Raw genomic sequence first — 113,594 nt, 5'->3', positions numbered from 1 at the left:
AGCAGCACCTGGGATGGTGGTGCCCCTATGCCACCCTCTTCCCCGCACCCCTGCTGCACCTGTGCCCTCTTCCCTTTCCCCATACCTTTTAACTTCACCAGTGTGAGCAGCATGCCCATGTCAGTGTTGGCTTGCCCTTTGACATCACTTCCTAGGCGTGGGTCCCAAAAATGATGTCAGCTGATGCAGGCAGCAACCTCATGCTGGCGAAGTAACAAAGGTACGGGGGAAGGCAAGGAGAGGATCAGGAGGCAGAGAGGAGGAGGGGTGCCTTGCTCTTAGGAAGACTGCAACCGGGGCGGCCCCCCCCCCCCTTACTACATCACTGGTGCTTATAGAATTGTGGCCAGTGGCACCTAGTGCTGCTGAAATCTGCTGCTGTCCCTAAACATGCCCACTTCCATGCTTTAGTGTCACTAAGCACTGCTAGGCACTATGGATACAGGTGCTGGTCCAGAGGGCATCTCATTTTTAAAATTGGTTTCTAATGGTGTGACCAATTAAAACACTTAAGTTAGGCGATAGTAGGAGTGATATTTCAGCGACTTTTGTGAGAGATTTGAATACAATGGAATCATAGTTATCTCAAGTGTAGTCATTATGCATATCCTGAAAACTCACCTCTTTAGCAGGTACCAAAGGATAGGGTTGAAAAACTAGTGCAAATGGATGTATATCATCATCCTGCTTTTTGGCATCCCCTGTTATCATTGAAACCACCTGCAGTGATAAATATTTTTCCATGTGTTTATTACTATGATGAACTCCAAAACTTTATGACAATAGATTGTCTAGGCGAGTAATACATTTTCATCTGTTTTTGTTAATTGAGTTTCTGTTATTAACACTTCAACAAATCTCCATCCATCATCAATCTCATTTGTCAGTAGCTGATAGCCACCTCTGCTTCTATAATTATTTATATTCTGGATAAATTTTGTACAGGCTATTGCGTGCAAGAAATTTGTTCTTTTTCGCAGCAGCTCAGTATGTGAAAGCTTTGAGAAAGTTTGTATAATTGATCCTATTGACTTCATCAGAAGACAGGTTGATCAGCTGAAAAAGAAACAATGAAATAAGCATGTGAGAACTGGCAATGTATATTAATCCATACACAGACATTATTTATCTACAATGAATCTTCATTTGCTGGGTCTTCAATGCATATACTGTAGATTAATGTCATGCTTACACCTCCCCTTTTATCAAGTCGCTTTAGGGTTTTTATTGCTGGCTGCTAGGGTGAAAGCTCCGACGCTCATAAAATTCCTATGAGTGTTGGAGCTTTTACTGCAACAGCAGGCGATAAAAAAAACTAACACGACGATAAAAGTGTGTGTATGGGGGGGGGGGGTTAAGTATTATTACAATGGGGCCCTTTTACTAATCATTTGGATGGAAACTTCTCTTACACAGTTCTGCCCCAAACTGTTCAATATTTTACTCTGCATACCACTACTACTACTATTTCTGACCTTTGTAACAATGTATTGGCTGGTAGGTAAGTTATAATGATCGCAGATAGCAAGAAAATCGTCTTTATTCAGGTACCCTGTGGCACCCTTGTCACGGTGCAGAAATGCTTCTCGCAAGCATAAGTTGTTCACATAATGGTGCTTTTTCAGATGTTCTCGAAGCAATGTTATTAATGTCTGCACATCATTTGACTCTACTAGCTCCTTTGCTTTTTCTGCACTTGGCTCTCTACGACAGAGGAAGGAAATTACTTATTAGAAAACTTGCTCTTTATGGACTGTATCTAATTATTTTTGTTCTAGAAAAAATAAGATAAAATAATGTTATTTTTCTTTTTTTGAGTTTTAATGAACATATACAGCAATATTATCTCAATTATGATGGTACCCATAAGACTATCTTTAAACTATAAATCTGATTTAAGGGAAAAGGATTCAAACTGTATAAGATATGATTATACAGGGGAAAAATTACCCCGAGGTGATAATTTACAGAAAACACAGTGCAGATAAATTATGGACATTTATTTTCTTTTAAGTATAAAATTATTAAATAAAATAGGGAAATTTATTATACAGAGAGGCTCAAAAAATGTATACACACTTCAATCCCTGTGGACACTAGTCAATATTGCTCATGCAATAGTTCACCAAAATCAGAAGCATTTGAATGCTAATGGTGACCATTTTGAGCACCTAATATGATGTCTATATAACTCTTAGTAATAAAGCTTTTATGCAGATATTTTTCATGTTGTTGTGTGTATACATTTTTGGGCCCCTCTGTACATATATTGCTCCAACAAAATACTTTGGGAAGGCAATAAAAATTATGTACTGTAAAATAACTGTTCATAAAATATATATGGCCATATTCTAAAGATAAATAAAACTGATAAGACCAGTGCTACAAAGCCAGGTTTTGGCAAACTATCTTCAACAGGGGTCAATAATAATAATAATAACAATTTATATACCGCAGTACCGTGAAGTTCTATGCGATTTACAATGATTAGAAATGTTACAGATAGAATGGAATAAACAAAGTACAGACTTAGTGATTGATAGTTCTAGAGATCATTTGTTGAGGACTAAGATTGTATAGGTTCGTTTCCTAAGTATTTCAGGAACAGATGTGTTTTTAGGCGTTTCCTGAATTCCCCAAAGGTAGTAGGCACAAGCAATTGTTCAAGGTCTTTACCCCATAGTGCTGCTTGATGTGCAAAAAGATGTTGGTGATGACTTTTAAATTTACAACCTCTAACCGGTGGAGAAAAAAGTTTGGGTGTAAGCTCCGCTTGTGTCTGTTGGTTGTGAAAGAGAAAAGGTCTGTTATATATTTAGGGGCTAAGCCATAGAGTACCTTGAAGCAAAAACAACCAAACTTGAATTTCACACGTGCCTCCATTGGCAGCCAGTGTAGAAGTCGATAGGAAGGTGTTACGTGATCAAACTTCTTCAGTCCACAAAGTAGTCTAACCGCTGCATTTTGAACTAGTTGCAATCGCCACATATTCTTCTGGGGGAGTGCCAAGTAGGTGATGTTACAATAGTCGAGTTGACTCAGTATAAGGGATTGTACCAGAATTCGAAATGATGAGACATCGAAGTAAGCTCTAATGGACCGGAGCTTCCAGAGGGTGAGAAATATTTTTCTGATCAAGGAGTCTACCTGGTCTTTCATGGTCAGGTTCTGGTCCAGTGTTACTCCCAATATCTTCATAATGGGTTGAATGGGATAACTAAGGTTATTGATGCACATTGGTACTTTAGTGTCAAGTGGGTATGGCGATGCTATGAAAAATTTTGTTTTCTCTGAGTTTAATTTTAGTCTGAATTCAGTCATCCATTGCTCCATCCGATTTAGTACTTCTATTGCTTTGGGGGTGGCTTCTGAGACAGAGTTGGTGAATGGGATAATTATCGTGAAATCATCAGCGTAGCTAAATAGTTTTATCCCCAGCTGGGATAGTTGTGCACCCAATGAGGACATTGAAGAGCAAAGGGGATAGTGGTGATCCTTGTGGCACGCCAGACGGATTGCTCCATGTGTCAGAGAGATCGTGATTAAAACGGACTTGGTAGGTGCGTGATATAAGGAAACTTCAAAACCAGTTCAGTATCTCTTCTCTGATTCCAATTGCTTCTAGGTATTGTAAAAGTTTTCCATGGTCCACCAAGTCAAAGGCAGAACTCATGTCAAATTGCATGATTAGGGCGTTGAGGCCCTTACTGAATAGGCAATGCAAATAGTCCAGAATGGCCACAATTACTGTCTCAGTGCTAAACAGAGGCCTAAAACCAGATTGAGTTTCGTGTAGAAGAGAGAATTGGTTGAGATAATCCATTAGTTGGGTGTGTACCAATTCTTCCATGATTTTTACCATAAATGGAATAGATGCTACTGGTCTATAGTTGGTTATTGATGTTGCTGATTCTTTACAATTTTTTGGGATTGGGGTTATTATAATATGACCATTACTGGTGAGGAATTTTCCATTGTTTAAGTTATTGGTTAGATAATTCAATAGAGATAATTTAAAGTATAGTGGAGCTGCTTTCATAATCTCTGGGGGACTTGAGTCTAGGACACAGTATGATTTAGACTAGTATTTGTTATATAATTTGATGTAGTTATTCCAATCTAAATTGTGGAAGGAACTCCAGATCATGTCCGCTGGTATTTCATTTCTTGGTATATCAATTGATTGATGTTCGTATGCAACAATTTCTTAGGTTTTTGATTTTTGAGTCAAAATGTTGTGCTAGATCATTTGCTGAGGGTAGTTTGGTATTGTGCATGGGTTGAGTGTGGTGTGTGGTGTCGAATAAATTTGTAACTATGTTGAACAGTTCTTTTGTATTGGCTCCTTTTGAACTAGCATTAGATGAGTTAATTTTGAATGAGTAAAAAGTTTTACGTTTTTCTTTTATCTGTTGTTTGTAGAGTTTTATGTTGGATCTCCAGATGTGGTCTGAAGTGACCCCAAAAAAGAATAGCAAGGAAGTCTTGCCATAAGTGAGTAATGAGTCTAGGTCTAAAATGGATGTTGCCAAAGCACTTAAAGAATATATGAAAAGGCCTACCAAAGGCTAACTAAAGTGTGTTCATCCTCAATATTAGCTGTTCCCATGTAGAACAAAATAAACTACTATCTTTTTCTATACAGTAGATTTACTTGCAGTAAGAGACATGCATATCATAATCGTGGGTGATCAGATCAAAGGACCTCTTATAATTTCCATATTATTTCAGGTCCACATCCTGACTCCAAATTTTAATCACCTATGCCAGTCCCATCCTACCTGCCTCACCTATTTTGTGTAAAAAAAAAACCTACATAACTGCATCTGCAGGTGTGTGCTTCATGAGCTATATCGTTGAAATATATTGTATAGTAATTAAAAAATTAAAAAAACACTTATCACAAAAGTAGTGAGCAAATCATATGTGAAGAAGAACCCATGACCCCCCAGTTGTGGTGGGCACTCTTGTAATGAGATTTTCTTTCATCAGCAGTTCTTCAAAGCAACTACATTGCGTAGCTGCACTTGCCTTTAGACCACAATGGTAATGTTTTGAAATAAGAATTTTATGAGGGGCAACACTGGTTATTATCCCCTGAGGAAGATCTGCTTTGGACAGATTGAAATGTCTGCTTCTCCTGTCAGAAGGGCATTGGGAGTTGCACATTCTCTTTTTTTTTTATTAAACTTTATTGATTTTACAAATATGAACAGTGCAAATAATCAATTGAACATCTAATAAAACAATAAAAGCACATTCATCTTTCAAACATCTATAAGCAAGCATTAACCCACCCACCCATCTAATCAATAACACAAATACATATAATACACTAACATAAATGCCTGTCAGAAAGGCATTGGGAGTTGCACATTCTCTCTTTTTTTTTTTTAAATTAAACTTTATTGATTTTACAAATATGAACAATGCAAATAATCAATTGAACATCTAATCTATAATAATAAAACCCTAAGCACACATGTGCACTCCCACTTGCGTGTTCCGTGATCAGTAGGTCTCTGGCAGGTAGAAGTGCACATACGCGCCTAGGGTTCTGTTTTCCTCTAAGCCAGTTCGTCGTCATCGCCCTGCCACACCCGAATCTCCGTTGACCCTCCCACCGTGAGATGACCACAAACCTCCTGCCTCCAGCAGCATCTGCAGCACTCCAAACACGCTGGATCGTGGCTGCATCGCTGCCTTCCAGACTTTGTTCCACCCCCATCCTCTGAAGTCAGGAAGCCTGCCTGCCTGCCTCCCTCCCATCCCCATTTGCAGTATAATCCTTGAGAAGCATGTTTCCATTCCCCTCCGCCACTACCACCGCCATGCAGCCGACCCCACTGACCCTCCCATTGCGAGTCGACTGACGGGCCTCCTGGCTCCGGCAGCGTCCGCAGCGCTCTGGGCATGCTGCTTAATGGTCTTCTGCTGCCGATTTCCTCTGCCGCGTCTCTGATGATATCTTCAGGGATGCGGCTAAGGAAATCGGGGCGATGGAGGGCCACAATGCAGCGTGTTTGGAGTGCTGTGGATGCTGCTGGAGGCGGGAGGTTTGTGGTCATCTCGCGGTGAGAGGGTCGGGTGGGAGGGTCAACGGAGGTTAGGGTGCAGCGGGGGGGGGGGGGGGGCGATGACAACAAACTGGTTTAGAGGAAAACAGAAACCTAGGCACGCATGTGCACTCCTACCTGCCAGGGACCTACTGATCAAGGAACACGCAAGTGGGAGTGTGCATGCGCGCTTAGGGTTTTATTATTATAGATAGGGATGTGAGGCAGGCAGGCAGGCTTCGGAGGGTGGGGGTGGGACAAAGTCTGGCAGGTAGTGAGGGGGACATAGGAAGGAGGCACTCGGGGGCACTAAAGACATAGGAAGGAGGCACTGAGGGCACTAAGGACATAGGAGGCACTGAGGACATTAAGAATGCAGGACAGAGGCACTGGGGGCACTAAGGGCACGGGAAGGAGCCACTGGGGGCACTAAGGACATGGGAAGGAGGCACTGGGGCCAATAAGGACACAGGACGGAGACAATGGGGCACTAAGGACACAGGAGGAGGCACTGGGGACAATAAGAACATGGGAAGGAGGCACTGGGGCCATTAAGGACATAGGAAGGGGTACTAAGGACATGGGAGGAGGCACTAAGGACATAGGAAGGGGCACTAAGGACATAGGAAAGGGCACTGAGGGCACTAAGGACATAGGAAGGGGCACTAAGGACATAGGAGGCACTGAGGGTACTAAGGATGGGGCACTAAGGACATAGGAAGGAGGCACTGAGGGCACTAAGGACATAGGATGGGACACTAAGGACATAGGAAGGCAGAACTTGGGGTACTAAGGACATAAGAAGGAGGCACTGAGGGCACTAAGGACATAGGATGGGGGACATAGGATGGGACACTATGGACATAGGAAGGGGGCCATGGAGAGACAGGCAGGCATGGCGCAACAAAGAAATACATGCAGGCAGGGGGCCAGGGAGACAGAGACAGAAAGAAAGACAGACAGACAGGGGGCCAGAGAGAGACACAGACAGAAAGAATGACAGACAGACAGCGTCCAAGAAGAGAGAGAGACAAAGAAAAAAACCCCAGACAGACAGACATCTACTCTAGCACCCATTAATGTAACGGGTTTAAACACTAGTAAAACAATAAAAGCACATTCATCTTTCAAACATCTATAAGCAAGCATTAACCCACTCACCCTAATCAATAAAACAAATACATATAATACACTAACATAAATGCCTGTTAGAAGGGCATTGGGAGTTGCACATTCTCAACCAGCGCTGATTCATGGGTTATACCGTTTTGAGATAAGTGTTGCTTTCTCTTTTCACACATGATTTGAGGGTTTATACTCACTACATTAGTGGTTTTTTAATTTTTTCATTACTATACAATATATTTCAGTGATATAGCTCATGAAGCATATACCTGCAGATGTAGTTCTGTAGTTTATTTTTTACCAAAAATAGGTGAGGCAGGTAGGATGGGATGGCGTAGGTGATTAAAATTTGGAGTCAGGATATGGACCTGAAATAATATGGAAATTATAAGAGGTCCTATGATCTGATCACCCACGATTATGATACGCCTGTCTCTTACTGCAAGTAAATCTACTGTTTAGAAAAAGATAGTAGTGGTAGGTCTTTTCATATATTCTTTAAGTTCTTTGGAAATATCCATTTTAGACCCAATTTGCTCTACGCCACATGTCATTCTGGGTAGGATGATTATACAATAAGGAAGTCCTCTTCTTCTTGGTTTATAAGTGAGTAATGAGTCTGGCCAGAAAACTGAGGGGTTCCCATGCAACTGCAGCCGTGCAGGAAGTCCTATGCAAGATAAGTAAAGTCTTATAGATTTTTCGTCTACCTTTTTGAATGATATCACCCACTTTGTGGATAATTCATCCTGCTTGTTGACAAAGCAAAGAACTTTTCTTGAGGGCAATTTTCAACATTTAATCATGTTAATTGGCCTGTCTGAAGATTGCCCTCTTTTATTCTAATATTTATGGTGTTACTATAAAAGCATCATAGATAACTATACGTACACCATATTAGGGCTAAGTAAAATGGAAGATGTGGCAACCATTTAATGAATTTAGAGAGCAATTTACTGAAAAAAGCTCAGGAGTCTTGACTACAAACAGGTAACTAATTCAAAATGTGTGTGAACAGGTAATCCCCTCAAAAGAATAAGACAAGATTGCAATAAATAGTTCCTTCAGATCTACTACTATGAACTGATGCTATGGCAGACTCTGCTAATGTCAGAGCAGAGACTACCGCCACCATTAGATTTCCCCTTGCAAGAAAGTCTCTCAAGTTTGGGTGTGGTTCAAACTGGCCATATGAGTCATGTATACTTGGAACATCTGCATGTGTGTGGTAAGACTTACTGTTTACCTTTCTACTTTTGGTTTGGAATGTAGCTGGAAGTAATACAGTGAAGATGTTTTGTGATGATCTTACTGTCTGTAAGTGCCAGTAAGAATTTGCAATCCCTTCACAACATAACAATCTGGCTGAAAATATGTGTAAGCTTCCATAGCAAGCATACTTTTAGTAAGATTAAAAAGAGGTGTCCTTCTGAGTATGACAAAGTGCACACAGTACATCTGCACTTCAAATGTCCACAGTCCTAGTCAGCAGTTTAAGTTAAGCACCGACACTTAACTTAATCCACATATTCAGCATGACTATCTGTAGTGGAATAGCATATAGTATGGGGCTCATAAGCGAAAGAGAAAAACGTCCAAAAACCAGCCTAAGTCGGCACTTGGACGAACATTTCTCAAAAACGTCCAAGTGCCGAGAATAAAACCGGGTTTTGGATGTATTTAAAAACGACCTAGGCCTTCATAGTGCCGCTCAACATCCAAAGCTAAACGGGGTGTTTGGGGAGGCATGTTGAGGGCGAGAGTTGGGCGGGCCGTGGGCCGGCTTAGACTTAGTCGTACAGCATGTATAACCGAAAGTTTAACAACAGAGCCTAGATGGAACTTGGACGTTGTGACTTAGACCATGTAAAACATGGTCTAAGTCACAAAAACCCACCTAAACTCACCAGATAAGCACTGAAAACACTTAACACAGACCCCCTACACACTACCCCAGTGATCGCCAATCCCCCCATAAAAATTTTATTCACAACTTTAAATTTCAGCCTCCAGACCATCATCACCTGGCTGCCTGGCAAAGGAAAGCCTAGTCGTCCAGCCCAGAGGTAGCTGAAGTCATCTTGAGGGTGGGTTAGGGACCCATAGAGAGGAGAACCCATGTCCATAAGCCCCTGTAATCACTGCATTGATACTGACACATGTGCACTGCCCTATACACCCCCACAACCCTTTTTTACTGGCATATAAGTGGCTCCTGCAGCCATACGGGCTATTGGGATGGTAGATAAGTGGGTCTAGGGGATTCTGGAGGTGGTTTGGGGGGCTCACCGTCACCTATAAGGGAGCTCTAGTGAGGAGAAGCCATGGCACCCTTTTTGTGAAGTTCACAGCAGTGCCCTGTAAGGTACCCCACTATTTAGGTGGCATGTCTGGGTGTGCAGTCCATCACTTTGCAGACCCCTCCCACATCCAACAGGGCTTGTTCTAGGCGTTTTGGACTTGGACGGAAGGTTGGACGGAAATGTGGTATAAAGATAGACGATTTAGTGGCTTGGACGATCAGATCGCAGGACGTATAATTAGACGATTTTCGAAAGTAAAAAAAGTTGGACGTATCTTTCGAAAATGTGTCTTAGGCTCTTTTTAACTTTGGATGAGTTGCGAGATGGACGTAGATGGACTTAGACGTCCCTTTCGATTATGCCCCTCCACATGTACTGCATTGACCCTGCTAACCTGAATATCACCAATAAGATCATTTCAGGGTCATCTTTTCTGTGCCTTTAATCCATTCTACAATTATATAGATAGTATCTAACATTTTGGGCCCCTTTTATAAAGCTGTGGTAGCGATTCTCCCACAGCAAATGCACCGAAGCCCGTTCAATTCTTATGGGCTTGGGTGCATTTACTGCAGGAGAATCACTACTGTGGATTTGTAAAAGGGGTCCTTTGTGACTTAACAGCCTGATGTTTATCTGTATATTTGCTGGCCAACAAATTTTTCCAAAAGTTTTGCTTCCTTAAAACAAACTGGTGATTATGATAGACTCCTTCAAAATAAGCACAAATATAATTTCCCACTGACCTAAGGCCTGATTGGCTTAGATGCCTAAGGTCCCCCACTAAGGCCAATCAGAGTCTTCATCCATGCCATTCCATCCCAAGGAAGGGGAAGGCCTAACATTCTGAAGAGGCGGGTCTGCCGGCCAGAGAGAGTCACGTAGAAAGTTTGAGAAACACAATGGTATCTTTAATTGACTATAACATGCTTTAACACACAAAGTTTCTGATATGCTGCGATAGTTTGCCATGGTTAAAAGCGTTTTCCTGCTGATTTTCATTTGTACTCAGTGTCCAGTGCATCTTGTTGCAGTGTCCAACAACAGTCAGCTAAGCATTGATGGATTCCAATTACCATGATATTTTTTTCCATGGTGGCAATGTCCTAGTGAAACCTTTCACCATGTTCGTTGCTGACTGTACCAAAATTTCCAGGGAAGAAGTCTAAGTGTGAATCAGTGTTCCTGCTAAGCTGCGCTGGGGTGCGCTGGCGCACAAAATATTACCTCGCAGCGCACAAGTTTCTCGTCACAGCGCACACAGTGTAGAGCACAGTTCTTCAACCGCCGGTCCGCAAACAAAATCTTGCCGGTCCACGAAGGATTCGGTCCCCGCCGCAACGAAAGGCCGGCGTCAGCTGACTTGCAACTTCCTGTTGCAGTCGCTGTGCCGGGACTCCTGCCTTCCACCGCGTTTGCCTCCTGCCTTGTCTCCGCACCTCCAGACCAGCAGCGGCAGCTGTGTATGCTTTTAACTTCGGCACAGAGCTGCCCCTAATCAATAGTTTAGCGCGGTTTCATAAGGCAGCCTCGGGGCCTTTGCTAGGCCGGCCCACATCGCATCATCGAAGCGGGCCGGCTATCAAAGGCCCCGAGGCTGCCTCATGAAACCGCGCTAAACTATTGATTAGGGGCAGCTCTGTGCCGAAGTTAAAAGCATACAGAGCTGCCGCTGCTGGTCTGAACTCTTGGGCCGCTGAAGGAGGGCAAAAAGCAGCTGTCCTGGAGGTTTCCCTTCCTCTCGCCTTTACAGGTTCCTTTTTTCCACCTTTTTTTTTTTCCTTCAAACGGCAACGGGCCCCAGCATCGACATCAATCAAGTAAGTTCCACTGTCAATCAAGCGGTTCTGCTCGGCCAAAGCTTCCCCTGTGACATGAGCCACCCTCAGGGGAAAGAAAGTGACCCACAAAGGTGAGGGGAAGGGGGGCAGATGATGGAAGTTGGGGGGGGGGGAGAGAGAGAGAGAGAGAGAAGGGGCAGATGATGGAATGGAGGAGATGAGAGAGAGAGAGAAGGGGACAGATGATGGAAGTGAGAAGAAGGGAGAGAGAGCAGAAGGCAGATGGATGTCAGTTGAGAAGGGAGAGCAGATGCTGAATGGAAGTGGGGAAAGAACACATACTGGATGGAAGGAGGAGATAAATAAAGGGGGAAGAAAATAGTAAGATAATGGAGGGGTGAGGGAAAGGCGTGACAAGCTGTGTGTAGACACAGTGAAAAGAGGGAAACGGGACTAAATAGTAAGAAAGAATTTAATTTAGATGGAGGCAGAAAATAGAGAAGGAAGACCAGAGAAGAAAAGGGAAGAGAGAGCAGAGAATGATCAGATCTGAGTGGAGGAAATGAGAAGAGAGATATGCTAAAAACCACAGGGGGGAGGGAAGGATAGAGATGCCAGACCATGAGGGGAACAGAAGGAAGATGATGGATGCTAGACCAAATTGGGGGGTGGGGGGGGGGGGCAGGAGGGGAGATGGCAGGGAAAGACAGACAGTGAATGGAAGGGGCAGATGCTGGACTGAAGAGACAGAGAAGGTTATCATGCTGCTGTACCGGGCCATGGTACGCCCTCACCTGGAGTACTGCGTCCAGCACTGGTACTTTAAGAAGGACACGGTACTACTCGAAAGGATCCAGAGAAGAGCAACTAAAATGGTTAAGGGGCTGGAGGAGTTGCCGTACAGCGAAAGATTAGAGAAACTGGGCCTCTTCTCCCTTGAGCAGAGGAGATTGAGAGGGGACATGATAGAAACATTCAAGGTACTGAAGGGAATAGACTTAGTAGCTAAGGCAGGGAGAACGAGAGGGCACTCTCTAAAGTTGAAAGGGGATAGATTCCATACAAACGTAAGGAAGTTCTGTGGTAGAAAGCAACATATTTATTTGGCTCATAACTTGCTGGCGCCCGATATTTTTAGCTCACAGTGAAAAAAGTTTGCTCACAACACCCGCCCGCTTAGAGGGAACACTGGTGTGAATGTAGAAAGTGCATCTTAAGTGACATGTGGCACTTCATGGTTTTGAATGCCCTAAGAAGTTTGTCAACCAGTTGAATATAGTTTGGTGCTCTGTAACTGCCAAGAAAATTCCCAATGACATCCTTGAATGCTTTCCAGGCGATTTTCTCTGGCCCAACTAACAGATCTTCAAATCTCTCATCATTGATGACGTGTCTGATCTGTGGACCGACAAGAATGCCTTCCTTAATCTTGATGTCAGTTATTCTTGGAAACATCTGTATTAAAGAAAACCTTTGCCTTCCTTGTTCATCACTTTTTTCAAAATTTTTCATCAGTACAAGTTTTATGTGAAGAGGAGGCAAAAATACCTTTGTTGGATCAACAAGTGGTTCATGTACCACATTTTTCTGTCCTGGAACCAAATTCTTATGGAGTGGCCAATTCTTTTGAATGTAATGCAACTCCTTAGCACAGCTGTCCCATTTACAAATAAAACAACAGTACTTCGTATATTCAAGCTGCATTCCAAATAGCAGAGCTACTACTTTAAGATCACTGCAGATGATCCAGTTGTACTTTGTGCACTGGATATGCTTTAACAGCACTTACATGTTTTCATATGTTTCTTTCATGTGTGCAGCATAGCCAATAGGTATTGATGGGTAGACAAGCCATTATGTAAAACAGCCTTGAGGCTTAACAATGACAAATCAATAAAAAATATGCCACTCATGTGGCTTATGCATACAGCCCAAAGCTGTGAACAACCCTTCAATGTCAGTGCAGATACAGAGGTTTTCAACCTGTACTAAGAAATTTGTTAAATCTCTTGGCGGCTTCTAGCGATTTTTACTATTTGTAGAGACTTTCGGCGTGACACATCATCTGTTTGGTTTTATATTATCTTTTTCAATATTTGTTGTGACATATGTTTTTTCCTTTATCTACCATGGACCCCTGATGAAGGTTGTCCGAAACACGGACCGTGTTGGGTCCCCCGTTTGGTAAAAAGGTTTTAATATATAGTTTGCTTGTCACAATAAAATTTGCCTACATCGTTGTACATATCTGCAGTTTTGGTTTGTTTGTTCCTGGCTTCAAAAGACAGAAATTTTCGTACCTGGCGAGAGCAAACACCATCTCTGCAGTCGTGACGTGAACCCAATAATTCTGCTTTTGCTTTTGACAAACGTAAGTCCTTGATCAGGTCGTTTAATTCTGACTGTGTTATAAGATGAGGCTCACCCGACATACATGGTTCAAAATCAAGATCACTGTCACTGTCAGTGTTTGGCTGGTTCATTGCTGATTCTTCAATGGTTTTGTTTAAGCTCCATTTCTCTGGTGGCTTCAGTACTGGAAGACTGTCATCATGAGGCACTGGTCTCATGGCTGATGGAAGATTGGGGTACTTAACTTATTTCTTATTTTTATCAGAAAAACCAGATACATTTGTCAGACAGAAGTAACAATCTGTCAAGTGATCCTTCTGTTCTCGCCATGTCATTGGGATAGCAAATGGAATTCATTTCAAAGTACCTCGGAGCCAAGCTCTAAGATCGATGGCACATCTTGCACAACAAATGTGAGGAGCCCATGATTTGTCTAGATCACCAATCTTGCAACCGAAGTACAGCGCATATGATTTCTTAACAAGTCGAGCCATGGTTCGTCTTTGAGGTTTAAGCGTGTATTTGCCACAAATGTAGCAGAATGTATCACAGCTGTTGCAACAATGGCGAGACATTTCTGCTGTCCTAAATCATCCTATAGCAATTAATAATTAACTGGCTTACTAATTCTTACATAGACAATACTATGCCTTGAAGCATCAAAATACACTTGGACTGACAGACACGTAATGAAGATTGTCCTTGTATGCGAACTGCTTTTATATAGCCTTTTCAGGCAGCATCCATTAAGTCCATGTACAAACATACCCAGACTGCATCATTTCCATGGACATTATGCAACCTGCCCTGAATGTATGGCTGAACATGCCCACACTATATCCAGCAAGGTATAACGTGAGCAATAGGCCTATATTAAGAATTAATTACATTAGCTTGAAAGTATAACCAAAAAAATTGCAAAAATGTACTTTGTTGTTAAAACTGTAAATCATACCTAATTTTAAACATTATTTTCATGATCAGCAGCCATAAATCTGTAAGATACACCTGAAAGTGTTGAAGAAGCAAAAACTTTGTTGTCCAGTGAAATCTACAGATAAGTTATGTTTGCTTACTCTTTGGCTCTATGTAGACCAAGTCAGTTACTGGTATGACTAGCCAGCTGTCTCAGGCCCCAGTGCTCAAAAGCTTTCCGTGGCAGTAAGAGTCATTAAAGCTGTCCTGCTGATGCACAAAAGGGTTCTCCATGGTTGCTACCGATTGTCATAGCAGCCACCAAGAATCCTAAACTAATGCATTACAAAGAGCTCATTACTTTTCTAATGAGTACCCCATGTAATGCACAGCAGGGAAAGCAGTTGTTTCCTTTGCAGACTTTATTGGCAGGGTCTGAGCTGTCATAGACTTACTTTCCTGTCAGGGCTTGAGAACTGATTGGCTAAGGCACTGACAGGAAAGTAAGGCTATATAATAGTTCAGACCTGGCTGCAGGCTTAGCTGAATTGGGGTTTGTCCTGCTGGCTCCTGCTTTGGAGCAGACAAGAGAATCCCTGAGCAGCTGGGGTTTTTTTTGGTTTTTTTTTAAATGGCCACAGCTATTGTGCATGCACAACACACACACAAGAACTACGCTTATATAAAAAAAAGACCCCCCCCATTCCTAGGGCTACCAGATTTTACTATTGTAAAATTTGGACCCATGGCCCCGCCCCCAAGCCTGCCCAGTTCTACCCAGCCTTGCACTGTTCCACTCAAGTCATGCCCCGTTCTGCCCCAACCTCGTCCCCAGCCCCACCCCTCAACCTCTTCTCATGCTCAGAGCTGCATCGAGAGGGCATCTGTGCATGCGCAGATGTGACACAATGACATCACATGCATGCACACATTCACGTGATTTCACCGCGTTGCAACCATGCACACGCAGATGCCCTCCTGATGCAGTCCCGATCTGGAAGCTTTTCAAAACCCAGACAAAGTGCTGGGTTTTTAGAAGACATGTCTGGATGCCCGGACATGTCTTCTAAAAAGAGGACATGGCTGGACAAATCTGGACATTTGGTAACCCTACCCATTCCTCCCGCTGAGCCCCTCAACACTCCCCATACCTTCATTACAAGACCAGAAGAAGCGAAGCCCACTTCCTCCTGCCACCATCACTAACACCCCCCCATACCGGAACCACCCCACCCAGCACTTCCTGCCTCTTCAAAATGGTGGGCCTTTTCCGTTCCTGGTGCATCCTGGGATGCATGGGAGGGACCTAAGGCCCTGATTGGCTCAGGATCATTGGGTCCTCCCTCATTATATTTCCTTTCACATTCATACGAATTAGCAAGGGGAGGAGTGCACATTTTCTCTTCCCCTCCCTAGGCAGCATCCTCCCTTTTTCTCCTCTAAATCCCAGCTCTTTCTCCCTCCCCATGCCACATGGATAGAAAAAAATATGCCCACTCACCACCCCAAAACAGGCAGCACTTTTTTCCTGGACCATCCACAGGCAGCATCCATTTTTTCCTTTCATCCTCTCCAGAGGCAACACTTAACCCTCATGCACTACTTTTTTTCTTCTGACCTCCTCCATTGACAGTACTTACCCCAAGAGGCAGCTCACAGCAATCTGATGCCAGGGATGAGGTGGCACCCCCTCAAACACCCTGAAAACTCTGATCAGTGAAGGAGGGTGAGGAGATCCCCCTCATTCTAAACACTAGTTAGTCAGTTGCTCAAAGAAAAGAAGAATGCAATTTATATTCCCGAGCTGTATAAACAAAAACTGCCAACACTGGTTATACTCACCAAAAAATTATTTGAGTTAAATTATGTTACCTGGAATGCTAATATTAAAAAAATGCTGACCCCTGACTCTGCATTATCAGTGTTAAATGCAAGCATATAGTATTCTGTGTCAAAAGGAGCCTTCCTCATGCAAGAATGGGTGAAGAGCTGAACTAGAATATTTCCCCATAGAATTCACCTACAAAAAAAAATCTGATTCTGGTTTCATCTCAGTATCAGCATCAGGGAAGTGACTTAATCTTCCCTTGCCCCAGATAAAACAAGTACCTGTATATAATATGTAAATCACACTGATAGTAACCACAGAAAGGTAATGCATCAAATCCAATCCCCTTTCTTATTCTAGCCAGTTAAGTGTTTTATCTTTTTTATAAAAATATTCAAATTGTGATCATCATCTAAGCAACAGCATATGTTCCTTCCACTGCCAGACACTTATTTAAAGCATTTGGGTTTTAGATTGTATCATGACTCTACTTACAAAATATGAAGATCACTGGTGTTGAGCATCATTATTCAGGATGACAACTAGGATCACCTTTGGTGATACTTGCCCCAAAGCCTGCTTTCAAATAGGGCCAGACACTTTATGAAATAATACAGAACCATGCAAGAAGATACTCAAAACCTATACAGAAAACTTAACCCACCATAATAGTCATAAAACCTATGAAAAATAGTGCTATAAATATTACATTGGACCATAGAACACCAATATAGCTGTTACTGGGAAACTGGAACAAACTGGACTGTTACTCATTCCTACAACAGCACTACCAGGCTAATTCTATATAGGACGCCGATCTCAACCGCCGCCTCTGTCTTTACAAGAAGATGCCTTACCCCCCCGATTCTGTAACCGGCACCCATGCCATAGGTGCCGGTTACAGAATTGCACTGGCCTGATTGATGGATCCCTTGCCATCAGCTAATTGTGGCAAGGAAATCCCTGATCAGCTGAGCCAGCAGGCCTCCCCAAAGCTGCGGCTTCAGGGAGTCCAGCTGGCTCAGCTGATCGGGGGTAAAATACCCCTGATGTGATCAACTGAGTGGCTGTGTCAGGGGATCCCCCAACAACAGCAGGAAGAAAGCTCACTCCCTCCTGCTAGAACCCACAACCCCCCTCCCCCCGTGAAGTAGGCCAGCAGGAGGGAACCCCCAACCCCCCCAAATGGTGACACCCCCAAACATTCAGTCCCCCCAACACTTTCTCAAACCTTTGGCCCCCAAACACCCCTTAACCTCTACACCCTGATAATGAAGGAAAGGCTGGATGGAGGGATGCTTACTCTCTCTGGCCGGCAGACCCGCCTCTTCAGAATGTTAGGCCTTCCCCTTCCTTGAGATGGAATGGCATGGATGAAGACTCTGATTGGCCTTAGTGGGGGGGGACCTTAGGCATCTAAGCCAATCAGGCCTTAGGTCCCTCCCTGGTGCATCCCATGATGCACCTGAAGGGGATGGCCCGTTATTTTGAAGAGGCGAGCCTGCCAGCCAGAGGGAGTAAGCATCCCTCCAGATGGTTTTTCCTTCATTAAAGGTACAGGGGGTGGGGGTTTTCGGGATTGTCATAGGGGTGCAGGGTGGGGGTGTAGAGGATTAAGGGGTGCTGGGCGGGGCCAAAAGTTTGAGGGAGTGTCAGGGGGGTCTGAAGGTTTGGGGTGTTGCTGTTTGGGGGGCTTGGGGGGGTCTGCCAAGAGGGAATGGGCATCACTCTTGCCAGCCTACTTCGCAGGGGGGTCGGAGGTTCTGGCAGAAGGGAGTGGGCATCCCTCCTGCTGGCCTACTTCATGGAGGTGGGGGGGTTGGGGGTTCTTGCAGGAAGGAATGGGCACCCTTCCTGCCAGCATACTTCACAGGGGGGGGGAAGAGGAGCTCGGGGGTTCTTGCAAGAGGGAGTGGATATCCTTCCTGGTGGCCTACATCATGGGGGGAGGGGTGTCAGGGGTTCCGACAGGAAGGAATGGGCATCTCTGCTGCCAATGTCTGGAGGTCCTCTTCAGCTGGCAGTAAAGGAGGTGGCTAATTTGGCGAGGGGTTGGGCTAGGCCCAGAACTCAATTTGGCTATAAAACCAATTATATTCAGTATACAAAGAAGTACACTTCTGGTTTTATTTCTCCAGTATTGCAGGACTTGCTGAGTTTAATTTCTTGGACTTACCAGTTCAATTTTGGTCTTCATATTTCTATTTCTATTTGCAGTCCCTTGTTCTGTATTTGGATACGATCTATCTGTGTTTTGTGTGTGAAGACGTCATCTCATTTAAAGTTGTTTTATGTGTGGCAATAATGGCAGTTGGGAAAATTGAGGTAGGAGGCAGGGAGTAGAGAAATTGGAGGCCCCCTCCTTAATTTTTGCCCTGGGCCCCAACATGTCTAAAACTAGCCCTGCTTACAGCACTAATGTAGGCAGTCTGGAAATTCTGTTGTACTTACTAAGTATTACAGATTTTGTTACTGTGGGAAACTTACCTGACCAGTTCCTGTAAGTATGATGGAGAAGACTTAAAATGATTCTGGAATGAACTCAGTACTTCTGGTGGATACTCGTCTTCATGTTGTTTGAGATGGTTAAAAACATACTCGTCAGCATCTGTGAGGATAAACCTGTTTCCAAAGACTGGGGAATAGATCAAAATTAGCGATTTTATGTCATTCTCAAGTCCACAAAAAAGAGGCAAAAGACAAAATATAAACAGGGCAAGGGCTCACAGATCACAGTCTATCACAGTGGTCTTCATTACAAGGCCTATGAGCCAATGGCAGCCCTCCGAGACCTCTGGGGCAGCCCACAGAGCCTTTACAGAATATCATTCCCCCCCCCCCCCTTTCACCATCGGGATCTGGAACTTTTTTACTCTTTTATTTCCAACGCTTCATTCTTTGGGCTATGGACAATGTGAGTGAAGTAAATATGGTGCCTTTAGCGGCCCCAGAAGCTTCTCCTTTGCTACCACTTCCTGTTCCCACTCACGTTGCCCAAAGAGTACACTGCTGGAAACAAAAGGGGTAAAAAAGCACTGGATTCCAACAGAGGGGGGTCAGGAAGGAGAAGGTAGTACAGAGATGCTGAACTGTGGAGATGGGGAGGAAAGCGTAATAAGATGCCAGACCTCTGTGGGAAGAAAGAAACGGAGGGAAAGGGAAGGGGAGGGGAGTACAGTGATGCCAGATCACAGGAGGGGGAAGGGAAGGAGAGAGAGATGCAGAGCAGGGATGGAAGGGAAGGAGGGGATAGAGATAGCACACCATGGGAAGGGGGTGAAGGAGAAGGAGAGAGATGACAGGGGAAGGGAGAGAGGGAAGGGTAGGGGAAAGAAGAGATGCCAGACCACAGTAGGGGAGGAGGGAAGGAGGGAAGGGAAAGAGGAGAGAGATAACAGACCATGGGAAAATGGGATGGGAAGGGTAAGGGAAGGGGGAGGGAGGAGATGGGCAGAGAGAGGGAGGGGATGGTGCACATGGATGGAGAGGAGGGGAAGACATAGAAAGGTATACAGATTGAGGAGGAAGCAGAAAAATGGAAGAAAGCTGAATGTTAAGTTAGTGCCAAAAAATGGATGTAGCCCTTAACTCTGGTCAATGATCACTTCAACTAGTCCAATAGCATATATTAATCATAATTAATTGATTCTGTTTAGAATACAGTGCATGAGAAATTAATAAGAGGATGACCAATAGAGTTCTAATGGGATCTAGCAGTCATTGTGAACAATACTTTGAAATTTTCTGCTCAGTACCTCCCTTTTACTAAACCATGATAGTGGTTATGAGTGCAGGGAGCCGTGCTGAATGCTCCGCTTGTAGGAACTCTATGAGCGCTGGAAGCTGCGTGAAGCATTCAGTGTGGCTCCCTGCGCTAATAACCGCTAGTGTGGTTTAGTAAAAGGGTGTGTGTTCAGCAGAGACCAAAAAAGCTAATAAAATGTTAGGAATTATTAGGAAAGGAATACAGAATTTTTTAAAAAAAATCATAATGCCTCTGTATCATTCCATGGTGCAAACCTTGGTGCAACACCTTTGAGTATTATCTGTAATTCTGGTCACCACATCTCAATAAATTAGAAAATAGTGAAATTAGAAAAGATACAGAGAAGTATGACCAAATGATAAAATCTTGAGTGGAGTGAAACAGGTAAACATGAATCAACAGTATACTTTTTCAAAAAGTACGTACTAAGACTAGGAGACGTGCCATGAAGTTACTAAGGAGCACATTTAAAACAAATTGGAATAAATATTTGTTCACTCAATACATAGTTTAGGTCTGGAACTCATTGTCAGAAAATGTGGCAAAAGTAGTTAGTGTAGCTGGGTTTCTAAAAGGTTTGGACAAATTCCTGGGAAAAAAGTCCATAAAATGCTAAGGTACATCTGAGGAAAGTTATTTCTTATGCCTGGAGGCAGGTAGCATGGAATCTTGCTACATTTTGGGATCCTGCCAGGTATTTGCGACCTGGATTGACCATTGCTGGAAACAGGAAGCTGGCCTAGATTGATCTTTAGTAAGGAAATTCTAACATTATTATGTTGCTTATACAGGTAGATCTCTTAAATATTAGAATTAAATTCCCTTTAGTCCTTGAAGCTGATTTGGTTTCGGTCCTGTGTCGAGCACAGTGATCTTTATCAGCAGTAAGTTTTAAATTAGCCTTGTCTACTGCAGTTTGGGGCTCATAATTGAAAGAGAAAAACGTCCAAAAACCGGCCTAAGTCGGCACTTGGACCAACATTTCTCAAAAACGTCCAAGCGCCGATAATAAAACCGGATTTTGGACGTATTTATAAACGACCTAGGCCTCCATAGTGCCGCTCAACGTTCAAAGCTAAACAGGGCGTTTCGGGAGGCGTTCAAGGGCGGGACGTGGGCCGGCTTAGATTTAGTCATACAGCATGTATAACCGAAAGTTTAACAACAGAGCCTAGACGGAACTTGGACGTTGTGACTTAGACCATGTAAAACATGGTCTAAGTCACAAAAACCCACCTAAACTCACCAGATAAGCACTGAAAACACTTAACACATACCCCTACACACTACTCCAGTGATCGCCAATCCCCCCATAAAAATTTTATTCACAACTTTAAATTTCAGCCTCCAGACCATCATCACCTGGCTGCCTGGCAAAGGAAAGCCTAGTCGTCCAGCCCAGAGGTAGCTTAAGTCATCTTGGGGGTGGGTTAGGGACCCATAGAAAGGAGAACCCATGCCCATAAGCCCCTGTAATCACTGCATTGATACTGACACATGTGCACTGCCCTATACACCCCCACAACCCTTTTTTTACTGGCATATAAGTGGCTCCTGCAGCCATACGGGCTATTGGGATGGTAGATAAGTGGGTCTAGGGGATTCTGGAGGTGGTTTGGGGGGCTCACCGACACCTATAAGGGAGCTGTAGTGAGGAGAAGCCATGGCACCCTTTTTGTGAAGTTCACAGCAGTGCCCTGTAAGGTACTCCACTATTTAGGTGGCATGTCTAGGTGTGCAGTCCATCACTTTGCAGACCCCTCCCACATCCAACAGGGCTTGTTCTAGGCGTTTTGGACTTGGACGGAAGGTTGGACGGAAATGTGGTACAAAGATAGACGATTTAGTGGCTTGGACGATCAGATCGGCAGGACGTATAATTAGACGATTTTCGAAAGTAAAAAAAAGTTGGACATATCTTTCGAAAATGTGTCTTAGGCTCTTTTTAACTTTGGACAAGTTGCGAGATGGACGTAGACGGACTTAGATGTCCCTTTCGATTATGCCCCTCTTTATGTTTAATATTTAATGATATATATATTTTTAATGCAATATGATTGGCAACTGTCTAATGTGCTTATGTATCCCTCCTCTCCTTTAATGGTAATTGTTTCATTTTTCAGTTGGTGGATCTAGAGTTTCTTTTTCTTGCACTGATCGATTTAGTACTTGGCTATATTCTTCTCTTCCCCTTTTTTGGGGGAGATTAGTCACTTTCATGCCTTTATTCTGGATTCACTACATGTTTATATTTTTACCTTGTGCGATGATTAATATATTTATAGGCTACACTTTCACCTTACCTTTGTATAATTAATGTACTATATTTACAAGCAATCTCTCTGGCTTCTATTCTATGGCTATACTTTCACCTTACATTTGTATCTTTAACATACAACTTCTATGGCTTTTCTTCTAAAGGTTACTTTTAATTTTCTGCATACCTTTTAATGTTTTTTTATTCCAATTCTTTTATTGTTTTTTTTAGATTCTTTACTTCAAATATATTTATTTATATGTATACTTATAGCTATATATTGTGGGTTTATATATTTTTAGAATGTTTGTTATTTACAATGCTACTGATTTAAGTTGATTTAAATGTAAATTTATTTATTTATTTAAGACACTTGTAGCCCATATATCAACCATCTATGTGGATAACAATACATACATAATTAAAACAAAATATTGTATACATAATCAAACAAAACATAGCAGATTATTAAAATAACAGCATACAATAAACTTAAAATAAAAACCCAAGCAATTACAAGATTACAAAGTAACCAAATTTGAAAAGACAAGTCGAAAAAAATGGACTTTCAAACTTTTCTGAAATGCCAAAAAATCAAAGGGCAGATGGATAGAATCTGGACCCAAGTTCCATAGTAAAGGTCTGGCTACTTGGAACACAAATGATCGATATGCAACTTTGGAGACAGAACAAAGAGTGGGAACAGCCACAAAAGCTCTGTCTTATGATATAAGTATTTTATTGTATTAATTTAGTATTTTTGTCTCCTGATGAAGACAATATTAATGAAAATTGGATCCTTGTTGGGACTCATTTCATAAAGACATTTTTGAGCTGATTTGGCATCCCACCTGCCTTTTTTTGTATGTATATCAAGTGCAGGTAGAACATGTCTACCTGATTGGACAATTTTGTTGGCTATAAATTCTCTGCACTTATTCAGAGTATTTAATAACTGCCCAAAGTTCTAAAAAAATTATGTAGCAGAATCTTTCTCAAATTGATCAGTGGCTTCAAGTTTGAATTAGTTGCATGTGAGTTTCCCCACACCACAGGAAATGCATTTCACATCAAAACAATTTGGTGTGAAGAAATTGAAAATGGGCATGGGTGGTGCACCATACAGGGAGTTTCTGAGCTGACCTATGGAACAGATATGCTTTTTGATTTTTTTGAGATTTTGGCTCATCTCATATGATGATGTGCCAAGAGCAGGACATGAATTGTTGAGCCATTATGACTAGGGATTCTATTCTTTGGTATTTATAAATTTTAAATTTAGGTGTTTATTTTTCAAATAATTAAGGGTTCTTTGAGGGCACAACAAAATATGAAGACCCAATTGTGGAGGGAGGGGTAAATTTTTCCCAATTTTTATAGGTATCATCAATCCTATATTATGCGCCAAGGTATGTATTGGGTCCTCCCAGAGCCCATTGAAAATATTCCAGATTGGATATGGTTGGAATGGCGACTCATGTTTCCTCTGCAACTAAACCATGTTCTTAGTATCAAAATGCCTAGGATATATAAAGAAAACAGAATATTAGTAGATACATGGAAAACCTTAAGATATGTGAATAACCTAACACCTATTCCAATACATAAATCAACAAATCAAACTATATGGCTTAACTCCAAGAATCAAATTGGTGGATATCTGTTACATAGAGCATTTTGAACCCCTGTTCGTTTACAAAAATTAGATCGCTCTAAGTCTAATAGATGACAATGCCAACATCTATTAGACTTAGAGCGATCTAATTTTTGTAAACGAACAGGGGTCCAAAATGCTTTATGAGTAGTATAATGGGTACAACCTCATGTCAAAATGATTGATAGCTGTCAGAGATAAGGATCGACCAATCAGCGTTCACTTCTGGGTTAAGCCCTGCCCACTCTCTGCCCACACCCCGCCCAGTCTCCGCCCAAACCCTGCCCACACTTTGCCCACTTTTACCCAAACCCCGCCTATGCCCCTCCCACTCCACACCCACATTTCCCTTAGCCCCCCCAGGCCCTGCCTACACCACACCCCTCCCACATAGGCCCCCGCACACTCTCCACCCATGCCCCACCCCCTCCCATAGGAGATACTTGTGATTATGGTTGGTGGACTAGCATATGACTTTCCAAAACACCACCAAACCTTAAATCAGTTATAAGGTAGCTGTATACTGCATTCTCTACATATTCACCATCTCTTATGAAATTGACCAATCTATTGAGTAGTCATGGCCCATTTATAGAGGTCTTAATATCTCTGATTAAATCAATGATTATATTAATGCTTTCATTACAAAGCATCAGTATTTTCATTTTATAACATAGTAACATAGTAGATGATGGCAGATAAAGACCCGAATGGTCCATCCAGTCTGCCAAACCTGATTCAATTTAAATTTTTAAATTTTTTCTTCTTAGCTATTTCTGGGCAAGAATCCAAAGCTTTACTCTGTACCCTGTACCCATGGTCTCCTTTCTTTATAGCCTACAAAAGTGACTACATTTACCACACGTTCCAGGCACAGCATGTCACAAGTTTTTCTGAGTTCCTTTTGCCCCCATATCAAGCAATCGTGGTGTTTTTGCCCCCCAGCTTATATTAAGCAGGCTCCACAATCTTCTTCCTTCATGCCTTGCAGACATTTATTTATAATGCAGTATACAGCTACCTTTATAAATGATTTAAGTTCTGGTGGTGTTTTGGAAAGTTGTATGCTAGTCCACCAACCATAATCACAAGTATCTTCAGGTCTTAATTTTAGTTTACGTTCAATCACCGCTGGTTCTCTTTGAAACGAGCAGAATAAACACAAACAGGATAGATTTATCAATGGCATGTACACCTTGTCCGCAGGTTTTTGTGATCGCGAAGAGCCGCCACTTCCCTACAAAAAGAAAACCCCAGAAAAAGCACAGTTACTTACCGTAACAGGTGTTATCCAGGGACAGCAGGCAGATATTCTTGACTGATGGGTGACGGCACCGACAGAGCCCCGGTACGGACAATTTTAGAGTGATTGCACTCTAAGAACTTGGAAAGTTCTAGTAGGCCGCACCGCGCACGCGCGAGTGCCTTCCCGCCCGACAGAGGCGCGCGGTCCCCAGTTAGGATAAGCCAGCTAAGAAGCCAACCCGGGGAGGTGGGTGGGACGCAAGAATATCTGCCTGCTGTCCCTGGATAACACCTGTTACGGTAAGTAACTGTGCTTTATCCCAGGACAAGCAGGCAGCATATTCTTGACTGATGGGTGACCTCCAAGCTAACAAAAAGAGGGATGGAGGGAAGGTTGGCCATTAGGAAAACAAATTTTGCAAAACAGATTGGCCGAAGTGTCCATCCCGTCTGGAGAATGCATCCAGACAATAATGAGATGTAAAAGTATGAACTGAGGACCAAGTAGAAGCCTTGCAGATTTCCTCAATAGGAGTGGAACGGAGGAAAGCTACAGATGCTGCCATCGCTCGGACTCTATGGGCAGTGACAGAACCTTCCAGTGTCAGTCCGGTCTGAGCATAACAGAATGAAATGCACGCTGCCAGCCAATTAGACAACGTACGTTTAGAAACAGGACGTCCCAATTTATTCGGATCAAAGGACAGAAAGAGTTGGGGAACTGATCTGTGGGGTTTCGTACGCTCTAGATAGTAAGCTAGAGCCCTCTTACAATCCAAAGTATGCAGAGCCTGTTCCCCAGAATGAGAGTGAGGTTTCGGAAAGAAGACAGGCAGAACAATGGATTGGTTGAGATGGAATTCAGAGACAACCTTAGGGAGAAACTTTGGATGTGTACGAAGAACCACCTTGTCATGATGAAAGACCGTAAAAGGTGGATCTGCAACTAGTGCATGTAGCTCACTGACCCTCCTGGCAGAGGTAAGAGCAATAAGGAAAAGTACTTTCCAAGTGAGAAACTTGAAAGGAGTGGTAGCCAAAGGTTCAAATGGAGGCTTCATTAAGGCGGAAAGAACCACATTGAGATCCCAGATAACAGGAGGGGCTTTAAGAGGTGGTTTCACATTGAAAAGACCCCGCATGAACTTGGACACCAGGGGATGAGCTGAGAGAAGTTTTCCATGAACCGGCTCATGAAAAGCAGCAATGGCACTGAGGTGGACTCTGATGGAAGTAGACTTAAGGCCAGAGTCAGACAAAGAAAGCAGATAATCCAACAATGTCTCCACTGCCAGGGAAGTGGGATCAAGATGATGAAGAAGACACCAGGAAGAAAATCGTGACCACTTCTGATGGTAACATTGCAGAGTGGCTGGTTTCCTGGAGGCATCTAGAATGGAACGAACGGGCTGAGACAAAAGAGTATCATGAGAAGTCAGCCCGAGAGATACCAAGCTGAGACTGGAGGTTGGGATGTAGAAGGGTCTCCTGATGCTGTGTAAGCAGAGAAGGAAACAGTGGAAGAAGAAAAGGTTCCCTGGAACTGAGTTGAAGTAGAAGGGAGAACCAATGTTGCCTGGGCCACCTCGGAGCAATCAGAATCATGGTGGCTCGTTCCCTCTTGAGCTTGAACAAGGTTCTCAACATGAGAGGCAGAGGAGGGAAAGCGTACAGGAACAGATTGGACTAGTCGAGGAGAAATGCATCCGCTGACAGACGGTGAGGAGAGTAAAGTCTGGAGCAAAAAAGGGGCAGCTGGTGATTGTGAGGAGCTGCAAAAAGGTCTATCTGAGGAGTGCCCCATTGAGCGAAGAAGGACTGTAGAGTGAAAGGATCGAGTGCCCACTCGTGAGGCTGGAGAATTCTGCTGAGCTTGTCCGCTAAGGAATTCTTTTCTCCCTGAATGTAGATAGCTTTCAGGAATAGATGGTGATTTATGGCCCAAGTCCAGATCTTCTGGGCTTCCTGGCACAAGAGGCGAGAGCCTGTCCCACCCTGTTTGTTGATGTAGTACATCGCAACTTGATTGTCTGTGCACAGCAGGAGGACTTGAGGAAAGAGAAGATGTTGGAAGGCCTTGAGGGCATAAAACATCGCTCTGAGTTCCAGGAAATTGATGTGATGCTTCATTTCCTGAGCTGTCCAAAGTCCTTGAGTTTGGAACTCGTTCAAATGAGCTCCCCAGGCGTAAGGGGAGGCATCGGTGGTGATGATAAGTTGATGAGGAGGTAGATGGAAGAGAAGACCTCTGGAGAGATTTGAGGATATCAACCACCATTGTAGAGACTGACAAAGAGATGATGTCACAGATATGTGACGTGAGCAAGGATCCATCGCTTGGGACCACTGGGTAGCTAGGGTCCATTGAGGAGTGCGCAGGTGAAGACGTGCGAAGGGTGTGACATGATCTGTGGAGGCCATGTGACCCAAGAGTATCATCATTTGCTTGGCAGAGATGGAATGTTGTGGAAGCACCTACTGACATAGAGATTGAAGCGTTTGAAGACGGTTGGATGGTAGGAACGCTCTCATGAGGACTGTGTCCAAGACAGCTCTGATGAATTGAAGTCTCTGAGTGGGGATGAGATGAGATTTGGGTAGATTGATCTCGAACCCCAGAAGTTGAAGAAACAGGATGGTTTGGTTGGTGGCCAGGAGAGCAGTCTGAGATGAATTGGCCTTGATTAACCAGTCGTCCAGGTAAGGAAAGACCTGAACGTGGTGAGAGCGTAGAAAGGCAGCCACCACAATCAGACATTTGGTGAACACTCTTGGAGAGAAGGCAAGACCGAAGGGCAGCACCTTGTATTGGTAATGACAACGATTGATCATGAAGCGTAGGTACTGTCTGGAGGCCAGATTGACCGGTATATGAGTGTATGCTTCTTTGAGATCGAGGGAACATAGCCAGTCGCCTTGATTGAGAAGAGGGTAAAGAGTGGCCAGAGAAAGCATTCTGAATTTCGCTTTGACCAAGCATTTGTTTAGATCGCGAAGATCTAGGATGGGTCTGAGATCTCCTGTCTTTTTGGGAACTAGAAAATAACGGGAGTAGAATCCTTGCCCCTTTTGATCTAGAGGAACTTCCTCTATGGCGTTCAGAAGGAGGAGGGATTGAACCTCTTGAAGAAGGAGGGAAGACTGAGGAGTGTTCAAAGCAGACTCTTTTGGTAGACCTTGGGTAGGAAGAGTCTGAAAGTTGAGAGAGTAGCCGTGGTGGATGATGTTGAGGACCCACTGGTCCGAGGTGATGGTTTCCCAACAGCTTATGAAATGAGTAAGGCGTCCTCCTATAGGCAGCGGAAGATGGGCAGATGGAGGGATACTGGCTATGTCCTGGAGAACCAAGTCAAAAGGGTTGTGAAGGTTTTTGTGGAGGAGGAGGCTTCACCTGTTGTTGCTGCTGTGCAGGTCTAGTGTTTTGCCTTTGTTGTTGCCTCTGACGCCTGGGTTGTTGAGCTGCCGGTGGCAAAGGACGAGCCACAAATCGACGCTGGTACGCCGATTGCTGACGAAAAGGCCTGGTAGGTGGGGTCTTCTTTTTTGTTTTGAGGAGAGTATCCCACCTAGTTTCATGAGCCGAAAGCTTTTGAGTAGTGGAGTCCATGGATTCTCCAAACAGCTCATCCCCCAGGCAAGGTGCATTAGCCAGTCGATCCTGATGATTGACATCAAGTTCTGACACTCTGAGCCATGCCAGTCGGCGCATGGCCACCGACATAGCTGTGGCCCGAGAGGTCAGCTCAAAGGTGTCATAGATCGACCTGACCATGAACTTTCGAAGTTGTAAGAGCGATGAAGGCAGATTTTTTACGGTCAGGGAGGTACTTCTCAAAAGCAGTCAGATTTTGTATGAGATGCTTGAGATAGAATGAGAAGTGGAAAGCGTAATTCCATGACCTGTTGGCTAACATCGCATTCTGGTACAACCTCTTGCCAAATTTGTCCATGGCTTTACCTTCTCTGCCAGGAGGGACTGAGGCGTATACACTAGCTCCCGTGGATTTCTTTAGAGTGAATTCCACTAATAGAGACTCATGTGGGAGCTGTGGTTTGTCAAACCCAGGAATCGGGATGACTTTATATAAGAAGTCTAACTTGCGGGGGGCTCCAGGTATGGTCAAAGGTGTCTCTAAATTCTTGTAAAACGTCTCTCTCAAGATGTCATGGAGAGGTAATTTGAGATATTCCCTTGGAGGTTGGTCAAAATCCAGTGCATCAAGAAAAGCTTTGGATTTCTTTGACTCAGCCTCCAAGGGAATAGAGAGAGAGTCACACATCTCTTTTAAAAAAGATGAGAAAGAGGTTACATCTGGTCTAGAGGATGGGTCTAAAGCAGAAGGATCCTCATCACCAGATGAACATTCCCCTTCAGAGAGAAGAGGGTCCTCTGAGTCACCCCACAGATCAGGATCCCGAACCTGAAAACTGCGGTCTCGAGATTCCGGTGTGGAGGGTTCCAGGTGTCGGGATTTGCGTGCCAACTTACCTGACCTCATAGACACGGTACCGGGAGACATTAAGGGCTGCATTGGTGCCGAAGTCTGAACAGCCTGGTGTTGAGCTCTCGGTTCCGGTGCGAGGACTGGCATGGAGACCGAGGAAGCAGAATGTAGCGGTACCGACAAAGTGGATGCCGAAAGAAGGGGCTGCTCCACTGTCGGTACCGGTGGCTCAGACCGGACCGGGACCGGAAGGCTCGGTGCCAAAAGTGCAGGAAGGAGTTGTTGCAACTGTTCCTTAAGCTGCACCTTCAGGACAGCGGCGATCCGCTCGTCCAGCGAAGGCACCGGTACTGCCTTTTTCTTCTGCGGTACCTGTGGTGCCGCTCTACGCCCCGAGGATGAGGAACCCGAGGTCGAGGGGCTCACCTCTATTGGGGCAGAGCGCTTCCGTCGACGCCTCGAGGTCGGCAGGACTGGGCTCGCTGCTACTGAAACCGGAGGACGCTCCAACGGGGAAGGCTTCTTAGCCGGCTTACCTGAGGGATGCGACGCCGACGCGGTATCGCGCGGTGTCGACGAGGTGGGTGCCGACTGAGATGGGGCCGATGTCGGTGCCGGTGCCGCAGAGTCAGACATCTCGGCACCAAACAATAATTGCTGCTGGATCTGCCGATTTTTCAGAGTTCTCTTTTTTAAAGTCGCACAGCGGGTGCAGGTAGACGCTCGATGGTCAGGACCAAGACACTGTAGACACCAGTTGTGTGGGTCAGTGAGTGAAATTGGTCGTGCACACCGCTGGCACTTCTTAAACCCGGGTTGAGGGGGCATGAAGGTAAAAACGGCTTCTGCCAAATCGAAGGCCGAGGCCTCGATGGTGGTAACAGGCCCCGCCGGGGCGAAATTGAAAGAAGTGAAAAAAAAAACCAAAGTTTTTTTTTTTTAAAGAAAGAAAATAAAAGAAAATGAAGGAAACAATATTTCCTTAAGGGTTTACGCGAGCGGGAAGGCGATATGAAAAAAGTCTTCAACAGCCGTTGAAGAAAACACGTCTTCTTAGCTCCGCGGAAACTAAGAAACTGGGGACCGCATGCCTCTGTCGGGCAGGAAGGCACGTGCGCGGTGCGGCCTACTAGAACTTTCCAAATTCTTAGAGTGCAATCACTCTAAAATTGTCCGTACCGGGGCTCCGTCGGTGCCGTCACCCATCAGTCAAGAATATGCTGCCTGCTTGTCCTGGGATAACACCTGTTACGGTAAGTTTTTTGTGATCGCGAAGAGCCGCCACTTCCCTACAAAAAGAAAATCCCAGAAAATAAAATTTTCCTTTTTAAAACACACACACACATTCAGCTTCATAAACCCCTCAACACCGACCCCTGTCAATGAAAAGTGTGTGTGTCTCTCTCTCTTACCATGGAAGATCCAGGATTTTCCAACATGTCTGTCGCTTCGGCGTCTGCTGCGGCTTCATAAAACTTTTTATCCGAAATATTATCCTCTGGTAGTTCATAACCTGCATCTTCATTTTCTGTGTCCGAATCATATAGCTTTTGGGCATCTGGAAACTCTTGTATTTCAGAACCTGTTAATTTGTGTGTATGCTCCCCGGTATCTGCCGTCGCGTCAATCGGTTTTTCAGCTGGTGGGTAACCCTCTTTCTCTGCATTACAGTCTTTAAGAAAGTTACGAGACCTCTTGGTAGGCCTTTTTTCAGTTACCTGTGTGTTAAAGGGGTCCATGTTTTCTTTGTCTGATTTGTACAGTTTTTCTGTCATCGGGTAACCCTCTTTTTCTATATCACGATCTTTAAGAAAGTAACTCAATCTACGTGCCTTCATGGCAGTCATTTTGTTTGACGGTTTGAGAACTTTTATTTCTGATGTTTATAGCTGTTTGTTAGAGCTAAGGCATACGTCACTATGACAACACCAGGGGGCCGGGACGTGTTCAGACAGTTTTTTTTCCATGTTTAAACATCCCTGGCTTTATCAGGCCACCCCTTCCATTTCACGAGACAAATTTTGTTCTTACCCCCCTCCTTTTACCTTTAGAACCTTTTCAATACAGTATATTCTGTCCTGTAGCAGCTTGACTTTTAGTAATTCTTCAGGATAAAAGAACCTTGTATAGCTTCGCTATCGTAATCCTGTATCTTGTATGTTGTTTTCTGACCCCTGTTTAAAACATCTTTTATTATAAATATCTCATCCGTCCATGTTTGCTCGTAACCGTTCTCAAATTTTCCTTTAACTTTTGACAGCCTCACATGGTCTCCTTTCTTTAAGAGATCCTTGATGTTACTGCCGTAGACTGTTTTCCAAATCTGCAAAGAGTTTGAGGGTGTCACATCTACAGGCCTCGCCTGTATCGTTCTGTGAAAACTATAATTATAGCTGTGCATAGCCTGCAGCATGTCTTGATAAGTAAAGGGGATTGTGAGATGTCAAAATAGTGCCATATTTTGGATTTTAAAGTCCTGTTAAATCTTTCCACTACAGCTGCTTTAATATCATTATGGGTCACAATATGGCAAACACCTTTTTGTTTTAATAAAATCTTCAGAGACTTGTTTAAAATTTCTTTACCCTTGTCTGTTTTGAAGTTTTGCAGGTGTACGCCCTAAATTAAATATTGTTTCAAAGGTTATGGTAACTTCATGACAGTTTTTGTTGTTTTGTTTTTTTAAACTCACGGCTCCCTGCATATTTTGACAGGATATCTATTACCGTTAAGATGTATTTGACTAAGTCACTTTTGCCACTGGCTGTCAACTTCTGACACCATTGTTTTATTTCTTTTAAAATGGATTCTAGCAGGTCTATGTAAAATTGAATGTGTTTTGACTTCGGACTGTAATATCGCTCTTTTTAGCCTCTTAAAGTAGAGGGTTAATGCCTCCATAGCTGTACCCTGTTCCATTCAGCTCTGTTATGGGGTAAAGATCTAGAACAACTGCTCTCGCCCACCACTTACGAGGTATTCAGGAAGCGCCTCAAAACTCACCTGTTCCTGAAGTATCTAATTATAAAAGAATTGGTATTGTAAATGATGTTCTCTCCGTAGATGTCCCTGGGGGTGATACCAAAGGTAAGAAGAAAAAATATATTTACCCTAATAAAAAATAAAAAATAATGAAAAATACGATCAACAAAATAGATCAAAAGAAACAGTCAGTACGGGCCCTGTACCCTCGTTTCAACCAATGGCCCCGGGCAGTGTTTATGCAGTGACAAACACTTAGAACTGAATCTAAATAAACCCTGCCCCGTACATCATATTTGTTCTTTTGAAATATATAAAACGTGTAAATAAATAGAAAATAATTATTTGAATAGAAACACTGTCATCCCCAGGTGTAGACATCAGAAGAGAAAATCATTTCAAAGAATGTCTCCCTGAAACCTTACTTGCAAAAACACAAAATGTGAAAAAATATGAAATAATCACAATATAAAAAGTGACTCAAGATCGTCAAAACATCAAAAAACAAGTATGTGAAGCTAAGAAATGTCCTCAGTCTGTATACCGAAAATCCAATGTGCCTGTCAATGAAAAAACTAAAAAATGTGATACAAAGTAGAAACCAGTGAAAAGCAGTAAAAAGTACTTAGCTCGGCAAGTTCAAGACGGGATGAAGTTCAAAGTTCGAGGTTCAAAGTTCAAAATTCGCCAATAATGGCTCTGTAATGCCTCTACTTAATCAGTCCCGCTCACATGAAAAGTGCTCGTTGAAAGGTGAAATTATCAGTGCATTTGCCGTAGTACTTAAGTCTAAATCAAAAGAGCTGTTCAAAAGGACAGAGGACATTAATACGGATGGACTTGCACAGCATGTCCTTAATTGAATACATCAAGAAATTAATGATCCCTAGAGGGTTAAGAATCCAAAAACCACCTGGAATATTCCAAGAAAATACCATCTTTCTAGAAAAATGGGCAGCTATTCTAAATAAGTGCTCTCTTGACCTGATGGTACTTATGGTTGACACCATTAATGAATCCACCATAGAAGTCACCAGAGAATCGGATGACAAATTCCAACAGTTAACCACAGGTCCAGATTCTAAACAATTTCAGGACCAATTAGGAGAGCTTCAACATATTTTAGAAAATTTTCGAAAAAAACATAAACAGGATAAGTTAAAAAAACTCCATAGGGACACTCAGGATTACACCCAAGGGTCCATTTATCCTTGGTTGGGGAAGTCGCAGGATCCACAAGATCCACAAGGGGGACCCCGTACGGATACGAATACTCAAGTGAATTATCAGGGATTTTCGGACGATAATAACAGTTCGACTAGTGGGGAGGACACCAGAAATCAGCCTGGCAACAAGAATTTTTTAGGCCGCACTCGGCAGGGCCAAGGTCAGTGGAATCGACGCAGAAGAGGTCGAGGCAGAACCCAATACAATCAAGGGTCCCGACCTCAAACTCGATCACACAGTCCCCAAGCTTATTAGTTACCAATATTTCCGGGACCAGTTTAACTTCTGACCAAATTCAGGTCCTGAACAAGGGCCTGTCCTTTGTTCCTACCGTCAAACATGACCCATTCAAAAGCCGGTGTGACTTGGCCAGGATTATACGTAATCTTCAGGTCAAACTTTATTTTTCTTCTGAGTCCCCCCACCAAGATAATTCCATTTTACGCCCTAAATCCACGTGGGTGCCCCCAGGTCCCATCGATCCTATTATTGCAACCTTTAGAGATCTTGTTTTAAGGGACCTGCGTAAATTGGATTCTTCCCCTTCCAAAAAATATTATACCAACATGACACCTGTGGAAACTCAGGCTCTTAATACACTCAAGCAGAATCCCCAGCTCATTTTTAAACCTGCCGATAAGGGGGGTTCAATAGTAGTCCAAAATAGGGACCAATATTCAAAGGAGGTTCAAAGGCAGTTAGGGGATACTGTTAATTATAGTCGTCTTTCTGGTGATCCCACCAAGGTACTACAAGAAGCTATTACTCAGTTAGTTAACACCGCATGGACACAGGGTATAATTACAAAGGCAGAAAAACGTTTTTTATTACCTACCAGTCCTAGAATCCCTGTTTTCTATACTGTCCCCAAGATTCATAAATCCCTCACGTCTCCTCCAGGCAGACCTATTGTCTCCCTGAGGAACACTGTACTAGAACCCTTGTCCCAATTTCTTGACCATTTTTTGCAACCCTTTGTGTGTCAGGCTAAATCTTACATTAAAGATACTTCGGACTTTCTCCGTAGTATTGAGGGGATTGGCCCTCTTTCTCCTGATAGCATCCTGGTAACTTTGGATGTTGTGTCCCTCTACACAAGTATACCTCAGAATGAGGCTCTTCAAGTCGTTGAGTCCACTTTAAATCTACGGGACACTTCAGACAGAGTTTCCACCAAGTTTCTGTTGGATTTAGCTACTCTTGTTCTTACTAGGAACTATTTCAAGTTCGATCAAGATTTTTTTCAACAAAATAGAGGGGTGGCCATGGGTACCACGGCCGCCCCTAGTATAGCTAATCTATTCATGACCAACTTTGAGGAGCAATATCTATATGTCCATCCTTATTTCATAGATGATATTTTTTTCATCTGGACATCATCCAGGGAGTCCCTTCAGCTTTTTATTTCCTGGATCAATTCTCTTTCAACCAACCTCAAATTTACTCACACCTGTCATGCTCATAGTATCTCGTTTTTAGACACAGAAGTTATTTGCGAAGAGGGCAGTCTCCACACCAAGATGCATCACAAACATACTGAAAAAAATAATCTTTTATCTTATACTAGTTGCCATCCCAGACGCCTTAAAGCGGCGATCCCGATAGGTCAATACTTACGGGCAAGAAGGATTTGTACCAATCTCCATGATTTTCAAATTGAAGCTAGGATTCTAAGAGATAAATTCCTAAGTAGAGGTTATCCTGAGTCTGTCATCCGGAAAGCTTATTTGCGAGCTCGTTACGCTAACAGAGATTTACTTCTCGTGCAAAAAAACAAAGAAATATCCACTAATCAAATTTGTGTCATCTTCCACTCAACTCAATCCGCTCTGGTAGCCCAGAGCCTCCATGAACATTGGCATGTGTTACAGTTACATCCGGCTTTCAAAGATCACCCTTGTATTGCTTTTACCAGAGGTAGAAACTTATCTGAACATCTTGTTTCTTCAGATTTTACTACCCATCAATTTCCTTCGATAACGGAAGGTGGGCATGGTCCGTGTGGCCATTGCTCGGTATGTATTACTTCGTATCAAGGAAATTCTTGGATACATCCTAAAACTCTGCGGAGGTATCAGTTGAGAGCTGTGACAATGTGTGCTTCATCTTATGTTGTGTATGTCATTTCGTGTCCGTGCGGATTAATTTATGTAGGTTGTACTAGCCGGGCTATCAGAGTGAGACTAATTGAACACCGTAGTTGCCTTAAGACTGAAAAACTAACGGCTCCTACGGTGGCCCACAGTTTGAAACACCACCATACTTTTGCTCAACTCAGGTGGTGTGTGTTGGAACAAATCCCCATCACCTATAAGGGAGACAGACAAAATCATTTATTACTGAGAGAAAATTTCTGGATTTTCACCTTACAAGCATTCTCTCCTTATGGCCTGAATGAAAACGTTGATAAATGTTTTACATAAAAGTTGTTTTCTTTTTCTGTTCCTTTTTTTTATTTTATTTTGTTGACATCTTTTTTACGTCATCACGTATGCGTTGGTCCAGGTGGGGCTCTTTAAATTGTAATATAAGAACTCCTTGTTTCAGGCATTCATTTGTCAGAGCAGCTTGATTGTGCCGCTGCAGAGGATCACTCCGTCCTTCACATTCGAGGACGTGGCGTTCTTGATAAAATCTTCAGTCATTCTCCTAACTTTTTTGCTCCCTCCTGATGAGGAAATTGAAACAGGGCCTGTCGAGTGAGCAGAATGAATGAGACAAACGAGTGAGATACACGAGTGAGCGGAATGTGTGAGCAAAACAGAGCGAAAAGCTGAATGGACACTTTTGAACAGCTCTTTTGATTTAGACTTAAGTACTACGGCAAATGCACTGATAATTTCACCTTTCAACGAGCACTTTTCATGTGAGCGGGACTGATTAAGTAGAGGCATTACAGAGCCATTATTGGCGAATTTTGAACTTTGAACCTCGAACTTTGAACTTCATCCCGTCTTGAACTTGCCGAGCTAAGTACTTTTTACTGCTTTTCACTGGTTTCTACTTTGTATCACATTTTTTAGTTTTTTCATTGACAGGCACATTGGATTTTCGGTATACAGACTGAGGACATTTCTTAGCTTCACATACTTGTTTTTTGATGTTTTGACGATCTTGAGTCACTTTTTATATTGTGATTATTTCATATTTTTTCACATTTTGTGTTTTTGCAAGTAAGGTTTCAGGGAGACATTCTTTGAAATGATTTTCTCTTCTGATGTCTACACCTGGGGATGACAGTGTTTCTATTCAAATAATTATTTTCTATTTATTTACACGTTTTATATATTTCAAAAGAACAAATATGATGTACGGGGCAGGGTTTATTTAGATTCAGTTCTAAGTGTTTGTCACTGCATAAACACTGCCCGGGGCCATTGGTTGAAACGAGGGTACAGGGCCCGTACTGACTGTTTCTTTTGATCTATTTTGTTGATCGTATTTTTCATTATTTGTTATTTTTTATTTTTTATTAGGGTAAATATATTTTTTCTTCTTACCTTTGGTATCACCCCCAGGGACATCTACGGAGAGAACATCATTTACAATACCAATTCTTTTATAATTTGTATTTCTACCGACATTGGTATTTATTTATATTTTGGTATAGTTTTTGAGGCCATTCCTGAAGTATCTAGACAGCTGACTCGTTCCTCTCTTTCCCCTCTATAACGGTTCTCTTGCCCTATCCCCCTCTTGTTTTCCCATCCCTTAAGTTCTCTCAACTTGTACTTCATTAATCTTTTGTAAACCGCATAGAACTTAACGGTAATGCGGTATATAAACTGTTGTTGTTATTATTATTATTATTATTATTTAACATAGTTCTAAATAATAAAAAAAAGTCTTAAAACTCTGCCTTTTTAACAGAGGACAATAGGAACAGGTGTTTTTTTTCCAGATTGTTAAAGACAACACCAAGGGGCCAGGACATGTTCAGACATGTTTAAACACACCTCCTCCCTCTCCCCCTTGGCTTTAACAGGGGGGTTGCAAGGGGCTTATCAGCTGTCACCATGACAACCGGGGAGTTGCCCATCCCCACAACCATTAACTAAAGTTTCGTACTGTCTGTTAAAAAAAACAGGACAGAAAAATAAATGGAGCCTTTTCTAAGCTCTCTGCACTGCTCTTATTTTTTTTTTCAAATTCTTTATTCATTTTTCCATCTTTCATCAAGAACACAATATTATATCATTTAAACCTTGTAAACATCACTTGTTTCTTCTAACATCATCTTAAGAACATAAATTTATACCCTCCCTACCCACCCTTCCCAGAAATATTTAAATCAAAAATATCATACAAATATTTTTCCTATTAATCAAACCTTACTATAACTTTATACCCTCCCCCTCTCCCCAATATGAGAGTACTTTCAGTAGATAAATGGTGTCTAATCATTACAATAATTTATTAATGGCCCCCAAATCTTTTTAAACTTATTATAATTGCCTTTTTGTATAGCAATAGTTCTTTCCATTTTATAAATGTGGCACAACGAATTCCACCAGAAGGTATAATTAAGTCTACTGTAATTTTTCCAATTATTGGTAAATTGTTGTATGGCGATTCCTGTCATGATCAATAAAAGTTTATTATTGTTTGATGAAATTTGACTTTTTGTTCTCATTGACTCCCAAACATTATTGTATCATATGGGACCAAATTGACCCTACACGCTGTATCCCAGACTTTTTTGTAAGATTCTATATGCTTTTGTAAGTGTCTGTATACTGTGACAAATCTAGCGCTATCCCTAGCTTTGACACAGTGGTGAAGAAGGTAGGTAGTCCCCGACGCAGGAGAGCTGGTCAGGTTGGCCCTGCAGAATATGAAAAGCTGACTTCACTTGGACTATCCCAGGAGCTAAGAAACTACAGCTCCCAGAAGGCCAGTCTCAGAACAGAAAGCTGTGACTGAGACAGGCACAGCTGCAGAGAGTTTTCTCTCCCTTCTCACTCTACAGCAGGGAGGGGCGAATTAGAGGGGGTTAAAAGAGAGCAGCTGAGAGAGAGTCAGGGGGAGGAGGCTTCCGGGGGGGGGGGGGGGGGGAAGCAGCCTGGAGGCAAAGGGGAGAGATTCATCCACAGCACGAGGAGGCTGGAGACTGGCAAATGGTGGACACAGAAGAGCTTACTGCTGACCCAGGGAGTGAGGAAGGAACTCCAGGGGAACCCATGGAAATCCAGGAAAGTCTGGTAGGACCGGAGGAGGTGTCCAGGGACATTGATAAGCAGTATGGGGATGTGTATTGCCTGTGTCCACAGTAGTGAAGCTACCAGTTATGCCAGTGATAGTTTAAAGGGGAGTTGTAGTTCTCTCCCTGCTGATAATGAACTGTTAATTGCTGCTTGAAAGCTTTAGATACAAAGCTAGCAAATGTTGTGGCATTTTTTTTGTTCTCTCTGCTAGCAGCCAAGCTGAGCAGAGAGGTTCTTCCTCACAGCTGTGCATAATTAATTACTTGCAAGTCACAGCAGGGAGCTGTGCTGAGAGCCTGCACGGACCTTGTGAATTCTGTGCTAAAGAAGAGAATACGGTTTACAGAGCTACAGTATGTGATAAGCCACATTAGGCTGTGAAAACCAGGTGACATGCTGGCCAGGTTTCTTGTTGCCCAGTTGTGGTTTAAAGTGTGTTTCTGTTCTGAATTTTTTCATGCCTGTGAAATGACCCAGCTGCTGGAGCTGAAGCAGCTTAGTGAAAGTTACTAAATCCAAACTACTCTGGTGAACAGGACTGTTTATAGATGTGCTAACAAAGTCCAGAGGCTGTGGAACGATAGGTTAAGATGAGACACACCCAAAAACCTGGACACTGGATTTCTTTGAAAGTTTTGCTCTGTTTGAACAGCTTGTGTTTTGCCTCATAGTTTTGAGTGCTTGTTTTGAGGTCTGCTAAGCTGAAGCATTTTTCCTTTTGTTCAATGCAACCAGTGAACATAATAAAACCTTTGTTTGATTATTCTACTATACTGGATTTTGAGGTGTGTGAGTTTCTTTTCCCTTGCCTGTTTTTCTTTTGGTAATGTCAGGGAATCTGATATTATACCTTAGGCAGACGTCTAAGAAGGCCTGAAGGGTACCCTGGTTAAAGGGTACACGTATGGACAGGATCAGTCACAGTGTTCCAGCTCGCTGCCGTGAATAGGAGCTGGGCAGGTGTGACAATACCTTATCCCGGATCTCAACACATTGTAACTTCGCTGATTGTCCAGCTCTCTTCGGTGTGAACCGCCTAGAAGTCTCACGACTATGGCGGTATAGAAGAATAAAGTTATTATTATTAATAGAATATTAAATGATCTAAAGTCCCTGCTTCCAGATTATGCCAGCATCTATTAGACTTAGAGCTATCTAACTTTTGTAATCTAACCGGGGTCCAAAAAGCTCTATATAAAAGAAAAAAACAAGTTTGTCTCAAAGATGCGGACACCGTAGATCTCATCCTCCAAGACCAAATTCGTGGCCATTGAGACGCAGTAATTTGATGCTTTATCTCAATGCTCCAAATGTCCGTAAGACCATTTTTTGGTTTTTTATTTATGAATCCATTTATCAATTTATACCACTGTGCGGCCTGGTGACCCAAGAAGTCCACCTGAAAGCATAAGAACTCCAGACTATACTGATTGTTGAGATTTTTCCATTCAGGGAACCCCTCCTGAATAGCCTGCTTCAGTTGCAACCATCTAAAGCTTTGTGATTTATTAAGACCATATTTATGTTGCAACTGTGAAAAGTCAAGCATCTTACCATTTGAAATAACATCGCCGAAAATTCGTATACCTGCAATCATCCAATGCTTCCAGATGACCTTAAAACCGCCAATTTGAATCTTGGAGTTTAACCATATAGTTTGATTTGTAGATTTATTGATTGGAATAGGCGTTAAACTACTAACATATCTGAGAGTTTTCCAAGTATCCATAAATATTCTGTTTTCTTTATATAATCTAGGCATTTTAATACTAAGGACATGACATAATCTTAAAGGGAACATGAGTCACCACTCCAACCATAACCAATCTGGGGTATTATCAATGAGCTCTGGGAGGACCCAATACATACCCTGTCGCAAAATATAGGCTTGATGATACCTATAGAAATTGGGAAAATTTACTCCACCCTCCGCAATTGATTTTTGTAAAGATACTAAAGCAATTCTAGGAGTTTTGCCCAACCAAACAAATTTTATGAGAATACTATTTAACTTTTTGTAAAAGGACCCCTTAAAAAAAACTGGTAATATTCCCAACTGATAACAAAGTACAGGCAATATCATCATTTTAATAGTTTGAATTCTCCCCCACCAAGACAGATGTAATGGATTCCATTGCTCGCACATTTCTGATACCTTCTGCAATAAAGATTTTTCATTCTCTTTCATTGTGTCTTCCAGCGTATTTTTAATCCAAATTCCCAAATATTTTAATCCATCTTCCTTCCATACAAAAGAAAATTAATCAAATAATCATTTTGTGCAATACACATTTAGCGGAAGAACTTCAGATTTACTCGAATTTATCTTATACCCTGAATATTTTCCAAATTTTTCAATCAATTCTAGTAAGCATGGAATGGTTGATTCTGGATTTCTCAAATGAAGCAAAATATCATCTGCATATTGTCACAAACCCGATACTGAAGTCAGGTTTGTGCCTGTGAGAATACAAAAACCCCTAATCTTTAAAAGGGCTGATCAATGTGGCAGCAGTTCTAACAGTAGAGAACAGGATTCTAGCCCTGATGAGAGTGCCAAAGAGCAGGAGCCCTGGGGGGAGGGGAAGCAGGATGAGTTTGATAACTTCCCTGAACCTAAAACAGTCCCTGGTAAAAAGCACTCTGGTAGGCAGTCTCTTAATCAATCTAGCACTCAGCTGCTGAGACTAATTGAGCAACACCAGAAGGCTCAGCAAAAGCCAACCCATTCCCCTTTCAGGATAGGGCGTGGCTTTCTCAGGTCTGGTCATAACCAGCAGTCCAAGCTGGGAAGATTCAGTCTGGATCCAACCTTGGAAGGAGACTTATGGCCAGGTGCTGCTCCCGTGGCTCAGCAAGGGAATGAGATTGAAATGAAGGACCTGAGTGATTTTCCTCTGACAAACCTGCCTGAGGAAGCAATGGATTTTACCTGTGAGCCTGGAGAAGACTGCATGGAAGAAAGTTAAGTTGTTTTTCTTTTGTGTTTGTTTTTCCCTGACAAAACTGATTGGTGTTTTGAGGCACCTGGAACTTGTGCTGGCTGGGACTGTGTGTGTGTGAGCATTTTTGTGTAGACTCACCCTAAAGAAATTCTTCCATTCCTGGAAGGACTGTGAACTCTGTTTTGTGTTTTTGTTTTTCCTTTTTTCGTTGGTGATAAGGACAAGTTAGCTATTGATTGTTTTCCAGTGGGAGTTGTGGGGTCTGAATCCACAAAGATCCTAGGTTGGGATAGAGGGGCCATTTTCTGGCAAGTTAATTAAGTGGATTCAACAACTCCCCACCCCTGCCAGCTTGTCTGGTTTACAAGGGGGAGAAGCCTGTAGTAAACTCAGGCTAACACAGTGTGATGACTGCAATAGACTGACTTTAAGTTTCAATAACAAGGACTACCGTATTTTCACGCAAATAACACGCACCCGTATAAAACGCGCACACGTGTATAGCGCGCAGAAATCACGATGATAAGCACAAAAACTTTGGTATAACGCGCTCACGATTATACCGCGCATGCTGCCCGACTCTCCGTTCACCCCCCTGACTTCCGTGCACTGCCCCGCCTCTCCGTGCGCTGTCCCGACTCTCCGTTCACCCCCCCTGACTTCCGTGCACTGCCCCGCCTCTCCGTGCGCTGTCCCGACTCTCCGTTCACCCCCCCCCTGACTTCCGTGCACTGCCCCGCCTCTCCGTGCGCTGTCCCGACTCTCCGTTCACCCCCCCTGACTTCCATGCACTGCCCTGACTTTCCGTGCGCTGTCCCGACTCTCCATTCACCCCCCTGACTTCCGTGCACTGCCCCGCCTCTCCGTGCGCTGTCCCGACTCTCCGTTCACCCCCCCCTGACTTCCGTGCACTGCCCCGCCTCTCCGTGCGCTGTCCCGACTCTCCGTTCACCCCCCCTGACTTCCGTGCACTGCCCCGCCTCTCCGTGCGCTGTCCCGACTCTCCGTTCACCCCCCCTGCCTTCCGTGCACTGCCCCGCCTCTCCGTGCGCTGTCCCGACTCTCCGTTCACCCCCCCTGACTTCCGTGCACTGCCCCGCCTCTCCGTGCGCTGTCCCGACTCTCCGTTCACCCCCCCCTGACTTCCGTGCACTGCCCTGACTTTCCGTGCGCTGTCCCGACTCTCCGTTCACCCCCCCTGACTTCCGTGCACTGCCCCGCCTCTCCGTGCGCTGTCCCGACTCTCCGTTCACCCCCCCCCCTGACTTCCGTGCACTGCCCCGCCTCTCCGTGCGCTGTCCCGACTCTCCGTTCACCCCCCCTGACTTCCATGCACTGCCCTGACTTTCCGTGCGCTGTCCCGACTCTCCGTTCACCCCCCTGACTTCCGTGCACTGCCCTGACTTTCCGTGCGCTGTCCCGACTCTCCGTTCACCCCCCTGACTTCCGTGCACTGCCCCGCCTCTCCGTGCGCTGTCCCGACTCTCCGTTCACCCCCCCCCCACGTCCGATTCATCCCCCCCCCGGCAGGACCATTCGCACCCCCACCCCGAAGGACCGCCGACTCCCCGACAATATCGGGCCAGGAGGGAGCCCTAACCCTCCTGGCCACGGCGACCCCCTACCCCCACCCCGCACTACATTACGGGCAGGAGGGATCCCAGGCCCTCCTGCCCTCGACGCAAACCCCCCTCCCCCCCAACGACCGCCCCCCCCAAGAACCTCCGACCGCCCCCCCAGCCGACCCGCGACCCCCCTGGCGACCCCCACGACGCCCCCACCCCCCTACCTTTGGTAGTTGGGCCAGAAGGGAGCCCAAACCCTCCTGGCCACGGCGACCCCCTAACCCCACCCCGCACTACATTACGGGCAGGAGGGATCCCAGGCCCTCCTGCCCTCGACGCAAACCCCCCTCCCCCCCAACGACTGCCCCCCCCCAGAACCTCCGACCGCCCCCCCAGCCGACCCGCGACCCCCCTGGCGACCCCCACGACCCCCCACCCCCCTTCCCCGTACCTTTGGAAGTTGGCCGGACAGACGGGAGCCAAACCCGCCTGTCCGGCAGGCAGCCAACGAAGGAATGAGGCCGGATTGGCCCATCCGTCCTAAAGCTCCGCCTACTGGTGGGGCCTAAGGCGCGTGGGCCAATCAGAATAGGCCCTGGAGCCTTAGGTCCCACCTGGGGGCGCGGCCTGAGGCACATGGGCCCAACCCGACCATGTGCCTCAGGCCGCGCCCCCAGGTGGGACCTAAGGCTCCAGGGCCTATTCTGATTGGCCCACGCGCCTTAGGCCCCACCAGTAGGCGGAGCTTTAGGACGGATGGGCCAATCCGGCCTCATTCCTTCGTTGGCTGCCTGCCGGACAGGCGGGTTTGGCTCCCGTCTGTCCGGCCAACTTCCAAAGGTACGGGGAAGGGGGGTGGGGGGGTCGTGGGGGTCGGCCAGGGGGGTCGCGGGTCGGCTGGGGGGGCGGTCGGAGGTTCTTGGGGGGGGGACGGTCGTTGGGGGGGAGGGGGGTTTGCGTCGAGGGCAGGAGGGCCTGGGATCCCTCCTGCCCGTAATGTAGTGCGGGGTGGGGTTAGGGGGTCGCCGTGGCCAGGAGGGTTTGGGCTCCCTTCTGGCCCGATATTGTCGGGAAGTCGGCGGTCCTTCGGGGTGGGGGTGCGAGTGGTCCTGCCGGGGGGGGGGGGATGTATCGGACGTCGGGGAGTCGGCCGGGCAAGAGGGCTTGGGCTCCCTCTTGCTCCGATCGTGGATGCGGGTGCGGGTGGGAGCGCGTGCGAGTGGTCGTTCGGGGTGGGGGTGCGAGTGGTCCTGCTGGGGGGGTGAATCGGGCGTCGGGCGGGGTGGGACCTATGTTTTAAAACTTTCGTATACCGCGCTCACGCATATAACGCGCGAGGGGTATGCGCGGTAGGTAAAAACGCGTATAACGCGCGCGTTATATGCGTGAAAATACGGTACTTACCCTGAGGAAAGGGCTGCTCATGTTTGGCTATTGTACCAGCTGGACTTCTGAGCTTCCCTTTTGTTTTTTTTTTTACTTTTTGTTTGGACATTAACACAGTGACTGTATTACCACGTTGTGGTTGAATAAAGTATTGCTATCTTTAAAAGCTCAGGTATCCTGATCATTTTTGTGTTTCCTGACATTATCACCACCAGCAGGGCCTTTCAATTCGCGAAGGCACGTCCAGGACTATGTTTGTGCGCAGCACCCAGAAGCAATTCTGACTAGCCAGTACCGGGTGTGCGACAAGATGCAGAGACTTTGTATTCCCGATCTGAATACAGAATACGCTGTATCTCCTTTACTTGCTGAATAGTTAATACCAAAGGTTCCAAAACAATATCAAAAAGCAAAGGAGATAGGGGATAACCTTGTCTAACCCCCCTTCGCAAATTAAAGCGTTCTGAAAAATTATTATTAATATATAATTTTGCAACAGGGGAGCTATACAATGTTTGAATCATTTGTATAAATCCTGAACTATTCCAAACCATTCCATAGCTTGATACATGAAGGTCCATTCCACCCGATCAAAGGCCTTTTCTGCATCCAAGGACACAGAAAAAGCCGGATCTTTCATGGCTTTTGTTAGATTTAACATATGAAAAGCCAATCTTGTGTTATTGGAAGAATGTCTCCTAGCAACGAATCCAGTTTGGTGCATATCAATAATAAAAGGGAGAGCCTTGGCTAAACGTATAGCCAATGTCTTAGCCAAAAATTTTCCATCTACATTGATTAATGATATAGGTCTGTAATTTGAAAACAAAATGGGATCTTTGTTTGGCTTTGGCAAAACTATAGTCAATGATTCTGCCATAGTACCTGTAATGCAACCTTTATTTAGTTGAGACTGATATAATTTTAATAAATGAGGTAATAGGGTAATTTGAAATGACTTATAAAATTCTACCGTGAAACCATCACCACCTGGAACGGATCCAACTCTAAGAGATTTCAACGCTGTTTCTAATTCTTATAATGATTTAGGCTCTTCTAAACTTCTTTTTATATGCTCAGGAACTTTCGGGCCCTCAATTAAATTCAAAAAGTCTAAACCATCTTTTTCTTTATTTTCATAAGGCTCAGAAGAATATAGGTCTTTATAAAAATTTAAGAATTGACTTAAAATGTTTTCAATTTTAGTATGTGTCTCTCCTTTCTCATCCTTTATTACAATAATTTTTGTTCTTTTCTTTGCTTTAAGATAATTTGCCAATAATCTTCCCGCCTTATTTGAACTTCCATAATACAAAGTTTGTTGGGAAAACAAATCATTCCTTACAAATTTTGATGATAGCTCATTATATTTACCCTTTGCTTTTAATAAAGCTTGCAAGGTATTTTGCTCCCATTTATCCACTAATTTAGCTTCCAAATGTTTAATTTCTTTTTCCAAATCAGAAAATTGTTTTTTAAGTTGTTTTCTAATATATGCCGAATATGATATAATATTACCTCTCATGGTTGCCTTAAATGCATCTATTTCTTAAATATTTCTATGGTAATTTCTTCTGAAGTATTAAGATGAAAAAATTCAATCATTTTTAATTTAAATTCTTCAAGAAAATTTGAATTCGCAATCAATGTATTATCGAACCTCCACACAGACCTGCTATTCTCTTGTTCCTCAATCTTAAATTCAATTCAAACACCCCTATGATCTGACAATATGATAGGATTTATGGAGGCTTTATTCACTTGTTGTATCATTTGGTTTGAGACAAAAATTTAATCAATTCTTGAAAAGGATTTATGTACTTGTGAACAAAAGGAAAATTCCCGGTCATCAAAATGAAGTATTCGCCATATATCGTTCAAATTACAAGATTGTATCAAATTATCTAATCCTAATGATTTCATGATTTTACTAGGTTTTTTATCCAATAATGGATCCAATACAGCATTAAAATCTCCAGCCACTATTAAATTAGAAGCAGCCAGTGGGAGTATCAATTGTTGTAACTTCTTTTTTTTTTGGATTTATAATTTTTATTCATTTTCAAATTTTTCATAAAGTGTACAAAATATTGAAATACAATTAATGAATACACAATATCACTTTTATATCTAATACATATTATTCTAAATATATTTTTATCCCTTCTCCCTCCCCCCACCCTTCTAGTATTTTCCTATCATATATTACATATTGTAAATCATATTATATCATATTGTGTAAAAGTTGTTTTCATTACCCTCCCCTTCATGTGTGTCACAAAGAAGATATTGAAAAGAAGAAAAGAAGAAGAGAAATCCTACTAATTATTCATTACAATATTTTGTCAATGGCCCCCATATTTTTATAAATTTAGTATATGTCCCTCTTTGTATTGCTATTGCTCTTTCCATTTTGAATATATGACATATTGTATTCCACCAAAATGTATAATTTAGGTTACTATAATTCTTCCAATTGTTGGTTATATGCTGAATGGCAACCCCTGTCATGACTAATAAAAGCTTGTTATTTTCTGGTGAAATTTGACTTTTTTTTCTCATCATCATTCCAAATAACACTGTATCATATGATATTGCTATATGATTTTCCATCAATTTATTAATTTGTGGCCAAATTGCATTCCAAAAACTTTTAATATAGGGACAATGATATAATAAATGATCCAACGTCCCAGGTTCCAGATTACAGTGCCAGCATCTATTAGACCTGGAACTATCTAATTTTTGCAAACGTGTAGGGGTCCAAAAAGCTCTATGTAATAAAAAGAACCAAGTTTGTCTCATAGATGCTGACACTGTACATCTCATTCTCCAAGACCAAATTAGTGGCCATTGAGATGCAGTAATTTGATGCTTAATCTCAATGCTCCAAATGTCTCTTAGACCATTTTTTGGTTTTTTATTCAAATATCCAGATATTAATTTATACCACAATGCGGCTTGATGCCCTAGGAAGTCTGCTTGAAAACATAAGAACTTTAAACTATATTGATTATTCAATGTTTTCCATTCAGGGAACCCAACCTGAATGGCCTGCTTCAATTGCAACCATTTAAAACTTTGTGTTTTACTAAGACCAAATCTATGTTGCAATTGTGAAAATTCCAGCAGTTTACCTTCTGAAATAACATCATCTAAAGATCTAATGCCTGCAATAATCCAGTTCTTCCAAAGGATTTGAGCTCCGCCAATTTTGATCTTGGAGTTTATCCATAAAGATTGATTAGTTGATTTGTTTATTGGGATGGGTGTTAATTTACTTATAAACCTCAACGTTTTCCAAGTATCCATTAATATTTTATTTTCTCTGTATCTTCTAGGTATATTAATACTTGGAAGATGAACTAAATTTAGGGGAAACATAAGGCGCCATTCCAAATACAACCAATCTGGTGCATTATCTATAAGTTCTGGGAGGATCCAATACATACCCTGACGTAGAATATAGGCTTGATGGTACCTATAGAAATTTGGAAAATTTACCCCTCCCTCCTTAATTGATTTTTTCAAAGTTACTAAAGCTATTCTAGGTGTTTTACCAAGCCAAAGAAATTTTGTTAAAATGCTATTAAGCTTTTTATAAAAGGACCCCTGAAAATAAATAGGTATCATACTCATTTGGTAACAAACTACAGGCAACATCATCATTTTAATAGTTTGAACTCTCCCCCACCAAGAAATATGTAAAGGGTTCCATTGCTCACACAATTCCGTAACTTTTTTTAATACAAATTTTTCATTCTCTTTTACGGTATCTTCAATTGTATTTTTAACTTGAATGCCAAGATATTTAAATCCTTCTTCTTTCCATATAAACGGAAAAGCGTCAATTAATCCTTTTACACAATGAACATTTAAAGGTATAATTTCAGATTTATTCCAATTAATTTTATAACCTGAAAATTTGCCAAACATATCAATTAATTCCAATAGACAAGATAAGGTAGACTCTGGATTTCTCAAATAAAGTAAAATATCATCCGCATAAGCCGAAATTTTATATTCCATATCAGAATATGGAATACCCTGTATCCCCCTTGCTTGCTGTATTGCTAACAATAAGGGTTCTAATGCAACATCAAATAACAAAGGAGATAAAGGACAACCTTGTCTAACTCCCCTCTGCAATTGAAAACCATCAGATATCATATTATTAATATTTAATCTTGCAATCGGGAAGCTATACAAAGTTTTTACCATTTGTATAAATCCAGAACCTATACCAAACCATTCTAAAGCCTGATACATAAAATTCCATTCTACCCTATCAAACGCTTTTTCTGCATCCAATGAAACTGTAAAAGCCGGTTCATCCATTTTTTTTGATAAATTTAACATATGAAACAATAATCTAGAGTTATTAGAGGAATGTCTTTTAGCAACGAAACCCATCTGATGCGTGTCTATAATATGTGGGAGAGCTTTGGCTAATCTCAAAGCCAAAATTTTCACCAAAAGTTTATTATCCACATTTATTAAAGATATAGGCCTGTAGTTTGAAACCAAAGTAGGATCTTTATTTGGCTTAGGCAAAACAATTACTATTGATTCAGCCATAGTACCTTTAATATCACCTTTTATAAGTTGTGTCTGATATAAATTTAGTAAATATGGGGAAAGGACATTTTGAAATGTTTTATAAAATTCTACTGTATAACCATCACCACCTGGAGCGGATCCAACTCTAAGAGATCTCAACGCTGTTTCTAATTCTTTTAATGATATAGGTTCATCTAAACTCCGTTTTATATGATCAGGAATCTTAGGTCCATTAATAGAATCTAAAAAATTTTTACCATCTTTTTGTCTCTCCAAATAAGGCTCGGAAGAATACAGGTCCTTATAAAATTTTAGAAATTGTTTTAAAATTATATTTGTTTGATTTGTTATTATACCATTATCATCTTTTATCCCATTTATATTAGTTTTTCTTTTTTTTGCTTTAAGATAATTTGCCAATAATCTTCCCGCCTTATTAGAATTTCCATAATACATTGCCTGCTTGGAAAACAAATCTCTTCTTATCATTTTTGAAGTTAATTCATTATATTTACCTTTTGCTTTCAAAAGAGCTTGCAAAACCTCATGTTCCCATTTACTTACCAATTTAGCTTCTAATGTTTTAATTTCTTTTTCTAGTTCTATATATTGTATTTTAATCTGTTTCCTAACAAAAGCTGAATATGATATAATATTACCCCTCATAGTTGCTTTAAATGCATCCCATACATTCTCAATAGATGTATCTTCCACTAAATTTATTTGAAAGAAATCATTAATTTGTTTTTAAAAATTTTCCAAAAATCTGTCATCTACAAGCAATGCATTATCAAATCTCCAAAGAGGTCTACTATTCTCCAATTGATCCAATTGTAATTCTATCCATACTCCCGCATGATCCGAAATAATAATAGGATCTATGGAAGCTTTAATAACCTGTTGCACCTTATTTGTTGAAACAAAAATATAATCTATTCTTGAAAATGATTTATGAACTTGTGAACAAAATGAAAATTCCTGATCATTAAAATGAAGAATACGCCATATATCCTTCAAATCACAAGATTGAGCCAAATTATCTAAACCTAAAGATTTTATGCTTTTACCTGGTTTTTTATCCAATAATGGATCCATTACAGCATTAAAATCTCCAGCCACCACTAAATTAGAAGCAGCCAGTGGTAACAACATACTCTGTAACTTTTTTAAAAATTCTGATTGATTCGAATTAGGGGCATATATATTGAACAACGTCAGGGCATTATTTCCCATACTTATATCAATATGTATCCATCTTCCATGTGGATCTGAATTTATTACCTTAAAATTGGCCATACATTTTTTATTTATAAGAATTGCTACCCCTGCTTTTTTACCTGCTGCTGGAGCAAAAAAACATTCCTTTACCCACCCATCCTTTAGTTTTTTTGATTCCTTTATATTCAGATGAGTCTCCTTCAAACAGTAAACATCCGCGTTTTGCTTTTTTAAAAATGCTAATACCTTTTTCCTTTTGATTACATGATTCAGGCCATTGACATTAATAGAATATATCTTAAAAGACATTATATATTTTAAAACTTATCATCATAATCTTTTTCCTTTCTTCCTTCATATTTAAAATCCAAAAAATTTTCTCTATGACACACATTTTTCCCCCTGGAGTATCCAATCCCTTATTAATCTTTTCCTTAATCATTCTAGTAAAACCCATCTTTTTCCCACCCTTTCCCCCCCAATATAATGACTGCTTAAGGACACACATTGGAACAGCAACCCGAACATTCCCCTCCCCTCTAGGCAACATATTTAATTAATATCCCCTTTATCATTTCTTAAAATAAATTCATTAAACTTTCACATTGTATCTTAGTATATCTCCTTCTAAACATAAAATCTTTTTTCCCCCCCCTTTTTTTTTTTTTTTTTACCATTTTACCATTTTCGAAATAATTATATTTTCTATCTGTTATATTAACCTTTGATAACTTTAACCATATTTTACTCCTAACATTCCATTAATGTATCTTTATCCACTCATCAATCTTTAATTTATATTTCTCCAATATTTTAGTTTATATCACAAAATTCTATCATAAACATATATTTAATATAGTAATGTTATTTTTCTATATCTCATATATTCTATTCCAGCAATTCATATCCTCCTTTTAATATATAAAAATAAATATCCATATCTTAATATACTTCTTTAAAAATTGATTATAAATTTTGAATTATTATCATTTATTTATATTTCAACAATTTTTTTTTTTTTTTTTTTTTCCCTTTCATTCTAAAAAATGAAATTTTTAATTTATATACAGTGGTGCCTTGCATAACGAACGCCTCGCACAATGAATGCTGCACACAACGAACTTCATGTCTTGATTCACACAACGAACTTCGTTTCACACAACGAACTTCGTTTCACACAACGAAGTCGCCCGAGCTGCCGATGTATTGCATCCTTCCGCGCAGGCACTGCAGGCAGTCGTTAGTCACTGCGCTTAACTGCCCTCTCTCACTGTATACAGTCGTCCTTTTAAGATAAACTCAATATTTTTTATATATCATGGCTTCTAAAAAAAGCAGGAAGGTGATTTCTGTTGAAATGAAACGGGAAATAATTAGAAGGAGTGAATGTGGGGTAAAACAGTGTGACCTCGTCAAAGAGTTTGGCCTCAGCAAGACCACCATTTTCACCATTTTGACAAATTTATCTTTTTTTATGTCATCTTAGCATATTTTATGCTGCAGAACGAATTATTTTTTTTAACATGTATTGTTATGGGAAAACGCGTTTCACATAACGAACTTTTCGCATAACAAACTTGCTCCTGGAACGAATTAAGTTCGTTGTGTGAGGCACCACTGTATTTTTTTTATTTTTTTTTATTTTTCCTCTTTTCAAATTAATATCAAATCCTTTTGAAACTATAATATTACAAAATCAAAATTTATAATTAATATTTAGTATATTTTTTTATTTATTTTACATTTTCATTTCCTTTCTTTTATTTGCATCTAAATGTCATAGATCATGTTTTCTTATTTATATTCTTCTTCTCTTTAGACTCTTGAGTGTCATTAGTCATTTTTTTTAATATCCTTTTTTCCATTCTGCTTTCTTCTTTTACCAAATTGTATCATTATCTGGTGTATTCTTCTTTTTTTTCTCCTTTTGTTATTTATTCAAGTTTTTTATTACTTTATGATCACTCTTTACTCCAGCCATCCAACTTTTACTTTTCTAAAGTTTAGACTCTTGAGTTTCCAGTCCATCTTTCTTGTCTATTTCTTCTTTATATTTTTTTTTTGTTGTCTTTTTCTTTAGTTTGTTTTATTTCCTGTTCTTTATTTCATATTCTTCTTTCTTCAGTATTCCAAAGTCTCACAGTTTTATATTAAAACCAGTCTTAAAATCTTCTGTTCATTTCAACATCCATTATGTTAGAATGACATAGGTTCTGATTTTGAAAGGAAGGTCTTTAGTTTTTCCGGATCTTCAAAATACAAGGATTTATCTCCAGAAGATACCCTCATTTTTGCTGGGTAATACAAACCATATTTATATCCCTTTTCCTTTAATTGAGATCTCAAGTCTAGGAATCTCTTTCTTTTATTTGCTGTGTTTTTAGCAAAATCAGGCAAAAACCATATTTTGGATCCTTTGTAATTTAAATTTTTGTCTTTCTTGGCAGCATTTAAAATTTCTATTGCTTGCTGGTATCTTAGCATTTTAAATATTAATGGTCTTGGTCTGCCTTGATTTTCCATATTTTTTACTGGGATCCTGTGCGCCCTTTCTATTTCTAATGGTTGTTTAAAATCTAATTGCAGTATTTTGGGAATTAGATTTTCTAAAAATTGTATGGCATTTTTCCCTTCCAAATTTTCCTGCATTCCAAAAAGTTTTATATTCTTTCTTCTTCCTCGGTTTTCATAATCTTCCAGCTGATTTTTCAATTGAATCAGTTCCAAACTGTCATTTTTACATCTGTTTCCTTCACATTCTAAAACCTCCATTTTAGTTTCTAAGTCAGTTGTTCTTTTATTATTTATTTCCATCTGTCTGTGGATATTTAGTATTTCTTCCTTCATTTCAGTCATATTACTCACAGTCTCTTTAAGCATTTGTTTAATTTGTCTCAGTTCCTCCATAACTTCTGCTTTGCTCAGCACATCTGACTCTTCAGCAGGAAGCGGGACCTTACTTGGTGTAATTTGATCCTGCTTCTGCCTTTTTGCCGACTGACCAGTTTCATTTTTATTTTGTCGGGTGCTTGCCATGCTCCTGCACTTCTTTTTATATTTTCGCCGATTTTATTTTTTCCACAGTCGTTAGGACCACGAAGACTTCTGTCAGCTTCGATGTTGTGCTGCACCAGCACAGAGAAAAGCCGGTGAGGAAATAACAGATCTTTTTTTCTCCCTTCCCTCAGGGCTTTATTTTAGTTTCGGCGGAGGAGGGTAATATTAAGCTACCACAGTTTTAGCATCGACAGGCACAATTGTATCGCCACAGTGATCTTTAAGATCTTTATCTTTTGTCAGCCTCACTGTCAGTAACTGCCTTCGATGCCGCGATGCTCCAGCACATAGAAAAAACCGGCGAAGGAGAAACAGATCTTTTTTGGCTCCTTTCCCTCAGGGCTTTGTTTCAGTTTCGTCGGAGGAGTTTCAATATCGACTGCATTAGCTTTTCGCCGAAATCGGCATGAAGGGGATAACTTTTTTTTAATATCCGTTGCTTAGTTGAAGAGGAGCGCCGCGATCACACGTCCATATTGTGTGCGCGCTAAGCCACGCCCTCCAATTGTTGTAACTTCTTAAAAAATTCAGGTTGAGGAGGCCACCACCATTCATTCCTATGGGAGTGGGTGGGGCATGGGTGGAAAAGGGTGGGGCATGGGCGGGGCATGGGTATGGCTATGGGAAAAGTGGGTGTAGCATAGGCAGGGCCTGGGCAGAGCTAAAAGTGGGTGTGGAATGTGAGGGGCATGGGTGGGGCTTGAGTAAAAGTAGGTGGAGAGTGGGCGGGGTTTGGGCAGAGAGTGGGTGGGGCTTAACAAGGAAGTGAACGCTGATTGGTTGATCCTTATCTCTGACAGCTGTCAATCATTTTGACATGAGGTGCACCCATTATACTACTTCTATGTAATAGAAAAAAACAAGTTTGTCTCATAGATGCAGACACTGTACATCTCATCCTCCAAGACCAAATTTGATGCAGTAATTTGATGCTTAATCTCAATAGTCCAAATGTCACGAAGACCAGTTTTGGGTTTTTATTCATAAATCCAGATATCAGTTTATACCACTGTGCGGCCTGCTGTCCCAAGAAGTCCACCTGAAAGCATAAGAACTCCAAGCTATATTGCTTATTAAAATTTTTCTTGAAACTGGGACTTTAGATCATCAATTATTCTATTGTCCATTTATTTTGGCTTTTTGGAAATCAATATGGGGCCAAATAAATAGGTTATTAGAAAATCCGGTGGCTTTAACATATGATACTATTTTATTTGGCATGTCAATGAGAGTCAGATTTCTTCAAAAAACAATAAGCTTTTACTTATTATGACAGGAGTTGCCATTCAACAGATTACATTTAATTGAAAAAATTGGAGCAGATTAAATTACAGTTTTTGGTGGAATTCTTTATGTCATCTATATAAAATGGAAAGAACATTAGCCACACAGAAAGGATATTTTAGTAAATTTCGAGATGTTTGGGGACCATTAACAGATTATTGTAATTAGTTAACATTTTCCCTTAATAATACAATTGAAATGATGGGATAGGGATGGGGGAGTTTCTGATTCTTTATTAAATGTTTGGATTAATAGGAAAGATTATATTGTATAATATATGTGAATGCATATGATATGGGAGGGATAGGAGGGAGGGGATTATAATTTCATTAATTTAAGTTGATTGTAGTAGAATATCAAGTGATGTTTTTAAGTTCAAATGTTATTTCTTGATACACTTGTTGTAAGATGAAAAAATGAATAAAGATTTAAAAAAAAATAAAAAAAAGACCCAAATTTCCACAGGAGAAAAAGGACAAACCAAATAAACAAGACTGTGGAAGTCTAATGCTTTTATTCATTAAATCCTTTTAAAATACAAAATCCACATTTGTCATAGAAGGTCCCTCTATGACAAATGTGGATATTGTATTTTAAAAAGTCTTTGAGGGCACAAAAATAAATGTTAATCAGTGGTTTGTTTGTTTTTGTCAGGGGTAATTTTGCTGGGTATTTTTTCCAGCAGAATCAAATACATACATTTATGTCACTTAGAAGTCACCAGCACAAAAAGACACAAACTGAGTGGAGGATACAAGACAAGCCAAAGTGTTGTTTTCATGTTGTGTGTCCAATACGCATCTTTTAAAATTCTTTACATTGGGGTTGTTTATTGATATTTATTGGTAAAAGCTATAATCAAAAGCCCTAAGTATGATATACAATCCTTAACATGTTGCAAAGTAAGATCTGATAGTTATAAGCCTCAGATAAACCTACCTTCAATTACAGAACCAATGGTAAAGTCAGAAGGTCCATAGTATGAGGGATTATCTACAGTAGAGTCTGGTTTAGGTATTCTTGTTCTTTCCAGGAACTTCCCACCAATTATGCCAGAATTGCGGATCTGCTGTTCAAAGATACTGGCTGCGTCATCACTCAGGTAGAAAGAGATGATGAAACGCCTACCTTTGTCTATAGAGTTAAGAGTATCCTATAAAGAAAAGCAAGAAAAATTATTAGTGTAAGAAACTTCAGTGTGTAGAAAAGCATTTTATGCACTCAAGTAGGATCTTCTAAAATATCTTGTGGGTATACACACATAAAAAAATGCACAGAGATACAGGGATGACAATTTTATAACCAGCTTCCAAAAATGTAGTTTGGCTATATGTGTTTGTGTGTGATTATGTGTGTGACACTTCTGGAAAGTGAAAGTAGACATATAGGGGCAGATTCTTTTTTTAAAAAAAAATGTCTTTATTCATTTTATAACTTACATCAAGTTACGGAAATATCAAACAATTATAATACAACATCACTTGAAAATCTACAATATCATACAACAAGAAGATTTAACCCCCAAGAAAACCAAGAACCCCCCACCCCAAATCCACATGTGTATTAAAATTGGGAAAAGTGTAAATTATTCATTATAATAATTTAATAATGGTCCCCACACATCCTTAAATTTATTATAATAACCTTTTTGAACTGCCAATGCTCTTTCCATTTTATACATGTGACAAACTGAATTCCACCAAAAACAGTAATTCAGTCTTTTACAATCCTTCCAATTATATGCTATTTGTTGGATGGCAACTCCTGTCAATATCATCAAAAGCTTGTTATTATTAGTAGATATTTGACACTTAGCTCTCATAGACATGCCAAATAAAATTGTGTCATATGACAGTGCTACATGATTTTCTAACAAGCAATTTATTTGATCCCAAATAGACTGCCAAAAAGCCTTAATGAATGGACAATAAAACAATAAATGATCTAAAGTTCCAGCTTCGAGATGATAATGCCAACATCTATTAGACTTAGAGCAATCCAATTTTTGTAAACGAACAGGGTCCAGAGTGCAACAGGAAAAACCATGTTTGCCTCAAAGATGCAGACATTGTACATTTCATCCTCCAAGACCAAATACGTGTCCATTGAGATGCATTAATTTGATGCTTAATCTCAATGCTCCAAATATCTCTAAGTCCAGTCTTTAGTTTCTTATGTAAATAGCCAGATAATAATTTATACCACTGTGCGGCCTGGTGTCCCAGGAAGTCTGCCTGAAAGCATAAGAAATCTAAACTAAATTGATTATTAAGAGATTTCCATTCAGGGAACCCTGCCTGAATAGCCTGCTTCAGTTGCAACCATTTATAACTTTGTTTTTTATCAAAACCAAATTTAAGTTGCAACTGTGAAAAATCCAGCAGTTTACCATTAGATATAACATCATTTAAGGTTCATATACCTGCTTTAATCCAATCCTTCCAGACAATCTTAAAACCGCCTATTTGGATCCTGGAGTTTAGCCATATATTTTGATATGTAGATTTTTGAATTGGAAGAGGTGTTAAATTATTAATATATCGTAAAGTTTTCCATGTGTCCATTAATATTCTATTATTTTTCCGTATTCTAGGCATTTTAATACTGAGAAGATGACGAAGTCTAATGGGAAACATGAGTTGCCATTCCAACCATAACCAATCAGGTAGCTTTTCCAAGAGTTCTGGGAGGACCCAATACATACCCTGACGCATAATATAGGATTGATGGTACCTATAAAAATTTGGAAAATTTACCCCACCCTCTACAATTGGTTTTTGTAAGGTCACTAAGGCAATTCTTGCACTTTTACCCAGCCAAATAAACTTAGTCAAAATACTATTCAACTTTTTATAAAAAGACCCCTGAAAAAAAACTGGTATCATACCCATTTGGTAACAAACAACAGGCAATATCATCATCTTAACAGTTTGGACTCTTCCCCACCAAGACAGATGCAACGGATTCCATTGTTACTTTTTGTAATAAAGTTTTTTCATTCCCTTTCATTGTCTCTTCAAATGTATAGGGGCAGATTCTATAAATGGGCATTCTACTGCTGTCTAGCAGCCAATCAGGACACATGTTAAAAACCCCCCAAAACATAAGGCCTACACTGTAGGGGGTTTGTTGCGTTTGAGGGAGACGCATAGGGACACTTAAGCTCACCCAAGGCTGGGTGTGGTTTCACCTGGAAGTGGCCTTGGGTGAGCTTAAGTGGCCCTAGGTGTCTCCCTAGGGCCTCAACAAATGCCTGAAATGTAGGCCATCAAAATGCTGGTCTACATTTCAAATAGATGCAGTCGCTGAGCTGATTGCGGCAAGGGAATCCTCCTGCTGCAATTAGCTGAGCAGCTGCAGCAGGGAATCCCCCCATGAAGTCAGCTGGCAGGAGGGTTGCCCACACCCTCCTGCTCCCAAGACCCTGAACCCCTTACAAGAGCCAGGCAGTAGGGAAGCCCACTTCCTCCTGCCCCTGAGCTGACCAGAAAGCAATGTTACTTACCGTAACAGTTGTTATCCAGGGACAGCAGGCAGCTATTCTCACTAGTGGGTGATGTCATCCGACAGAGCCCAGATACGGACATCTTGCAAGCATGTCTTGCTTGAAGAAACTCATAAGTTTCGAGATGCCCGCACCGCGCATGCGCCAGTGCCTTCCTGCCCGATGCTCCAGGCGTGTCTCCTCAGTTCAGGTAGCTAGCAGAGAAGCCAACCCAGGGGAGGTGGGTGGGACGTGAGAATAGCTGCCTGCTGTCCCTGGATAACAACTGTTACGGTAAGTAACATTGCTTTATCCCAGGACAAGCAGGCAGGTATTCTCACTAGTGGGTGACCTCCAAGCTAACCTCAATGGGATGGAGGGAGAGTTGGCAACTTAGGAGAACAAATTTTGTAACACAGTTTGGCCAAACTGTCCATCCCGTCTGGAGAAAGTATCCAGACAATAATGAGAGGTGAATGTATGAACCGAGGACCAAGTGGCAGCCTTACAAATCTCCTCAATCGGTGTCGATCTGAGGAAGGCTACAGAGGCTGCCATTGCTCTGACCCTATGGGCTGTGACCTTACAGGGAAGGGGTAATCCAGCCTGGGCATAGCAGAAAGAGATACAAGCCGCCATCCAATTAGAGATGGTGCGCTTCGATACAGGTCGTCCCAACTTGTTTGGATCAAAGGAGACGAAAAGTTGAGGAGCAGTTCTGTGTGGTTTGGTGCGATCCAAGTAGAAAGCCAAAGCACGTTTACAGTCCAGAGTGTGTAGAGCTGATTCTCCAGGATGAGAATGAGGCTTTGGAAAAAACACTGGAAGCACGATGGATTGGTTGAGATGAAATTCAGAGACCACCTTGGGTAGGAATTTCGGATGAGTGCGGAGGACCACCTTGTCATGATGGAAAACTGTGAAAGGAGGGTCCGCCACCAAGGCCTGAAGCTCAAAGACCCTGCGAGCAGAGGTGAGGGCCACCAGAAAAACCACTTTTCAAGTGAGAAACTTTCGGGGAGCCTTGCTCAGAGGCTCAAAAGGAGGTTTCATAAGCTGAGAAAGGACAACATTTAGATCCCAAACCACTGGAGGCGGTTTGAGAGGAGGATTAACATGAAAAAGTCCTTTTATAAATCTGGAAACCACAGGATGAGAAGAGAGAGGTTTCCCTTGCAGAGGCTGATGGAAAGCCGCAATAGCACTCAGGTGGACTCGTATAGATGTCGACTTGAGACCGGACTGAGACAGGTGTAGGAGATAATCCAACACAGAGGATAGGGAGGCTCGCTGAGGCTCCTTAGAATTGGAAATACACCATGAAGAAAATCTAGTCCATTTCTGGGAGTAGCATTGATGAGTAGCAGGCTTCCTGGAAGCCTCCAAGACATCCCTCACCGCCTGGGAAAACTGGTGGGGAGTTATGTTGAGAGGAACCAAGCTGTCAGGTGGAGAAACTGCAGGTTGGGATGAAGTAGAGATCCCTGATGCTGAGTAAGCAGTGAAGGAAACACTGGAAGAAGGAATGGCTCCCTGCTGCTGAGTTGAAGTAGAAGGGAGAACCAAGGTTGCCTGGGCCACCGAGGAGCTATTAGAATCATGGTGGCTTGGTCTGATTTCAACTTGACCAGAGTCTTCTGAATGAGAGGAAATGGAGGAAACGCATACAGAAATCAATTCCCCCAATCCAGCAGAAAGGCATCTGCCTCGAGTCGATGAGGAGTGTAGATCCTGGAGCAAAACTGAGGCAGCTTGAAGTTGTGGGGAGCCGCAAAGAGGTCTATTTGAGGCGTCCCCCAATGTGCAAATATCCGATGAAGGGGGTTGGAATGGAGAGTCCATTCGTGAGGCTGGAGGAGACGACTCAAGTTGTCTGCCAAGACATTGTCCTTCCCCTGAATGTAGACAGCCTTGAGGAAGGCATTGTGGCGAACTGCCCAATCCCAGACTCTGAGAGCTTCCTGGCAGAGGGAGGCTGATCCCGTGCCCCCCTGCTTGTTCACATAATACATTGCGACCTGGTTGTCTGTACGGATGAGGACCACCATGTCGTGAAGCAGATGTTGAAAAGCTTGAAGAGCATAGAAGATGGCTCTGAGCTCCAGAAGATTGATCTGATGGAGGCGGTCCGCACTGGTCCAGAATCCCTGAGTGCGAAGCCCATCCAGATGAGCCCCCCAGGCATAGGTCGAGGAATCGGTTGTGAGAACCTTCTGATGAGGAGGAGTGTGAAACAGCAAACCTCTGGATAGATTCGAAGAGGTCATCCACCAAAGTAGAGACTGCCGAAGAGCAGGAGTGACTATGATGTGTCGAGTCAACGGGTCTGACACCTGAGTCCATTGAGAAGCTAGGGTCCACTGAGGAATTCTGAGATGGAGCCTGGCAAAGGGTGTCACATGAATTGTAGAGGCCATGTGGCCCAGGAGGACCATCATGTGTCTCGCTGAGATGGACTGGTGAGAAGACACAGACTGGCAGAGACGAAGAAGGGCATCCATGCGCTGAGGAGGAAGGAATGCTCGAAGCTGAATGGTGTCCAGTACCGCCCCGATGAAGGGAAGGGACTGGGTAGGCTGCAGATGAGATTTGGGAAAATTGATCTCGAAGCCCAGGCTCTGCAGGAAGCAGATCGTTGTCAAGGTCGCCGAAATGACCTTTGGAGCTGACAGGGCCTTGATGAGCCAGTCGTCGAGGTATGGAAATACCTGAAGACCCCTGTCTCGGAGTGCAGCGGAAACCACTACCAGACACTTCATGAAGACTCTGGGAGACGAGGACAGGCCGAATGGAAGCACTCGATACTGCAGATGGAGATGTCCCACCCGAAATCTGAGGAACTTGCGGGAGGCCGGATGAATGGGAATGTGAGTGTAGGCCTCCTTGAGATCCAGAGAGCATAACCAGTCGTTCTGCTCGAGGAGAGGGTAGAGAGAAGCAAGTGTCAGCATGCGAAACCTCTCTCTGACTAGGAATTTGTTGAGGGCCCTGAGGTCCAAAATGGGTCGCAGGTCGCCCGTCTTCTTCGGAACAAGGAAGTACCGGGAGTAAAACCCCTGGTTCAGTTGGGCCGTAGGGACCGGCTCCACGGCACGAAGCCGGAGCAAAGCCTGAGCTTCCTGGAGAAGAAGGGCGGTCTGAGTCAAGTTGGAAGGATACTCTCTTGGAGGGTGGTCCGGAGGGACCCGATGGAAATAAAGAGAGTATCCCTCCCTGATGATAGTAAGGACCCAGAGGTCGGTTGTTATGGCCTCCCAGCGATGATAAAAATGATGGAGGCGCCCTCCGATGGGAAAAACAGGGGGAGGCAGAACGAGGTTGGTTATGCCCTCGACGATACAGTCAAAAAGGCTGAGTGGTTTTAGGGACAGCAGGCGACTGAGACTTAGGCTGACCCTTCTGGGGAGGCTGACGCTTCGCCGGTTGTCTCGCAGGAGGAGTTTGCCTCGGCTGATAACGCCTCTGATAAATCAACGGTGGACGAGAAGGTCGAGACTGCTGAGGCTTGGGCTTCGGCCGAAGGATAGATTGGAAGGACTTTTCATGGTCCGACAACTTCTTTGTGACAATCTCGATGGATTCGTCAAAAAGATCCGCCCCAGCACACGGGACGTTCGCCAGACGGTCCTGAAGATTCGGGTCCATGTCAATGGTCCGCAACCAGGCCAACCGGCGCATCGCCACCGAGCAAGCCGCCGCTCGGGCAGAGAGCTCGAACGCATCATAGGCAGATTGCATCAACTGAAGGCGGAGTTGGGACAACGAAGCAACCACTTCCTCAAACTCAAACCTAGCCTGGGACTCGATGTAGGGAGTGAACTTTCGAAGCACAGGTAGAAAAAATTCCAAGTAGGTTGCAAAGTGGAAATTGTAATTCAGGACTCTAGACGCCATCATCGAATAATGATAGATGCGTCGCCCAAACTTATCCATGGTTCTGCCCTCACGGCCCGGAGGTACGGAAGCGTAGACCTGGCCAGGATGAGACCGCTTGAGCGAGGATTCGACCAGGAGGGACTGGTGCGAAAGTTGAGGACCCTCAAAGCCTTTATGATGTACCGTGCGGTACCGCGAATCCAATTTGCCAGGGACCGCAGGGATAGAGTAAGGAGACTCGAAGCAGCGCATGAAGGTCTGGTTGAGGAGCTTGTGCAATTGAAGCCGCAAGGACTCCGCCGGAGGCCGAGGCAAGTGCATGGTATCGAGATACTCTTTGGAATATCGAGACCCCGCATCTAGAGTAATGTCCAAGTCATCCGCCATCTGCCTGAGGAACGATGAAAAGGACAATTGGTCCGCCGTCGCCGGTCCGCGAGACGGACTAGAAGAAGACGAAGCCTCAGGCTCCAAAGAGGCCTGTGAGCAACAGGACGAGTAGAAAACTTCGGGGTCCTCGAACTCCGGACCCGGAGGAGGAGACCCAGTCGAAGCAGCATATCCCAACCGAGGCAATTTCTTCTGAGGCGAGACGGTCGAGTGTTGAGAGGAATGCTTCGAAGAATGTCTGGACCGATGCCCCTCCCGATGCCTGGAAGGAGATCGAGTCCTCCTGTGCGAGACTGGGTCAGACGCTTCCAAGGAGCAGATCGGACTCGATGCCGTCGATCGCAAAGGTGGAAGAGTCGGTGCTTCTCTGGACGTCGCCCAGGCTTGATAGGGAGTTCGGAAGAACTCGTCCTGCTTCCTGCTATGCCCCGGACTGGATGGCCCCAAAGGTGGACGCCACACGGAATCATGGGGCGGAGTAATCGGTTCCAAGGGAGGCAGATCACTAAACGAGGGTTTCCTCGAGGGAATGGGCTCCAAAGGAGGCATATCACTAAGAGAAGCCCTCCTCGAGGGAATCGGTTCCAAAGGAGGCATAGCACTCTCGGAGGATCTCCTCGAGGACCCGGACACCACTCGCCGCTCCTCCTCGCTGAGCAACGAGGTCGTGCGGCGAGGAGGAGGAGGAGGGAGCGGTCCGCCCCTCGAAGCCGAAGCTGGGAGGTCACCCTGGATGGTGGCAATCAGACGAGGCCCCATGGTTTGCATGCGCTCCACGAACTGAGCCTCCAGAATGGACCGCAGCGAAGCCGATATGGAGGGATCCGCACCAAAAGGGGGCCCTTCCGCACGGTCTCCACGCTCCTTAGGTGCAGTGTGCTTCTGCTTGCCAGCTTTCGGCACCTTGAGCACCACTGGTGGAACTGTAGGGGTCGAGACCTGCTCCGAGGAAACGGAGGAAGGCACCGGCGCCGAAGCCTGGGCCGAAACCGGGGTGAATGAAGCCGGTTTCAGGAGGCCCGAAGCAGCTGGGGAGGCAGCGGGCTTCGCTGCAGGAGTCGAAGCCCCCGTATATGTCGAAGCTGCAGAATCTGACGAAGCTTCCATCTTAAACATGGACTCCCAGAGCAGACAGCGGCGCTTAAACGCTCTCGCCGTCAGAGTGGAGCAAGGCCGGCACGATTTCGGAAAGTGATCCGGTCCCAGACACTGTAAGCAGCGTCAATGAGGGTCCGTGAGCGAAATCGTGCGCTGGCACTTGCTACACTTTTTGAAACCGGTAATCAGCCGGGACATAGGCCGGAAAAGCTCCGCCGCATGGTCGAAGGCGCGGGGCCTGAGCCACGCGGCCGACCCGGAGTCGGAAGGAAAAATTTTTTTTTTTTAAAGAAATCAAAGAAAGAAAGAAAGAAACGTACAGGAGAGCCCAAAAGAACTCAACCCGCGGCAAAAAGAAGGCAAAAAAGATATTCAATGGGCGCAAATTGAAGATAGACTTCTCAGCTCCGCGGAAGAAAAAGAACTGAGGAGACATGCCCGGAGCATCGGGCGGGAAGGCACTGGCGCATGCGCGGTGCGGGCATCTCGAAACTTCTGAGTTTCTTCAAGCAAGACATGCTTGCAAGATGTCCGTATCGGGGCTCTGTCGGATGACATCACCCACTAGTGAGAATACCTGCCTGCTTGTCCTGGGATAACAGGTAAACACCTGCAGGAGGGAGGCATGAACTTGGGACACAGAATGGAGGAAAGGAGAGGGGCACTTTGGGACATAGGAGAGAGGAGGCACATTAGGACACAGAAGGAAAGGAGGGAGCATAAACTTCAGACAAAGGATGGAAGGCAGGCAGTAGGGAGGGGCATGAACTTGGGACACAGAATGGGGGGGAGAGGAGCATGAACTTGGGTCATAGGATGGAAGAATGGAGGAAGTGAGGGAAAGCTATGACATAACATAAGTTAACAAAATTTCTTATATCCCACAGCTAGCTTGCGGCTCTGTGCGGTTAACAAAAATTAAAATAATAATAACTTTATTCTTCTATACTGCTACAGTCGAATGACTTCTAGGTGGTTCACATCGAAGAAGGCTGGACAATCAGCTAATTACAGCGAATTACAGAATGCAAGAAGTGCGGGTACAACTTATTACATAAGAAATAGATACAATTTATTACATAAGAAATAGATAAAAGGAAAATATGAATCTTAAGTATGTGGTATAGATCTCATGTATACAACCCAAGGAATAAAGCTGATCAATCTGCACAATTTAGAATAAAGCTAGACAATGAGGTGAATTGCAGAATGAAGCGAATTACAGAATAAAGCGAGTTACAGAATAAGGCGGATTATAGGGTACAGCAAATTACTGGATAAGCGAATTACAGAATAAAATTGGACAGTCGGCGAATTACAGGATACAAGTAGTGAGGGTACAACTTATTAACAAGAAATAGTTAAAAGGGAAATATGAATCTTAAGTATGTAATTTAGATCTCATGAATGCAACCCAAGGAGTGATGCTGGACAATCAGCGAATTGCAAAATGCAGAAAGTGAGGGAACAACATATTACACAGAATTTGACAGAGGGAAAATATAACTGTGTAGGTAGTGAGGCTACTGTTTAGGAGATGAATTTGTCAAACAGTACGGTTTTAATTGTTCTCCGGAAGGCGCCATAGATCAGTCTGGCTCCATTGATGTAATGCAGGTGTACATGGTATAAGACAGTTAATCAAAATATTTCCCAAATAAAACAGTCTTCATAGATTTTTTAAATGCCAGGTAAGAAGTAGGGAAAAAATACATACTAAATTGTCTATCCCTTAATGCTGCCTGATATGCTAAGATCTTACTAAAGAATTGTTTATACACACATCCTTCTACAGAAGGAAAATCAAAGAATCAAAGATCAGGTAGATGTTTTCTATTGGCAAATTTAAAATGATCCATGGGATAACTGGGTAATAACCTACTGAGAGCCTTGAAACATATCCAGCCAAACTTAAAGATCACTCTTGCCTCTATCGGCAACCAGTGCAGTTTAAGATAATACTGTGTCACGCAGGGCAGGATTAATTCTTCGAGGGCCCCTAGGCACACAAATACACTGGGCCCCCTACCCCATTCTGACGTGCCCCGGCAGAAACAGGAAGCTGCGTCAGAGGGAAGCTTTGGGCAAGCAGCACCGCTTGGAAAATTACAGTTGGTGTTGCCTTTCTTACCCGTGTTCCTTGCTCATCTTACTTTCTGTCGATGGGGGAGGGGGGTCAATTGCCGATCGGTCTGTCGATGGGGGGGGAGCCTGTTTTGCTGATTTGGGGGGGGGGACCGCATTGCCGATTGATGCAGGAGGGGGCCCATCGCTGTTAAAAAAAATGCCCTTCTTCATCGGGCCCCCCTGACCATTTCGGGCCCTAGGCAAGTGCCTACTGGGCCTATTCGTTAATCCTGCCCTGGTGTCACGTGATTAGTTCTTTTCAGTCCACAAATCAAACGCACAGCAGTATTCTGAATAATTTGCAACCTTTTTAAATTTTTCTTGGATAATGAAAGATAGAGCACATTACAATAATTCAATGTACTGAGAACAAGAGACTGAACCAGTAATCCAAATGAAAAGAAGTTGAAATATGACTTAATTGTTCTTAGAAAGGGAATAGAAAGGAGAACTGGGAGGGAATAGAAAAGGAGAATTGTTGGGCATGTGTGTCTGAGTGAGAGGGAAAGACATGGTGCACATAGGGAAATGAAGAAAGAGGAGAATTGTTGGGCATAGGGAGGGAGAGAGAATTATTGGACATTGTGGTGGGAGAGATGAATGGGGAAAAGAGAGATGAGAGAGAGAAATGTTGGGTGTGGTGGTGGAGAGGCAACAATGGGATGGATGAAAAGGGATGCAAGAGGGGCCTCAATGAGATGAGGAAGGTGGGAAGAATATTAGGATCAGATTTTGGGAGGGAAAAAGAAAGTTTTCCACTATTCAGTGCTCAAAAGGAAGGTTTCTAGGTCAGCCGTGGGCAGCGTGTAGGAAACGCTGCCTGCAGCTTTGTGAAGAGAAACAAGTGCAGCTGGAAGGAAGGGGGAGGGAGCCAGCCAGAACAGGTAAACACCATGGGAGGGAGGCAAGAATTTGGGTTACAAAACAGAGGGAGAGGCGCTTTCCATCCCCACAGGGACTTTCCATTCCTGCGGTGGCAGAGCCTGATGTCCGTCACTTCTATTTAAACTACAATACTTTATTTTAAGGTCCTTTTCTTTAATGTTTAATGTTTTTTAAAGACTGTACTGTACAGGAGAACATAAATACACACAGATTCTTACATGATCTGAGTTACATACAAATTCATCTTAAGAATGGTTTTAAAAATGGAACTTGTTCTTAACCCAGGGACTGCTTATATACTATACAGCTTCTCTACTCATTTTGTTTCCTAGAATAATTAAGTCTGGAAATAAATATAATTTTAGTTCTCAGCATAGTATTTACCATAATTAAGAGGAAGAATATAGCTGAGATATTGACCTTGTGTACACATTCTTAAGACTATGGTCATATCAGCTTTGACATGCATATACTGTACATATTGAAAATTACATAGCCTATAAGCACAGATACATGCAAAAAATTCTAAACTTGTGATAAATTTATTTATTCTTTGTTTATTTTTTTAATTTATATGCTAAGTACATGCTAGAAGCCTGTTCTTGAGTAGCTCTCGTTAATGCAAGAGATGTCTCATGCTTAAAGTTATACATTTTAGGCAGCAGGAACCTACCGTAGACTAAAATCTTTCTTCTCTGAGGCCACATATCAAGACACTTATGGGATGTGAGACTTTCAGGCCAAATGCTGACCCTAACCATGAACAATGTGGGCTCAGTCCTTTAGTCAGAATGTAATGCATGCAATTTTGTAACTTGCTCATAAGTATTTAAGTGAAAACAGCTTACCAAAACAGCTGCATATCGCAATACTTTGCGGTCATTCTCTAGCATCTTAACGATGTCCTTCTTTGGTGGCTGAGGAACCAGACTAAGGCAGTTCTGAACAGTGTCTTCAATCAAACCAAAGCCATTGTAGGGAGGTAATTTCTGAAGAGAAACATAAGGATAAAGTGCTGTTCAACCAGTCAAAACGGCATCAAACATAAAGTAAACAAAGAAACAAAAAAAAAAAGCAGGGCTCTAGGGCTGGGGATTCACCCAACCCTCTGAAGGCCCTGATAATACTGATCTGAATTTGATTGATTGAGCAGCTTCTGCCTGTTGCCTGTTCAATCAAATTCAGAGCAGTGCCCTCAGGGGGTTGGGTGAATGCCCCCAAAGCCCTGACTGCATGCCACTGCACACAATGATGAAAAATGACAATTACACTGTGATGAAGCCTTACAGAGTTAGTTTTTAGTCCAGACTCCAAAAGGTGCAGAAAGTATTCATGCAGTTTTTTTGTGTAAGACAAAAGAACAGACAGAGCAAAATATTTAATAGTAAGTAATAATTTTATAATCAAAGATATTTCAAGACACAAGAGCTTCCATTTTATATCTTTTAGAAAAATAATGTTTTGCATTTAAAATTACAATAGTGTACTACATCAGGGTTACTCAAGCAAGTGGGGTGTTTTATCAAACAATATTATATATAATCTTTGTATTGTCTTCCTTATATGCAGTCTTGTTTCCTGACATTTCCACAACAGCTACAAAAAATAATTCCCTCATACCTGCTTTATTGGCTCCTGCACCTTCTTGCACACATCAATAGGTTGAAAGGAGATCCCATATTTGTCATGGTAATACTTGCAAGTGAATTCATCACAGTCATACAGGAAAAAGTTACGGCCAAGGATAGTGACATGCATGCCCACAGCAAAATCTTTGGGAGAGTACCATTCTACTACCTCTGGATCAGAAATTTCTACTGCACAAAGTGGGAAACCCTCTGCATAAGGATAAAAAATCATTATTGTTACTTTCTATTTCCATATTGCACAATGTTGCACAGCAGTAGGAATAATAGCATACAAATAAAAATGAGCATAGAACAAACCAAATTATAAAGTGTGTATGTAATGTGACATAATGACATGTTTTCCCTTCCTCAGGCAGTCCCAAAACTATCCATCTTCTCCACTCTCCTTGTCACATAGACAAAAGCTTACTGAAGCTGCAGCTGGTCCAGAATCTGACAGCATCAGTAGCAGTAACGGGAGCATGTTAAAGTGCATAGAATCATTAGATCACTTTCTCTTACAGGACCCAACTCCCATACAGAAGCTGGAAGAGGACAGGACTTAGCAGAAGACAAAAGGAAAAATGATATCTTACCTGATAATTTCCTTTCCTTTAATCTCAGCAGATGAGTCCATACATTACTGAAATCCTATCTGTTTAGAATATACCTTAAGAGCTCAAAATGAGTAGGTTATATTTGACTGAAGTATAATAGGTAAATTCTTTTTTTGTAATAATCTTAAATTTTAATAAGAAAAAATATGTTTTCCTGTACTTATTTTTGTAATCTGCACTAAACCCATTTGGCAATGTGGCAGAATAGAAGTCCCTATATTATATTGGGTTATGTCCATCTACCAACAGGTGAAGATAGCAGACAAAAATCTGACCTCTGCGACAAAGGGCTGTCAAATACATCATTCAGTCAGTATTTCACTAACAAAGCAGCAATATAAGGTAAGAACAACCAACTTCTTCTTCACAGTAACTACAAAGATATCAAACAACAACCCAAAACCTGAACTTGAAGAAACAAATTCAGACAACAACAAAAAAAGCAAGACAGGGCAGGATGACTGGATTCTTCTATTGTGATTAAAGGAAAGAAAAAAAAGCAAGACAGGGCAGGATGACTGGATTCTTCTATTGTGATTAAAGGAAAGAAAATGATCAGATAAGACATATTTTTTCTTTCCATTATGTCAACAACAGAGAAGTCCATTAATTGTGGGATGTAGCAAACCAGTCCTCAAATAGGATGGGACATTGAAACTGCATGTGATATACAGTATGTCCCTTCATGTGAGAGAGTGCTTCCTCAAGGGAGGGGTACACCAGAGCTTAACTCTCCCAAGGGTTTCCCAAGGGACAGGCAATAGATGGCTGGGGTCAAACAGGGAATAGCTGGGTCAACATAGTTCCTCTGAGATGGTTCTAGTCATTGTGGAAGACTAGGTGAGTGGTGTTAGGAACAGGCTAACCTTATTTCCCCGGAGTGTTGCTTTCCTCAGTGGCAGAGAAGACTGGTAGACATTTACATTGCATTTGATGAACTGATTTGCATTCTAATTCGCATATGGTTGAACTACAGAGAAAAAGTTCTGTTTGATAGGAAAAAAGATTCTTAAAGACTTCTGTCAGGGAGTGGAAATTCATCTTGAACCCTTTTGGCCCTTTTGGCTGAGATAAAAGGGGGGTTGCTTAATGGACTCCCACAAGAGAACATAATTTGGAGTTCTTGGGAACAAAGACTCCCAGGTGACCCTCAAGGGAAGGAATGCTGGCTTCCGCCTAAGCCTCTAACCTCATCTGAGCGATCAGAGCATCCAGAGGGACCAGTGCAGGGCAGGGTGACTGGTGCAGCTGAAGTGACCAGTGACAGGAAGGTCCGCAGGGACCAGTGTACCAGTAGTATTTGATGGCAGTGAAGGTTACTCAGTTTACACCCTGAAGTAAGCGGTGAAGGATACTCAGCCTACACCCTCAAGTATGTGGTAAAGGATACTCATCCTACACCCTTGGGGTAGGCGGGGCAGGAGCACGACAATGTGGCTGAAAGGACTGACACCCCAAAGGAATTATTTGTCCTGGCCAAGATATCCAGGCGATAAAGCTTGAGAAAATATGCAAAGATGACCAGGTTGCTGACCATCAGATCTTAAGGAGAAAAAAGCATGTGATTCTGCCTACAGATGCTTGTGGAAAGCATTTTGAGAGAAATAGGTGGAGTTTTGCCTGACAGAACATATACAGAAAAAATAGCTTCCTTAAATCTAATCTAATATTTGTGAGTCGCACATACATAAACATGCTCATGGAGACTAGAAGAAGGAAAGGAAACCAATGCCCAATGGTAGCCTAAGAAATTAAGGCACCCTTATTAGAACTTGAGTTCAGAATAAAAGATGGTCAGATCAGCAAAATTCATTGGTGACTTCCAGATAGTGAAGGAAGATGTGGTGCACATCCAGAACACATAAAGATAGAAATTCCTTCTCATAGTCCTCCTGACAAAAAAAAAAAAGCCAAAAACTGGTTGGTTCAAATAAAAGGAAGAAATCATCTTGAGAAGGAAGGAAGAAATTGCCTTATAGTTACACTATCTGTGAAACGAAGAAAGGGATCCCTGCAAAGAAAAGGCCTACAACTTTGAAATCCTTCTAGGAGAGGAGATAGTGTCCAAAAACACAGACTTTTGGGTGAGATCTTTAAAAGCCACTTTCCAAAGAAATTCAATGAGAACCTTCTGCAGCACCTTCAGTACCAAGTTGAGATTCTGATCCAGAAATGGAGCACATAGAGGATGCTTGAAGTGTATTACATCCTTTAAAAAACAAACAATGTCCGGGTGTGCAGCTAGGGAATAATGAATATGGCATCCTCAAAAGCAAGCTAAGGCTCCACCAGCCCCTCAAAAACTCTCCAAACTCTTGCATAAGCTGCAGAACTATACCATTAAAAATTTAGCACCAACTAGAATGGCCCTACAAAGTGCACATACCTTTTATAGAATCGCACTAAACATAGAAATGTGGAGTATGACGGCAGAAAAAGGCCGGCGGCCCAAAAAGTCTGCCCACTCAAAAACCCTTCCTCCCTTGAGAATCCATCTTTTAAGCATAACTCTGTAGCAACCCCATCTGTTTGTCCCATCGTCTCTTGAAGTCGAGCACACTACTGGCTTCGACCACCTGGCATGGAAGACCATTCCATCGATCAATCACTCTTTCGGTGAAGAAGTATTTCCTGGTATCACCATGAAATCTTCCCCCCTTAAGTTTTAGTGGATGCTCTCTTGTTGCCGTGGGACCCTTAAGAAAAAAGATTTCTTCCTCCACTTCAATGCAGTCCGTGATGTATTTGAATGTTTCTATCATGTCCCCCCTATCTCTGCGCTCTTCGAGAGAATATAAGTGCAGTCTGCTCAGACATTCTTCATATGGGAGATTTTTAAGTCCTGAGACCATCCTAGTGGCCATTCTCTGGATCGACTCTATTCTCTTCACATTCTTCACTAAGCACCAGTGTGTCACATAACTTTTAGCGCAGTTACCTTTTCAACGAGACTCTAGAGTCGGGAGTGATATTGGAGGACTGGAGAAGGGCAGATGTGGTCCGTCTCCACAAAAGTGGAAGTAAGGGAAAAGTAGGGAATTACAGGCCGGTAAGTCTGACTTCTGTGGTAAGCTAATTAATGGAAACACTTTTACAACAGAGAATGGTCAAGTTTCTCGAATCCTGTGGATTACAGGACCGGAGGCAACATGGATTCACTAGAGGTAGGTCTTGTCAGACAAATCTGATCAATTTCTTTGAATGGGTGACCAGAGAATTGGATAGAGGATGTGCAAAAGATGTGGTGTATTTAGATTTTAGCACAGATGTCTAATAAAAAAACTGAGTGCCCTCGGGATGTGTCCCAAAGTGACGGGCTGGGTCAAGAACTGGTTGAGTGGAAGGCGAAAGAGGGTAGTGATCAATAGAGATCACTCTGAGGAAAGGGATGTTACCAGTGGTGTGCCTCAAGGTTCTATTCTAGCGCCTGTTCTTTTTTTTTTTTTTTAATTCTTTATTCATTTCTACATCTTACAACAAGTGCGTCAGAAATTTAACATTCGAACTTATACAATATCACTTGATTATCTATCATATTCGACTTAAATTAACAATATTTAAACCCTCCCTCCCATCCTAACTATTTCATAAGTAATTATATATATCATATAATATATTATATATAATCTTTTAAACTAAACATTTACTACAAGATTAGAAATCCCTGCCCCCATCCCTCACTTTGCAATTGTACCAATAATGGAAAAATGTTATTTACTTATTTCAATATTCTATTAATGGTCCCCAAACCTCCTGAAATTTATTACAATTTCCTTTCTGTGTAGCTAACATTCTTTCCATTTTATATATATGACACAGAGAATTCTACCAGAAACTATAATTTAATCTACTCCAATTTTTCCAATTAAATGTAACATAACATAGTAGATGACGGCAGATGAAGACCCGAATGGTCCATCCGGTCTGCCCAACCTGATTCAATTTAAATTCTTTAAATTTTTTCTTCTTAGCTATTTCTGGGCAAGAATTCAAAGCTCTACCCGGTACTGTGCTTGGGTTCCTACTACCGAAATCTCCTCCAGCCCATCTACACCCTCCCAGCCATTGAAGCCCTCCCCAGCCCATCCTCCACCAAATGGCCATATACAGTCACAGATTGTGCTATTCTGCCCAGTACTGGCCTTAGTTCAATTTTTAATATTATTTTCTGATTCTAGATCCTCTGTGTTCATCCCATGCTTCTTTGAACTCAGTCACAGTTTTACTCTCCGCCACCTCTCTCGGGAGCGCATTTCAGGCATCCACCACCCTCTCCGTAAAGTAGAATTTCCTAACATTGCCTTTGAATCTACCACCCCTCAACCTCAAATTATGTCCTCTGGTTTTACTATTTTCCTTTCTCTGGAAAAGATTATGTTCTACGTTAATACCCTTCAAGTATTTGAACGTCTGAATCATATCTCCCCTGTCTTTCCTTTCCTCTAGGGTATACATATTCAGGGCTTCCAGTCTCTCCTCATATGTCTTTTGGCGCAAGCCTCCTATCATTTTCGTCACCCTTCTCTGGACCGCTTCATGTCTTCTTACGTCCTTCGCCAGATACGGTCTCTAAAGCTGACAGACGGGACGCTGGAGATGAAGCAAGCAGCTTAGAAAAAGGTTGGAGGAAAGTGAAAGTTAAATAAGCCCTGAAGAAACGGTTTCTTACTGTGAAACGTTGGCTACCCTTTAAAAAACACTTGTTCTCTTACAGTTATAAGCAACAGCTAGTTTAGTCCTGCACTTAGAGTTGAATGTGGTATCTTGCACATTCTCTTCGGAAGATTTTTGCCAATGATGTTGGAGGAGGAGGTTTGAGAGTTTAAGCCCTACCTAAAAATTACCTGAGGCTTTTTCTTCCGTTGAGATTGGGCTCTCTAGCTAAAAGAGTGGAGTACTTATATTGAATAGTTATTATTTAAACTAAATATGAAATTCACCCATCCTAAAATTTAGTACTGCTTATCAATCTTAAATAATAAAATGCTAGCCCGCGCATGCGCAGTAGCGAAACGTGTTCCCTGATCCCTTTTCTGTAGTGGTGTGGCCGCACGACTGCACCTGCGCACTTAGTACGTCACTGGCAGAAGACGAACCGTCACAGAGCGAGTGAACGCCGAGTCCTGTGGCACATCCGGATTGTGAGCAGTCCTGCCTTCGGTCCTATCCCTGTTAAACCGGCTAGCAATAACAAAGTCAGATGCCATGGGTTCTTCCCTTTTGCCAAATTACTAAAGGCTCTGCCGGTCTCGATCCTGAGGGGCGGGATCGAGACCGGAAGAGCCTATAGCGATTTTGCAAGAGGGAAAGCCCCCGTGATGTCTGACTTCGTTATTGCCAGCCGGTTTAGTGGGACCGAGACAGGACCGAAGGCAGGGCTGCTCACAATCCAGATGCACTGCTGGCTCATCACTCCCCCCAACTTCCAGCGGCCGCCAAACAATGCCTTCCTCCCTGCCATGATCCTCAAGGCCTGTAAGTTTTAAGGTAGGGCACGGACGGTTTGAGAATGAGGGAGAGAACAACGCAGCCAGACGGACCGCGGGAATGGAAAAGGGGGGGGGAGGGTTTCGAGGGAGCCGGCTGGCCGCATAAATTATTTTCATTTCAAATCTGCTGCCGCCGCCGCAACTCCTCTCTCATCTTCCGACGTAATATAAGTGCAGCTCATGAGAGGAGCTGCGGCGGCGGCTTTGAAAACGGCTCCCTTAGTTCTTCGCTGCATTTTTTTTTAAATTTAAAACTGCCGCCGTGGCTCCTCTCACGATCCCGGCCTGTGTCAGAGAAGGCTTCCGAAGCAGGCCGGATCGTGAGAGGAGCTGCGTAGGCATCTTTAAACTTAAAAAAAAAAATCCAGCAAAGAACTAAGGGAGCCGTTTTATCTCCATGCTGCTACGAAGGAACAGGTGAGGGAGAGGGAAATGCTGATGCTGATGCACAGGGAGCAGGCAGGCATGGCAGGCAAGCAGGGGGAGAGGGAAAAGGGCTGCTTTGGGGGTAGGGGTGTGCTGGGGGCACACAGCAGTCATGGGCAGGGGATCACATAACAGGCAGGCATGGCTCAACAAGGGGAGAGGGAAAGGGGGCTGCTTTGGGGTGAGGGGTTTGCTGGGCCAGACAGCAATCATAGGGGGGGAACAGAAGGGGGCAACGGAGCAGACAGGCATGGCACAAAAGGGGGCAGGGGCATTGGGAAACGAGGCTGCTTTGGGGGGAAGGGTGTTCTGGGGGCACACACCAATCATGCCGGGGAAGAGAATGGGGCCACAGAGAGATAGGCAGGCATGGCGCAATGGAGAAATACAGGCAGGCAGGGCGCAAGACAGAGACACAGACAGAAAGAATGACAGACAGACAGACAGCATCCAAGCACAGAGAGAGAAAGGAAAAAAAAACTCAGTCGTCTACTCTAGCACCCGTTGCACAGGGGGAGAACGAAAGATATGCTGATGGACAGGGGGTTGAAGAAAAGGAACGGAGGACTAATGTTGGACAGGGGAAGAAGGAAAGAGGTGCTGCTGGACAGGAGGGAGGTAAAACAAAGGGAGAAGGGCTGCTGCTGCATAAGGAGAGCAGTGAAGGGGTGGTGGTGGACACAGGGGAGGTAAAAGGAAGGGAAAATGGACAGGGGGAGCAGGCAAGGGGTGGTGATGGACAGCCAAGGAAAAAGAAAGGCAGAAAGAAAAAAAGCGGCTAAGGAGAGAGAGAGAGAAAGAAATAAAGACAGACACACACACATATGTTCTAGCACCCGTTAATGTAACGGGCTTAAAGACTAGTCTAATATAAACTTTACCTTTGCAATTCTATCATTATTTATATTTAATATATAAGGAGACATCATATTTCATGCATCTGATATCTCCATGAAAAATTAATTCCACCTTCAAAACTATAATAATTAAATTGATTTTAACATATAATAATTAAAGCATTAATCTTCAATCATGACTTTCCTTAGCACATATGTAAAACGGCTACCATTTCATTAATGACTAGGCTAAAATAAGGAAGCAAACAGGGACACTTCTCAATATACATATTCATATTCATATACGAAGTTTCCATTCAATCTCAAAGCAAAAACATAGATTTCGCTAAATCCTTCATTCACCATCAATAGAAGAAAACTCGCCATAGAAAACATTCAATTGTGCTCTATAAGAAATCTTCTATATCTTGAGCACCGTCCAAATGTCCTCTAGATCAGTGTTCTTCAACCTTTTTACACCTGTGGACCGGCGGAAATAAAATAATTATTTTGTGGACCGGCAAACTACTAAGACTGAAATTTTTTTTAAAACCATCGCCGCCCCATCCCCGCGAGCTCGGTCTCACAAACCATCTGATCCCATCTGCACAAGCCTCAAATAGTTATGATTTTATATTGAACATATTTTATTAAAGTATAAAAAGAAACAATATTCTATACAATTGTCATTTTATAAATACAAATAATACAGGGCAAAGATCAACAAAAACCCTGTCTCCCCTCCCCTTCACATATATCCCCTCTACTATCAAGAAAACTGAATAAGCTAAATTATTACAGAATGCGATGATTGGGGATATGGAACATCGTTTAGCACTGTTTGCCGATGATGTGTTATTGTATGTCCGAGAACCGGAGGACTCGTTACCTATTTTAGTGGATCTTTTGTTGGACTATGGGAGGGTTTCGGGGTTTACGGTGAATATGGATAAATCTGAATTGTTGAGTGTAAATTTGGGGGCAGAGGATCAACGTAGATTAGCTGCCCGGTTTCCTTTTCGCTGGGCTCCTGGGGTTATCCGCTATTTGGGGATTCGTTTACCGGTTGACTTATCCCAATTGTATACAGCTAATTATGCTCGGATTATTCACCAAATCCGGACTGATATTCAACGCTGGAATGGGTTTTGGTTGTCTTGGTGGGGTCGCATTGCAGTTTTAAAAATGAATATTTTACCCCGCTTGCTTTTTCTTTTTCAAACGTTACCGATTTCTGTTCCCAAATTGGTGTTGAAACAGTTGCATACTTTGTTTTTTCGGTTTATTTGGCAGGGGAGATCCCCTCGTATTTCCAGAGCTGCGTTGTGGGCGGCCAGGGACAAAGGGGGGCGGGCGGTACCGAATTTGTTTTGGTATTACCGGGCTGCTCAGCTGCGGCTCCTATTGGATTGGGAAATCGCTGACTTTAAATTGGCGGTACGCATAGAGCAGCATTTTGTGGGACGTCCCTGCTTGAAACATTGGCTTTGGTCCTCGTCCATGGGAGTCCGGACGGTGGCGGTTCCGGGGAATCCGTTTTTGGACCATCTCGTGAAAGTGTGGTGTGTCACTCGAAAGCGTTGGGGGGCTGGGGTGGTCCCATCGGTGCTTGGTGCGATGCGGGAGGAGCCCATGTTCCCGGCCGGTGGGGAGAGTTCTGTTTTTGTGCGCTGGGCGCAGTTGGGACTACACACCTTTAGGGATGTGCTTCAGAAGGGGGTCCTGGTGTCTTTTGAAACCTTCAGAATTAGCGCTGCCTTGCCCAAAGGAGATTTTCTGGCCTATTCTCAGATACATCATTTTCTTCACTCCCAGAAGTGGGATCGGGAGCCTATTCAGTCTCTCGATCCCTTGGCTCACTTGTGGGTCACCCTTAGGAACCTTCCTAAACCGGTTTCTGTTCTTTACCAGTATATTTGGGGCTCCTTTTCTTTTCCTGCTCTCTACCAACGGGCTTGGGAGGTGGATCTGGGTTGTACCTTCTCGGTTGAGGAGTGGGCGCTGATCACTACAGAAGTGGGCAAGGCATCCTCTTGTGCACTTATTAAGGAAAATGCCTATAAAGTGGTCGTTCGGTGGTACTACACGCCGGAGCGACTACACCGAATGTTCCCTGGTGCTTCGGTATTGTGTTGGAGATGTGGGTTGGCTTCGGGGACTTTTTTGCATATTTGGTGGGACTGCCCTATCCTACAGCCTTACTGGAGGAAGGTCGTGGGATGTTTTTCACAATTGTTACAAATTTTATTGCCCTTTTCTCCACAGGGATGTTTGTTGGGCCTTTATAATGTGTGTTTATATTCCTGGCAAACCAAACTTCGACGCTGGGGTTTGGCGGCAGCCAAGTGCTTGATTGCTGCTCATTGGAAGCAGGAACTGGCACCTACTCAATTGGATTGGACTTTAAAGCTTCAATTTATTTATCAAATGGAATTGTCTATTGCAAAGCGTCATGGTTACTATTATACTTACACACGGACTTGGACACGAATCCTTGAAAAAATCGAATCTTTGTTTTAAGCTTCTTTCTGGGGGGGGGGGATTGTGGATGGGGGGACTATCCTGCAGAACCAACAGGGAGTCCCTCTTTGCTAGAGGTAGTGCTGGGGGGTGGGGGGGACATAGTGGAGTTTGGGTTACTGCTTTATATTGGGGGATTGTTGGTATGGTTGGGAGCACTTTTTGATGATTGTATTGTTGGGGGAGCATTATGAGACTTATAGATCTCTTGTTGTGGTTTTGTATGCTTGTTTGCAACTCTGTTGTCTCTGCTATGCAATTTCTGGTGTGTATAATTTTTATACCCAAAATCTTTTAATAAACATTTATTGATAAAAAAAAAATTATTACAGAATGCTACACAAATATCATGTAATAGAATATCACAGTCACACATGACAGGAATGGTTTTAGGGAGTAGAACTAGGGCAACTGCCCCCTGGTCAGAGAGAGCCCTAAGCCAGCTGGAAGCTAAAGAAGTAGTAGTGCCTGGGCTTTGCACTCCCCAGTTATGTCTAGCAAGATACATACTTCAAATCTGATATATTTGAATCACAAGATAGAAATAAAATTATTTTTTCTACCTTTTGTCGTCTCTGGTTTCTGCTTTCATTGCCTTTTCACTCTCTTCCATCCAGCGTCTGCCCTAAGAACATAAGAACATAAGAATTGCCACTGCTGGGTCAGACCAGTGGTCCATCATGCCCAGCAGTCTGCTCACTCAGCGGCCCTCTGGTCTAAGACCAGCACCCTAACTGAGACTAGCCCTACCAGCGCACGTTCTTGTTCAGCAGGAACTTATCTAACTTTGTCTTGAATCCTTGGAGGGTGTTTTCCCCTATAACAGCCTCTGGAAGAGCGTTCCAGCTTTCTACCACTCTCTGGGTGAAGAAGAACTTCCTTACGTTTGTACAGAATCTACCCCCTTTCAACTTTAGAGAGTGCCCTCTCGTTCTCCCTACCTTGGAGAGGGTGAATAGTGTTTTTATCTACTAAGTCTATTCCCTTCAGTATCTTGAATGTTTCGATCATGTCCCGTCTTAATCTCCTCTGTTCGAGGGAGAAGAGGCCCAGTTTCTCTAATCTTTCGCTGTACGGCAGCTCCTCCAACCCCTTAACCATCTTAGTCGCTCTTCTCTGGACCCTTTCGAGTAGTACCGTGTCCTTCTTCATGTACGGTGACCAGTGCTGGACACAGTACTCCAGATGAGGGCGTACCATGGCCCGGTACAGCGGCATGATAACCTTCTCTGTCTCTTCAGTCCAGCATCTGCCCCTTCCATCTATCCTCCTGCCCCCCCCCCCCCCCCAATTTGGTCTGGCATCCATCATCTTCCTTCTGTTCCCCTCATGGTCTGGCATCTCTGTCCTTCCCTCCCCCCTGTGGTTTTTAGCATCTCTCTTCTCATTTCCTCCACTCAGATCTGATATTGTTCTCTGCTCGCTCTTCCCTTTTCTTCTCTGGTCTTCCTTCTCTATTTTGCCTCCATCTAAATTAAATTCTTTCTTACTATTTAGTCCTGTTTCCCTCTTTTCACTGTGTCTACCCACAGCTTGTCACCCCTTTCCCTCACCCCTCCATTATCTTACTATTTTCTTCCCCCTTTATTTATCTCCTTCCATCCAGTATGTGTTCTTTCCCCACTTCCATTCAGCATCTGCTCTCCCCTCTCAACTGACATCCATCTGCCTTCTGCTCTCTCTCCCTTCTTCTCACTTCCATCATCTGTCCCCTTCTCTCTCTCATCTCCTCCATTCCATCATCTGCTCCTTCTCTCTCCCCCCCTCCAACTTCCATTATCTGCCCCCTTCCCCTCACCTTTGCGGGTCACTTTCTTTCCCCTGAGGTGGCTCATGTCAGAGGGGAAGCTTTGGCCGAGCAGAACCGCTTGCAAGGAACAGTGGAACTTACTTGATTGATGTCGATGCTGGGGCCTGTTGCCGTGTGAAGAAGAAAAAAAAAAAAGGTGGAAAAAAGGGACCTGCAAAGGCAAGAGGAAGGGAAACCTTCAGGACAGCTGCTCTTTGCCCTCCTTCAGTGGGCCAAGAATCCAGACCAGCAGCGGCAGCTCTGTATATTTTTAACTTCGGCACAGAGCTGCCCCTAATCAATAGTTTAGCGCGGTTTCATGAGGCAGCTTCGGGGCCTTTGCTAGGCCGGCCCACATCGCATCATCGAAGCGGGCCGGCCTAGCAAAGGCACCAAAGCTGCCTCATGAAACCGCGCTAAACTATTGATTAGGGGCAGCTCTGTGCCGAAGTTAAAAATATACAGAGCTGCCGCTGCTGGTCTGGAGGTGCGGAGACAAGGCAGGAGGCAAACGCGGTGGAAGGCAGGAGTCCCGGCGAAGGCAGGAGTCCCGGCACCGCGACTGCAACAGGAAGTTGCAAGTCAGCTGACACCGGCCTTTCGTTGCGGCGGGGACCGAATCCTTCGCGGACCGGCAAGATTTTTTTGCGGACCGGCGGTTGAAGAACTGTGCTCTAGATAAATGTCATGTCTTGTTAATTAAATTTGTGCTCCGAGTCAGTAACCTTTATATTACAATTTTAAATATAGTATTCTGAATAAAGACTCTGGTTGAATGACTTTTCATCTAGTTGTTTCCAATAATATTCATAAATGAATTCTCTCCTCTTCATTTCTTCTGCTTTCAGATCCCAAATGGAAGTTAATTTGAAAATCTTTTACTAATCGATTTAGTGCAAAGTATATAACAATAGTATGGAGCAATATGCATATTGAATAGCGATCTCCTATTTCAGCCCGTCCCGAATGCAGGAATCACAGCAGCAGGCTTTTTTTTTTTAATTTTTTAAACGGAATCATGAAAGTTGCAAAGTTTTATAACTTGAATGTGCTCTATGTCAACCAAACCAAAGTTTATGCATTTTCATATAATCCATAACCCTCAAATATTCTTTACAATCCATAGATTTATTATCTTCTTTTATTCCACTTCACGTCTCATAAACCGTTGAGCCATTCAATTTTTGAACTATAACCACCTCCATTCTAAACATTCTATTATTAATTTAACCAAGAGATCTTTCAATATTTAGCCTTGCTCTATAACATACTCCATATTTTACAACTCATAGTTCAATTCTATCTTGTCTTCAAGTCAATTTTATAATATATTATTTAATAAATATCAGTATTCTGTGATAACAGCAAATACGTTATGAAGACATTGGTTGTTCGTACTGATTCAGAAATTCTTGTAATTTTTCTGGTTCTTCAAAGTTCATTGTTTTATTTTCATAAGTAATTCTCATAGTTCCAGTTTCATAAGTAATTCTCATAGATTAAACCATATTTAGCCCCCATACTCCTCAATTGTGATCTTAATTCTAAAAACATTTTCCTTTTGTTCACTATAACTCTTGCGAAGTCAGGTACAATATGTATGCGAGAGTCCTCGCATTTAAAATTTTTATTCTCCTTTGCTAACTGAAATATTTCCATCACTTGTTGGTACCTCAAAAGTTTGAAAATCATCAGTTGGGGACCTGATTGCTTGTTCATTCTCCTTGTAGGGATCCTATGTGCCCGTTCGATCTCCAGGGGAAATTTGGTCTTTAAAGGCAGTATTTTCAGAAGGAAGTGCTCCTAAAAGGAAATTGGGTTGTTTTTCTCCACCCCTTCAGTTAGACCTAAGATCCTCAAGTTACTCCTCCTCTCTCTATTGGAGCAATCTTCCAGGTCCCAAGTGAGTATTTCAATTTTCTTTCTGTCCAGCTTATACTGAGCCAAATCTGTCTCTGTGGCTTCAACTCTTTTTTCCAACTTTTCCATTTTTATTTCCATCAGCTCCATTTTTGCATTGAGGCTAGCTACCTTCTCTTTTACCTCTTGTAATTTTCTAGCATTGTCAGTAACGATTTCTGTAATCCTCTGAAGCTCCAATAAAATCACGTTGTCCTCTTTACTTTCCTTTGGCAACAGTGATTTTGAAGGGGTTGCCGGCTCAGGTTTTGACCTTTTTACACTTCCGGTGTTTGTAATCATTGCATCCACTTTTGTCTGCTTTCCCGAAGCCATCCTCTTTTAATATCACTCACATTTTCCACCTAAGGTAACATTTATCTTGACTTATTTATCTTTTAATTGCCTGTCAGCACGGAGCTCTTCTCTCACCCGACCATTTGCATGTGCTCCCAAGCCATCTGGCCTGTTCTTTTTAACATTTTTATAAGTGATATTGCTGAAGGGTTGTCGGGTATGATTTGTCTCTTTGCAGATGATATCAAAATCTGCAATAGAGTAGACTCGCCGGATGGTGAGAATAATATGAAGAAAGACCTGGTGAATCTTGAAGAATGGTCTGAAATTTGGCAGCTAAAATTTAATGTTAAGCAATGCAAGGTCATGCATTTGGGCTGCAAAAACCAGAGGGAACGGTACAGTTTAGAGGGTGAAGAACTTATGTGCACGATAGAAGAGTGGGACTTGGGTATGATTGTTTGTGATGATCTTAAGGTGGCCAAGCAGGTTGAAAAGGTGATAGTGAAAGCTAGAAGGATGTTAGGTTGCATAGGGAGAGGTATTTAATTTAATTTTTTAATAAATTTATTCAATTTTCTATACTATTCTCCCAGGAGAGCTCAGAATGGTTTATATGAGTTTATATAGGTAGTCAAGCATTCTTTTCCTGTCTGTCCTGGCAGGCTCACAATTTATCTAATGTACCTGGGACAATGAGGAGAATTAAGTGACTTACATGGAGCAGTGTGGGTTTGAACCCACAACCCCAGGGTGCTGAGGCTGTAGCTTTAACCACTGCACCACACTCCGACCAGTAGGAAAAAGGAGGTATTGATGCCCCTGTATAAGACTTTAGTGAGACCTCATTTAGAATGCTGTGTACAATTCTGGAGATATAAAAAGGATGGAGTTGGTCCAGAGGATGACTACTAAAATGGTATGTGGTCTTCATCCTAAGGCGTATGGGGACAGACTTAAAGATCTCAATCTGTATACATTGGAGGAAAGGCGAGAGAGGGGAGATATGATAGAGATATTTAAATACCTATGTAATGTGAATGCACATAAGTTGAGTCTCTTTCATGTGAAAGGAAAGTCTGCCATAAGAAGGCATAGGATGAAGTTAAGAGGTGATAGGCTCCGAAGTTATCTAAGGAAATACTTTTTTACAGAAAGGGTAGTAGATGCATGGAACAATCTCCCAGAAGAGGTGGTGGAGACAGAGACTGTGTCTGAATTCAAAAGGGCCTGGGATAGGTATGTGGGATCTCTCGGAGAGAGAAAGAAAGAATGGTTACTGTGGATGGGCAGACTAGATGGGCTTTTATCTGCCATCATGTTTCTAACTGTAAATTAGCACAAACACAAATTATCATCAATTGGTTGTTAGTGCTAATTAGTAGCTAATTTTTCAATTAAGTTGCGAGCACAACTGAAGGTATTTTATAGCCTGTGTACAATTTTGCATGCTAAATATAAAATTGAGTGTGCAAGATTATAGAATGAAAGAGTTATTTATGCAAGAGATTAGGAAAATACAGGCACATAATTTATAGAATTGCCCTTTAATCATAAAACCAGAACTAATGGAGGTTTCAAACTGCCTTCAAAGTTATACTGTTCAGCTACTTTTTCAGGCTCCAAATATTAGGCCTCTGCTTTCCAATAGTAATATTTCTAATTTTTGCAGCACAGTACAGTGATGATAAATATTCAGATACATTATATCCTTGCCATGAATAGGTCCAATCTAAGTCAGTACCTGAGACAATGGGAGAAAAAGTGACTTGCCCAAGATCACAAGAAGTGTCAGAAGCAGGAAAAGGGCTTGAACCCTGACTTCCCTGGTTCTCAACCCATTACTCTAACTAAGGGCAAGATGCAATAAAGTGTCCGATTGTCTAAAAATCATTGCTAAACTGGTTTGACTGGTTTAGCAATCGATCGTATTTGCCGACCCGATACCCTACTGCATGGTTTTCCATGTGGTCTTACACCCTCCAGGGATTCAAGACAAAGTTAGACAAGTTCCTGCTGAACCAGAATGTATGCAGGTAAGGCTAGACTCAGTTAGGGTACTGGTCTTTGACCTATGGGCCGCCACGGGAACAGACTGCTGGGCACGATGGACCACTGGTCTGACCCAGCAGCGGCAATTCTTATGTTCTTATGTTCTCTGATTCTGGCTTGCAAATGAGATCATCAATATTAAAATAAGGCATCTGATTGATGCCCTAAACTGGCATGCCAGAATTGGCTCGGTAGGCATCCCTCCTGCTGAATGTTTTTTATTTTTAGGAAGGCGAGCGGGAAAGGGGAGGGGCCAGTTTGGGGGGCATGGCGAGGGGGGGTCAGTGCAAAGTGTGTTGATTCATGGCAGCAGGAAGGAGTTGGCATTCCTCCTGCCGATTTCTGGAGAAGAGGAGGGGTCAATACAGGGGGGTTTTTGTGGGGGGGGGGCCAGTGCGGGGGGATTCGCAGCGGCAGGAGGGAATTGGCATCCCTCTTGCCAATTTTTTCATACCGGGGATCATTTGTCAGGGAAGGTGTCGGGGGGGGGGGGACCATCATAGGAGAGGCTTTTTTCTTTAATCGGGCAGATGTTGTACATGTGTAACACATGCACAACATCTGTGCCATTAAAAAATAAAAAGCTCCAACAGCTGAGTGGTAGGAGGCTGCTTTGGGGCTTTCCCTGCTGCTCAGCTGTTCAGGCTTCCCAAAACCAGCTCTGCGCATGTGTGGAAGTCGATCTCAGAGCGACTAGTGGGACTGGATAATGCCAAACCTCTGTGCAAGAGAAACAGGAGATACTAAACTTCCCAAACACTTGGAAAGTAGAAATCAAACAGCGAAGTAGACTCTGGTGCTCAATGTCCTTTGTTATGTGCCAAGACTTGACACGATCATGTTTTGGCCCCAAATGGGCCCGCCTCAGGAGTCTATATAGTACTATTATTTTGCCAAATTAATCAGAAATCAATCTTATGAAACTTAAAAAATGTCTTTCAGAGCTGGCGTGGTAATCCTAAACAGAAAGCTTGGCCGCCAATGAACAATTTCCTCCAAAACAGGTTGAAAAGGTGATGGTGAGCAAATAATTGAAATTGGCAGCCAAGCTTTCTGTTTAGGATTACCACGTCGGCTCTCAGAGATATTTTTTAAGTTTCATAAGATTGATTTCTGATTAATTTGGCAAAATAGTAGAACTTCCATCATTCTACTATATAGACTCCTGAGGCAGGCCCATTTGGGGCCAAAACATGATCGTGTCAAGTCTTGGCATATAACAAAGGACATTGAGCACCAGAGTCTCCTTCGCTGTTTTATTTCTATTGTTAAACCTCTGTGCAAATCATTTGCATGGAAACTTGTTGGAACATCGATCACTGTTCCACAATCGGCCAAAAAAATCGACCAACAGTGACTTACATGGTCTTAGCGAGCATGTTCCGTGCATCTAGCCCCCAGTGGTTATCAACCCCATCCTCAGGACACTCCCAGCCAGTCAGGTTTTCAATGAATATGCATGAGAAAAATTTGCCTCTTTTGTATACACATTTTTCTCAGGCATATTTATTTTGGGTATCCTGAAAACCTGACTGACTGGGTATGTGCTAAGAACTGGGTTAAAACCCTTACCTAAAACCATTGGAGCGTGGGAATGAGTAGAGGGGAAGGGAGAGGATTTTGGATTTAGCTTCTGTCTTTTTCAGTAGTAGCTCAAGGTGAGTTATATGCAGGTATACTAAGCCAATTTCTCTCCATAACTCCAAACAAAATGTTCCCTAAAAAGCTCCCTCTTACCTTTAGGAGGATTGATAATTTTTGGTAAGTGCTGGCGCTTTATCAGCACTGGGAAGGGGTCTCTTCCATCATTCCGCTCATGAACCTCTCGAACTTCAACAGAGCTATCACTCAGATAAAAATGAATAATCACAGGATGAACCTCTCCAAACATGTTTTCTGTGTCATCCCAAACTGAGAAGAAACGAAGCACCTATGAAAGAATCATGCAACCATTCATGTCATGAAATATTACTCCCTAGACTTATCTATAGTTACATCTATATATCTATATCTCACCTATCCATTTTTATATGCATAGTCAGTAATGCTAACTGTATAAGTGAGGATTAAAGAGCACCGCAGGCCATCCAAATATAGAGCAATCAAGCAGAATTTTATGGTTGGACCCGACACGGGCCGGGTTTTGGCATGAGCTGCCTGCATCAGGGTTGTGCAATAAAACTATGTATGCAAAAAAGTGTGACTCCACCGTTAAAGTGTACTAGATATATCACATGAAATAAGTGCCTTTGGAGCCAGTAAGGGTGGATGCTTACTGGCCCCAGAGGCATTTTGTGTGATTTATCTAGTTGTTGGTCTAAGGTCACTACTAGGATTTTTATGGTGGGGTTAATAGAAAAATGTATCCATTGTAAGCTGATTGATGGTACTTTGTATTTGTTCGTTGGGGGGGCCATGAATATTTTGTTTTTTTCGTGGTTAAGTTTTTGTTTGAAGTTTAGTTTGATTGCCCTATATTTGGATAGCCTGCTGTACTCTTTGGTCCTTATTTATTTGATGTACTTTGACCATCTACACTGAACTGTATAAGTTAGTGCACTAAATATGCGGTTCTAACTTTATATAGGTAAATTAGCTACACAAAGTTAAGATGGCTACTTATGCACACAACTTATATATATATATATATATATATATATATATAAATTTAACTCTGCCTCTGGAATGCCTCTTATTCTTCCCTAAAGATATACTTGTAAATTTTAGTTGTATATTGACTTGTAAGGTCAAAATTTAACAGTCTGGATGGACCAGCAATAAAACAAAACAAAACAAAGAAACTTAGGCAGTCTTCAACTAGAAGTTCTCCTTGAACAGAAGGACCATGCAGCCATACAGGTGGTGATGTCATTCTGATGGAACCTTGCTATGGAATATTCTCTAAAGATCCAGAAGAAACTGGAAACTTCTGGTAGGCGCTAGACTCCCGTCTTTTATATTTAGTGTCTGCTATTCAGTTCATATCTAAGCTTAAACATGTTGAACAAAAGAGGTAGGTGGTTGCACTATTCTGCTGTCTTCCTGTTGTAAGTATGAAACTGGACTTTTTCCATAGACAGCAGAGTACATATAGCTACACAGATGGTGACTCCAAAGCTGAGGGTTGCTGTTCTTGATTGTTTGCAGCAACTTGAGCAATTTATAAAAGGGTGGATGGTGTTAAGTGTATTAGGTGAATAAATTTTGTTAGACTGTCGAAACACACTGTCTGATTTTGATGATTGGCCAAGGCTGTAAAACTATGGATGGAAGACCATTCCCCCTAATTTAATAATTTTATTTGATAATGTATTAATGATTATGTAATGTTTGCTACTTTTGTGTATGCACCACTTAGTTGATAAGCAGGATAGACATTTTTTAAATAAATAAATAAATATAAACATCTTTTGCATACATCAATTATAAAGTACTAGTACTTATGTACACATAAAGTAAAAATAAGTGCTAGGAACGTGTTCAGCGGTATTCTATAATGCCAGCGCACATACAGTACGTATAAATGTAAGGGGGACTACATAGGGGAGGCACATGGATAGCGTGTGTCAAACATTTACACATGTATGTTTAGAATACTGTCATTTACACACTAAAAGTGTTATATCCTCAGACAAACAGGTAGCATATTCTTACATGTGGGTGATGTCATCCACGGAACTCGTGGCACGGACAGTAAATAGTGCACCAGCTCTTTAAGAAATCCAAAGCTTTCAGACTTCTCACTACCGCGCATGCACAACTGCTTTCCCAACCGATGTGAGCTTGCGGTACCTTAGTTCCTCATTTTCCGCGGAGCAAAGAAGCTGTATTTTTCATCGCTGCGTTGCCTTCCCTTTGTCACTAATCGTTTTTCTTAATTTCTTAATTTGATCTTAGTTTTTATAGTTAGCCCGTATATTTTTTCTATATCTGACTAAAAAAAATAAAAATAGAGGAAGGATTTAACTTCTTTTCCTTCCCTCTCCTCCTTGAGGGCGTAGATCAGTGGTCTCAAACTCGCAGCCCGGGGACCACATGCGGCCCGCAAGGTACTATTTTGAGGCCTTTGGTATGTTTATAATAATCACAAAAGTAAAATAAAACAGTTTCTTGATCATATGTCTCTTTAGCTACAAATTACAATATTATTATTAAGACTTAGCCAAAAGGAAAGCTTTATAAACTATAAAGAGTTTTACCTCATGTAAAATTGTCATTTCTTTAATAAGACATTAACTATTTTTTCTGAGTACCTCCAAGTACCTACAAATCCAAAATGTGGCCCTGCAAAGGGTTTGAGTTTGAGACCACTGGTGTAGATTGACAATTGGTTCAACGGTTTAAATTTTTGTTTAAAAAAATTAAGTTTGATTTAGCACAGAAAGTGTTCCCATCCATGTCGAAATTATTAACGGGTTTTAAAAAGTGCTGCTGGTGTCAGAGATATATTTCTATCACTGACCCGCTTAGCTGATGCATCCAGTGTTTGGCTCCTGAACACCGTGTGGATTCCTGCACTTGTTGCTCCATCCTTCAGATGCGTTTGCTTAAGGCGCGAAAGATCCAACAGGAAAAGTTTTTGGTACCGGTATGCTGGAAAAATCCTTGCCATTGGCACCTTCAGCTTCTGCATCAACATCATCATTGACATTGGCATCGACATTGATCTTGTATCCACAAAATCTGTTAAGAAGCCCTCTCTCTCTAAACAAGCGTTGCACACCTCCCCAGCCTCGAGTCCCTCGATGCAGACCAAACACCTTCATCGACACTCATCTGTACTGAATTGTCTCCTATTGAGTGCCTGTGGCATATTGTTGTGGGGCACGGGCGGCAGCCCCCTGGGGTACCCACAAACTATTGGCACAAAAATAAGTGCCCCCAATACACCCGCAGGCAAGATTCCCGCAGGCAGGGAAAAAAAGACAGGCAAAGGATTAGCAGCAGCGGCAAGCCCTCGGCAGATGACCTGCCGGCACGAGCTCTCTCCTAGCACAAGGCGAGCTGCTGGATAGATGGAGCCAAGTATGGCTGGCGATCTACCTCTGACCCCTCCGCGATCTACAGGTAGATTGTGATCTACCTATTGGACGTGCCTGGTATACACCATTGCATTGATTAAGATCTGACAGTGAAAAGAAACTTTTTGTGCTAGCCTTGAATATAATTCACTATGCAGACATGACTGCATATGCTTCCTCTGTAGCAGGCCCATTACTATGTAGGGTTACCAGATGTCCGGAAAAACCCAGGCATGGCCTCTCTTTTGAGGACTGTCTGGGTGCCCGGATGTTTTTGTTTTTTTTAAAATGGGGAGTCTGGGTTTAGCCAGCTCTTCCAACTCCCCCACCTGTTTCTTCAGCCCTTCCCTCTCTCCCTCTATGGTGTTTCTTCAGCCCCCCTCCCTCCATGTTGCTTCTACAGTCCCCTACCCTCCCTCTTCTTACCTCTAATGATGTTTACCCTCATGATCTATCTCCTGACTCCCACTCCTACCTCCTTCCCAGCCGGCTGCTGTAATTTAATCCTCAAGCAGCTGGCAGCAGCAGAAATGAGGTGAGCCTGTTACCTCCAGCCTGTCCCAAAAGCAACTGTCTGCAAGTCCTGCCTATGTGGGAACAGGAAGTCGCTGTGAAGAGGTGCTTTCAGGGCAGGTCAGAAGTAGCAGGCTCACTTGGTTGCTATTGCGGTTGGCTGTCCGAAAAATAAATTACAGTGGCTGGCCGGGGAGGAGGTAGGATAGGGAGTTGGGAGAGAGAGATCATGAGGGGAAGCAGCATCAGAGGTCAAAGGAGAGAGGGAAGGGAGGGCTAGAGAAACAGCATGGAGGGAGGCAGGCTGGAGTAGCCTAGTGGTTGGTGCAGTGGACTCTGGAGATGGGGACCAAGGCTCATATCCCATTCTAACTACTACATCTATGGTAGAACATACGAGCCTTCCAAACAAACTCAAACCAACTGCACCTATATATACATGACAGCTACAGGCATAAGGGCTATTGTTGTAGTGTACAGTTGAGTCCAGTAGGTTTTGGGTGGGTTTTGGAGGGCTTACCATACAATATAAGAGGCTATGGTGTGATGTGTACCTGGGACTTTTTATGTGAAGTTCACCCCCTAGGGTATTTTACTGCTTTGCTGGGCTGTCTATTTTCCTAGTCTACTAAAAATGCTGGTCCCTCTAACATCCCAATTGGATGGGTTTTCTTTAATTTCTTTTAATGGTTCAAAAATTAATGTTTTCCTGTTTTGAAAATAGTCATTTTTGCTACTGGATTTTTGGACGGGTTCCGCAAAAAGTCCAAAATCAGATTTAGACGTCATATCGAGAATGCCCCTCCATGTGTAATCTGCTACCAACTCTCCAAAGTAGCAGTGTCTGTCCATTATTTGAGATTGTGTGACCAATGCTGGTGGAGAGTGGAAAAGGGTGCCACAACTGCTAGGGTTAGAATTTTTGTCAAATGGGAAAGTATCCCTTACCTTCCGATCATTGGTAAGAAACTGTTTCAGCTTGTCAAAATCAGATGGAGTGAGGGTGGTGTGGTCAGGTTCTCGGCGGTGTTCAGTGTAAGGATCTAGAGGAATTTTCTCTGTAGGATTTAGTTCAATTCCTTCACTTGCTAGAAATTCCTGGGAAAACAAAGTTAGTAGTTAGCTATTTTAATTCCTACAGGAATCATTTTTTTGGTTTTTTTTTAAATATCTGTTAGGGTTCTAATTAAATGATTAATTTTTCCACACAAAAAAAATTAAGCAATAGGGGATAAATTTTCAAAGGAACTTGGACATTTACAACAAACATATACTGTATATACTCAAATATGAGTCAATCTGAATATAAGTCAAGTCCCCCCTTTCCTCCAAAAAGGAGGAAAAATGGTTGACTCAAATATAAGTCAGGTGACTTAATATTCAAGTGCCCTGCCCTGTCAGGCCTTGTACCCAGCTTCCTTTCTGCCAGGCACTGCACTCAGCGCCCCTCTCTCCCCCGTCAGCCTCTGCACCCTCCCTCCCTCCCAGGCTCTGCACCCTGCTGCCCTCCCTATCCTAGCCTCATACATCTATTGCTAATCGCCGGTGGAGGTGCAGCGGGCAGGAGCGAACTTTCCAAGTTCCTGCCTCGCTGTTAACGGCAGCCAATTAACAGCAGGGCAGGAACTTGAAAAATTTGCTCCTGCCTGCTGCACCTCCACCGACGATTGGCAGTAGAGGTATGAGGCTAGGACAGGGAGGGCAGCAGGGTGCAGAGCCTGGTGGCGGCGGACTGCAATAATTTTGGAAGGGAGTTTATTGGCTCGAATATAAACTGGGACTCTTATTTTTGGGCCAATTTTTGGGCCCAAAAATCCCAGTTTATATTTGAGTATATAATAATAATAACTTTATTTTTATATACCGCAATACCACAAGCAGTTCAGAGCGGCTTACAGAGGAAGAGACTGTATACAGACAGTGATGTTACAAAAAAAGACTTTCAGTTTACATTAGCATGCCAAGAATAGTCAAGATTTATCCGGAAGCATTTCAAAGATACAAGAAGACAGGAAAGGAGTCAGAGAAATGTATCAAAGAGATAGGTAACTTCCATATCTATGTATTTTCAAAAGTTATTTGGATAACATCAAGCCAAAAATTCTGGCTAGGTTCGGCAGCCAACGATAACGGGACCCCTTTAATTTCAGCACACTTAGGGTGCTCAATGATGGTGTGTGGGTGGAGGCTTACCGCCTTGACCCAGAAGTGAAGTGTCGGAGCTGTGCTCCTATCACTGAGGGTTCACACTGAGAGCACCCTATAATATAATATATTATATATAATAATATATTATATATCATATTTATTTCATTCTGGTTTGTAAGTTGTGAGCCAATTTTGGCGTCCTGAGCGTCCCCCACACAAACCTTGATGTGACTAGGTTGCCTTTTTGTTTTTTCTACTAAAGAACACTCAGCCTGAATCACCTTTTATAGAATAGCACTGAGTATGGATTCTTCCTGGTACCTAATTTTTGGCAGCATTTACTGAATCTGATCCTATAAGGTAATGCATAAGAGGCACACAATCTATCTGAAATGTTAGTGGTCAGGCTGCCAGTACACCTCATGGTGGAAGTATAAATTAAGACTTTGGTGGCTGCATACTACGCCATCTTTTGACAACTGAAACCTCAGGATGAGTTTGTTAAAGTTGGCACATAAATGGAAAGCAGGTCTCAATTCTGAGCTTCCTTGGAAATGTGATCTAAGAAGCCTAATATAAGATCTTGATTTGGTCTTGGAGAATGAGATGTACAGTGTCCGCATCTATGAGACAAACTTGGTTCTTTTTGTTACATAGAGCATTTTGGACCCCCAGTTCGATTACAAAAGTTAGATAGCTCTAAGTCTAATAGATGCTGGCATTGTAATCTGGAGGCAGGGACTCTGGACCATTTAATATTCTATTGTCCCTGTATCATGGCCTTTTGGAAATCAATTTGGTCTCAAATTAATTGTTTATTAGAAAACCATGTAGCATTATCATATGATACAATTCTGTTCGGTATGTCAATGAGAACAAAAAGTCAAATTTCATCAAGCAATAATAAACTTTTATTGATTATGACAGGAGTCGCCATACAACATATCACCAGTAATTGGAAAAATTACAATAGACTTAACTATACATTTAGTACTTCGTTATTTGACTATACTGATGGATATACAGATACCCTTATGAGTAGAAACACTTGTTAGACAACTGTTCAGGAGATAAGTTGGTCAATATATAGATGAAGCTCTTTCTGTCTAGCTAACAGCAGGTGCCACCCTCTTTAACTCAATGATGTATTGCTCTAATACAAGATCTTGTAAACTGAGCTGCTGGGAAACACTTTGGAAAATCTGGGCCTGTACTTGGACTCTCTACTCCATAAATGGGATGGGACTTATGTACTGCTTTGTGTGGTTTACACAAGCAAAGTCATTTACATATTTTAGACAGGTGCTTATTTTGTATCTGAGGCGATGAAGTGTTAAGTGACTTGCCCAGAGTCACAATGAGCTGCAGTGGGAATTGATCGTACAACCTCAGGTGCTGAGGCAGCTGCTCTGCTACTCCTGGCAGATAATACCACTGTAAATTCTTAGAGAAGGCTTTAAGTTTGTTGTGCAGATAGCTACTACTCATAATATGTCATCCTCTTAAACACAGTGGCCAGAAATATGGAGGATATGTGAGAGGGTATTTAAAGGTGGGCTTATACTCTCTTATTGTTAATTCTTACAGCTCTTAGAATGGTATGCATAAGAAACACTACCATACCATACTGCTTTTTTTTCTCAAGTGCATACTGAAAAATTCAATAAAAATGATTAAAAGGAAATGTCAGAAATGAACAAAAAATACCTAAAATCAGGAAAAAGTCCCAAAAACGCAAAGAAGTATCAAAAATTTTGGCCAGTGCATATCTAGGTTTTAAGCAGTGCAAACATAATCTAATCTAGTACAGTAAAACCTCGGTTTACGAGTACCGCGGTTTACGAGTGTTTTGCAAGACATTTGTAAAATTTGTGACTCGTAAACCGAGCTTGACTCGCTATACGAGCATGTCCCAAGGTAAAACATCCTGCATCCCCCTCTCCATATCTTGCAATGCACACTTTCTGATGCTCTTTCAATTTAGTTTTGCTTTTTAGGGTATCCAACTTGCTGCCCCGTGCGGACTGCTAGAGGGCAATGCGTTTGTTCCGTCTGCCGCCCCTGGATGATTGCCTTCTTGCCGGCTCCCTCCTCCTTGCTGTGTTTGTTCTGGGCCGCGGCGGCAGCTACTGCATGCCACCTGCGGCTGGCCCTGAGACGTTCCCTCTGACGTTGTGACGTCAGAGGGAGGGCTTCCGGGTTGGCCGCGGGGGGGCACGTGGGAACTGTTGCTCGCCGCTTTGAACGAGCACTGCGGCAAGAAGGAAAAAGCCGGCATGAAGATAGGCACTGCGCACAGTGAAGGCTTCCGGGTCGGCCGTGGGGGGAACATGGGAACTGTTGCCCGCAGCTTGGAACGAGCACTGCGGCATGAAGGAGGAGAAATGTAAGCACTAAACGAAAAAGAAGTTAAATTTGCAAGGCCCCAGTGAGGTGGGTTGGCTGTGGAAAGAGCCCCAGTGCCCCAGTTTTGTTATGTTTATGTCGGTCGCTGGCAGCAGTAGTAACAAATTGTCCGAGTCTCCATTATATCCTATGGGGAACTCTGCTTTGATAAACGAGCGTTTTGGTTTACGAGCATGCTCCTAGAACGGACCATGCTCGTAAACCAAGGTACCACTGTATTTCTGAGTTGAGTTGTGCTATGCTTAAACAGGTTCAAGGCGACTAAGGAATTACAGAATATATGTGCTAAATTACAGCATTTGAGGAGGTGGGTTTTACCATTCTAAACTATAACACAGAAGCTATGCTATATGTCCAAACCATAGGATAGACCAGTAGGCCACTTTCATTTTCAGATGCAATAGCTAATTTATGCTGTAACTTAAACATACCTGTGTGAATTTATCACAACTGACAATGCGCATTGTCTTGCCATAAAGGATGATATCAATGCCAACATTCAGATCTTTCCAATGATAATGGTCCCCACGGTCATTCTTAGGATGCCGCTGGCGCTTGATGAGCTTGCCCTGTGCCATCCCGGCATTCATCACTCGTGGCTCAATTACTAACATGCTGTCATCTTCCAGGAAATAGTAAAGAACCACATGGCGGATCCTATAATGTTCGATTTGGGAAAGGGGAACAGTCTCATGGAAGTAGGCGTGGAACCTCAAGACCTACAATGTTGGGAAACATTTAAGCAGCAAAATGAAAACCTAACTCTTTTTCTGTCACTGATGTATGTTCATCTCTGTAGGATTACTCACACTTTTAGAGGACAACAATAGATAGTTAGATAGATTGTGAGTCTGCTGGGACAGATAGGGAAAATGCTTGAGTACCTGATTGTAAACCGCTTAGATAACCCTTGATAGGCAGTATATAAATCCTTAATACAATAAATAAATAAACAGTCATTCAAGAGGAATGAGAAGTTATTATGGGCTCCTTTTAATAAGGTACGCTAATGAATTTAACATGTGCTAAATGCTAAGAAGCCCAAAGGAATGAAATGGGCTTCTTAGCATTTAGCGTGCTAAATTTATTAGCGCACCTTAGTAAAAGGAGCCCTATATGTGACATTATGAGCTTAAAATAAGCTCTTGATAAAGCTGAATAGCAGCAAATGGGCCTACATTAACATACGTACAATGTGAAATTTTAGACATCCTTTGTAGGTTTATTATCTGCCTCGTTAAAATATACAAGAGATTCAACCCTCCACCCCTTTTACTAAGCTGTGGTAGAGGTTTCTACCATAGCGCGGAGCATTAAATCCTCTGACATATTGTTTATAAAAATGTTACAAAGAACAAGTTCAAGAAGAGAACCTTGAGGCACACCACTGGTAATATATCCCTTTCCTCAGAGCGATCTCTATTGACCACTATCATCTGTCATCTTCCACTCAACCAGTTCTTGACCCAGTCTGTCACTTTGGGGCCCATACCAAGGGCATTCAGTTTATTTATTAGACCCCTATGTGGAGCAGTATCAAAGGCTTTGCTAAAATCTAAATACACTACATCTTGTGCACTCCCTCTATCCAATTTTTTGGTCAACCAGTCAAAGAAATTGATCACTTATGTCTGACAAGACCTGCCTCTACTGAATCCATGTTTCTCAGATCCTGTAATCTGCTGGATTCCAGAAACGTCATTATTCTCTGTTTTAAATGCATTTTCATTAATTTACTTACCACAGATGTCAGACTTAGGGGAATGTAGTTCCCTACTTTTTCCTTACTTCCACTTTTGTGGAGAGGGACCACATAGGCCCTTCTCCAGTCTTCAAGCACCATTCCCAACTCTAGAGAAGCATTGAATAGGTCAGCCAGCGGAGCCACCAGAACTTCCCTATGTTCCTTCAGTACCCTCGGATGTACACTAACCAGCCCCATCGCTTTGTCCACATTTAGCTTAGCTAGTTCCTCACAAACAGAATCCTCTGAAAAATTTTCAGGACCTACTACACCTCAATCCCTATTTGCATTTGGCTTCTATGGTCCTGCTCCCAGCGCTTGAACTGTGAATACAGAATAGAAATATTTGTTAAGCAATTCAGCATTATCTTAATCAACTATGTATTCTTCCTCTTCATCTTTGAGTCTCACAATGCCACTTTTGCACTTTCTCCTTTCACTAGCATATCTAAAAAGTGTCTTGTCTTCCTCATTTTACTGTTAGCCATTTTTCTTCTAGTTGCATCTTTGTTTTCCTGACTACTTGATTAGCCTCTCTTAACTTTTTCAGATATTTTTGCCTATCTTCTTTATGCAATCTTTTGTAGTTTACATAAACTATCCTCTTTTTCCTTGCGTTCTCAGTTACTATCTTTGAGAACCTAAGCGGCCTCCTTACTTTTACTTACTTTCCTTACAAAATGGTCTGTTGCCCTTACAATAGCTTCTTTCAGTTTTGCCTACTGCTTTCCTACTTCTTCCAGATGTTCCCATCCAGACAACTGCTTGACGTAATCCCCATCTCAACAAAGCTAGTTTAGTCTAGAAACTTTGCTTTCAAATAAGCCCTCTTTACACCTGTCTTAATATTAAACCACACCATTTGGTGATCACTGGATGCCAGATGATCACCCACTATAACATCAGAAATACTTTCTCCATTTGTAAACTAAGTCCAGTATGGCCTCATCCCACATGGGTTCCGTTACCAACTGCTAGAACTGTTCTCCTAGTAGAGAATCCAGGATCTTCTACATCTAAGAGATCCCACAATATGGATACCCCAATTAACATCTAGCATATTAAAATCCCCTATTAGTAGTACTTCCCCTTTCTCAGCTATATTTTGAATATCTTCTATTAAATTTCTGTCCACTTCTGTCTATGAAGGAGACTTGTATATCAAACCAATGTAAATACATTTTCCATTCCCTCTTTCCAGATTGACCATGACCTTATCCTGTTGATCCTGCAATTGTGTGGCTTTAGTGTGTTCTTTAACATATGACACACTCCCTCTTTTTCTTCCTATCCTGTCTTTCTTGAACAGATTATAACCCAGTATAATTATATCCCAGACATGGTTCTCCATGAACCATGTATCCATGCTTGCCACTAAATTCAAATCAGCCTCTTGTTTCCCATAATTCGAGCATTAGTATATACAGTACTGCTTTCCAGACATCACCCCTATTCCCCATGTGTGTAGAGGTACAGTACTATATATGAAAATCTGTGAAAAAATGAAAGAAGGGAATCTGTGTTATTTCTCACCATGCAAAGGCTCCCCTCTTCTCTTAGGACCTGAATTTTGTTTCCATGCTTTTATTTTTCTGTTTCTAATTTTATCTCTAATTTGGGCTCAGGTAGGATCTCTTTCTTCCTGGAAACCCTTAGTCTACGTTGATTCTTCTTTCCTTCTAGGTAGGTATCCCCAGACCTGAATTCACTTTCCCCCTTCTATATAAGTAGGAATCCCCAGACCTGAATTCAATTTCCCCCTCCTATATAAGTAGGAATCCCCAGACCTGAATTCAATTTCCCCCTCCTATATAGGGTTTGGAAAGAGCTCTCTATCCCACCTCTCAGACCATAGGGAAGGATCCTGAGTTCCACATATTACAGCCTGCACTAAGTGATACAGAAGCCTAAATGCACCATAGAATAGTCAGTTTTACAGCAGCTGTTGTAATAGTCATTACACAGATTTATTGCTTTTGTTTAGACATATAATTTAAAAAATTAAAAAAGAATGAAAATTTACACCAGAACTATAGCTTTTCTTCTCAAAATATAATTTAACTATGAAGATAGTTCAACAAGAAGGCCCTGATTCTCCAAAGTGCATCCCGATTTTAGGCGTCCTACAGCTGTCTAATCAGCCAATCGGGATGCACGTTTAAAAAAAAAAAAATGCTCCCCAGGCAAGCCTGAAGGCGCCTCCGGGAGCCTAGGGAGACCCGCAAGATGTCTAAGCTCGTCTAAGGGCCTTAGGTGGGCCTTAGGCTGAACCTAGGCGGCCCTACGCGTCTCCCTAGTAGAGGAGAAGCTTAAAATGTAGGCCAGTAAAATGCTGGCCTACATTGTAAGTAGACGCAGCCGCTATACTTATCGCGGCAAGGGATCTCTCTGCCGCTATAAGTATAGCGGGCCACGGCCCCCTGACCAGGAGGGTGCCCAAACCCTCTGCCCGAAGACGCACCCCCCCAGACACTACCGACCGCCCCCCCCCGACATTACCGATCTCCCCCCCGACAATATCGATAGCTGGCAGGAGGGTGCCCAATCCCTCCTGCCCGAAGACGCACCCCCCCCCCGACACTACTGACCGCCCCCCCCCGACATTACCGATCTCCCCCCCGACAATATCGATAGCTGGCAGGAGGGTGCCCAATCCCTCCTGCCCGAAGACGCACCCCCCCCGGCGCTAACAACCCCCAAACCACTCCACCAAACCTGTTCTTAGATGGGTCTTGCACGTCTTGAGCCGGCAGGCACGCCTCGTCGAAATGAAGCGGGCCCGCCCCTTCCCGGCCCATCCCGCCGAAGCCTAAGGCCTGAATGGCCCAGGCTCTAGAAGCCTGGACCAATCAGGCTTAGGCATAGCGGGTCCGCCCATCCCCACTAAGTCTAAGGTCTGATTGGCCAATCAGGCCTTAGATTAAGTGGGGATGGGCGGACCCGCTATGCCTAAGGCCTGATTGGTCCAGGCTTCTAGAGCCTGGGCCAATCAGGCCTTAGGCTTCGGTGGGATGGGCCAGGAAGGGGCGGGCCTGCTTCATTTCGACGAGGCGTGCCTGCCGGCTCAAGACGTGCAAGATCCTTCTAAGAACAGGTTTGGTGGAGTGGGGGTTAGCGCCGGGGGGGTGCGTCTTCGGGCAGGAGGGATTGGGCACCCTCCTGCCAGCTATCGATATTGTCGGGGGGGGGGATCGGTAATGTCGGGGGGGGTGGGGCGGTCGGTAATGTCGGGGGGGCGGTCGGTAGTGGGGGGGGGTGTGTCTTCAGGCAGAGGGTTTGGGCACCCTCCTGGTCAGGGGGCTGTGGCCCGCTATACTTATAGCAGCAGAGAGATCCCTTGCCGCGATAAGTGTAGCGGGCCGTGTCTAATCTAACCCGTTTCTCTAACCCGCGTCTGTAACATGGACGCCGGTTACAGAATCGGGGTTTAGTTTAGGCCGATTCTGAATAGGACGCCTCTCCCGGGCGTCCTATTCAGAATCAGGGCCTAGGTGTCTTGTGGGCCTCGCCTTCAATATAGGCGGCCTGCCTGGGGAGCATTTTTTTTTTAAAACGTGCATCCCGATTGGCTGATTAGACAGCTGTAGGACGCCTACAGCTGCCTAAAATTGGGACGCACTTTTAGAGAATCAGGCCCGAAGTGTCCTCAATATCTCTGAGTTTACTATAATTGCATATAGGGGCCTAATTTTCTACCAGGGTGCTCACGTGAAAAGTCCAAAAAGTACCTATTTTATAAAGGCAATATAGACACCTAAGTGCCTATATAAAATAGACTTTACAACAACCTCTGTCCACCACGCCTCCTAGTGGCAGTGAAAGACACCATTGTAGACTCCATCCTTCCTCTCATCAACACTTCTCTACATACAGGTATAGTGCCCGCAAACTGGAAGTCAGCGGTCATCTGACTGATCTTGAAAAAACCTACACTTGATCCTAATGTGCCCAGCAACTTTAGACCTGTCTCCAACCTACCCTTTGTCTCCAAGATCCTGGAAAAACTAGAGTTAAACCAATTGCACTCCTTAATCGACATACAAGGAGCCCTTTCCGCCAGAGAGGATAATTTTCAAGTGTTTTTATGTGTAAAGCAATGCTTTATGTGCAGACATAGGCTTTTATAAAATTACATGACCATCCAATTGTGGGTAAAGTAATATGTATATAGCCTGTACATGTGTAACTTTATCCCAACTGAGAAAAAGCATTCACATGGGCAGAGTTGGGAAGCAGTTTGTGGTTATGGACATACTTTTGAAAATATATATGTATAGCATATATATTCATAAATTTATCCAAATATTTGTGCATAGTAAAAAGCATATATAATTGAAAGTACTGTACATAAATTCCCAGGGTAATTTTCATACCAAAACTTTCATTTTCAAAATTTGCTAAAACGCACACAGTGAAAAGTCTGCATATATTTCAGAGACACAATTACTTCCATATTTATAAAATTCAACAAGCACAGGCGTGGGTTTGCACTTTACCTTTTTATCATAGGCCACATGACCTGGGACAAAATCTGATGGTGGTGCTTGCTTTGCTTGGCCATATGTCAACGTTGGCCTCGTATTCGCCAATTCATCTAGTTCAGCTTGGGACAGCTGGTTCACAGTGATCGGATCACGTCCAATACCCACTGTTGGGAGGCGAGCACGTATATAGCCATTCTTAAATCCCAGTGTCTGGGAGCGATGGTAAGCTGTTTTCTAAATAACGTGAGAAACTGTTAAAATATTAAGCATATACAAATTAGTTCCTACACTACACAGCAACATCATGATATTGCCACAGGAACTTGCGGCAGTCATTTTTGGAACAGTGCAGGAGAATCACTCCTGCCCCAGATCACTGCTGGACCACCAGGGCTGCAAGGTAGGCCTGGAAAGAGGCCTATGGTGGGTCTTGGAGGGGGGATGGGTATAGAGCCGACTGGCTGACACCTCGGGGAAGAGAGGGAATAGCAGGAAAGCCACTGGTTATTGGGTGGGAAGACAAAAGCACTTGTTATCAGGTGGGGACTCAAATATAAATTAAGAACCTCATTTTGGGCCACTTTTTTGGCCCCAAAATCTCTATTTTATGAATATTATATATATATCACTTGCAACCTGCTTAGAATTCTATACACTATGTGGGCTATAATTACTGTAAATTAATTATAGATATTCTGAAAACCTGATCATTGGCAGTCCTTGAGTACTGGGAATGAATGCCAAGGCCACGGGTGCTCAGGTTCTGATACTATATTAAACTAAACAAGCTGTGAAAATATGTAGAACATGGCAACTGGATGTGAGTCCTGCACTTTATAGAGTGGGTTTGTGCTCCATGAATCCTCCAACCTGGAGAATATAATTCAATGGTGGGCAACCATGGTCTTTAAGAGCACCAACTCAGTCAGATATTCAAGATTTCCACAATGAATATGCATAAGATCTATTTGTATTCAATGGAAGCAGTGCATGCAGATCAATCTCATGCATATTCATTGTTGAAATCTTGAGGAACATGGTCTTTGCCATAATACAACATAGCTGAATATTATGGTTTATACCCCCCAAAAAGCCCAGTCTTCATTTCCAGGCCTTGAGGGCTGCTAATGGGTCAGCTTTCCAAGATGTTCCTAATGAATATGCATGAGAGAGATTTCCATGTCTGCTATTTCTTTTGTATGCATGTATGTATAGTTCGATTAATGATCAGAAACAATGTCAAAACACAGAATTTTGTTTCTGCAAATTGGCACTTAACAACATAAGATAACACTCTTTTCAGCTACAGTCACAAAATAACATTCAGAATTTAGGAAGTTGGTTAGTTGGGCTGAGAACTTTTCAACACCCCCTTGTAAATATCCTTGCTTCCCCTACCCCATGCTTTCTAAGGCGCCCCAAAACCAGCCCTGGATAAACTTTAAGATCCACTACTTACGCTTCTGTGCCATGTCTGCTGAACGGCTCTGTTTCAAATCCCGTACTCATGCTGTCTTCATTCATTTCAAATTATTCCTGACCTCCTTCCAATCCATTCTCTTACTTGCCTGCCTGACTCTCTTGGCTCCAACCCTTGTCGTCTCTTTACCACACTGAACTCCTTACTCAAGATCCCCCTACCTCTATCCGTCACTCTACCTCTACTCCCAGACTATGGCTGAGTACTTCTCCAGCAAGGTTCACAAAATTAACCTTGAGGTCTCAACCAAACTACCTCTCCCAGCCCTCTCTCCCAATCCCCCTCATCCCTTGCCGCCTTATCTTCCTTTCCTGAAATTACTGAGGAGGAAACTGCACATTTTCTTTTCTCCTTCAAACTCACTACCTGTTCCTCTAATCCCATCCCCACCCATCTACTTACCACTACCCCATTCTCTATTTCTGTGAACAAAATCCTCATCTTCCCCATCTCATCAGCTTGCAACCTTGGTGTAATCTTTGACTCATCTCTCTCCTTCTCGTCACATGTCCAACAGTGCCAAAACCTGTCGTTTGTCTCTACAATATTGCTAAAATCAGACCCTTCCTTTCTGAGCGCACTGCCAAGACCTTCATCCATACCCTCATTACCTCTCACATAGACTACTGCAACCTGCTTCTTACTGACCTTCTGCTAAACCATCTCTCCCCTTCAATCTGTTCAGAACTCTGCTGCATGCCTCATATTCCATCAGTGTTGCTGTGCCTGCATTACACCTCTCCTCAAGTAACTTTATTTTCGCATATAGTTCAAACTCCTCTTATTGACCTACAAGAGTATTCTCTCTGCAGCTCCTCAGTATCTCTCCTCTCTCCCCACACTCCCCCCCAGGCACTCTTATTCTCCTCTACAGCCAACTTCAGATTCCGTCCCTTCTGCCTGGAACAAACTACCTGACTCAATACTTCAAGCTTTCTCTCTGGCAGTATTCAAATCCAGATTCGAAGCCCACTTTGAAGATGCTTTTAATTCCAAACTCCAACCCACATTCTAAGCACCAATATCCGTCATATCATTTCCTCTGTAATACCCCCACCTGAGCACTATATATTGGTGCACCTTCTTGTCTGTCTTGAGCAGATTGTAAGCTCTTTTGAGCAGGGACTCTTTTGAGCAGGAGTGTGTGGCGCAGTGGTTGAAGCTACAGCCTCAGCACCCTGGGGTTGTGGGTTCAAACCCCATGCTGCTCCTTGTGACCCTGGGCAAGTCACTTAATCCTCCATAGCCCCAGGTACATTAGATAGATTGTGAGCCCACCGGGACAGATAGGGAAAAATGCTTGAGTACCTGATTGTAAAAACCGCTTAGATAACCTTGATAGGCGGTATATAAAAATCCTAATAAAACTTGAAAACTAAACTATGTTTTGACGCTATAGAAATGATTAGTAGTAGTAGAAGTATCTTTTCTGTACGTGTTCATTAGGTAGCAGTTCCCAACCCCAATCCTTGGGGCGCATCCAGCCAAAATTTTTAGGATATCCCCAATGAATAGGCATAAGGTAGTTTCACATAGCATATAGTCAGTGCATACAAATCTATCTCATGCCTATTCATTGGGGATATCCTGAAAACATGACTGGCTGAATGTATCCCGAGAATTGGCTTGAGATCCAATGTATTAGCCCAACAAAAAGGCAGAAGTGGCAAGTTAACCAGTTCAAAGGGGGAGGTTTAAGGTTGGTCCTGACTTTCTGCCAAGCCTATGGTGTTAAATTATTGAATTTGAGTGGGTAGAATGAGGGACTATAAAACCCACACTGCTTCAGGATGTAAGTTCAGAACTAGGACTGGGTAACTTTGCAGTTCTGAAAAGGTATTGCCTTAACTTGTTTACTCACTTTTATTTATCGTTGGCTAATATTGTGATTGGTCCAGTAATTAGATTCTCATAAATAGCTCATTAAAGTGCTTGAAAAGGTTTCCCCCACCAGACTGCCTCTGATGAGCCTTCCCCTCCTCCTCTTTTGTCGCAGGTAGAGGAAGGCCTTTCTCGGCCCTCAGAGGCGGAGAGTATGGAAAACGATAGGGAAATGGCGTACACTCACCGTGGGATCCCTGAACGTGTTGCCTGGCAGGAACGGCAGCCCCTGCGCCTGGTACCCGCCGGCCATGACCCAGCGCTTCTCGCTCTCCGGCTGTCACCCAGCGCGGCGTGGCCCGTCGCCTGGAAACGGAGCGCCGCCCAGTTCCATGGCAACGGTAAACATTCTAAAGCGAGAAGGCGGAGCGCCCTGGAACGCCGCTTAGAGGTTCTGCTGCACAGTAGCTGAACTGGAAACAGTGCAGGAAGAACCACAAATTGCTGAAGTGTATACACTACTAGAGGAAAGGAAAGGGACAAATATGCGTGGGGTTTTGAGTTACATTGGGATCATTGCAGGGACGATGCGATGACAGACATTCTTTTCTCTATATATTGTCACACAAAGCTTCCTTAGTAACCCTGCAGCCAATGGGAGTTTCCGAATATCCACAGTGAAATTGATTTGCTTATGATGGATTACTGCAGGCAAATTTATCTCTTCATCCGTTGTTCAGGCCCTTAATGCTGGGGTGGCTGGAGAGTACCCGGCCAGGTTATGGAAGTCCTGCTCCAAGGAACAGTTATGTACTTGGACCTGTCTGTGTTCTTTATCAACTTACTTTTATAACGTCCCAATGATCTTGAACACCCCACAAGTTACGATAATCAACAAAAAGAATAATAATCCTATAGAAACATTTGCTATCTGAAACAAACTGTAGCGTATTTAGGTAGCTGGATCACGGAAAAAGCAAATATTTTAACATAAGTACAAATACCTGTGAATGCTAAAGCTTGCTTTTAGGAGTATAAAGCACTTGTAAATGTTTATTTGGAGACCTTAGATTTAAAGATAACGAGGAAGCTTCCGAGTTATTTAATCTCTATGGTAGGAAAATGAAATACAGTATAGATCTATAGTAAAGAGCTGGGAAAGCGTGTAGGGTAGTGCTCTTCAGTGCAAGGCCCGGGGCACTCCCAGACAGGGCAGGATTAATTCTTCGAGGGCCCCTAGGCACACAAGTACACTGGGCCCCCCTGGCCCTGCTCCGCCCCCTGCCCCACCCCCATTTATCTGTTTTCTTATTTACTTCTTTATTTCCACTTGTATTTCTTTCTTTTTTTTTTAATTCAAAACAAATAAAGATTAGCATACCAAACATCTCTGAACAAATCCCCCTTCCTTCCCTTCCCATCTACTTACCCAGGACTTTAATTCTGAACCCTTTCCATACATATATAAAAGTATTCAAATGCATTGTAAAGCAGTAATACTATCCGAAACATAAGTCTAAATTAATAATCAAGTTTGCAACTCCTCTCAACTGCCTCACTCTACATCAACCAACTGTAACCCATGGGGTTCATAATAAATGAAGAAACTGACAATCACCACTTTACAAATTAATAAATAGAAATAAAACACAAATTGAAAATAAGATTATACCATTTTATTGGACTAATCCATTTTTCAATTAAGGGCCTCTTCTATCAAACTGCACCAGCAGTTTCTAGCGCAGAGAGCCACACTGAATAGCTCGCGCTGCTCCCGACGCTCATAGGAACTCTATGGTCGTTGGAAGCTGCACAGGCAATTCAGCATGGCTCCCTGTGCTACAAACTGCTAGCGCAGTTTGATAGAAGAGGCCCTAACTTTTAGAGGCCATAGCCTCCTTCTTCAGGTCAATATAGTATACTGCTCTTACATTATACTGTCCTGACCTGAGAAAGAGGGTTTTGGTTTCTAAAGTTAGTAAAAAATATTAAAATTAGTCAAATAAAAAGATTACCTTATTTTCTGTTTATAAAAGTTTTATCAATACAACTACAATACTATTTGATTTTAAAGTAACAAATCTTTTCTAACTTTTGTTATTTCTGCTTTAATCATCTTGTCTTCACTCTCTTCTTTCTAGCCAGCATCTGTTCTCTTCCATGCACCATCAACCCCTTCCATCCATTGTGTGCCCTTTCTCTCTGCCCCTTTCATCCACTTTCCCCCCTCTCCCCGTTCCATATGGCATCTTCCCTCTTTCTATGCTCCTTCCATAAACTGTCTATCCTGTGCCCCATCTCTCCTTTGTACATGATTGATTTCAGCTCTGCCACCTCTCCATTTTTCTCTCTCTGTCACCTCCCACCTCCCCTATGCTCTGGCATTTCTGTTCCTTCCCTGATTCCTTGGCATCTCTCTCCTTTCCTTTTCTTCCATGTCTCCCTCCCCCTCCATGATCTGACATCTCCTCTTTCCTTTTGGTCTGGCATACCTTCCTCCTTCCCTGGCATCTCTCCCTCCCTTCCCTCATCTTCCTTCCCCCCTCTTTTTCTCCCTCCAGTTGGGTGCAGCAATTCTCTCCCCCTCTGCTCCCTTTCCTCCTTCTGTCACCCTGTCCCAGGTCGGCAGTGCAGCCCCTAAGTGGGTGCTCCAAGGCCTGGCACCATAGAAACAAGACGGCAGATAAAGGCCACATGGCACATCTAGTCTGCCCATCCGCAGTAACCATTATCTCTTTCTCTCTTGGTTGTTGATGGCTTCTATCAGCTGTTCAGTTATCTTGATAATCTCCTTTTTGCCCACTTTCACATCTTCATCCTCAGTGGTGGTGTTGCAGCTCTCGGTTGACCCCTTAATGCCATCAGTTGCATTGTGAACAACAGTTGTTTGTGGTTCCTTTACTCCATCTGTCTTTTTGTTCAATAGACTCTTGGCAGCTGAGAAATTCCGGGACACCAACATAGTTGTGAGGATTGCACCCTTCAGCTTTTTTCTGGCATTGAACTTTTCAGACATTCTACAGTCTCTTGTCTATGCATCATGGAGGCCATAGTAGAACGCTGACAGGCCCATGGTGCTTGAGAGCCTGATCAGCTGTGATTCACTTTGCAGGATTTATTGTTAGTATCTGGTTGATTTAAGTTCTTTGCTTTTGGAGTCACTGTGTCCCACTCAGGTGATGGGAAATCATATGCTCCTGCTTTGACCTGTTGATACAATTGATGTTGATCTTCATCCCAAAATGGTGAGTAGCCCACTAGTAACATATATAAAATCACCCCACATGCCAAAATGGCCATAGGTTTTCCAAAGGGATCTTTTCATAGGACCTCAGGGGAAAGGTAACCTGGAGTACCAGCAAATCCAAACCATGCCTATTGGTCCCCCTAAACTTCTGTGGCCAGCCCGAAATCAGCCAGTTTCACTGTGGCACCCTTGGTTTTGCTTGCCCGTGCCTAATGGGCCTAACCTTTTATCCGGCCCTGCTCCCAGAGGCCCTTTCTGGAGATCTCTGGAATGGCCCTCACCATCTTTCTACCCAAGCTTGTTACAGAAAGGGGGAAGTGGATGGGGAAAGAGGCACACTCTTCAAGACAAAACATCTCTCAATAGGCAAAAAGAATGTATTTGGAAAGGCCCATTTCTTTAAAAAGGGCTGGTGGGGATGTATGCAATTGACACCTGCTGGTTAGCAACATTGTGGCCACACTTTGGAAGATATTGGCAAGCTCTCCTTCAGCTTAGTTAGATCCAAAGTGGCACCGACTTAAAAAATAGTGAAGACTACTGGTGTAGGGTATATAACCAGTGGCATCACTAGACAAAAAAGGCAGTTGAAAGCTATTTAGTTAATGTCAAACCAAAATAGCATTAGCTTCCACAATTCAAATCAAATATATTTGTGAAAAGGCAGCACTGCAAATATTGCACCCCCTAATGGGGGAACACAACATGTCTGCCATGTGCAGAAACTACAGGACAGTTACAAAATAAGCTAAATACATAAATCATGTTATTGTGCATTAGCAGAGGTCCTAACTTTGTACTTGAAACATAGAAACATGATGGAAGATAAAGGCCAAATTGAATCCTAGATCGAATTCTAGATCAAATTCCAGATCGAATGTTCTTCACCTGTATCCTAAGCACTGATTGTATATTCCTGCACCTTGTATCTCAAGCACCAACCGCAAGTTTCTCTCACCTTGCATCTCATGTAAACCACTTTGAATTTCACGGTATAGCGGTATATAAGAAATAAATTATTATTATTATTATCAAGTCTGCCCATCCGCAGTAACCATTATCTCTTCCTCTCTCTGAGATCCTACGTGCTTATCTCAGGCTTTCTTGAATTCAGACACAGTCTCTGTCTCCACCACCTCTTCTGGGAGACTGTTCCATGCATCTACCACCCTTTCTGTAAAAAAGTATTTCCTTAGATTACTCCTGAGCCTATCACCTCTTAACTTCATCCTATCCCCTCTCATTCCAGAGCTTCCTTTCAAATGAAAAAGACTCGACATACAGGAGCATCAATATCTCCTTTTTCTTACTGGCCATACCTCTCCCTATGCAACCTAGCATCCTTCTAGCTTTTGCCGTTACCTTTTCAACTTGTTTGGCCACCTTAACATCATCACATACAATCGCTCCCAGGTCCCTCTCTTCTGTCGTGCACATACGTTTTTCACTCCCTAACTTTACCGTTCCCTATGGGTTTTGCAGCCCAAATGTATGACCTTGCATTTCTTAGCATTAAATTTTAGCTGCCAAATTTCAGACCATTCTTCAAGCTTAGCTAGGTCTTCATGTTATTCACACCATCCAGCGTGTCTACTTTATTGCAGATTTTGGTATCATCTGCAAAGAGGCAAATCTTACCCGACAACCCTTCAGCAATATCATTTATAAAAATGTTAAAAAGAATAGGCCCAAGAACAGAACCTTGAGGCACACCACTGATAACATCCCTTTCCTCAGAGTGATCTCCATTGATCACTACCCTCTGTCGCCTTCCACTCAACCAGTCTGTCACTTTGAGACCCATCCTGAGGGCACTCAGTTTATTTATAAGACATCTGTGTGGAACACTGTCAAAGGGTTTGCTAAAATCTAAATACACCACTTCTAGCACACTCCCTCTATCTAATTCTCTGGTCACCCAGTCAAAGAAATTGATCAGATTTGTCTGACAAGACCTAAGTCTAGTGAATGCATGTTGCTTCCGGTCCTGTAATCCACAGGATTCCAGAAACTTCACCATTCTCTGTTTGAAAAGCATATTCATTAATTTGCTTATCACAGAAGTCAGACTTACTGGCCTGTAATTCCCTACTTCTTCCTTACTTCCACTTTTGTGGAGAGGGACCATATCCACCCTTCTCCAGTCCTCCGGTTCTACTCCCAAAGCAATGGAAGGTAAAGTGACTTACTGAAAGTCACAAGGAGCATTGATGATTTAATTGCAACCTGTTTTCAGAATTGAAATCATAACAAAAACCAAACTAACATGCTTATAGAAACAAAACTTGAAAGATTAAGTGGCCAAACTAATTTTGGTTTTATTTTATAACTATATTTTATCTATGTTCAGTTATCAGTCATCTAGAATTTTAAATGGAGCAGTATATATTTTTATTTATAGCATTTATATACCACTTATAACTTAAGTTGTTTATATGCAGGTACTTAAGCATTTTTCCCTATCTGTCCTACTGGGCTCCCACTCTGACTAATGTACAGTACCTGAGACAATAGGAGATTAAGTGACTTGCCCAATAACCAATAGCTCTAACCACTGCACCACAATCAAGATGGTTAACTGAAATAAAATAGGTAGGAATCAGGACCCTCTCTAAGCTTCAGATAATTTAACTTCAGTATAGACTCATGGAGAAGGTCATTCCATTATATAGGGCCAACAGCAGAGAGCATGTTGGCTCTTAATCTCTCACATCTTTAATTATTTGTAAAGGCAGGCAATTACATATACTTTTGACAGATCTAAGGGATTATACTTTAAAGGCCAAGGTAAACAACATGAATTAAATCCTGAACCTTATGGGAAATTAATGAAATGCCTGGAGTATTAAACTAGCTGCAGCATATGGGGTAGAGGCTTGAGGCACTGGACTTTTCTCATTTCTGTTTCTTGTTTTTGTTTCCTCTTTACAATCTATAATAATAAAACGCTAAGTGCGCATGAGCACTCCTCCTGCATGATCTGTGATCCTTATGTCCGTGGCAGGCAGGAGTGCGCATGCGCGCTACTGGCAGAGCAATTGTAAAGCACGGACCTCCCTGCTCTCCAGCTCCTACAGGCATCGAGCGGCAGTCCTCCATCCAGTCCACTGAAGCGGCTCTTCTGCCTGCCATCCTCTTCAAAAAAGCCTCCTGAGGATAGCGGTCGGCAGTAGCGAGCCTCGCAGGCTGCTCTGCATCTCAGTAGCACATTCCCTCTGACGCACCGGATCGCGTCAGAGGGAACGTGCTACCAAGGTGCATAGTGCCTGTGAGGTTTGCTATAGCCGGTTGCGATCCTCAGTAGGCTTTTTTGAAGAGGAGGGCAGACACGAACGATCAGGAAGCCAAATGCTGGACAGGGGAAGCAGAGAAGAGGTGCTACTGGAAAGGGGGGAGATAACAGGAAGGGAGAACTACTGCTGGATAGGGGGAGCAGGGAAGAGGTGCTGTTAGACAGGGGGGGAGAAGTAAAAGGAAGGGAGAAGGCCTATTGCTGGACAGGGGGAACAGGAAAGAGGTGCTGCTAGACAGGGGGGAGGTAAAAGGAAGGGGTGCTGCTGGACACGGGGGAGTAGGCAAGGGGTGGTGGTAGACAGGCAAGGAAAGAGAGAGACAGAAAGAAAGAAAGATAGACAGACAGACAGAAAGCGGTCAAGCAGAGAGAAAGAGAAAGAAAAAAACCAGACACACACATCTATTCTAGCACCTGTTAATGTAACGGGCTTAAATACTAGTTTATTTATGTATAATTATTTTATACTCTCTTCTGTACTATGTTATTGTAACTTCTGTTGTAAATTTCTTTATTAATTGTAAACTGCTCTGCTGGCCCGGACAGTAAATAAAGACTTTCATTAAACTTACATTTCAAAATGGTCTACTCAAAATTATACTCGAGGAGGAAGATTTGAACCCCAGAATCCCTGATTCTCAGCCCATTGCACTATGCAAATGAGAGTCACAGTGTCACTCACTTATTAATACAAATTTTCAGCACAATTGACAGGAAAAATAATTAACAAGATACTACCTGTAAATGATGACATGTGTCCCTTATCAAGATCTGTCATTGCAATAGCCATATTACATAGGAAGGACAGTGCAGCCTATAGGGAAAACCCCTTTAGAAGTCATGAATGATGCCCATGGTTGCTTGAAATTAGAACCCCATCTTACCCTGTCGTGAATGGGTTTGGGGTTACCTTCCTTTTAGAAATTCAGATTATCCAACCAAAACAAGGTTCTATTTTGACTTTCCTAGTCAGGCACCACAGTGGGGGCATGGGTCACTCCAAAAACAATACATTAAGCGAAAGCTGACCTTTCATACTCTTCTGAAACAAAAGAATATGACCACATAAACTGTTTGTTAAGAAGATTGCTTCAGTCAGTAATTCCATGAGTACATAAGGTCTTTTAGAGGTGATGGGGGTTGGGAGCATGGTATTGTCAAATTCAACACTACAAGCCAATTTTTTAAAAAAATTATTATTATTTGAAAAGAACCTTTATTTAGAATCAGAAAGAGTGCACAACACAAGAATAATAAACAGCTTTGTTATCATCTGACTGATTTTGCTCATATGAATTCCAACATGACTCTACCAGAAACTGTTGATATGTACCTATTGGCATGACCTCTTTTTTAAAGTTTCTAAACAGGATTCCCCCCCCTCTCCACCCCTTCCTAAAGCCACATTTTTAAACTGTACGAGAAGATCATGAAATTTTACAGTGTGCTCCAGTTTACAATTCTCACCAGAAGGATCCAGATAAAAAGACAATCCAAAACTATTCAAAGATGACTCTCACTTTGCAATGTCTCTACCATGTTTCATCTTGTACAAAGTTCACCTGCACTTCAGCAGTGGTTTATGTTTTTTTTTGTGTGTGTGTGTGTGTTGTTTGTGTGTTGTGTGTGTGTTGTTTTTTTTTTTTTCCTAGAGCCCCATAAGATCAACCATTTCCATTGTTTTAATACATGTCTTTCCAGGAGAAAGACAAAAACAGAAAAACTTGAAAAAGTATTAGGTACTGTGAAGTATTTTTACTAAGGTGTGCTAACTGATTTAACATGTGCTAATTGATTTAGCGCATGCTAAATGCTAAGGTGTCCATAGAATATAAAGAATGCCTTAGCATTTAGCACATGCTAAATTTATCTGCAGTGTTGTTTAACCTTTGTGCCAACACAGTCAGTGCAGTAGTCTGGGCTCCCCTGTATCAGGTCAGATAACTAAAAGGATAATTGTTGCTCCTGGTGGGTAACAGTAAGGATCAATGACCAGAGACAAAATTATGTGACTCCAATTTGTTTCCTCTTGAGGAGCTAGGTAAGAAAATGATAAAACGTTGGAGGAGAGAGCCAAGTTGGTCAAAGCACATGTAAATATAGTGTCAACAAGTTCAGTATAAACTTTGGCCCCCCTTTTATGAAGCCACGTTAGCCTTTTTTTTTTTTTATCACCGGCCGTGGCGGTATTAGCTCCAACGCTCATAGGAATTTTATGAGCGTCAGAGCTTTTACTGCTGCATCCGGTGTTAAAAAAAGCCTAACGCAGCTTCATAAAAGGGGGTTTGTGCTCCTTTTACTAAACTGCAATAGAGGTTTCTACTGCGGGCTGGCAAAGTAATGTAATGTAATGTAATTTATTTCTTATATACCGCTACATCCGTTAGGTTCTAAGCGGTTTGAAGAAAATATACATTAAGATTATAAATGAGAAGTAAGAAGGTACTTAAAAAATTCCCTTACTGTCCCGAAGGCTCACAATCTAACTACCTGGAAATTAATAATCTAACCTGGAAATTAATAAAGAAGAGAAAATAAAGATGGTTGAAAAAAGAAAAATTCTATGTGAACTTATAGGATGGAAATTAAACTGACAGTGAAGAACTGTATGAAAAATACATATGGAATGCAGTTAGAGAGGGTAGGTTACAATCTATTTATGGTATTTGTTTAATTGGAAGGTGTTAAGGTGGGTAATTTGGGGGAAGGTTATCTGAAGGTAGGTGAATCTTCTGGAGGTAAAAGAGGAGGGGTTAAGATATTTGGATGAATTTTTTGAAAAGCAGGGTTTTGATTTCTTTTCTGAATGTTTTGAAGTTGTCTGATATTGTCATAAGATTGGAGATGGAATGGTTGATTTTTGCTGCTTG

The 113,594-nt window shown here is 42.7% G+C and overlaps 1 protein-coding gene and 1 pseudogene across 2 annotated transcripts; both read right to left on the bottom strand.

Moving 5' to 3' along the window:
• Window positions 1-201: 201 nt before the first annotated feature.
• Window positions 202-104,556, bottom strand: EFHC1 (EF-hand domain containing 1). 2 transcript variants are annotated; one of them, XM_033939089.1, is made up of 11 exons: window positions 104,433-104,556; window positions 100,897-101,118; window positions 95,088-95,375; window positions 91,051-91,200; window positions 86,306-86,498; window positions 68,636-68,853; window positions 67,864-68,004; window positions 56,095-56,308; window positions 18,848-18,995; window positions 1,476-1,704; window positions 205-1,056 (listed from the first exon to the last, which is right to left on the bottom strand). In XM_033939089.1, the coding sequence occupies exons 1-11, from the start codon at window positions 104,496-104,498 to the stop codon at window positions 985-987; spliced, it is 1,941 nt and encodes a 646-aa protein (XP_033794980.1). In that variant the 5' UTR covers window positions 104,499-104,556; the 3' UTR covers window positions 205-984. The 2 variants fall into 2 exon arrangements, with proteins under 2 accessions (XP_033794981.1, XP_033794980.1); XM_033939090.1 differs by lacking the exon at window positions 1,476-1,704 and having other exon boundaries at window positions 202-1,056.
• A 2,357-nt stretch (window positions 104,557-106,913) lies between these two features.
• Window positions 106,914-108,402, bottom strand: LOC117357195 (annotated as a pseudogene).
• Between the last annotated feature and the right edge of the window lie 5,192 nt (window positions 108,403-113,594).

This window comes from Geotrypetes seraphini, chromosome 3, assembly GCF_902459505.1.
Source record: "Geotrypetes seraphini chromosome 3, aGeoSer1.1, whole genome shotgun sequence".
Classification (NCBI taxonomy): domain Eukaryota; kingdom Metazoa; phylum Chordata; class Amphibia; order Gymnophiona; family Dermophiidae; genus Geotrypetes; species Geotrypetes seraphini.
Note: the sequence above shows the minus strand (reverse complement) of the source record. Positions and strands in the feature narration are given on the sequence as shown.

What these genes read in the sequence shown, in the direction of transcription:
- EFHC1 (XM_033939089.1), bottom strand. Translation starts at nt 104,498, where the DNA reads ATGGCCGGCGGGTACCAGGCGCAGGGGCTGCCGTTCCTGCCAGGCAAC. An exon ending in ATGTGGCCTATGATAAAAAG is followed by an intron (nt 95,376 to 100,896) that starts GTAAAGTGCAAA and finishes CCAACATTGTAG; the next exon opens with GTCTTGAGGTTCCACGCCTA. An exon ending in TTCTTACCAATGATCGGAAG is followed by an intron (nt 86,499 to 91,050) that starts GTAAGGGATACT and finishes ATTCTTTCATAG; the next exon opens with GTGCTTCGTTTCTTCTCAGT.